Consider the following 144,179-nt stretch of genomic DNA (forward strand, 5'->3'; position numbering starts at 1 on the left):
GTCTGCCGTAATGCCGGCGTGTACGGCTCTCATACACGCCCGGCGTTACGTAGTGTGCATGCACCCTTATGGTGCATAGAAAAAAGAAAGCTGTGTTGCTGATAGCTCCACCATTATATTCAGATGTATTTGCATCCAAAACAGCGGGAATGCACCCCAAATGTCCCAGTTACTCCTATCGTTAAAGCGGCCATGGATGTCATGCTTTATAACCAATTTGTAAGTGTCACTAGGGTTTTCTTTAACAATCATATTGAAATCACGTGCCCCACCTCATCCAAATTTGAGGCCCTCTGGCGACTGTGGGTGGTGTTGCAGGAGTCATCTGAATTTTTAACTTGGTTTTCGTGACTCTCTCTGTTTGAAGTACTGCCTCAAGGAGCTTCCTGTGCCTGGTACAGTCAGGGCATATGTCATAGGCAGATGTGTAGATGAGGACAATGTGAGTAAGGTCCCTAGTAAAGTGAGGAGCCAAAGATGTCTGTGCTGTAAGGACTGACAGTCACAAATATAATGGCCACTTCATATTTTCAGCAGATGAAGGTTCATTCAAACTGAAAACAAGTACTGCAGCGGCATCTAGTGGCAGAATGATAACACTGCCACTGGGGACTGCTATACTTATGTGGAGGGGCTGGTTTTAGACAAAGTGTGGTCAGGGCAAAATTAGAAGAAGGCCCCAAATAGCATCATACCAATAATTGTCATTTTCAGTCAATTCACAAGGCACTCCCATCAGCATTCATAAGGACTTAAAAAGGTTAGAAGAACAAAACAGATTTAGAAACGTATATATGGTTATGAAATCATCAATACCATTACACATATCAATTACTGAACAAAAGACATCATATAATGAACATTAGTACTAATAATTCTATACAAGACCCAGATAGTACACTAACTCCACATCGTGCCATAGTCCTTCTATCCTTATAATAATTAGGGAAAATTTGACATGGGGGGGCTCCCTGACCAAACCTCCCTCCCATCCCTCCCACACACAAACCACATTCTCTCACACACACACACACACACACACACACACACACACACACTATTATGCCCCATAGTGGCCCCTGCACACAGTATTATGCCCCATAGTGGCCCCTGCACACAGTATTATGCCCCATAGTGGCCCCTGCGCACAGTATTATACCCCATAGTGGCCCCTGCACATAGTACTATCCCCCATAGTGGCCCCTGCACACAGTATTATGCCCTATAGTGGCCCCTGCGCACACTATTATGCTCTATAGTGGCCCCTGCACACAGTATTATGCCCTATAGTGGCCCCTGCGCACACTATTATCCCCCATAGTGGCCCCTGCACACAGTATTATCCCCCATAGTGGCCCCTGCACACAGTATTATCCCCCATAGTGGCCCCTGCACACAGTATTATGCCCCATAGTGGCCCCTGCGCACACTATTATGCTCTATAGTGGCCCCTGCACACACTATTATGCCCGGGGTAGGAAGCCCCGGACAAAAGTGTGCACTCGGGCCCACAAGACTTGTTATGCCACTGACAGTGTTAATATACTAACACAAAGAATACCACATTAAGCAACCAGTTTACAGCAGCAGTTTCGAGGAGAACAGAAGACGACTTTGCAAATCGATCAACAATGTCATCATAATCTTGGAAATGACTGTAGGGTTATAGGTTGGACTTGATGGACTAATGTCTTTATCCAACCTCATCTACTATCATACCTCCCAACTTTTGAAGAACTGAAAGAGGGACAAAACGTGCAGCGCGCTACGCTACGCTTCGGCAAATTTAGCCCCGCCCACTTTTGTGTGGACTCCGCCCACTCGTTAATTTTTCATGTGCCCGCACACAGTATAATCCTCCTACAGTCACCCGTAAATTATATGTCCCCCCTCTATCTCCCCCCCAGTTTCATATCCCCCTTCCATCTCTGCCCCCAGATTCATGTCCCCACATCTCTGCCCCCAGTTTCATGTCCCCTCCATCTCTGCCCCCAGATTCATGTCCCCCCTCCATCTCTGCCCCAAGATTCATGTCCCCCCATCTCTGCCCCCAGATTCATGTCCCCCCTCCATCTCTGCCCCAAGATTCATGTCCCCCTCCATCTCTGCCCCAAGATTCATGTCCCCCCAGATTCATGTCCCCCCTCCATCTCTGCCCCCAGATTCATGTCCCCCATCTCTGCCCCCAGATTTATGTCCCCCCTCCATCTCTGCCCCAAGATTCATGTCCCCCATCTCTGCCCCAGATTCATGTCCCCTCCATCTCTGCCCCTAGATTCATGTCCCCCCAGATTCATGTCCCCCCTCCATCTCTGCCCCAAGATTCATGTCCCCCATCTCTGCCCCAGATTCATGTCCCCTCCATCTCTGCCCCTAGATTCATGTCCCCCCAGATTCATGTCCCCCCTCCATCTCTGCCCCCAGATTCATGTCCCCCCATCTCTGCCCCCAGTGTCATGCCGTCCTCTCCATCTCTGCCCCCAGATTCATGTCCCCCCTCCATCTCTGCCCCCAGTGTCATGCCGTCCTCTCCATCTCTGCCCCCAGTGTCATGCCATCCTCTTCTTCATCTGCCCCCAGATTCACGTTCCACCTCCATATTAAACTTACCTTCTCCTCCGCTCCCTCGCCGCTCTCTGCGCGCCTCTCTCGCTGACACATGCGGCTGAAGGAAGGAGCTGACACAGGTCAGCTCCTTCCTTCGCCGCTGCGTGTCTCTCTCGCTGACACATATGCGGCTGAAGCGAGGAGCTGACCTGTGTCAGCTCCTCGCTTTGCCGCTGCCGCCGGCTACTGGCTTGTACACGCGATGTACAAGCCAGTAGCCGGCGGCGAAGTGAGGAGCTGACACAGGTCAGCTCCTCGCTTCAGCCGCATATGTGTCAGCGAGAGAGACACGCAGCGGCGAAGCGAGGAGCTGACCTGTGTCAGCTCCTTCTTTCAGCCGCATGTGTCAGCGAGAGAGGTGCGCAGCGGCGAAGCGAGGAGCTGATCTGTGTCAGCTCCTTGCTTCAGCCGCATCTGTGTTCAACTCAGATCTGCGTCCTCTGGACGCAGATCTGAGTTGAAATCGGGACATACCTCCCTCCAACCGGGACCGCGGGACATGTCACCCAAATCGTGAATGTCCCGTGGAAATCGGGACTGTTGGGAGGTATGTACTATATATGTGTGTGTATGATCACCACTTGCATTCTGCTGCACATACAAAACTTTCTGCATTATATAAGGCGCTCTTTACTTTGGCCTGCATCAAATTTTCCTGTGAAAGAGTGTGGTTTTTTTTTTTTTGAGAATTAAAAATTGTAAAAGAATAATTTGAAGTAGGGCCGCTTTAACCATAGGGTCAACAGTGCACTTGCATTGGGTCCCATTTTAGCAGGGGCCCCTATTGGACAATGGGACAGTCCAGCATATGCTATCCCACTGTCCAGGGTTGGTGAACTCTTCTTGCTCCTGCTGGCATTGTGTATTTTTCTGACTGATGGCAGGTTGATGTGTAACAACTTGCCGCCTCTGTCTTGGCTTCTAGATATGGGATATGATACTGTGGGGGTAACCTGAGGTGGACATGACAGTGTGGGGGCAACTTAGTTGGGAGGGGGGGGGGGGGGGGTCATAACACTGTGGGGGCAACCAGGAGGTGAGCGGACATGAATCTGGGGGGTAACCTGGAGGGGGACATGAAAATGTGGGAGCAACTTGGAAGGGGACATTATGAGGGGCATTATATTGTATGGGGCCACTAGGGAGGCATTATACTGTGTGAGAGCCCCTAAGTGTTATTATACTGACTTTTTGACCACTGAGTCTTAATCCAACACTTCAGATCTTTCATATAGTGTAATTAGAATGCCAGATGAGAACTAGATCTTCTGTGAGACAAGATGGAATCCCTTTAAAAAATGCACTAGGAGGGGCCGACAGAGGTGGAAACAAGAGGCCAAGAGAGGAAACAAGTGACTTGGCGTTAGATAATACACATGTCACTCCTAATATTAATATCATCATTTGACTCCACATGTTAGATGATTACATTTCTCTGTTAAGCAAAGAGGAAAATTTGGGGTTGGTTAAGTTTTGGGTTTGGAATTTGAAATTGATTTATTTAAAACAGTAAGGAAACTAAATTTTTTAAAAATATTATGGTAAGGTAACTGATAGGGATAGACCATATAAAGATGGTGAGATCACTTGTGAAGTGGGCCCTTTGGGATTTGTTGTAAATTCTGAAACTACCAATTTAGGTTTGAAGAATATACCCTGAAAATAAGACCTAGTGCAGTTTTTTTCAAGCTTAGAAATATGAGGCCTCCCCTGAAAATAAGACCTAGCAGCAGTCATTGCTACAGCTCCCTGGATGCCATGCATTTGCAGATTATTTAGGTAGGCCTTAACTTGTGTGGAAGGCATTTGGTGCAGTCTCCAAGGACCATTGTGCCTGGGTGAGCTGGAGTAAGCCTTTATCCTATCCCAGCAGCTGTATGTACATGTGAGCTGGGAGAGGCCACCACCGCCGCCGCATCTGATGTCCCTGCCTGTACAGGTGAGCTGGGAGAGGTCCACTGCTGTCGCTGCTGTACCGGTATGCACAGGTGAGCTGGGACATGCTACAGAAAATGTCAATGTGTTCCAGTAACTATAGTGGTTAGCGCCCCTGGTAAACTTGATGTGTGATTGACTGCGTCAATCTGTGAGAGGTCCTGACAGTTTTGCTGACAGTTTCCAGACCCTTTTGTTTTGGCATGTGAATGTGAATTCTTGGTCATAGAAAAATAAGACATGCTATAAAATGTAGGGATTACACACCGTGAAAAGTAAGTGAACCTCTAAACCATATATATATATATATATATATATATATATATATATATATATATATATATATTTTTTTTTTTAAATTAGACAACCTGAAGATTACATATGTCTCAATGGATCATCAATAGCCACATCCACCTTCATGCAACAACACAAATTTTTTTTTTTTTAAAAAAATGCACTAAAACACATATTTGCGCCAAAAACTCATGTTCAATCTCAGATTCATATACAACATACATTTAAAATAATAGCTTATGGTTTATACAATGTGTATATATACTATATGTACCGCAAACAACTACAACTGCTACTGCGCGGGATTACAAGCAATGACGCCGGAAGAAGAAGACGAGGAAGATGGGACCCGAGGACATTGCTGCAAGAAGATGTAGGCGTGGCTAAAGATGACGTCAGACTGTGCATGCCCACCCAGCATGCACGATACGGTATGATTATCATTCTTATGTAGGGTATTATTTTAAAACGGGGGGGGGGGGGGTAGTAGTGTCTGAATGGCCTTTTTAAAGTCTATTCACACATATGTGGGACTCCATCAGCTTAATTTTGCTGATAGAGCCCCTTTAAAATGAATGTAAAATTATCTTCATAGCCCAAATGAGACCAGCGATATGGGCATTAGAAGTAAGGACGTAGCAGCTACATCCTCGGCTATACAAGTGACACCCTGGGAGGACGTAGAGCTACGTCCTTGGCAGTGAAAGGATTAGAGGGGTTGTCCCGTCTCAAGGATCCTATCTATACTGCTAGCTTAGGTAAATTGAAGCTTTTTTCTAAACACAGTATATTGTTTTAGAAATACTGCTTTGTTTGCCTGGTATGTGAATTTACTCCTCCCATTGTTTGCACAACATTGCTATAACCACGGACCTGTGAGATAGAACAAGTGAAGCAGGACAACCCGTGCAGCTAATTGCAGTTTGCTGATAAAGCCTAATATCTCTCTATGTCAGGGGTCCTCAAACTTTTTAAACAGTGGGCCGGAGGCAGAGCAGGTCGCACAGACATCGGGAGCGGTGCCCTCTAATAGGTAAAGTGAAGTGCGCTCCATGGCCTGGCCCGAGCTCCCCAGGAGCTTCATTATAAATACACGCCTGCCGGCGTTGTCGGCAGGGCCAGACAGAAGTGCTTGGCAGGCCGCATGTGGCCCTCGGGCAGCAGTTTGAGGACCCCTGCTCTATGTAAACACACAGATAACACTGAGTCTGTTCTATAGAAGAATCTGCATATTATCTGATCTGCAGAAGTGTTTTTTGTCCCATTCAACAGGAGGGAGAGGACTATAGGAAGTGAGAAGCAGACACTGTGTGCAGCCTGGCTGAAAGATTGAGATGGGAGAACCCCTTTAAGATGACTAGGACTAGGCTAATAATTCACTAGGCATCATTTTTTAAAAATTTATTGTCCTTTTCTGTGATAAACTGTGTTCAAGGACCTCCTTTACAGACTGCTCATTCAGCATGGTTTCAGTCATTTCAATGAACTGATTTACTAATGTAGTCAGATCTGAAAATGAGTCTGTAAGACAACCAATCTGTCCTTTCACATTTTCTGTTATTCGCCAAGCTTGCAGAATGTCCAGTGCTTGGGTCTGTAGATAGTCAAAAGCTGGACTTATAATTTCAAATATCTGTATAAATAGTAATGCTATAAGCAAGGTGTTATACTTTGTCGATCCATCAAGCAAACTGTTTGTCTCGTTCACAGTTTTACAGTGAAATGTAGAAGAATCTGCAATGCGTTCCAAGCAGCACAATAGGGTATTGTTAAGTCGTTTTGAATAATCACAAGATGAACCAAAAATAGTGCTCAGTGCCCTTGGCTTACTCCACCACCGAGTGTCTCCTATTTGTTTTAGCCTGGTAAATTCTGCTGATCCCTGAGACAATACCTATCCAAATTGATGATCTCTTATACGATTCAGAAAGAAATACAGATATTTTTTCCAACATGCCAAAGAATGATTTTACTGACGTGACTGACATCAATGATCACTAAATTCAGGATGTGAGCATAGCACCAAGTATATATATGGAATTGTTTGCTGTGGCCTGTATGTGAGCTTGGACTCTGTTGTAGCAGCCAATGACGTTAGTAACACTTAGAGAACTTTTCTAATTTCTCTTTCAGGGCTCGTTCACATCTGCGGCCCGGCACTCCATACTTAGGTTTCCGTTTCCTGCCTAAAATACAGGCAGGATACGGAAACCTGCAGGAGACTTTCTCACCCATTCATTTGAATGGGTGAGAAAGCTGTCCGGCCGTGCGCGGCGGTGAGCGTTTTGCGCTCTCCGCCGCGAAACCGGGTTTTATAATCCGGACACAGAGTCGGACATACGGTACTCTGTGTCCGGATAAAAAAAAATCCGGTTTCGCGGCGGAGAGCGCAAAACGCTCACCGCCGCGCACGGCCGGACCCGGTCTATGGTTTCCGTCTTCTGGCATGCAGAAGACGGAAACCATAGAACGGAGACCCCAAACGCAGGTGTGAACCCAGCGTCAGATTTGCAAAATGACTGTAGCTTTGTGCTACAGATATTGATAAAAGAAAAGACTCATTTATGGACATTCGTGTCCTTGACATAGCGCAAAATCAGGCTGCATTGCTCCTGGGTGCTGTATTTTTACACTGAACTGTGCTGTTTCCTGTACATCCTGGCTTATTTTCTGCTTCACCATGTTACCCATTACTAGAATTAATTGGTTTACAGAGGTTTTGCTGACGAAAGTAACAAGATTACCTCTTACTTTACTTTCTGAGTGTCTTATTTTTCTTTTTTGACTCATTACTATTACTTAATTGACATGTTTCTTGAAGGTAGGATCACATTTGCTACACAATATTGCCAAATACATGACTTGGGGGTGAGGCTATTGTTCCCTTCCGGGCCACTTACCGGACCAGCCCATATTAACCCCTAAAACTCACTTTCCCACCTATTAACCCAATGAGGACTAAGACACCTGTGTTGGATTTAAATTTGGCCTATACAGGCCGATTTATTTAACACATTAATTTAAATACTTAGCATATACATTAACCGCCTAAGACAAGCGGTAATTCCATATATACTCATTATTAAGTTATTATCAAAACTGTATTAGATTACACAACTGTAAAGTGCAAACATAAAACTATCAACAGAAATGGCGAGAGACACTTCCCCATCTACCCAGGCACAGCAAAACCCACCTCGGGTAGTCTCATTACTTTAAAATACATGAAGCCTGACCCCTGAGGGACCTTAGCCCTACTAGAGGACAACCCAGTCTTCCACACTCCACCACAGGATCCCCATACCGCTGATTAGGTCCTACCACTGACCACCAGGCCTCTCACCCCCCACTAACCCCCGCCACAGACTTCCAGGCATGACCCCCCCTATGCTCGGGAGTCCTGCCACAAAGACACAGCTTGTGTCAAACCCTCACGCAAGGCAAGCATCCATAAATCAGCACCAATCACATTCAAAAGCACGCCATCATCCGACTCCAAGGAAGGGACCTCTAAGTCCATATGTCGTACAACCACCCCCCCATTTCTGATTAAAAAACGAGAGACAACACAATTGACCTTAACCCGCGTCTTATCGATGCGAGCGGGCGACCGAGCATGGCGCCACGCCAACCTTGCCACAATATCAGACCAAATGACAACGAGAGCTGGGAATTCCTCCAGGAGCCGCAAGATGTCAAACTTAATGTCCCTAATTATCTCCCTGGAGGAACGCTGACCCAGGTCATTGCCACCAACGTGGAGCACCACCATGTGAGGCGGGCGGTCCACTAGGCTGTAATAATGGAATTCGGGCAAAACCCGACTCCACACCATACCCCTCACTCCAATCCAACGGACATCTGCCTGCTCGCGCTGCAGGCCCAGCTGACGACCATCTGGACGCACATCAGCATGAAGCGCTCCCCAAAAGACATACGAGTGCCCCAAAATCCAGACAAGACAGGGACCTACACCAAAACAAGAGAAAAAAAAAAAAAAATTAACCCACAGCAAATAAACAATACCCCCGCAAACCGACACCCGCAACACCCCTCACCACACTACCGCAACAAAGAGGGCCTAATATAAAGGCGAAACCGATCCGACTCCCAACGCCCAATACGATGCACCACCTCGTTTCCACCGAGCCGCCTCCGTAGCTGCCACAATGCGAAAAGAGTGAGACCCATACTCACCAGGGGCCTCACCTAACCGCCCCAGAGCCTTACGGAAAACCGCTACAAACTGAAAGCGGGAGAGACGACCCACCGTCCTGATGCATCAACAAAGGACCTGGACCCGAACTCCACTCCCACAACAACTCCCGCACTCAAGACACCGGGCAACACTCGGCACCTGGAAGCGCATGCAACACCACCAAGCGACCACGGCCAATCTGATCAGTCTTAGAACAGCGCAAGCGACAATCAACCCAGTCATCCAACATATCCACATCCACATCACCAATCAACAACCCCCCCACAACAGAAACAGACCCACTCACAAGCTCACCCACATGGAAAGCTCCGAAGAACGCCAACACAAAGGCCACTTTAAACAGAAACACTTCATACGGAGAAAAACAAAGGTCAGGCAAACAATCTACCAAGCGGCCCAGGAGGGGGGAAAGATACCGGCCGACGAGAATCCCGCCGCACAACACCTCTCCAGAACCCTCACATGGCCTGTCGCACCACAAATTCCTTCGTCACATCCCACACACCCTGAAACTGGAACAGGAAAGCTAAGCCCGCCAGCCATTGAGACATAACCTTCACCGACTGGCAACCCGCAAAATCCTCACTGACCCAGGACAACACAAGAACTAGACGCTCCTCATCCGAATCATGAATCCCCGCAGCCACACAATCACGCTCCCAGTCACACCAAACCTGATGGTAATGCCGCCAAGTCCCGTTGGACACAGACCGCCGCATTAACCCCGCTGCGGTACCGACACCAGAGGCCACAGATGACCCGGGCACTCCTCACCGACCGCCTCCGGAACCAATTCCTGAAACCTGCAAAACTGGAAACGCGACAGAGCATCAGCTACAAAATTCAGAACCCCCGGAACATGACGAGCAGTAACACAGATATTAAGCTCAAGACACAGAAGCACCAAATGCCGAAGCAACGACACCACCGGCGGCGACTTAGCCGTCTGAGAATTGATGACAAAAACAACAGCACTGTTGTCACAATGAAAACACACTCGCCTGTCCCAGAACTCCTACCTCCACAACTCCACCGCTACAAGAATCGGAAACAGCCCAAGCAGCACAAGGTTAGCCACCAAGCCGGCCGTCACCCATTCCACAGGCCACTCACCAACACACCAACGCCCTTGGAAATAAGCCCAAAAGCCGGCTGACCCCGCTGCATCAGTGAACAATTCAAGATCAGCACTGCACACAACCAAAGAGAACAACCATTAAAACGAGCCAGAAAAGAGTCCCAAACACACAAGTCCGCCCTCACTTCGGCCGTGATCCGAACAAAGTGATGCGGCCACCGCACACCCGCCGTTAAGGCAGCCAAACGCCGACAGAACACCCACCCCATAGGCATGATGCGGCAAGCAAAACTTAAGCTTGCCCAACAGCGACTGCACCTCCCGCGAGCAAACCTTCCTCACCCCCTGAAACAACCGAACCGTATCCTGCAGATCCCCCAACTTATCAGTCGGCAGCCACGACTCCATCCGCTCCAAGTCCAATTCGATACCCAGGAACTTCATAACAGTAGTGGGGCCCTCCGTTTTATCAGGAGCAAGAGGCACCCTGAAAAAAAATCAGCCAGCCTCTGCACTGTACGCAACAAAACCAAACACTCGGAGGAGCCCCCAGGACCAACACAGAGAAAGTCATCCAAATAATGGATAACTGACGACAGACCAGACACGTCCCGGACCACCCATTCCAGAAAGGAATTAAAGGCCTCAAAGTAAGCGCAGGATATAAAACAGCCCATAGGCAGACAGCAGTCCACAAAGAACTGTTCCTCCCACGCACACCTGAGCAGATGAAAGCTATCTGGGTGGACCGGGTAGCAACCGAAAAGCTGCCTCAATGTCGGTCTTGGCCAAGAGAGCACGCCGCACCAACTCAACCACTCTATCAAATGACACGTACGACACAGAAGACAAAGAGGGATCAATCCCATCATTCACCGACGCCCCAGCCGGAAACGAAAGGTGATGAATAAGGCGGTACTTATTAGGCTCACGCTTAGAAACCACACTAAGAGGAGACACCCGCAGGTGTGGCCACGGCGGGGCAGAAAACGGGCCCGCCATCCTACCAAGTTCCACCTCCTTCATCAACTTTGCCCCAACCACCTCCTGATGATCCCTGGCCGACTTCAGATTCCCAGGCTGAAAAACAGGCACAACCGCATCAAAAGGGATGCGGAACCCCTCCGAAAAACCATCTGCCAGCAACAGAGCTGCCGACCGATTGGGGTACCTACTTAGAAAAGGTTGCATTGCTGCTACCCTCACACCGACGTCCTCCCTCTTCTAACCAACGCCGCCGGCCTTTCCTTTTCCCCACTTGAAGCATTTATCAAGCCCGTGGGACCCACCGCAACGGGAACACTCGTGCTTGAAGCAGCAAGAAGTACCAAACTTGCACTGCCCTTCGTTGAATTGGCAGCAGTAACCCTTCCGCTGGGACACCGAGGACCCAGCCTCAGAGCCAGAACCCCCGGCAGCCCACCGAAAGGGCGACGTAAGCGCCGACATCAAGCGCATCCACAAGGAGATGTCCTTGTGGTCCCAGCGCAGCCCTGTACGAACCACCTTACGTTGCCTGGACTGCTCATCATAGCATAGCCAGGCAACGCCGCCATACACCCGATGCGCATCACCGATGGCGTCCATGTAACCGAACAAAGCTGAGCAGTGCTCCGGCTCAGTCTCCCCAATGACACTCGCCAATATGGCAAATGCCTGCAGCCAATTGGTGAATGTCCTGGGGATTAATCAGTACCGCCGCTTTTCCTCATCCTTTTTGGTATTGCTAGGCTTCACTTTATCCAAGTTAAATTTATCCAGAGGGAGCAGCAAAAATCTCGATATACTCCCCCTTCCAGATCATGTCTCGAACCTCCTGTTTCAGATGGGCCCCTAGCGGGCCCTCAAAACACACATAAACCTCCCCTTTCGCCCGGTCGTCGAGCTGCACAATATCCTCCGCCTTCTCCTTGCTCCCAGCGCTAGCATCAGACCCAGAATCCGCCACCCCGGCCAGCGGAGTCACAACAGACTCTCCTGAACCCTCTACCGCCGGATCAGATGCCGCCACCGCGCCGCCCCCAACACCCGCCGCCTCTACAGGAGGAACCCAAGCCCCAACCGGGCCCGCAGCACCCTGGACCCTGCTACTACCCACCAACTGCTGTAACAGGCCTACCAGCTGCCCCCAAACCCCTGGGCCCGGGCCATTCCCACCCCCACTAGACACAGAGCCCGCAATCAACGATGAAACCCCCTCTCCTGGCTGCGCCGGGGCCGGCCTGCACCAGCCACTCCTGGTCCTGGATCCGGAAGCACCGCTGCTGGAGGAGACCGACACTCCCCGTTTTCCGCGGCCTACTCAGGAGGCTGCACCGCAGACACAGAAGAGCGGCAAGCCCGCCGCACCACCAGCTGATGGCTGGCGCCATCTTGGGATGGCCTCTTTCGGCCCCGCCTGGAACTCCCGCCTCTTAAAGTCCCTTTTGAAGTGGCGGTGCTTCCGGATCCAGGACCAGCTGGGCCCGAGCCCTCAGTGGCAGTAGAAGCGGCAAGGCCGGGGAGTGCGTCTGAAAGGCGGTCCCCATCCGCTGACGTCAGGCCGCCGCTCGGGTCCTGGCTGGAGAAGGGGGGGGGGGGGGAGCAGCAGCACATCCTCCCTCCGGACGGTCCTGGCACTGGAGAGGATTCGCCGGGCCACCGAAGCTGGAAGGTCCCGCCTGGGGCTCCTAGAACGCCGCCGGACTGCCGGGCCCTGCTCAGGAGAGAAGCGCTCCGGAGGCCTAGACCGCTGAGCGCGGAAGGATGAAGCCCAGGGATGACGTCTCCTGGCCTGGGGACCCACGAATTGCTGCCAGGAGCCTCTCCTCTAACGCACGGCCTCCATGGACAGCAGCAGCAGACTGGACCAAGGAGAAGAGAGCATCCAGGTCGGACATCGCACTACACCAGTCTGTGTGCACGCAAGCTAGAATGCCCTTACTGTCATACAAAAAAAAAAAAAAAAAAAAAAAAAAAAATGTATGTATATCCTAGTCTATAAACTACAAATACAGAGAAAAGACTAGGACAAATATATATCACAAAGTATAAACTTTATTACTATAAAATTACATATATGAACCAAAAACAATAACAAACATTACATATAGGGGAACTGATACACCCAAAGAGATACGGGAATAAAGGGGTATACAAGTGCATATCACATATTAGCAGGGTCACAAATGCTGTAGAAATAAAATGACCATATATGTGTAGGGTTTACACCAAAGTGATAAGTATATAGCTTAATATAAACCACATAAGGGTTCAAATGACAATCCCACACATAAAGAAGTAGCATGTAACCAGCAAACAGAGGCCCATAGCAACATTACCTATACCACCATTTAGACTCGTATCCCGACCTGACGCGCGTTTCGCCTGACCAGGGCTTTGTCAAGGGACCTGAAAATTGCCATGGTTTAAGTATTTGGTAAATCATGAGCAGCCTCATCCTTCTCCCTGTAGGCAAGAGCTAGCTTTGTAATACAAAGAATGTCAATGATTCTCTTAACTATAGAGCAATTTTGCTGTACCTTTTCTTTTTTTCTATTTACTAAATTGACATTGATTAAAGTTTCAATGGCCTCATTTCATCATACAGACAAATAAGCAGATGCGGATGCCTGATACAAGTTGGAATCTTCATGTTCTTTAAGGCACGAATATATGTGTGTTGTCCGCCTTCTACCCAGTAATACACATGCTTTGCCTGTTAGGGCAAAAAGCCATACACATTGAACAAAAAAAGTCCTTGTGTTTCTTCCTGATAGGACAGCCATCTTAGGTGCCACCAGGAACACAGCGTATATAAACTTTGTGTGCTTGAAAAGGTAGTGTATGACTAGCATCTGTCATTGGCTGGATTGGGTGCACTTTCATGAAATGTGATTTAGGGGTTAGGTTACACATGGGGTCTGGAGTCTCAGAAGCATTGCTTATAGATGATGTTGTGGAAGGCATTTCTGACAATACAGTGTCTGAGCTTTCTGGTTCTCTCTCTTCCTCACATTCACCTAAACTGTATACATTGCCTACAGCTTCAGATCGATTATTCATCTTCACCAACTATGGATGGTCTTACATCTGCCACGGCTTCAGGCTTCAGAACAGCTTCAGAGCTAGATGTTGGTTGAACAGAGATTTGGTTTACAGCACCTATTGAGTACCATAATTTCTGGCTAATCCAGTTTTTACCAGATTTTTTTTATGGTAATCTCCTTTTGTGCACCAGTTTTATTTAAATTTTTCTGGGGACTGCTTCTTTAGTGGTTTCCTCAGAAACACAGGGCCCTACAAGTAAGATATAATTTAAATTAAATACTATTCTAAAAAATGTAACTGCTTACAGCTTTGTGACATGTTCCTATATACAATACGGTAACTTTAAAATATCACTGGTATAATGGCTGTCAATCCCAACACAAGTTGAATCAACCAGGTATACTAATAGGAGTTCAGTAAATATTTCTGATTTAAATTCATATTTTTGAAGATTTTTTTAAATTATTTTCTATGCCACTATCTACATTTATAAAAATTAATCACTTCTTCTAATTCTTAACATATCTATGAGGGTCTGACACCCAGCACTCCCTCGATCAGCTGTTCTCTGCAGCTGATATACAGAGAATGAAGAAGGAAGCAGACAGTGCTATTCTTTACGTAGTGGCCAGACCAGGTAATACAGATCAGCACCTATTCACTTGAATGGGGGTTAAGTTGCAGTGACTTGGTTAAGCCACTACATAGTGAACAACCCTGCATGCTGCATTCCCTGTGCATCACTTGTTAAGACAGCTGATCAGTGGGGATGTAGTCAATATCAGATCTTTGGTGTTTTGTAATACACATCAATAATTCTAACCCAGAAAACCCTTTAAGGGAGCCTTCACACGGAGTAAACGCGCATGTATTTTTTTGCAAAATACATGGGTAAAAATAAGACTCCCACTGACTTCAATGATATTTTTTACAAGTGTAAAAATACGCCTGTAAAAATACACCTGTAAAAAGTCATTGAAGTCAATGGGAGTCTTATTTTTACACATGTATTTTGCAAAAATACACGCGCGTTTACTCCGTGTGAAGGCTCCCTAATATCGATCTGACATTTCCTGTTCCATGGCAGAGTTCATTATTAGCACAGGCAGGATTACAATTAAAGCGAAAGATGATATTTACATACACATAACAGTAGGTGATAGTCGCCTTTTCTAATACTATTTACACAGTGACCTCTGCATAGGTCCCAGGGCATAACTAGACAAATGTCCAACAGGCCTCAATGGACATCTCCAGATTATTGGATACTAGCTATACCCACGACTTGGTCCGCGAACCCCCCTTCCTTGCGCGAACCATGTGCAGCGTGGCCCGTTGGCCCCCCCACGGCCCTTTTCTTGTGGCCACCACGGTCCCCTCCCACACCCTGGTGTGGTGGGACCCCACAGCCCTGCTGCTCTGGCCCCGGCTCCCCACCTAGCACCCATCCGCGCCCCCCTGCTCTCCCCTTATCTCCCACCCACACCCCCTCCCCCTTTCGAGCCTGCAGTCACCTTCCACATCTCCCCCCCCCCTGCCCCCACCAACCACCCGTGACCCCAGTCACCCGCCCACCTCCCACTTTAACCTGTGCAATCGGCCTCCCTCCTACTCACCCTCAGCCCTCTGGTCCCAACCCCCCACCAAAAAACCCCTCCAGGCCCCCTCCCTAACTCCCAGCACCTCCGCTAAACCACCAACCCCCCCCCCCCTCTTTCTCCTACCCAGTACCTCTTTCCCCCCCCCCCCCCAGCCCCTTACACACCAACTCTTGTAAACCCCCCCATCACCACCACTAAGGAAACTGGCGTTCACGGAACCTCCAGCACTCACCTTGCATATGCTGGGGATGTGTGTGTGTAGTGACCGTGACATGAGAGCTGTCTGTTCCCGGCCACACAGTACACGGGTACGGGCGGCTGTGGGCTTGAGGCCTGGTCGTGCTGCTGTATGTAATGCCAGCATTAGGCGATATGTGGCTGGCCGGCATGTGAGCAGCGTTGGGAACATGCAGGCAGCCGCCATGTTCAGGCAAGTGTCCTCACGCGCTGGCCACGCCCACATTTCGGCACTAACCTATGGGGCCGCTGTGCCGTCTCCCTATCTCGCCCCCGCACCGCCATGCACCAATCGGAGCTGCGTGTCGCTACCTGCGCTGACCTCAGGGCCGACAGTGGAGCGGAGCCAACTTTTGAGGGTTGCGGTGGCGATTTGGGGTGAGTGAGACACATTTAAAGTAGCCTATGTATCCTTCGTGGCCAATACAGTCCTATGAAAAAGTTTGGGCACCCCTATTAATCTTAATCATTTTTAGTTCTAAATATTTTGGTGTTTGCAACAGCCATTTCAGTTTGATATATCTAATAACTGATGGACACAGTAATATTTCAGGATTGAAATGAGGTTTATTGTACTAACAGAAAATGCGCAATATGCATTAAACCAAAATTTGACCGGTGCAAAAATATGGGCACCTCAACAGAAAAGTGACATTAATATTTAGTACATCCTCCTTTTGCAAAGATAACAGCCTCTAGTCACTTCCTGTAGCTTTTAATCAGATCCTGGATGAAGGTATTTTGGACCATTTCTTTCTACAAAACAATTCAAGTTCAGTTAAGTTTGATGGTCGCCGAACATGGACAGCCCGCTCTCAAATGATCTGAAAACAAAGATTGTTCAACATAGTTGTTCAGGGGAAGGATACAAAACGTTGTCTCAGAGATTTAACCTGTCAGTTTCCACTGTGAGGAACATAGTAAGGAAATGGAAGACCACAGGGACAGTTCTTGTTAAGCCCAGAAGTTGCAGGCCAAGAAAAATATCAGAAAGGCAGAGAAGAAGAATGGTGAGAACAGTCAAGGACAATCCACAGACCACCTCCAAAGAGCTGCAGCATCATCTTGCTGCAGATGGTGTCACTGTGCATCGGTCAACAATACAGCGCACTTTGCACAAGGAGAAGCTGTATGGGAGAGTGATGAGAAAGAAGCCGTTTCTGCACGTACGCCACAAATAGAGTTGCCTGAGGTATGAAAAAGCACATTTGGACAAGGCAGCTTCATTTTGGAAACAAAGATTGAGTTGTTTGGTTATAAAAAAAGGCGTTATGCATGGCATCCAAAAAGAAACAGCATTCCAAGAAAAACACTTGCTACCCACTGTAAAATTTGGTGGAGGTTCCATCATGCTTTGGGGCTGTGTGGCCAATGCCGGCATCGGGAATCTTGTTAAAGTTGAGAGTCGCATGGATTCCACTCAGTATCAGCAGATTCTTGAGAATAATGTTCAAGAATCAGTGACGAAGTTGAAGTTACGCCGGGGATGGATATTTCAGCAAGACAATGATCCAAAACACCGCTCCAAATCCTCAGGCATTCATGCAGAGGAACAATTACAATGTTCTGGAATGGCCATCCCAGTCCCCAGACCTGAATATCATTGAACATCTGTGGGATGATTTGAAGTGGGCTGTCCATGCTCGGCGACCATCTAACTTAACTGAACTTGAATTGTTTGTCCAAAATACCTTTATCCAGGATCCAGGAACTGATTAAAAGCTACAGGAAGCGACTACAGGCTGTTATCTTTGCAAAAGGAGGATGTACTAAATATTAATGTCACTTTTCTGTTGAGGTGCCCATACTTTTGCATCGGTCAAATTTTGGTTTAATGCATATTGCACATTTTCTGTTAGTACAATAAACCTCATTTCAATCCTGAAATATTACTGTGTCCATCAGTTATTAGATATATCAAACTGAAATGGCTGTTGCAAATACCAAAATATTTAGAACTAAAAATGATTAAGATTAATAGGGGTGCCCAAACTTTTTCATAGGACTGTATGTAGATGTGTGTGAAGTTTCACAGCAATCCATTCAGCCGTTTGGGTGTGATTGAGGAACAAACAGTAGGATATGCACCATGTGGCTGCTGTAAGGAATATCTCTGAATACTGTTAATAGCAGCTCAGACAATCTGGCCGCCCAATAAGCATGTTCAGAAAATGGAATAAAAAAAAAAAAGAAAAAAAAACGTATAATCAAAGTAAATTGGAGAAAAAGAGATATGAATCAAATAAAATATATGGAGACAAAAGCAGGTGGCTCCATAGTTTGTATAGTGGGTGTGCTGTGGCTCTTCATTTCTGCTCCCAATCACCAGCTGAAATTATCTGACATAGCCAATATATGGTGAATTGAGACATCTGGTTCTGATTCTGTACATTATATAGTTCCAGACCCAGTTTCTACCTAAAACAGCTCATCACGCCCACACCCATCTGATACTGATGGCCCATCCTGTATGAACAATTCTACAATGTATTGTAAGCCAATGGTCGGCCAGGTAATGGAGGGGGTGTACATTCAACTGGCTTTTGGATTTCTGCTATTCTAGGTGAGGTAACCTATTCTATGTTTAGTTAGAGCCTAGCCGGGCAGGGATTTATTTTTGTATTGTTTCCTTTTGTTGCTGCACTAACTTTTTGAGTGAAAATAAACTCTACCTTTGTTTTGGACTAAAAGAAACTGGACTTTTGTGTCTATGCCACCCCACCTAGCAACCCCAGACCCTGACAGTATTTAAACACTATGCAGAACACAACACTACAAAAAAAAGCAGGGTAGAAAAGCCAATGTTACGCAACACAAGTAATACACTGACAATAACTGTATTGTATCTCAGCTTCAGGATTATCAGCTAATATAGAGCTGCTCAGTTCTTGCATCAGCGTAAAGGGTAATATACACAAAAGAGCGCCAACGTCCGCAGCAACGACTCCAGGCAAAACAAGACCCGGGTGCAGTAGGACTGGACTGTGCCAGAATAGAAGCCAGTTTCTATTCATTTACTAAGAGAGATGAAAAACAACTGTGGGCGAGTATCTTTTTTTATGATGCTGTGTTTGTTCTGTCTTTCAAGTTACGATAATCCCTTGGATTGCGTCAGATTCATTGGACTCCATTGATAATCATCATTTTTTTTTAAATTATTTAATAAAATAGTCAAAGAGGGCTGTCTGGGGGAGTTTTTATTTTAATGAAAAAAAATTCTCTTAAATCTCAAGTTTTTTTAAATAATTTTTTACCTCCTTAATAATGGCGACTGTCTGATAGTAAGCCGCCCCTTAGTAATGGATGCTGTCTGTTAGCTGGTGAATATTCTAGCACTACCCCTCCAATTATTACCCTGGTGCCCAACTATCAGGGCTGCCGAAAAGAGCTGCTGTATTGTCCAAAACCCAGCCGTCTAAAGAGACAGCCCAGGGATTCTGGTGGTCATAGGCTGGGAAGGGCCAAAAACTGTGCCCTTTCCCACCCTGGTAATGTCAGGCTGCTGTTATATCCGGCTGTTTCAGAAATATTGGGGGATCCTATGCTGTTTCTTCATAAATAAAGAAAAAAAAACAGCATAAGGTCCCCCCAATTTTTCATAACCAGCCGAATATAACAAGCAGCAGCAGCATCCGGACGTTACCAGGTTGGGAAGGGCCAAGGTTTTTGGCCCTTCTCAGCCTAATAAAACCAACCTGCGACCGCCACAATCCCCGGCAGTCTCTTTAGAATAGTATCAGAGTATTCACCAGCTAACACTAAGGCACACTTTAGAATGGATGCTGCCTATCAGACATTTACTCATTACTACGGTGGTAAAAAAGGCTTTGAAAATAGTTGAGACATGAAAGAATTTTTTTTATTAAAATTAAAGAGGACCTTTCACCACTTTTGGGCACATGCAGTTCTATATACTGCCAGAAAGCCGACAGTGCGCTGATTTCAGCGCACTGTCGGCTTTCCCGATCTGTGCCCGGTGTAAAGAGCTTACGGTGCCGGTACCGTAGTGCTCTATGGTCAGAAGGGCGTTTCTGACCATTAGCCAGGAACGTCCTTCTGCCTCGCGGCGCCAATCGCGCTGTGCTGTGGAGCAGGGAGGAACGCCCCCTCCCTCTGCTCACACAGCTCGTCCATAGACGAGCATTATCAGGAGTGGGAGGGGGGAGTTCCTCCCGGCTCCACAGCACAGCGCGATTGGCGCCGCGAGGCAGAAGGACGTTCCTGGCTAATGGTCAGAAACGCCCTTCTGACCATAGAGCACTACGGTACCGGCACCGTAAGCTCTTTACACCGGGCACAGATCGGGAAAGCCAACAGTGCGCTGAAATCAGTGCACTGTCGGCTTTCTGGCAGTGTATAATACTGCATGTACCCAAAAGTGGTGAAAGGTCCACTTTAAAACTTCCTCAGACAACCCTTCTTGGCCATTTTATTAAATAATTTAAAAAAAAAAAAAAAAAAAAAAAAAAAAAAAAAGATCATCAATGGAACCAAACGAATCCCACATAATCCAAGTGATCCATCATAATCTGAAAGACAAAAAACAAAACACAAATTCTAGCAGTATCAAACGTTTTAAGCTATAGTGACCTTCTGTTGTCTTGGTATATTTAATGAATACTGGCTTCTATTCTGGCGCAGGGGACCTGGAGCTGAGACAGAATCTGGACTCATCTGTGAGACAGAATTCTCTCATCCTCAAGTTAGGTATGCCAGAGTAAGCTAGTGAAGGGACTCCTAAGTTACATAAGAGTCCCTTCACTAGCTGTATGACCTGGGTTACTCATGCTCACATTTAAAGTAAGCTATTAAAGTGAAATACTGTCAATGTGACTGACGCTGGGTTCACACTAGCGCCCGGACTCCGTTTTCAGTCTTCTGCATGCAGAAGATGGAAAGCTGTCAGACCAGGTCCGGCCATGAGCGCCGGTGAACGTTTTATGCTCTCCGCCGCGAAACCGTTTTTTTTTTAAACCGGACACAAAGTACTGCATGTCCGACTGTGTCCGGTATAAAAAAAAACCCGGTTTTGCGGTGGAGCGCATAAAACGCTCACTGGCGCTCACGGCCGTACATCTTTCAAACCCATTCAAATGAATGGGTATGAAAGAGTCCTGCAGCTTTCCGTCTCCTGCTCTTTTTTGTGCAGGAATTGGAAACCTGTATGAACGGAGACCGGGCGCAGTTGTGAACGAGCCCTAAGAGTAAACCAATCACACTGAAGTGTATTAATATCAATCCAGTATGGTGGTAGCTAAATGCTGTCTTAGTACCTAAGAAAGCTAGGTAGTACAAGAGTACTACTCATCTTTCCAAGATAATGACACGCCTCAACGCTGGATTAAAACTTTTAAACACTTCCATTTCAGTGTGGCAGGTCTGAAAGGCGGGAGCGAAGTCAGCTGATTTGTGCAAAATCTGGGCATCAGCTCCCCTCACCAATCAGATGCTGAAGGCCCTTCCTGTTGATGTCATCTGTATCTATTGCATTCACATTCTGGAAAATCCTCTAAAAAGCAAAAACAGATGACTACCAGTCAATTCTAGATGCTGTGAAGCACCTACCTTGAATCACTATCTATGCTCCCAGTGAAGGAAACACCAATATCCAAATGGTTCAACTGTCTCTGCGGTAGTCTCACGTCTGAACAAGTCCATGTGCTCTTGTGGATTGCATGGTTTTCCCATTAAGCCTAGATAGAAGAATATACATAATGTCATCATTTGATTCACTACACAGAAGAAACAGACTTATGCCCTGTTCACATCTGCTTTTGTATTCTGTCCAGGGAGAGTCCGCATGGAGACCCCTGAACGGAATACAAACCCTGTGCTGTAAAACCACACGGACCCCATAGACTATAATGGGGTCCGTGTGCTTGTCGCGCATGAATCATGCGAACATGATTCGTGCAGGCAGTGTGCAGCAAGCACACAGACTCCATTATAGTCTATGGGGTACGTGTGCTTTTACAGCACAACGTTTGCAATTGCATGTGTATTCCTTTTTTTTTTTGGGGGGGGGGGGGGGGAATCTCCATGTAGACTCTCCCTGGACGGAATACAAAAGCAGATGTGAACAGGGCATCAGGCTGCAAATTTTTTTTGTATAATGTTATGTTATATCTGTAGAATACAAAAACAAAAAGCAAACAAGCAAATAAATGCATATCACATACAATTTTTGTTGAGTACATGTCGAAATATATTCAAAATTAGCTCACACAACGTAAATGAATATCATGTTTATTAATTACTAAGGGAGCCTTCACACGGAGTTATGCTCCGCTCATTCTGAACGTAAAACTTGTTCAGAATGAGCACCTAAAAACCAGATCCCATTGACTTGAATGGGTGCTGGTATACGTGCGTATCACATTGAAAGCAATAGGGAAAAAAGCCTCCCATTGATTTCAATGGGTAGCGCGCGTATGCCGGTACCCATTCAAGTCAATGGGATCTGGTTTTTAGGTGCTCATTCTGAACAAGTTTTACGTTCAGAATGAGTCGAGCGTAACTCCGTGTGAAGGCTACCTAAGATATAACAAATACACACAAAAAGAATGAAACTGAACTGCCTAAACTCTAAATATGCAAAGCATAATCTCCAATGGGTGATATATGTAAAAATAGTTGTCCTATGGAGTATAGTACACGCTGTATATAACATAATATCATGTAATCTAGAAGTATAAATAAATACTGAAAAAGTGCCAGTGCATAAATCTGTAAACAGGTGTACAGCAAACATGTACCATAAAGACAGTAGTCTAGGTTAAATATAAAACCTTATCAAAATTGCAACAGTAAAAGTGGCAAGATAACATATTCCGTAAAATGGAAACAATACTAACCAGAGGAGAATTACGTGCCCCAAAGTGCATTTTACCATACAGACTTCATCAGGGGGTGGTAATGATTGTGTGTTTGCAGCACATATACATATAGGAACAATCCTCATAAACAGAAATCACAACACCTGAGAGAGACCCACCCATAAATGACGTATTTAGGCGGCAACACATACAACCCTGGGACGTGCCTGAAGGTGCCACCCACCAGGCTAGAGTATATAGTCTGCAGATCAATAGGACAACTGCATGGAAATCTGCACAAATATCCCACTTGCCCAGACAACCCCTATGATCAAATCCACCGTATACATCAAATCATATACTGTCCCAAATGCAAACATAATTATACAGATAGATTGATCATATCTTAAATACAATAACTAGAAATCTGCAATTATTAAGCAGATTAAGTAGCAATGGGACCTGTTTTAAACGCTGCTGATTCGGAACGTTTAATACATGTTCAGAATCAGCCAGTGTATCCTCTGTGTGAAGGGGCCCTAACAGAAGCTTTACAGCAGCTTTTGCTCCAGTGTCTTTTTTCTGGGATCAGACCAAATGGCCAGCCTTCACTCCTCACATGCATTGATGAGCTTTGGGTTCCCATGATTCTGTTGCTGTTTCATCAATCATCCCTCCTTGGAGCAGTTTGGGTAGGTACTAACCAATACATTCCTGGAATACCGCACAAGACCGTCATCTGGACAACACAATTCGGCCTATGTCAAAGTGTGTCAGATCCTTACACTATTTTTCTCGGTTCCAACACAATATGGGAAATTCATCAGCTCCCTGTGCTTATATGGCACCCTCACATATCAGCTGATCACATCAGTCACATGGCCTGGTTACAACTCACTCCTATTCAAGTAAATGAGGCTGAGCTGCAATTTCAAACACAGCCTGGACACAATAAGGCTAAAACCCGACATTGCAGGAATGCAGATTTTGCTGCATTTTTTGAGCCAAACCAAGAATTCCTACAAAAGGAAGGGGAAATATCTAAGTTCTTATTCTTCTACTGTCTACTCAAGCCACTCCATCTGCAACAAAAAAAAAGCTGTGTTAACACCATGTGGGGCCTCAGCCTAAGGGCCGTTGGCAAAATACACGTGTAAAAATAAGACTCCCATTGACTTTAATGACATTTTACACGTGTATTTTGACGTGTATTTTGACGTGTTTTTTTTACATGTGTAAAAAATGTCATTGAAGTCAATGGGAGTCTTATTTTTACACGTGTAAAAATGTGAACGGGCCCTAAGAGGCTGAGGTGACCAAAAAATGTGCATTTCTGGTATAGAGTTTTTGCTTTTTTATGGCAGTCATCTTACTTTATAAATATCATATTACATTTACAATTTAGCGGGCTAAAAGACTTGGTCATCCTGCCCCCTAGAATATAGCTTGTTCTGAACACAAGGATTCAACTGCTCTGTGCACTAGCATTTATCCTGCTCTAAAGAGTATAAAGTAGGCTAAAGCCCCACGTTGCGGAAACACAGCTTTTTTTTGTTACAGATTTTGATGAGGTTTTTTGATCCAAAGCACGAGAGTGGCTACAAAAGGAAAGGGAAACATATAGGAACTAGAGATGAGCGAACACCCACCCGCTCACTGTTCGAACGGGTTTCGAACCCCATTATAGTCTATGGGGAACATATACTCGTTAAGGGGGAAACCCAAATCCGTGTCTGGAGGGTCACCAAGTCCACTATGACACTACAGGAAATGATACCAACACCCTGGAATGACACTGGGACAGCAGGGGAAGCATGTCTGGGGGCATATAAGTCACTTTATTACATGGAAATCCCTGTCAGCTTGCGATTTTCGCAAGCTAACTTTTTCCCATAGAAATGCATTGGCCAGCGTTGATTGGCCAGTCTTCAGAATTCGGCCAATCTTAGACTCGGAGGAGGCGGAGTCTAAGATCGCTCCACACCAGTCTCCATTCAGGTCCGACCTTAGACTCCGCCTCCTCCGGCAGAGCCAGCGCTGATTGGCCGAATTCTGAAGACTGGCCAATCAACGCTGGCCAATGCATTCCTATGGGTATGTGGTGATGCAGCCGTGCTGAGCGAGTGCACACACTCACCTCTGCTGTGCAGAGACTCAGCAGTGTCGAGTCAGTTCTGCTCAACTACACCGTGTGCCCGTCGGCTCTGCTGTGCGAGCTCGGCACACACTCAGCTCTGCTGATTCTGTATACTGATTCTGTATACTGGCCAATCAACGCTGGCCAATGCCAGCGGTGATGCAGAGCTGAGTGTGTGCCGAGCTCGCACAGCAGAGCCGACCGGCACATGGTGTAGTTGAGCAGAACTGGCTCAACACTGTTGAGTCTCTGCATGTCTTCTGTATCTCATTCGGCCAATCAACGCTGCTCAATGCATTCCTATGGGAAAAAAGTTTATCTCACAAAAAACACAATTACACACCCGATAGAGCCCCAAAAAGTTATTTTTAATAACATTCCCACATAAATAAAGGTTATCCCTAACTATCCCTGCCTGTACAGCTATCCCTGTCTCATAGTCACAAAGTTCACAGTCTCCTATAACCCGGATCTGAAATCCACTATTCGTCTAAAATGGGGGTCACCTGATTTCGGCAGCCAATGACTTTTTCCGATTTTTTTCTTTCTTTTTTTTAATAATGTAGATTCTGAGCCCCACATAGAGCTCACAATGTACATTTTTCCCTATCAGTATGTCTTTGGAATGTGGGATGGAAATCCATGCAAACACGGGGAGAACATACAAACTCCTTGCAGATGTTTTTTTGCCCTTGGCGGGATTTGAACACCAGGACTCCAGCGCTGCAAGGCTGCAGTGCTAACCACTGAGCCACCGTGTGGCCCCCTTTTTCCGATTTTTTTCAATGCCCCCGTTGTCGTAGTTCCTGTCCCACCTCCCCTGCGCTGTTATTGGTGCAAAAAAAGCGCCAGGGAAGGTGGGAGCGGAATCGAATTTTTTGGGAGTTTGCCACGTGATGTCTGTATGGAATCGAACATCTCGAACAGCCTGATATCCAATCGAACATGTGTTCGATAGAACACTGTTAGCTCATCTCTAATAGGAACCTCTTATACGTACTTCTCCCGAACTTCTCCCTTCTGCTCAATCTACTCCTGGCTTTGGCTCATAAAAAACGCAGCAAAATTTGCAACAAAAAAAGCGTGGTGTGCTGTGAGAGCCGGGAGGAACGCCCCCTCCCTCTGCTCGCAGTGCTCGTCCATAGACGAGTATTATCAGGAGAGGGAGGGGGCGTTCCTCCCCGCTCCACAGCACAGCGCGATTGGCTCCGCAAGGCAGAAGGACGTCTCTGGCTAACTGTCAGAAACGCCCTTCTGACCATAGAATAGCTACGGTACCGGACCATAAGCTCTTCACACCGGGCACAGACCGGGAAAGCCGACAGTGCGCTGAACTCAGCGCACTGTCAGCTTTCCGGCAGTATATAGAACTGCCTGTGTGAAAAATGGTGAAAGGTCCTCTTTAAGAAGAAAAAGGGCAGCATGCCCGAAACGCGTTGTGTTTCTTTCGATATCAATAAAGAATACTAGTTGTTCACGTTGGATTGAAGCGCGGTGATCCTTTCTGTTTCCTCCGGTCCTCTTTTGACTTCTAAGTACTAGAACAGTGTTTCTCAACTAGCGACAAAAAGTTTCAATCAACTACCCCCAAAGGAACAAACAGATATAGTTGGCAACAAAATGAGGGGTACGGGGGTATGTGGGGTATATAATAGATTGTAGACATTCTTGGGAGAATTGGCAAATAGTACTAGGAGACACACTTAACCAGATACATTCTGTCAGTCCATGTGACAGCCTGATTGACCGCACCTCATCTGAACTAAACTAACTGTGTCATAGTGATCTACAGTATATTACAGTGAGTTTTGCTCATCTGACCCATAGTCAATCAAGGAAATTCGACCAACATGATCCGTATTGTCCAGAACACACATCTAAATTTGCCCATAGAGGAGATGCATCTACGGAGCAGGAGGAATGAGACAAATTGAAGAAGTAGGATTTAGCATACCTATTTAGTGTGGGATAAATCCTAGTGGGTAGAGGGGCCTGGTCCTTTAGCCCACTAGGATTTAGCATCCTTATATAAATGGTCATCTGCAAGGGGCCTCATATAGAAGGGGCTAAAACCAAGTGCGCAGAGGGACCTGGTCCTTCTGCTCAAAACTAGCTATTGCTAGAGGGCAGAAGGACTTGGTCCTTTAGCCCATTAGGATTTAGAATTTTTATATTGAACAAGCTAAATCCCAGTGGACAGAGGGACCTGGTCCTTAAATCCAGTCAGATTTAGCATCCTTATATAGTGGGGGCTAAATCCAAGTGGGCAGGGGGACCTGGTCCTTCTGCTCAAAACAAGGATTTAGCATCTTTATATAGAGCATGCTAAATTCTAGTGGGCAGAGGGACCTGACCCTTTAGCTCACTAGGATTTAGCATCCATAAAACAGGCTATATCCAAGTGGGCAGAGGGACCTGGGCTTTTGAATTGGTCATCAATTAAAGATTGTCAGGAGTCCACAGCTGATCAGCTGCTTGAAGAAACTGAGCGTTCATGTGAGCAATGCAGCCTCTTCAGTATTTAGTCAGCACAGTGCCATACATTTGTACAGCGTCTGATTGATTTCACAGCTCAGCCAATTTATTCGAATGGGACCGCACTGCAATCTGGTTATGTGACTTATGTCATAAGGCCTGTAAAATGGAGGTGGTTCTCAGTGAGCTCCACTGCAGCTTCGAAGAGCTAGTCGAATCCCTACAGATTTTAAAGAGGTTGTCTAAGCAAAAAAAAAAATATATATATATTTTAAATAAGCCAGGGAAAGTTCCAAAAAAGTGGTTTACGCTACTTCCTTACGCTAAAGTCGCTGGTTTGCCTTAGTAAGGGTCACACAACGTCATAAGTATTGGTGTCACGTTACCCTCGCTGACGCTATGTTCACACCTGCGTTCTACTCTCCGTTCTCTGCTTTCCGTCTTCTGCATGCCAGAAGACGGAAAGCACAGACCGGGTCCGGCCGTGAGCGGCGGTGAGAGTTTTATGCTCTCCGACGCGAAACTGGATTTTTTAATCCGGACACAGAGTACTGCATGTCTGACTCTGGGTCCGGATTAAAAAACCCGGTTTCGCTCACGGCTGGACAGCTTTCTCACCCATTCAAATGAATGGGTGAGAAAGACTCGTGCAGGTTTCCGTCTCCTGCTCTGTTTTATGCAGGAAACGGAAACCTGCAGAACGGAGACCGGGCGCAGATGTGAACGAGCCCTGAGGTCGCTGATTGGACTCGGTAGTCACGTGCGGTGGGGACTTCTGTGCTGGGAGACAACAGACCAGCAGAACCGGTCCATGCTGGGAGTCAATGAAGCACCGGGGAATTTTTTTTTTTTTTTTTGATCAGACAACCCCTTTAAATGGCTGACCTATCTAAAGGTTAGGTCATCAATAATAATTATAGTAATAATAAAAAAAGTACCAGAACTTAAGAATGTCTTTGGAATATGTTGGCGCTATTGAAAAAACAAATACAAAAAAAATAAAGCATTATTATAATTAAAGCATAATTATAATTAATAATATATATAATATATATATATAATTAATTATAATTAAAGCATTATTATTATTTTTTTTATTTTTTTTTTCACATATCCTTTACTTCTATAAAACAGACTAACTCCTACAGGGCAGAGACCTGGTCCTTCAGCCCACCAGGATTTAGCACCCTTATAGAGAAGACAATATATCCTACTGGATGGAGAGACCTGGTCCTTCAGCCCACACTGGTACTGTAAGGCTCGGTAATGGAGTGATGTAGTAGAGTATTTCTATAGAAGTATATAAACACCAGGAGACATACACAATAAATATGAACTCCTCTCGGAGCTCTGTGGTCACAGCAGGAGGTGACACAAAGTTACAGAGAGCACATGAGGTAAATATTTGTATATTAGACTATGGAGTCTATAGAATAAGGACAGGCCCCCAGATTCCACCACACAACACAGCCGCCTGCTATTGGAGCACGGGACGCCTGTCAGCAGCCGGACACTTGCTCTCCACCAATGGAGGACTTGCCTGGGTCCTGAGGAGCGGCGCTGTCTGTATCCCGCGCAGTGCGAGGAGAATCCAGGGCGGGAAGGGCTCTTAGTGGAGGCTGCTGAAGCTCTTCTAGTATTACCGGTCCGCAGCTGGTGAGTGTCCCAGTCATCCATAGTAGGGCTCGTGTTGTGTATCATCATTGTGCACTGATGGCACTAAGTACTTCTACCGTTCCTTTTGTTTTGGCGCCAGTGAGGGTTCATTTTAATAGGAGCATCCATGTTAGGAAGAGATGTAAAACGGCTGCAAGATTTGGTAAAATGAGGGTCTCCATGAGCTGGGTCTGCCGCAGCATGCAGTATAAGGTTACCCTCCTGTATCCTGTGCTTTATGTCCCATAAGGAGCTGCACTCGGCCTTATAGTGTGGCATAGACATTAATATTCATAGGCACATGGCTGATGGAAATCCAAGGGCACGGTAAGAAACCATTCCAGAGGACCTGCCTGCAATGACTTTTAGTGAGTTCACTGTAAAATTCTAATTCTGCATCTTCCTACTTATCTGTGTTGGGATGTTCCTCTGTTACTCCTCCTAGAAATGTAGACGTAAGGCTATGTGCAAAGTGCCATTAATTACCTGTAGCAGGGTAATGGACGCTGGAGTGCAGAGGACATGTGAGTATGTTATGTGCTGTAATTGGAAGGGGACAGTATGTCACTGGGAGGATGGGAGCCCTATCACTATAGATAAGGCCTGGTTCACATCTGCGTTTGGTATTCCGTTCAGGGAGTCCGCTTGGAGACTCCCCAAACAGTATACCAAATGCATTGACAAACGGTGAGCACTGAAAGCACACGGACCCCATAGACTATAATGGGGTCCGTGTGTTTTCCGTGTGGTGTCCGCATGAGTTATGCGGAGAGGAAAGTAGTTCATGAAGTACCTTTCTCTCCACATGGCTTGTGCGAACGGCACATGGAAAACACACGGACCCCATTATAGTATATGGGGTCCGTGTGCTTTCATTGCTCACCGCTTGTTAATGCGTTTGACATTCCGTTCAGGGGGTCCCAAGTGGACTCCTCGAACGGAATACCGAATGCAGATGTGACCCAGGCCTAACTGTATTGCTGGGAGTCCTTCTCTGGTCATATTGTTCAGGTTGGTAAATCTATCAAACACACAGACCAAGTTTGATGGGTGAAACGTGGTCGTGTGAATGTGGTCTTATTATATCAGGCACCAAAACTAACTGCACATATTGCTAAGGGAAGGTTGGGGCTAGAGAAAGAATTCCAACAGTGCCAGAATCAGTGAAGCAGGGCCTGTTAAATGGAGCAAAGAACTGGATTTGTCGCAGAGGGTGACATGTCCACTTTAACCACTTCACTACCAGGCCAATTTCTGGTTCAGAACCAGACACATTTTTGATTTTTTTCATATGTGCGTGTTTAAGGGCTGTAACATTTTTATCATTTGGGTTATCCAACTAATTTCTGCGTCATTTTGGTGACACATAATGCATTATTTTTATTTTGTTTTTATTTTTGCATATTTTGCATATATATTTTTTTTTATATCAGGGAAAGTATAAACAAAAGCGAAGGCAAAATGTGTTTGTTTTTCGCTTTTAATTTTTTTTATTTAATTGCACAAAGTGCTACTAAAAAATTTTTAAAAAATCATTTTTCCTCTCCATTATAATTTTCATTTTGTATTGTGTCATTGAGGGTTGGCCTAGAACCTGTAATAAGGATGTGTTATTGCCATATTCTTTTACTTATTTTTTTAATTATTTTTCTTTCATTTTTTTTTTCTTTACTTTTGTACTTTTTTCTTTCATTCTTAATTTTTTTACATTGTGTCCCCATAAGGTCATAATAGACCTTTGGGGACATCTGATTTCTATTTTTTTTTTTTTTTGTGAGGGAGGCTGATTCCCTCTGTAACTGGAGCTGATAGATTGGGGTCCTATAGAACCCAACATCTCTATCAGACTCTGATGCCAGTGGATCACATGACCAGTGGATCACATGACCACTGGTTCAGAGAGGAGCTGCATCATGGTGGCGCCCATAACTGTGTATACAGCTCACATTGAACTCTGTGTACAGTGTTGGCCAAAAGTATTGGCACCCCTGCAATTCTGTCAGATAATACTCATTTTCTTCCAGAAAATGATTACAATCACAAATTCTTTGGTATTATTATCTTCATTTAATTTGTCTTCAATGGAAAACCACAAAAAGAATTGTCAAAAAGCCAAATTGGATAAAATTCCACACAAACATAAAAAGGGGTGGACAAAAGTATTGGCACTGTTTGAAAAATCATGTGATGCTTCTCTAATTTGTGTAATTAACAGCACCTGTTACTTACCTGAGGTACCTAACAGGTGGTGGCAATAACTAAATCACACTTGCAGCCAGTTGAAATGGATTAAAGTTGACTCAACCTGTGTCCTTGTGTCAGTCCTATGGTGAGCCATTTTCAGTAGGAGGAATTTGAGTCAGTTTCCTGACCAAATTCCTGAGCCAAACAACTCTGTGTGAACGCAGCCTAAAAAAGAAAAAATTGGTAGGCAGTTGGTTCACACGTTTTGATTTATTTCCACTATGGGATAAATGTTTTTACATTTTATCAATTTAGACTAGAAATGCCTAATGTGTTTTTGTCTGTTTTTTTTTTTTTAATGTGATCTAGAGATAGGGTGGTAATTATAATTTTGAATTTTTTTCTTAAATACCCTATCCCCCCAGGGAACTTGAACCTGCGATCTTCAGATTGCTTTTGCAATAGACTGCAATACTGCTGTATTGCAGTCTATTGCAGATTTGCTATGTAACTATTGGAGCCTGTGCCAGGTTCTGCTGCCAGGTCCCCATTATGTTAGACAGCACAGACAGTGTGGCTGTGATGTTTGCTCTGTTCACATGGGGGTGTCTTATTTAAAACCTCTAAGGAGTTAATAAATATTGTAATATACTGTATATACTCGAGTATAAGCTGAATTTGTTTTTAGGGTGTGTGTGTGGGGGGGGGACCAGCCGCAATGGTAATGTATAGAAACTCCCATAAAATAGTGGGGGGAAAAAAGAAGCTTTAAAAAAATTAAAAGTTCTAAATCCCTCCTTTCCCTAGAATACATATAAAAGTAGGAAATGACTGTGAAACACATACACATTAGGTATCCCTGTGTCTGAAAGTCCCCGCTCTACTGAATATAGGGGATCTGCAGCGCTCCTGTTCTGTCGGAAAGGAGTTAATAGGAGCACTGCAGATACCCTATATTCAGCCAGGCTGAATTCCAAGGGGAAAAAAGTTCCTTTTTTCCAAGAGGAAAAAAGAAACTGTCCTCAAGCTCAGGGAAGGGGCAGACAGACAACCAAAACACCCCCTCCCCTTCCCCAGCATCTACTGCACCCAAAAACTCTGACCATTTTAATTTTTGAAATTTTCCAGTAGCTGCTGCATAACCCCCACCCCCCGGCTTATACTCGAGTCAATAAGTTTTCCCAGTTTTTTGTGGTATAATTAGGGGCCTCGGCTTATATTCGGGTCGGCTTATACTCGAGTATATACGGTAGTTTTATTGACAGGTTTTGGCTCCTTTCTATAGAAAACCACTTCTGTACCTTCTGTATTCTTTGCCTTGTTTCTCTCACCGACTTCTCATTGGAGCACAAATGTACAGGCTTTAAGGAAGCAAGAAAACTAAGTTGTTGGGGTCACTTTAAATAGTTATATCTTAACCATAAAATGTAGAACAGTGCTTTTCATGCCATATGAAATTTTTGATATAATGAAGTCATTTAGTTGTATGAGTATGCAGGGGATTTGTAGCTCTGTATCATGATATATAATGAAGTAAATTAGTACAGATTTTTAATCCTATTAAAAAAAAGTGCCATTCATTTTACAGTAAACAAAGAGTAATAGTGATGTACAAATGCTTGAACTCTGATGCTACGTGCGATACATAAAACAATAAAAAAATGTTCATGAGTATCAGAATAATTCTCTAAAAAAGAAAATGAAGTAAGTTCATTTTCTAAATACTGTGAAGTATATCAGTTCACTGCAGTTTCACATTGTATTTTCCTAGCTGTAGGAGGGACTGCGCCTGTCACTTGGTCCCTGCTTTTCAGTTTTCTCCCACACTATAGGTCTATAGGATGCCAAGTTTCTTTTTTTTTACTCAGAACAGTAACTGTAGAATTGAGAAGTGAATTGCTACAAGTCACAAATAACTTACTTATTACCATATTGAAAACTTCAGTGAATTGCAATTTTTTGCGAGCACAGTTTAACTTTATCTTTTCAATCTTTACTGTTTAGAAGAAACAGCATGCCCAACAGCAAAGAGCCATTTAACAAGGGTCGGAGCTCTGTCTCTTCAATGGGCAATGGAAAGAAGACTCCACGTTTGCCCAAGTGTGCTCGTTGCAGGAACCATGGCTATTCATCTCCTCTGAAGGGTCACAAGCGTTATTGTATGTGGAGAGACTGCCAGTGCAAGAAATGCAGTCTGATTGCAGAGAGACAACGTGTCATGGCTGCCCAGGTATGTAGGATTCATTTTTTGTGTTTGTATATGTAATGTATAAGCGATTACTTAGTTAGGGTGCATTCACACTACGTAACGCCGGGCGTGTATGAGAGCCGTACACGCCGGCATTACGGCAGACTGCCGAACACTTCCCATTCACTTCAATGGGAGCGCTCGTAACAGCGGCGTTTACGAGCGCTCCCATTGAAGTGAATGGGAAGTGTTCGGCAGTCTGCCGTAATGCCGGCGTGTACGGCTCTCATACACGCCCGGCGTTACGTAGTGTGAATGCACCCTTACTATGTCCATCATTGTTTTTCAGAACACAATTTGTTATGGATGTGCTGTGACGTTCTGTGCGATTGTGTCAGTTGGATATATAGATAAGTGCCCTTACACACTTTATTTTATATCCTTTTGAGGTCGGAGCCCCACATGGTATAAAAAACATAATCTACACCTGTGTGGTGGGCAGTTAGGTAGGATATCAGGCTAATGTTGGTTTCCTTTAAGGCTGGAGCCCCACGTTGTAAAAACTGTGGTATTTTACGCTGTCTGCAAAGTGGATGGGATTCTATCGAATTACAACAATTTCCAAAACAATTGTGTTTTTGGAAATTGCAGCATGTCAATTATACCTATGGAAGTGCTGTCAGTTTCCCTATAGGTATAATAGAAGCTGAAAGTACGTAGTAGAAATTTCTGCAGTCTTTCTGTGAAAAACCGCTATAGCCCGCTACATGGGCCCTCATCCTGAAAAAGGTTTTATTTTTTTCTTGCTAAAGTATTAATAAGGAATAAAACTGGCTGCCTGGTGATTATTGCGTGTGAAATAATCTCTTTAAGCATTTGCCACATTTGTAATGGAAGTAACTGGCATACAGAAAACGAAAAGAAAAAAACCACACAGGTAGAGGGCACTACAGTATCAAACTCATTTGCATAGCAAAAAAAAAATCCTAGTTTCCATCTATGTAATTACACCAATAGTATATAACTTTTATTAAATCCCTTTAAAATGAGCTAAGTCCCCTTACCCCTGTGCGGAGCCGACTGCGCATGCCATTTTCTTGGGGCCGCTTACACATTACGCTCGTGTAGGCGGCCACAAGAAAATGGCCGCAGGCATGCACAGTCGACTCTGCCCGAGGGCAGACCCGACTGCACATGTGTGCCATCTAAAGCCAGAAGAAGCCATCGGAAGAAGATGTCTCGGAGAGGGCGTTCCAGAGGAAGAAGAGGCCGTCACTGGAGATTTCTCTCACAGCATTGGGGATGCCCCCTGTGCTGTTTGAGCGCTGGGGACAGCCCCCAGTACTGTGAGATAACTCATTTGCATACAGATGAAAACTGGGATATCTATGGAACGGCGGCGCGGAGAACACATCTAAAGGTTGGAGAAAAATATCCTTTCTTAAAGGGGTTGTACCATCGCAAGGATCCTATTTACACTGCTAGCTTATGTGGATTTAAGCATAAATTCGTTCCAAAGTGAAATCCAGCAGGCTGCAGCTTCTTAAAATCCACAAAATTTATTTGAAAATTTCACTTTAAAAAATACACAATGAAATCAGTGTGGCACATACTCCTTAGGTACAGAGGAAGTATAGCTCAATGTGGATTTAAGACTTTTCCTAAATACATTGCTTAAGCAAAACTGCTTTGTTTGGCCGCTATCTGAGATTTTTCACTTCATTGTTTACACTGTGTTTCCATAACCACGGACCTGGAGCTGGTCTTATCTCTCCGCCCAGGACAAGTGACATAGCTCTCTGCTCTCAGGGAGGGGAGGGGGAGATGAGTGCTCGGTGCTATTTCTGAGCTGTTTATCTCCGGCTCTTCCAGTTCGGCTAATTGAGTTTTGCTGATAAGGGCTGAGACAGGGATTCCATTAAACATAGACCTAAAAGTGAATATATTGCAAGCTGACTCTTGGTCCTGTAGCATGTAAGTTTGGGATTCTCATCACCTAACAAATCCAGCTCTGCTACATCAGCTTAATATTGTGCATCTTCCAGTGATACTTTGCTAATTAATTCACAACCATCCCTCATTACTAACTGCAAACATGTACTGCTATGCAGAGAGATAGCAGAGCTGGCTTTGTCTGTGAGATAGCAAGTGAAACCCCGCCCACCAATTTACCGAGAAAAGAAGGCAGTGAACAGAGCATACGGCATGCAAGGTGGTGAACAAGCGAGTCGGGAATACCCCTTTAAGGCTAGTCCTACGTGTTAGGGAGAAAAAATTCAGTTGATTGAATCCCTTTCAGTACTGTGTAGTGTAGTGTATATGTAATTTGATGAAGTTAGAAATTTGTAACTTTTTGTATTAAAAAAAACTGTGTTATTTAATTCTCTGTATTTTTATGTGACCTTCAACTTTAGAATTGATAAAACCTGTGCTGTTATACAATACACAGGTTTTTCCATTTGGTTGTTCTCTTATCTTATTTCCAGGTAGCTTTGAGGAGACAACAGGCTCAAGAAGAGGAATTGGGAATAAGCCATCCAATACCTCTACCAAACTCAGCAGAATTGCTTGTGAAACGGGAACATGTCAGCAACAATGTCTGCCCACAGCTGGAAAACAATTGTGCTCAGGCAGCAAATGTAGCTACTGCATTAGCCTCGACCAACTCTTCAGGTAAACATATATCAAGGCAGAAACTGATTACAGAGAGAAAAGTTTTTGTTGCGACTAATGTAAACTTACAGTCATAAGTTTACATACACCCTTCTCCACATTCATTAAAAGGGTTGTCCAGGATGAATTGATATTTTTAAGACAAGGCCCCCATGCCCCCCCCCTTTCCTCCAACTTTTTAATGTGTCTGTTTTATGTATACTGCTTTGTTGTCCTGTAATATATGTAGGTCATCTGACCTAACATATATTACATTTTTTCCCTTTCCCATATATTCCCATTTTTCCCTTACATTTTTGCCAAATGCCAAAAAAGTATCAAGACGTCATTGTTTTCCTGAAGCTTTCTCTGTGTGACTGGAATGATGATATACAGAGGTGATTACAATAGTACAGCCAATGGAGAAGGTTATTGAGTAAGTGAGAACTAGGAGTCTAAAGATGGCTGCTAAGGGTGTAGTAAGGTGAAGGAGATGAAGTAAGGGAGGAGGGAGTGAGTAAGAAAGGAAAGGGGAGTGAGTCAGCTCTGAGTGCAGCCCATGGAATCATGGGAGTTGTAGGAAAGGCATGGAACAGGAAGATGCCGATGTAAACAAATGCAGAGGATGCCAGGAGCTCTCACAAATCACTTCTAGAGGTATTTGGGTGCATTAACAGACCTTTTTTTGAAAATTAATTTTTTTGTGCGGAAATTCCCTTTTAAAATTCAGTTTTTCACAATTCCTGACATTTAATCCAAGTCCACGTTCCCTCACGTAGATCAGTTAGGAATACTACTATTTCAAGAATGTGAAATGTCAGAATAATATTAGAGACACTGAAGGACATTTATCAAATCTCTTGTTCCTATTTTCTTCTATCTCTGACACTTTTTTAATTTTCAATTCTATGTGCACAAAATGTATATCTAATGTAATGTTTGGACCTTGTTACTTTTTTGATGGGGAAAGTGGGCATCTATGTGTAATTGATTTTATTAAATTTTCATAATAAAACAAAATAAGGGCAAAATGTAAACAAAGGAGTAATAACATTTGTGCAAATGAACACATAATTCAAAAACAAGTAAGGAAAAATAGAACTAAAGAAAGAAAAAAAAAAATAGAACTAAAGAACTAAAGAAAGAAAAGAGGGGGAAAGGGGAGATGAAAAGACACAGAGGAACGTGCAGACACCAAAAGGGGAGCAGGAGAAAATGGGGGGGGGGAAGTGGGCATCTAGACTTACATTTTAAATAGGTTTATTATTTAAAAGATGTATCTAAATCAATCAGAAACATTAAGTGCTTTCACCTACTGATTAGGTTTCTGTTGCGATGGGGTACTGTTCCTGAGCCTTCAGGAATGATGCCATGTTAATGCCCGCTTTCTGTAACATTTTACATGCTATGCAATCCCTTTTGCCCTAGAAGTGCATTGCATAGGAAATGTTATAGCCCACGTGATCACTCCTTAACTGAGCAGCCCTCCCCATTAAGACTGAGAACTCAAAATGTGGATGAGATGTATAATCCATCGCTGCTTTTATAGGAATTAAAGGGGCTCCATCAGCAAAATTATGCTGTATGAGCCCCACATGTGTGTGAATAGGCTGTTCAGGCACCGCTAATCTTATTTTAACCCCCCGGTTTTAAGATAAAACTATAAAAACATATATGTAAATCATACCTTAGCGTGCACGATGGGCAGTCGTGCACTGTCCGACGTTATCTTCTGGCACGCCTTCTTCTTCTTTCGGCAACGCCCTCCGTTCCTGGCTCTTTCCCGGCTTCATCGTCGTCTTCCTCCAGCAGTTCAAATCCGATTTGAACCAATCGAGGACGATAGGTATGATTTACCTATATGTTTTTATAGTTTTATTTTCAAACGGGGGGGGGGGTTTAAAATAAGATTAGCGGTGCCTGAATAGCATTTTTAAAGCATAATTTTGCTGATAGAGCCCCTTTAAGAGGGTAAGAAGCAGTCAGGCACCGTTAAAGGCATTCTACCATTAAAATTATTTTTTTTTCTCCCTAACACGTCTGAATAGCCTTAAGAAAGGCTATTCGTCTCCTACCTTTAGATGTCTTCTCCATCCCGCTGTTCGGTTAAAATCCCGTTTTCCACCGGTATGAGGATAGCAATGTTTTTGGAATTTTCCAAGCTATTTAAAGGCACTGTCACGTTGGTGTATGTTGGATATATTGTACAGTCATGCACATTACAGGTTAGATACCCTCCCAACAAGTTCAGAAAACTAGTTTGTTGATATGGAATCTGTGGAGGAGATTAATATGAGTTTTAATTATTTCAGCTTTAAGTGCATGTAAACTTTTATGACTTCAGTTGTGCATGAGGGGGTAAAGTATGTGTAATGTGATCATGCAATGTGCAACATGTAAATGCTAAGGCCATAAATAAAAGGACATAAAAGGCAGTAAAAATTCAATGCCCCGGAAGTGTTTTTGCACCTGGAGCTATGTGGCGAAGGTATTCGAACGAATATCCTCGCTCATCTCTAGAGTCTACCATTGTTGTCAGCTACATGTCACTGAAGTGAGTGTGTCAAGAGTCTTTCTGATCGGAAGCTTGTCTGCTGCGTGTATTTTTCCGCCACGTGTGAATGGGATTTGTCTGAATCCCATCCTTTTTGCAGTCACTATGAAACGCAATGTTTTTTTCTTTCTCATACATTTTTTAATGAAAAATATACATTGTAGATCAATTCCTCACTGTTTTTAATGTCACTGAACTAGGTTAATATGCATTTATTTATTTTTTTTGTAATGTAAGTAAGTTAGAAGGTATAGAAGGTAGACGGGGGGGTGAAGGGTGTATAGCTCAGTGTACACATCACTTGGGTTCATGTCTTTCTATACAAATCACTGAACTAAGACAGACATAAAGATAAAGAATCTGGGAATTGATTATTTGTTTTTATATGTAAATGTTAGTAAATCTGAGTCAATATGTATAAAAGATTTAATGGAAAAAAAAGTTGTCAGCATGGATTTGGAATGTGTTCCTGTCATCATTGTGCTCCTGGAAAAACATACTGTTCTAATGTTTCTGATTATAAGATTGAGGAGTGAGTTTCTGCCAAGGCTGCTGCTTGACCTTATACTCCAATGTAAAGTGATTAAGCATCAGCCTTGCAGTGCCAGCCAACAAGGGAGTGACAGATATGGCACAAGGGGTACCTCAAATGATATTCTTCTTCTCATGCTATATGTAAACAATAGCAAGTTGTATGATACATGAAAAAGATTAATAACTGAAGCTTCTCAGCTATGCCCTATTAATGGAATATTCCAATCTGAGGCTGGGGCCCTACCTTGCAAAAATGGTGGTGTGTGAGCTAAGAACTGTTTCTAAGGCTCCTTCCTGTGGGAGAGGTTATATACCCAACAATACCCAACGTATGCTGGCAATTTAAGAGTCAAGGAAGGACAAGCACACTCTGTGGACAGTATCAAGTTAGAAGCAATGACAACAATACACAAAGTGATACTGTGGTATTGTGAGTATTTTGTAGCCATTACTGCTTTGAGGAATAACATTCCAGTGGTCATGGACCATTGGGGGTTACAGAAGAGGCGCAGTGGTCTCACAATGATTTGATTCTAATTCTCCTGGCAACAAAAAAAAACAACCCTCAAATGTGTAACCCTAACTGGAGGCAGTACTTCAATAATGGGGAAGAAAAGACACCACTGGAAGACTAATGCAGAACACTTATTGCAGTATAAATACATTTTTTTGAATAAGGGCAGATGATCTGTCTGGATTTCACATAAAGCTGAAGGAATTTTTTTTTCCGAGTGTTAGAATGTATGCTTTCTGCTTGCAGTATAATTAAAGCAGAATAAAAAAAATAAAAAATGACATAGAACCTGGATGTACGATACTCTATATCAGTGAGAAGTAATGACATTGGAGAAAAATTTAAGTTGTATATATATATATATATATATATATATATATATATTTATTAATCTAATCTGTTTTTCATTAAGGAATTCGTCCAGTTATAAACCGCTGTGCAGAAATAAACAGTCCATTTGAATATAAGAAACTTTGTAACATACTGTATCTTACTAGTAGAATACCCACGGCTTCGCTCACAGAAAATATGTTAAATTATTGGTTATGCTAAAGTAAAATTTTCAGACAACCAAAACACCCCCTCCCCTTCCCCAGCACCCATCAACTACTGCTCCCAAAAACTCCGACCGTTCTAATTTTTTAAATTTTCCAGTAGCTGCTGCATTTCCCCCACTAGGCTTATACTAAAGTCAATAAGTCTTTCCAGTTTTTTGTGGTAAAATTAGGGGCCTAGGCTTATATTCGGGTCGGCTTATACTCAAGTATATACGGTACCTTTAACTCTCTGATCACACATGATCAGTCTAAGGGCCCCTTCACACTACTGATACGCTGCCTGATTCTGAACGTTAAAACACGGTCACAATCAGCGCGTATAAAGCAGATCCCATTCATTTCAATGGGGAGCCGGCATACGAGCGATCCCCATTGAAATGAATGGGCTGCTTTTTACTCTCTCATCATGAGTTTAATCTCCCATATGCGGCGATCCTTTTTGTTATTTGATATTGTGTACTAAGTGTCCTGGGGGCCTGTATGTAGGTCAGACAGGACAGTCGCTTAGGATGAGGATGAACTCACACAGACATACGATTAGAGAACAGAGACTGGACCTCCCTGTGCCAAAACACTTGTGCAATGAAAATCATAATATGACCCAGGATATGAAGATCCTGGTACTAAGAGGGAATTTTAGAAACAAAAAGGATCGCCGCATATGGGAGATTAAACTCATGATGATCAACACAAACTCATGATGATCAACACTCTCCAAAAGGGGTTAAATCAGGCACAGGGTTTTATGACCTTTTATAACCACTAGACACCAGTCACTGATCAAAAGAAGCCATAAACCCAGAGAACTTTCCTGTGAACTGATGTATATGTTTTTTTAAACTGTTTATTTACATGTTCCGTTTTCCATCTATTTTGCATCTAACACTCCATTTCTCTGTGTGTATGTATATATATATATATATATATATATATATATATATATATATATATATATATACACTCACCGGCCACTTTATTAGGTACACCATGCTAGTAACGGGTTGGACCCCCTTTTGCCTTCAGAACTGCCTCAATTCTTCGTGGCATAGATTCAACAAGGTGCTGGAAGCATTCCTCAGAGATTTTGGTCCATATTGACATGATGGCATCACACAGTTGCCGCAGATTTGTCGGCTGCACATCCATGATGCGAATCTCCCGTTCCACCACATCCCAAAGATGCTCTATTGGATTGAGATCTGGTGACTGTGGAGGCCATTGGAGTACAGTGAACTCATTGTCATGTTCAAGAAACCAGTCTGAGATGATTCCAGCTTTATGACATGGCGCATTATCCTGCTGAAAGTAGCCATCAGATGTTGGGTACATTGTGGTCATAAAGGGATGGACATGGTCAGCAACAATACTCAGGTAGGCTTTGGCGTTGCAACGATGCTCAATTGGTACCAAGGGGCCCAAAGAGTGCCAAGAAAATATTCCCCACACCATGACACCACCACCACCAGCCTGAACCGTTGATACAAGGCAGTATGGATCCATGCTTTCATGTTGTTGACGCCAAATTCTGACCCTACCATCCGAATGTCGCAGCAGAAATCGAGACTCATCAGACCAGGCAACGTTTTTCCAATCTTCAATTGTCCAATTTCGATGAGCTTGTGCAAATTGTAGCCTCAGTTTCCTGTTCTTAGCTGAAAGGAGTGGCACCCGGTGTGGTCTTCTGCTGCTGTAGCCCATCTGCCTCAAAGTTCGACGTACTGTGCGTTCAGAGATGCTCTTCTGGCTACCTTGGTTGTAACGGGTGGCTATTTGAGTCACTGTTGCCTTTCTATCAGCTCGATTCAGTCTGGCCATTCTCCTCTGACCTCTGGCATCAACAACGCATTTCCGCCCACAGAACTGCCGCTCACTGGATGTTTTTTCTTTTTCGGACCATTCTCTGTAAACCCTAGAGATGGTTGTGCGTGAAAATCCCAGTAGATCAGCAGTTTCTGAAATACTCAGACCAGCCCTTCTGGCACCAACAACCATGCCACGTTCAAAGGCACTCAAATCACCTTTCTTCCCCCTACTGATGCTCGGTTTGAACTGCAGGAGATTGTCTTGACCATGTCTACATGCCTAAATGCACTGAGTTGTCGCCATGTGATTGGCTGATTAGAAATTAAGTGTTAACGAGCAGTTGGACAGGTGTACCTAATAAAGTGGCCGGTGAGTGTATATATATATATATATATATATATATATACATATATATATATATGCCTAACTTCAGAAATTGTGTTATACCATCCTGATGAAGAGACCTCTATAGAGTCTCGAAAGCTCGATATGTCATCAAAAAAAAATTTAAGTTAGCCATTAAAAAAGGTATCGACTACTGAGGACTTCTCTCAAAAAAATTCTTTCTTTTCATATCTGGTGATGTAATAAAGCTCTCTGGGACTTAGTATATGATCTCCATACTAAAGTGAGTGGTCGGTCCGTCATACCCTCACCTCAATTGGTCCTTCTTTCAGTTATCCCTGAAAGGATATCTGCAGTAAAGAAGGACGTCCTGCAGCATTTCCTCATGGCTACTAGAACAGTCATTCTCAGGCACTGGCACTTGCTGCATTGCTGCACCCACCCTGTAATTTCTACAGGTGCTTCTTATCCAGAGAATGAAGGCTGTTGTGGCAGCGAACTCTCCTGATTCTTCTAAGTTTGAGTCTCTCTGTTGAACGTGGGTGGTGTTTCAGGAGTTTTCTGAGTTCTCTCCCTTTATATCTTGAATCCAAGGATACCCCTTTGAATTCTCTCTGGGAGACTGGCCTCAAGGGTCTGCCATTCTCCTACCCCACCTGTGTCCTTTGTACCTGCCCCTTCTGTATTTCTACCCCTTGTTTGTCAATTTCCTTACTTTATTTTCCTCAGTTGCATGTCTGGTTGTCCCTCCCTTCAATCACCACAGCTCTTCTGTGATTGGTCCATTAAAATTTGGCACCAAAGCCCCTGGTCCCGTTAACACTGAAGAGCCACTGCTACTATTGAATTCTGTAGTGGCAGTGATCCTGGTTTTTAGCCAATTTCACATGGCTGTATTTGCCAGACCCAGTGCTAAGCTTTGCCTGCTGAGTACAGATACAGCCAGCCCCTGCCCTGCGTTCCATCCCCTGTGGGAAACATTGTACTAGATCACATGACTGCAAGGGGCTGGTTACACTGTAGTTGTCAGCCTCTTTGCAGTCAAGAAACTGAAATCCTACCGCAAGTCATGTGATGGAGGGGTCGTGTGTAGAGATATGCAGGTATATTCGATTGAATACCTCCGCCACATAGTTCTTGGTGTAAAAAAGTGCCAGAGAAGGTGGATTGGCATCGAATTTTTACTGCCCTTCCCACCTTCTCTGGCGCTTTTTTACAGCAAGAACTATGCGGCGGAGGTATTCAATCGAATATACTCGCTCATCCCATGACTAAGGCACACATAAAAATAATATAGTGAAAATAAATAAAAAAATATATCTGTCTGTATATATATATATATATATATATATATAGTGAAAAGCTATAGTCAGAGTGCTGGAATTCCGCTATATCAGCCCCAGGATTTTGACCTCTGTGTGGTCCAGGGCGGGTCTGGAGTAGGCTTCAGCCCAGGTGTGGGTCATAAGCTCATTATTTGCCCATTAAAGGCGGAAGAGCCTGCACTTCAGGGCAGATCCAAGGAGTGAGAGAAGGCGTCTGGGTCTGTTCTTTTACTCTGAGTCCGGTGAGGCTGTATTGTGCTTATTGGTTTGTTCATGTGGCTGTTAGTAAGCTACACGTATAGTTAGTTTATTATTACTGTTTAGTTAGTTGCTCAGCTGAGCAGGATTTTGTTTCTTATTGTTTTGCCTGAAGTTAAGGATGTATTTTATTTTACTCATTTTGTGCCTGAAGTCTAGGTTTATTTATTTTCCTGTTTTTTTTTCTAAATAAACCTGTGTGCTTCATATTTTATGTCTCTGTCTTTGACTGGTTGGCTCCGCACCAATGAGCTACCGATCTACCTTACCCACTGTAAGGACTATAATCTGTGAAATAGCCTCGCCTAGGAGATGTTCACAGCAAAAACAGCTGACAGCTTCAAAAATGCTTTAGTTAAAAATAGCTTTGATGCTTATGGAACTGCACATAATGTCATGCCCTTTCCCCACCCCTGGTTTAATTTGATGAACAGATGTCTTTTTTCAATTGTACTAACAAAGTAATTATATATTTTTTTTAATTCCTGTCGCCTTTTTTTTTACTACCTGCGTTTATGATGCTTTTTTAAAAGCACTTTAAAAAAAACACCTGGTGCACATCTCTAAATCATGTTCATCATTTCCATTGGGTCTTAACAGGTGATTATTTTGTCATATAAACAACATTTTACTCTAGGCAGGGTATATTCAGTTTGTTGCTCTCATCCTGTTATTGTTTCAATTCATTTAGAATATTAGAAATGTTCAAAGAAACTATCTTATCTCTTGCAGAGAACAGGATGCTTGTTCAGGATATACCTTCTGTTACCAGCAGAGGGCATGTGGACAGCACTTCTGACTTTGTTGTGGACACTGCGTACTACAGTAACTTCTATCAACCACCACTGTATCCCTATTACAACAATCTGTATAATTATACACCGTACCCAATGGCTATGACTGCGGATTCTACAAATGCTGGTGATTTGGGAGCCATAGGTGGAGCACCAATAAAGAGCAGCTTTAGGAGCATCCCAGCTGCTTATGTCCCGTCCCAATCTGGAAATCAGTGGCAGGTAGATATTTAGTATTATGTGAGGATTATTTTCATTATTACATGACTTACAGTACATTCTGATCCAACTTCTGATTAATTTTTAATGCTCAGTAAATATCTGTGTTGTGGCTTGCATTTATAACAGAAATACGATATAATGGAGATACTAAAGAGAAAAAGACAAGCTCCTTATGTGGAACTGATAAGATGTATTTTAGGGAGTCTCCAAAATAGCTCTTATGAATTGGCTGCTCACCTTTTTTTGTTATGATACGCCACAACTACTGAAAGGGCATATATCTCACAGATGTATGCAGGGCAGCGTTCACTGGTACCCAGCTAACTGGAAACCACCAGAGTTATAGGTAATGTACAATTTTGTGTTATGGGGCTGGAATGCTCCAAAAAAATAAACAAAAACAGGGATACTTGCTCCTCCTCAGGAAAATAGGAGTCTGAGTCACCACAGGACTTGATATGACAGAACTTTTATTACAGGAATGACTAGGATAATGCATTTCGGGGTATCACACACCACGGAGAAAGCACCCCTTCCTCAGATCCAAACAGTAAGTGGACTACAAACACATAAAAACAATTTCTCTATATAAGAACTAAATCAGAATAATCAGTAAGCTAAAAACAATATAACAAATTTTTTCATATAAAATCTAATACACTATGTCCAAAAAATAAAATGAAACATCCCCAAAACTGGGCATATTACCGTATGTATAAACATGATATATAAATATATTAAGCATGTTAAGGTGCATACTTTGCAATGTGGGATCAAAGAAACATCAAAAGATCAAGTACTTTCATATAAAACATACAAATTCGTATTCATCTGGTCTTGGGTCTAAATCAAGAATATTATATAAATACACAGTTGCACAGAACAGTGTCATCATCTCTATTTAAAAAGCACATATCAAAACATTTTGGTGCAAAATATCTTGAAATCATCTATATAAGAATTGACTAGGGTCCTTAATGGAAAAAACAAAAGGTTGTGACTTTATAATAAATGTTGTTTTTTAATAATATACCGTAGTGATAACAAAGAAACAGACCAACGTGTGTCCTGAAAGCTACAAGAGATCATCAAGACGGATTGTCAGGACATGGGAACCTTATAAAGCTGAAGAGTTTGGAACTAAATAGTTGATAACCATATTCAGGTTATGTGTTAATCCAAGTTCTGTTGATAAAGTGATATACAAAAAAAAAAAGGGGGGGGAGGGCACGTTATCTAAAAAAAAAAAAAAAAAAAAAAACTTTTTTATCTGTAATATAATAATGGAACACAATTTCATCTAAAAAAAAATAGGAGTCAGAGTTACCACAGGATTTGATATGATAGAACTTTTATAGGAATAACTAAAATACGTTTTGGGGTATGATACACTACTTTTAGTGAACCCCTTCCTCAAATCCAAAGCATAGCAACTTCAAATAAAATAAAACATTTCTAACAAACACCACATTTAGTGTAAAATATTAAGATCATATACAGATATCAAAACTTAAAGAGGACCTTTCACCACTTTTGGGCACATGCAGTGTTATATACTGCCAGAAAGCCGACAGTGCGCTGAATTCAGCGCACTGTCGGCTTTCCCGATCCGTGCCCGGTGTAAAGAGCTTACGGTGCCGGTACCGTAGTGCTCTATGGTCAGAAGGGCGTTTCTGACCATTAGCCAGAGACGTCCTTCTGCCTCGCGGCGCCTATCGCGCTGTGCTGTGGAGCGGGGAGGAACGCCCCCCTCCCGCTCCTGATAATACTCGTCTATGGACGAGCTGTGTGAGCAGAGGGAGGGGGCGTTCCTCCCCGCTCCACAGCACAGCGCGATAGGCGCCGCGAGGCAGAAGGACGTCTCTGGCTAATGGTCAGAAACGCCCTTCTGACCATAGAGCACTACGGTACCGGCACCGTAAGCTCTTCACACCGGGCACAGATCGGGAAAGCCGACAGTGCGCTGAATTCAGCGCACTGTCGGCTTTCTGGCAGTATATAACACTGCATGTGCCCAAAAGTGGTGAAAGGTCCTCTTTAAAATATGGTAAAAACCCACAGGTATATAATGTATATAAATCCTGAAAATGAGCATGACATATATATATATATATATATATATATATATATATATATACAGTACAGACCAGTAGTTTGGACACACCTTCTCATTCAAAGAGTTTTCTGTATTTTCATGACTATGAAAATTGTAGATAAAAAAAATGGCCTGGGCACCTGCGCAGTAGCCGTAGTAGAAGCCGCATGCTACTGCGCATGCGCCCAGGCCATTTTTTTATATCAGTGTCCGCTCGCGAGCGCCGGAGGAGGACGGGACCCGAAGACATCGCAGGAAGAAGAGGCGTGGATGAAGAAGAAGCCACACCCTGAATTCCCGCCCACAGTGCACGATGCATAAGTAGATAACATTCTTTTTTAGGGTTTTATTTTAAAACTGGGGGGTAGTGTAATATAACATTTACGGTGCCTGAATAGCCTTTTTAAAGGCTATTCACGCATATGTGGGGCTCTATCATCATGATTTTGCTGATAGAGCCCCTTTAAAGCTCATAAAGAGAATGCCAAGAGTGTGCAAAACAGGAATCAAAGCAAAAGGTGGCTACTTTGAAGAACCTAGAATATAAGACATATTTTCAGTTGTGTCACACTTTTTTGTTAAGTATATAATTCCATATGTGTTAATTCATAGTTTTGATGCCTTCAGTGTGAATCTACAATTTTCATAGTCATGAAAATACAGAAAACTCTTTGAATGAGAAGGTGTGTCCAAACTTTTGGTCTGTACTGTATATATAACCATAAAACATAAAATGGATGATATAAAATGAACTCCTATTTTCCTTAGGAGGAGCGCGCGTTCCTGTTTGTTTTTTTTGAGCATTCCAGCCCCATAAGATGAATTTGAGAAATACAATATAGTGGCAGATCCACTGCACAACGGACACCACTGGCACCTAGTGAGCCCCATTGACTTACAAGTGGGTCTGACTAGTTCCACTGAGGTGTTATTAGTTTGATGGGAATAATAGATACTTTTCCTGTCAACTATGCTAAAATCCCAGTGGATGCCCTTAGAAGTCAGAGAGTAGGGGTATCCAAATTCACAACACATAAACAGAGCCTTACAAAACTCATGGCTGGCAAATTTTACAGATTCCTAGAGTTGTTTTTCAGTGTATGATTGGTGAGGGTTAAAAGTAGTCTGTCATCAAGGGGAAGCATATTAGACGAATAATACAGATAGCTCAGGCTCACCTGAATGTAACACTTTTTTCCCAAACTTCGACGTTCCACTCTGCTCTAATATGTACTGCTTATCTCTTTCCTTCCTTTGCGTGACAAAGCCAGGCAGCTGTGTTGAAACATTGCTGGCCCTGTGTACTTGTGATTACGCTGACATATTAGAGCAGTGTGGAGCCTTGGTGCTCGAGAATGCTCATTTGCATATTCTGAAATAAATTAAGATCTTAGCAATGGAAGCAAAGATTTTCACAGGAAAAAGACAATACATTCAGGTGATCCAGTCTTATCTCACTGTGTTACTGACAATGTTTTTTGCCCTGGTGATAAATTCCCTTTTAGAGTGGTGTAGTATATGGTAAATTCTGCAGCAAGTGCCTGCATGGTCCTGGGGTCCTTAACGGTGTGTTCACACAGAGTTATTTGGCAGCGGATTTTTACATGGAATCTTCATTGACTTCAATGGGAGCTGCTCGCTTCTTTTTTTCCGCAAGCAGAAGCAAGGTGACCTATCTTGCTGTTTATTCCGCGGCTGACTCAGCCGCGGCGTCTGCAGCGTGAGACTTGCTCCTAACTAGATTTATTCATTTGGGCCCAATCCGGAGCAGAATGCCACACCGGAATGCCGATGCACTACATTGGCATCTCATCGCGGCTAGCTGCGCGGAAGTGTTCACACACGGAATGCAAATTCTGCCGTGTCAACTAGCCCTTACATCTCTGAATGTGCCAGCTTTCATATTGCACAGATCATATGGAGGCTTTAAACTATGTTCAGATTGCTTTGATGGATTATGTTTTTTAGGTCTTTTTGAAATCAATATAGAAGGGCTTATCTCATATTTTAAATATGCATTTAGGATATTCTACTTTTAACAAATATGGAAGGCTTTGAAGTGATACATGCATCAGAACTTTTACTATTTATTAAGAAGTATTTGAACAATGACAGAATTTTCATAGTCTACACTGGTACAATAGATTTACAGTAGAAACAAAACCATCAACATGTGATGTTCAAGTTAGATTCAAGCATTTACTTGTTATTTGGCTTTTGAGAATAAAATGTCATACCTTTGTAAATGAGGGGTACCACTATCCATGGTTATTATATGCTGTATATTTTGCATGTATACCAATTTCCTTCTCTGCAGGCGGCTCTGTCTGTAGTTAGCAGTTCTCCCTGAACTGGTGGGTGGAGACTAGTTGTCATGCACTGCACATTGTAAGTACAGAATAATCTGCTCCTTAACCCCTAACATTCTTTCACACGCAGTCCCATGATGATGCAGGATATTATTGGAAAAGTACTGACCTATATTTATGTTTCATGGGGGATATCGCAAAGGTTTCAGAGTCAAATTCAGTTAAGCAAGGAATGGGGAAAAGAGGTAAACTGCTTCATAAAAGGAGAAAGAAGCATCTTTCTCTGGCAAGAAGTTGAACTATTGAAGTATTCATGAAACGTCAAGGAATGTTTAAGGTTTGAAGTGTTTTTTTCATTACATAAAAAGAGTAATTTGCCGCACACATTTTTAGGGTTCTAGTGAAAATTTTAATATGTGATATCTGCAGAGTAACAATAATAGTTGATACACCATACAAACGCCATGCATAGGAAAAAATTGGTGCAGAACTAGAACAGTAGATCACTGAAACAAGGGACGTTTCGGTCACAAGACCTTTCTCATGCAAGATCTTCAATAGAGCTACGGTAGTCAGGCCTAGCTAGATCTACGGTTCTATTTTTCCACCAATTTTTTCCTATGCATGGCGTTTATATGGCGTATCAATTATTGTTACTCTGTGGATATCACGTATTAAAATTTTCATTTTCATTCAATTACTTTTTCTATGTATTTTGGGTCGGAGGACCTTTTTTTGCTAGTACCACCAACCACTTGAGTGTGCGGCTCCATTGTTAATATTTTGTATTTGTTTCATTTATTCCTTATACACAGGATAAATGTATCTCTGGGGCTCCCAGCAATCAGCCCAAAGTGATCCATTCACTTTATTTGGGCTGATGGAGATTGCAAAAATACTGGTGTTTCATTCTCAAGGGGACTTTCATAGGGGCTTTCGAGCACCTGTTCTCAATATGGTTGGGGGCCTGATGGCTGGATAGGGGAAGTGCTTCTAATGGCACAACCACTTTAATGCCATTTTTATATAGTCCCTCGTATTTGACAAGCTCAAAGGTAATTTGCCAAACTGACATAACAACGTTTTCTATATAACACAATAAAGGTAATTGAAAGGCTATGTTGAAAATCCTAAGGAATTAGCTGCAATTTGGCCACAGTGGAAACGCCATGGGAACAATTGCGGCGTTTTACAGTACTTGCAAAGTGGATGGGATTCATGTGAATTGCGAACACGCTGCAATTTCCAAAACCGTTGTGGTTTTGAAGATCGCAGCATGTCAATTATATCTATGAAAATGCTGGTAGCTTTCCCATAGATATAATTGTAACAGAAAGTCAGCGGAGGAAAACTCAGTGAACTTTCTGTTCAAAGTGCTGCGGGAAGAACCGCAAGGCATTCACGTCGCGGTTGTTCCCGCAGAGCTCTGACCCGGCGGTTCTGGCTTGTGGCGCCTTAGCCTTAACCGAGCAAAACAGTGAGTTTTTGTCTGTGGATTTTGATGCTTTTCTGCTGAGTTTCCGCAACACATTTATCATGCTGTGTTTTTCCTGCGGTTTTCACACTCTCCATAGAAGTCTATGGAGGGAAAATCTTAGCGTTTCCGCAACTATAATTGACATGCTGCGTGTTTCAGGCCGGGGCCCCACGGGACGTAAACGCCGCAATTTGCCCACAGCGGAAACGCTGCGGGAAAAATCGTGGCATTTTACAGTGCAAGCAAAGGGGATGGGATTCATGCGAATCCCATGCCCACTTTGCGGAAAAAAACGCAGTGCAGACACGCTGCGATTTGCAAAGCCGTTGCAGCTCTGCAAATCGCAGCATGTCAATTATATCTACCGAAATGCCGGCGGCTTTCCCGTAGATATAATGGGAAGAGAAAGTCTGCGGAGGAAAACTCAGTGAACTTTCTCTTCAAAGCGCTGCGGAAAGAACCGCAATGCGATCACACAGCGGTTCTTTCCACAGCGCTTTAGCGCTGCGATTACGACCCGTGGGGCCTTAGCTTCAAAAACGTGAACATTTTTGAAAAATGCAGCTTTTCCGCAGCGTTTTTTTTTCTTTTTCGCAGTGTGAGGCTAGGATTAGACAAAATTGCATTCACTATGCTGGTACTGTAAAACGCAGCGTTTTTTCCCGTTGGGTTCCCGCAATGCCCAAAAACACTGCGTTTCCGCCCAGTGGGGCCTCAGCCTTAGCGTAAAACTAACATCATTGATTGTTTAGGAACAGTAAGGCATACAGAAAAATTCCAACTGCGTCAGTATCAGTGGAGCAGCTTCTGTTGGAGGTTGCAAAGAGATGAAGTTGGTAGAGCTGGTGAAAGGTCCTCTTTAACCCCTAAAATGATAGCTGTACTGTATGTATATATATATATTTTTTTTTTCATGAACAAGGCTTCCATAATAATACAACACTAATACAACCTTTTCTGCCGTGTGAACATTCCACGGCGATCACCGTGACAGAATGCCGAAGCAGCATCAGCAATCCGTTGCGGCATCCCGCTCCTATGTAGGCCCGAATGAATAGGCCTACACTGGAGCGTGTTTCGCGCCGCGGCTGAGTTAGGGCTCATTCACATCAGCGTTGTGAACTCCGTAGTTCAGGTTTCCGTTTCCTGCCTAAAACAGAGCAGGAGACGGAAACCTGCAGGAGTCTCTCTCACCCATTCATTTGAATGGGTGAGAGAGATGTGCGGCGGTGAGCGTTTTAGGCTCTCCGCCGCGAAACCGGGTTTTATAATCCGGACACAGAGTCGGACATGCAGTACTCTGTGTCCGGATTTTAAAAAAACGGTTTCGCGGCGGAGAGCATAAAATGCTCACCGCCGCTCACGGCCGGACCCGGTCTGAGCTTTCCGTCTTCTGGCATGCAGAAGACGGAAAGCTCAGAACGGACAGATGAACGCAGGTGTGAACCTAGCGTCAGTTGTGGAATCCACGGCAAGAAGGTTCATCTCGCTTCTTTTTTTCAGCTGCTAGCTAGCGGAAAAAACAGAAGCGAGCGGCTCTCATTGAAGTCAATGGGAGCCGTTTTTGGCAGTGAATTTTGAGGTGGATTCTGCGATAAAATCCGCTGCCAAAAAACTCAGTGTGAACAGACCCATACAGTAATAAAGGGTGAGGCTTTTCTTCTACCTGCATTAATTCACCACATGGATAAAGCTTATACAAAGCATGTTATAGCCTGACATTTGTGTGGCTCCACCTAGCCGTACCTACTTGCTAACCTTGGCCCTTGTCCTCACCACACTGGTGCTTGATCCCTTGGTGCTACCCAGTGGTGTCTCTGGGCCCGCTCATGTCAGCAGTCAACTACACTGGGACTCCTAAAGGTTCCCATTAGTTGTGAATGGAGTGAAATTGGAGGAAAAAAAAAGAACCCTAGGGGGTTTGATTGCTCATGCAATATACTTCAAATAAGCCCCACTCACTTCTGATGAAAGTGATGTGTAACGTATAAGGCCGGGGCCCCACGGAGACGCCCATCCCATCCCCACTTTGCGGAAAAGATCACAGCACGGACACGCTGCGATTTGCAAAGCCATTGCGGCTTTGCAAATTGCAGCATGTCAATTATATCTACGGAAACGCCGGCAGCTTTCCCATAGATATAATGTTGAGAGAAAGTCCGCAGAGGAAAACTCTGTGAACTTTCTCTTAAAAGCGCTGAGGAAAGAACTGCAATACGTTCACGCAGCGGTTCTTCCCGCAGCGCTTTAGTGCTGCAGATACGGCCCGTGGGGCCTTAGCCTTAGGCTATGGCCCCACTTTGCGGAAATGCAGTGTTTGTTTTGTTTTTTTGGTGCAGATTTTGCTGTGCTTTTTTTTAAAGTCAGGAGTATATTTAACAGAGTGGAAACCTCTAGGTGCTTCCTTTATATTTTCCATTACTTTTCGAGCCACTCCTGACTTTGACTCAATAAACCACAGCAAAATCTGCAACAAAAAAATTCAGCATTTCCGCAACGTGAGGCCTTAGCTTGAAACATCAAAAAGTTACAAATGGGCTTGCAGAAAAATCTGTGACTTTTTTTAAATTAAAAAGCGGGGCGAACTGAGCATGATAAATTCCTTCAATAGAGTGCAATGTGTACAGATTTACAACTTGTTGAAACTGTTGTCTTCGCACTTCCAACTGCAATGAATAGAGTGAGATTTCCAAGCTTCCTACTATTTCCTTTTGTCTTCTATTCTTTCTTAGAAAAATAGAGATGAAGTTACTGCTCTTTAACGTCAAAAAGACAAATCTGTTATGTATGCTCACTAAAATGAGATTGATATTCCTGAAATGATTTATTGCACGTGCTTGTTCAAAACACACTTCATTGCGGAGGATTTATAAGACAAACCATTTGTGATAATGTTTATTCCAAATCCATGGTCAGAAATATAACACTATATTGCTCCCTGTCTTCGGGGTTTGATAAAATGATTTTTAGCTCACTACCTGAGCGTGTCACCAGTGTTGAATTTGCATGACATTTGGCATTATAGTCTTGACCTTTATCTATGATTTTTCCTGTGTGTATTAATGTATGGTATAAGCAATGTCTGTTGCAGGTTAGAATTGTTGCTCATAAAATGTATTGTGCTTGCAGTTTAGAGGTCAAAGAGAGTAAAACAAGTGGGGTAATAAAATGTCTAAATAAAGGAGAAAAAAAGCTGTCACACTGACATTACTTTTAAGGGTAAGTTCACACAGGGTTTTTTGGTCCAGAACCTGAGGCGGAGGCCGCCTCAGGTTCCGGACCAAAATACGGGAAGCTGCAGTGCACCGGCATCCAGTCGCGCACTCTGCCATGGATTAGGTCCAAATGAATGGGCCTAGTCGGGAGGGAGTGTCTTCAGGCAGATGTCGTGAGGCGAATCCACCTAAAAAAATGAGCATCTCGCTTCTTTTTCCAGGAGCTGGAACAAACGGCTCCCAGAAAAAAGAACTGACCGGCTCCCATTGATTTCAATGGCAGCCGTCTTTTTGGTCAGGATTTTGAGGCAGATACGGCCTCAAAATCCTGACCAAAAACCCCCGTGTGAACTTACCCTTAGACAGCCTTAATTGTTGCAACAGTTGTGAGAAGAGGGGTAAAATTAAATAAGACTGACAGGTATATCTGTTGTGGCAGGATATTCAATAGTACAGTTTGTACTTTGGTACTGTGTTTCCCTGAAAATAACACAGTGTCTTATATTAAATTGTGGTCCTAAAGATGTGCTAGGTCTTATTTTGCGGGATGTCTTATTTTTCCTGTGTTCCCCCCTTCCTGTGTTCCCCCCTTCCTCCCTCCCCGCTAAATATTAGCATTAGTTGATTAAATAAACAAGTGCTTACCCGTGAGATGTGTTTGCTGTGCGAAGAACATATGAAGAAAAGCATTGCAGCGGGCTGAACGCTGTGCACGTTGTTCTGTGTGTGCTGTGGCTGGGCTACACTGAGATGTGCTTGCTGCACAAAGACTATATGAAGAAAAGCATTGCAGCGGACTGAACACTGTGTGCGATGTTCCGTGTGTACAGAAAAGCCGGTTGCTGCCACCACTGCACTACGCTGTATCCACTGTTCTTGCTGCTGTGGGATGAGGTGAGAGAGTGGACTTAGTGTATGCACAGCAGGCCTCTCAGAGCTCATACCACAGCAGCAGTGACAGTGACACAGCGTAGCACAGCGCCTGGAGCAACCGGATTTCCTGTGTACACGGAACACCGTGCACAGCAGTCAGCCGGCTGCAATGTTTTTCTTCATACAGTCTTTGTGCAGCAAGCAGATCTCATGGGTAAGATCCTGTTTATTTAATCAGATATCGCTATTGTTTAGCGGGGTTTGAGGATTTTGCGGCGATGTGGCAGCGTAAGCAATGACTACTAGACCGCTAGGTCTTATTTTCAGGGGAGGCCTTATATTTCTTAGCATATAAGAAATTGCAATAGGTCTTATTATCAGGAAATGTCTATGCATAGCACATTACTGCTTCCTACCATCAAGGATGCAGGAACTGCAGTTTTAACTGCAAACAATAGCAGCTGTATATATTTAATATCGTCCTCCTGAGGAGCCATGCAATATAAATTGGCGAAACGCGTAGAGGAGCTATGAGGAGTACATAGCCCACATTAGGTCAGAATAGGAGAGCAGTAATATCTATTTTATGCCAAATCCATATACCCTTTCCTTCACCAGGTGTTTAATTAATCACAGGGGTTTAGAGTAACTGTTATAACCAGTACAGGTTAGGGTGCTATATATATATATGGATGACTGAGGGGCAGTGGCTCATGGCTCTCCTATCTACATTCTCCTAATTGGGTCATTATCCTTCTATACAGTGACTACAGTTATGTATTGAGGAATTTATTAACGCACACGGACACCATCATTCCGTATAGTGTGTATCATTTCTCAATTTTTAGCGCACATTGGGGCCTTTTTTTTTTTTTTTTTTCTTTTTTTGTTTTTTATCTTAAAAATTAAAAGTTATGTTTTAAATTTACTCTTTCTGTGACAAAGTTAATAATTGAGTAAATTACCCGTCAGTGAATTTGTATTAAAGTCTATGAATGACTCACTATATGCCTACTGGGGCCTTGCCACAGGCAAGCCTCAATAGACATATAGTAAAGACAGGCCTGGGAATCTTGCTAAAGCTCCAGGCTGCCATGACAACCAGGCTCTTGCAACCTCATGGCACAGAATTTGTACCAGAAAAAGAGGTACCTGGGCCATGATGAAAGAGTTAATAACTGCAATATGAGCAGGCTCTGATCGCAAGCATTACTGCTGGGTCTCTGCTGTTTAATACAGCAGAGACTCGCCGGCTATAGTGGCTGCTCAGCTTGTGAGTGGTTGCCATATTTAAAACCCCTTCCGCCATAATAGTATGGTGGATGTCAGGGAATGACATTCAGGAGATATTTCATATTATTACATGTAGCAGAAAAACAGAAATTAGGAAATGAAAACAAAACTAATCAGTATAAGGTCAGGGCCCCACATTGTGTAGAAATACATGCGGTGGGCACAATGCCTTATCCAACTATGGTTTTGGAAATCGCAGCATGTCACTTATACCTACAAAATCACTTATAGGTATAATTGAAGTCTCTGTAGACTTTTTTGAAAAGCACTGCGGGAAAAAATGTGATGTCTTTGCTTTTTCAGTGCATCCCACTACGTGGGGCCTTAGCCTAAAACACATTTTAAGAGTACAGGAAACAATGAACATACTTAAAGTGGATACAGTTCAATGTGTCTTAAAGTGGATAAAGCTCAATGTTTTACCACCAACTTCCCAAACTTCTACCCAGTTCAAGCAACAATGGAATCGATGCACAGATTCAAAGCAAAAATTTCAGGAACTCAAGCTCCCTAAAGAGATAAAATGAACCACAATTTTGGAGAGAGATCTGTATAGTTGTTTTCAAATTATAGTTAAAATGGCAGACAAGAAGGGGGTCCTTTGTAGTTATGGATAGAAAATTGTATAGTTCACAAGTCTAAGCTTCCGTATATTGTCTGACAAGGAAACATTTGTACAGCTATACAGTAGTTCCACTTCGGCTTTCCAGGTCTTTACTGTTTGCCTGCACTAGGGCTATTGTCTAAAAAAATTCATTAGTGTTGTCTTGCAAGTTTTTTGGCATAAAATAGTCACTAATTTGTGATTACTTAATGTTACTGGTCAGTTAAATAGTCAGAAGTGACATTTTTGCACTGGGTTAGCCAGAGGCAGCCGCATCATAGAGACCAATGTACAATGCTCCAGTCTTTATAAACTCCTCCAGTATGATTAATTACAGGTGGAGACTCCGGATATCCCTTTTCTTCACATTTATCCTATGAGGCATAAGGGTGTTGACCCTCCATCAATGCGATCCAGTGTGTCAGAGTTAGGTTCTTTGACTGAGAGGCTTATTACTTATTATTTATTTTAGAGTGTATACTTATTATAAGAGGCAGCCTTTTTGTTCAGACAGTCTCTAGTTTTTATGGAAGCTATCTTCTGTCATGTTTGTTTACTTTTGTAACAGAAGATAAAGTTGTGCATGCACAAAATGTGTTATGTGAACACATGGGGGCCCCTAGAGGGCAGAAGGCTAAGCAGAGGCAGCCACGAGCAGGAGCGGGGATCGTAAGCAAGGCCATGGCCACACAGCAAGAATATTTGTTGAACAAACCCCAACAAATACTGCTATTATTATACTCGGGGGTCTCTTCAGACCCCAGAGTATAATGATCGGATGCCCAGTGGATGTGAGCAAACATAAAACCCAGTGGTCCTCACCTCTCCTGGGCTCTTGTGTGATTCTATGATGTCTTCGGACCTCTGTAATGACGTCACAGACGTATCATGGGTCAAGCCGATATCTCGACACATAATGACGCCCACATAATCCATGCCTGTGACATCATTGTTGAGGGCCAAAAACAGCAGGGAGAGGTGAGTTTATGTTTATCACCTCCGCTGGGCTTCTTATCATTATACTCTGGGGTCCAAAAAGACTCCAGAGTATAATATTAGATTGTGGGTGTTGTACCCCATAATACAGGGACAATACTGGATGGTGGGGCCACTATAGGACATCTGTTTCAAGATGTGACACAGCATCACAATTAAGTGAGTTTTTTTCCCAGGAATTTTGACACAAAGTTTAGCCATCACTGGTCTAGTCCATGATCAAGCAAACAGCCATTACAGCTAAAACATGACCAAAAATACAATACATTTTGGTTGAGACCAGCTTTAATTGATGGTTGGCTGTATGGTATGAATGTTTGTATATTTACGTCTCTACCACTTTCAGTTTTATGTTTGCCGCTTTAGCATTTTAAAATCTAATGTGGATGGCCAGCTTTATGTGTATGACAGGAATCAGATTTTCTACAGATTTCTCTAATGTTATCTGGATCTGCCTAAATTCTTAAGGTAATATTTGTAGTGCCAGAACACTATGTGTTCCTTACTCTCTAAGCTACTGTGTATTCGCCTTCTGCTACTCACGGTCCAGCCCATAGAGTGGGCATGGCCTCCTCTCTCACTGTGTTACACCCCCCACCCTCTCTCCCTAGCTAAACTACACTAAGCTATCCTGACCACTGCTAACTCCCCCCCCCCCCAGCTATGTAAAGCTAGGCTATCCTGCCCACTGATAGCTTCCCCGGTCCCTTAGCATCATACTTACCTAGCTCCTATTATGGGAGACAGCTCCTCTTGTCCTCTTCACTGTGCGCAGCCTGGAGACGCTGCGCACAGACCGGAATGAACTGTAAGGCATGCGCAGTACAGATGGATTGCCATCTCTACTGCTCATCTCTTGAACTCACCTCCAGACTGCACAGGCGTTGGAAGAGAAGAGGAGAGGAGGTCCTGTTCTGGACACAGGAAGACATGTAAGTATTGATGGTGATGGAGTGCGTGGGAGAGTACTGGTGACGTTCCATTCTGGAAGTGGTGAAACCAAACAGCACCGGATTATCAGAAAGTGTTCCGGAGGCGGTCAGCATTGGCAACTGATCAAGACAACAGACTGTCTAAGAAAGTTAGAGAAAATCTTTAAAACTTTGCATAATTTTTAATTACTTATATTTGCAAAATTGTTTAACTTTTAATTATCTACAAATATAGACCTAAGGGGTACCCTCTTAAATGAAGATTGCTGGCTAAAACGTAGCCTACCATCCAGGTCCCAGGAAATGCAGTTTTCACTGAAATTCTGTTTCTTTTCATCTCGCCAAGAAATATTTACTCTCCTGAAGAGCTAATGTCTTAGCGAAACGCGTTGAGACTCAGACTTTGGTAGCAGCCCACTGACAAGGGACTCTGTGTGGGTTTACATTTAGCAGGGGCTAGAATTCCGACCGGTCCCTGGATTATACATCCAACACACGGGGTCTGTACTAATATTGTTCATTGTGCATTTCTGACCAGCTGGACAACATATACCAGCACGCCTCCCGCTGGGGTCTGCTACAACTTTATCCTTTGGAGATTAGAAATTGGGATACGGCATATAGGGACTATTACCACAGGGCACTCCTGCTTAAATTCTAAATTGTTTGCTATTGGAGTGACTGTGGGTTTAACATCGTGTCCGCCGTCCCCCTATCTTACGAATTCACAAAAGGGGTCCGGCGTACCTTTTATTTGAGGTCCTCTCCCCCGCTTATTTGTGGTTTTCGTTCTTAATTATTGTGCAATAGGGACACGTTATTTAGGTTTTATCTTTTTTATTAATAAAAGCTACGTTTTAGCCAGTAATCTTCATTTAAGAGGGTACCCCTTAGGTTTAAAAACTTATTAATGGTATTTCTCACCCAATGTACAACACATCTACAAATCTTGGTCCAGCTTCTGACGCCTGCGCAGTACGCTCCTGTATTGAATTACAAGAGCAAGAGTGGCCTTTTTGGGAGGCGGCTCTTGCTGTTGTAGTTCAATACAGGAGCATACTGCGCAGGCGTCGGAGGTTGGCCCGAGACGGAAGACAGAAGAGGCGGGGTTGCAGCTGAAGATGGAGACGGCGCTGGAGTGAGTTCTCTGCAGCAGTGAGGACGCTCCCATCGCCGTTTGAGCGCTGGGGCCCGCCCTCATTGCTGGGAACAGCACGGCGGAGACAACGTCTAAAGGTAAGAGACAAATAGCCTTTCTTCAGGCTATTCCGACATGGTAATTAGAAAAAATGTTGCTTCAGTGGTAGAATTCCTTTAAGTTTTTTGCCAGTTCCTGCGATAGTTTACTTCTAGTGTTCCTGATTCTGCTCCTGTTTGATTCACTGTGTATTGACCTTGACCTTTTTTTTATTGACTTTGCTTCTGATCTGATGAACTTCTGTGTATAACCTCTGCTTGTCCCCGACCTGTGAACTTGAGCTACCTGTCTAAACCCTTTGGCTTGCTTTGATTTGGCCCAGATATGGCCGCTCTTTTGTCTCCTACGCTGGAACAAATCTGAGAGGTAGCAACATGGTTGTAACCTTCCCACGACAAGAAGACCAGATCCCTGTACAGGGTTTAAAGAGTGAAAACTAGGTGGCATAGTGGATCCTTTGTCAGTTACAATCTTAAATATATGGGCAGTTTTTGTATAAAGACCAATTATTTTTTGTAAAAAAATTAAGGAACATGAAATTGATTTTGCATAAAGAAAATGTAGGAAAAGGGGGTGTAAGTATAGTTGTAAATGACCGCTGGACATTGAGGGGCTGCTTTGTGTTGCTTAGATTCTAAGAATAAATCTCATCTCATGTGTCTGTGTAATAAAATAACAGGAGAGGGGTATATAGTTTGTTCTGTCTGGATGAATGTTCCTCTTGTCTATGAGTCATAGAATATGTATTATTACATCTTCCACCCTGCAGATTTATGCTAAAAAGTATCATAGTGTCTCTGGCAGCTCAAGTGTGACAAGAATAGAAGCCATAATTCTCTCTGCAGGTAATATAAAAGATTTTTTTTTTACTCGATAGTGCTGATAGGGCTATATCTCTCTAGTGTCACAGCAGTTTTAGATTCTGATGGCAACATATTGTTTATGGGTCAGTGACTTTGTCTAAAACAGTAGCTTGGAACAGAATAGCAGAGGTTAATTAAGTATGTCTATCAACACGGACAGATATAGATGTTTCCTCTTGCTGCAATGCCAGCATCTGCAATGATTCAAGCCAGTGTCTAGCCTGTGCTCTGCTTTTTTCTACCACTGTACGTGCTTCAGTTTTAGAAGAATCCATCGGAGTTTCCATATAGTGCATTTTTATTATAGTGTATTTTATACTATAGCCTAGCAGCTGTCTTGTGCTTTTGATTCCTAATAGCACCTAATTAAAATAAAATATATATTAGAGAATTTATCTTTTTATTTGTTTTGTTTTCACAGTATGCATCAATGAAGATGAACAGTGAATGTGTTTTTGTCTTGTTCTTTGCTGTTATGTTGGTAAAAGGATATCTTAAGAAATGCTCTAATAAAACTAAATTAATTTGAATATCCTGCTTGCCTAGGAACCATATTATATACCTCATCTTGTGACTTCACTCCTGCATTACTACAGAACACCAGTGTCTGTCTCTCTGCCATCTGTTACCTCATGTCTTCTCTTTATCTAAAACTCAGTCTTTCAAAAACTTAACTTCTTATCGTTCCACCTTCTACTAACTTATGAAACTGTAATATCTTAAATTCCGTTTGTGGTCAGACATACCCCCATATAGTCACTAACCTGCACCTCAAATACATCTCCACAATCCATCCTTTTCTCACTATGGAAAAATCTAAAATTCTCACTCCTATTACTTTTATTTACTCAATAGCATTTGGTATTGAGTTTTGTAATTCTTTATTAACTGGTACTCCACTTGCTAAACTCTCCCCTCTATAGTCATTCCTTAAAGGGGTTGTCCACTTTCAGACCAATATTGAGAGACAAAATTTTCCAATATACTTTCTGTATTAATACCTCCCGGTTTTCTAGATCTCTGCTTGCTGTCATTCATTCTGTATACTCCTAATGGATAAAAATCAGTCCATGGTCATGTGATTACACACAGGTGCACAGCTTGTTACCAGGCAGAGGTCTGATCCCTGTGCTGTGACTGTAACAAGCTGTGCACCTGGTTGTCCATGGACTGATTTTTATTTACTACGAGAAAGCATAGTGAGTGACAGCAAGCAGCGACCTAGAAAACTGTGAGGAATTGATACAGAAAGTATATTGGAAAATTGCGCAACTTTTTACTATACAAACAATAACATTTTTCTCTAAATAATGGTCTGAAAGTGGACAACCCCTTTAATGCAGCCGCCAGATTCATTTTTTTGTCAAACTGATCCACAAATGCATCTACTTTCCGCCATTCGCTACATTGGTTGCTCATTCATCATAGAATATAATTTCAATTTAATGCACTCACCCACAAATCCTTTCACAAAACTTCTCCCTGTATCTCCTCTCTTGTCTCTGTCAATGATCTTAGACTTCTTTCTTCTCTTATCCGAACATCCTACTTCCGTTTCCATGACTTTCCTGCATTGGGTCTCTGGAATGCTCTGCCCCAGGCATTCAGATTAATATACAATTTAGGCAGTTTCAAATGTGCCCTTAAAGCTCATCTTTTTTAGACAGGTTTATCACACAAAACAATCACTACTCTACAGTTCGTCACACTAAAGAGAAAAGTCCTCTGTGTAGAGTACTTCTAGCCTTAGCTAACATTTGTTATCCTAAGGTATCCTTTCTACTCTATTCCTAAGATCCCGACCTCGCAATATAGAAGTTGCCCTGCATGGTATCTGTATATTCACAGATACAGTGTTGGCCAAAAGTATTGGCACCCCTGCAATTCTGTCAGATAATACTCATTTTCTTCCAGAAAATGATTGCAAACACAAATTCTTTGGTATTATTATCTTAATTTAATTTGTCTTCAATGGAAAACCACAAAAAGAATTGTCAAAAAGCCAAATTGGATATAATTCCACAGCAAACATAAAAAAGGGGGTGGACAAAAGTATTGGCACTGTTTGAAAAATCATGTGATGATTCTCTAATTTGTGTAATTAACAGCACCTGTTACTTACCTGAGGCACCTAACAGGTGGTTGCAATAACTAAATCACACTTGCAGCCAGTTGAAATGGATTAAACTTGACCTCTGTCCTGTGTCCTTGTGTGTACCACATTGAGCATGGAAAAAAGAAAGAAGACCAAGGAACTGTCTGAGGACTTGAGAAGCAAAATTGTGAGGAAGCATGAGCAATCTCAAGGCTACAAGTCCATCTCCAAAGACCTGAATGTTCCTGTGTCTACCTTGCGCAGTGTCATCAAGAAGTTTAAAGCCCATGGCACTGTGACTAACCTCCCTAGATGTGGATGGACACAAGATTGTGCGGATGGTGGATAAAGAACCTCGACTAACATCCAAACAAGTTCAAGCTGTCCTGCAGTCCGAGGGTACAACAGTGTCAACCCATACTATCCGTCGGTGTCTGAATGAAAAGGGAGTGTATGGTAGGATACCCAGGAAGACCCCACTTCTTACCCAGAGACATAAAAAAGCCAGGCTGGAGTTTGCCAAAACTTACCTGAGAAAGCCAAAAACGTTTTGGAAGAATATTCTCTGGTCAGATGAGACAAAAGTAGAGCTTTTTGGGAAAAGGCATCAACATAGAGTTTACAGGAAAAAAAAAAGAGACCTTCAAAGAAAAGAACACGGTCCCTACAGTCAAACATGGCGGAGGTTCCCTGATGTTTTGGGGTTGCTTTGCTGCCTCTGGCACTGGGCTGCTTGACAGTGTACATGGCATTATGAAGTCTGAAGACTACCAACAAATTTTGCAGCATAATGTAGGGCCCATTGTGAGAAAGCTTTGTCTCCCTCAGAGGTCATGGGTCTTCCAGCAGGACAATGACCCAAAACACACTTGAAAAAGCACTAGAAAATGGTTTGAGAGAAAGCACTGGAGACTTCTAAAGTGGCCAGCAATGAGTCCAGACCTGAATCCCATAGAACACCTGTGGAGAGATCTCAAAATGGCAGTTTGGAGAAGGCACCCTTCACATCTCAGGGACCTGGAGCAGTTTGCCAAAGAAGAATGGTCTAAAATTGTTCTTCTGGCCATATCGCGTTGCTTCATTTGAATTCTCAGGCATGAGCAGTTCTGCTTCGTTCAGAGCAGTACTGCTCATGCCCGAGCGCCATTTTGTTGTAGCTACCTATAGAACTCACCATACTGCTCAGTATGCTAGCAAGCTACATCAAAATGTGGGGACAATAAGCACTCTCCAAATTGAATTTCAACCGCTCTCAATTGTGTCAGATCTGCAGCAGAGATTGTAATTTTGCTACAGATTTTGACATGTTTTGTCATCATTGATCCATCCTTTTCCATGTATTGGAATTTGTGTAAAACTATCATTGTATGGCATCCATGTACTGTCCTTGATTTTCACTCATCCATTGACTTCAGTACGAGTGTTTGGTCCGCACAATAGAACAATATAGTGGGTATCTGTTTTTTTCACATGGACATTTGCATGCAGTCTTTAATATCAATAGGACTGTGTGCTGTCCATTGAGAACATGGAGAGCAGATCGTCGAATAAGGCCTAATACTACGTTTGCCACTTTACTGTTATTGCGGCAGGGACAATGTAGCTTTCTGCAGTTTCCCCTGATTTATATCAGCTGATGCTTAAGGGGTTTGCCTGTTGGTTGAGACTACATTCATAGAATCGTGAAAATTGGCCATATGAGGGTTGTTTTTTAGTGGCCACTCATGGACTGTCAAAAAATAGGTCTTGTTTTTTCCATTTTCATGGATCCCTCAATACACTAAAAAGTATGCAGGATCCGAGAACACAGGCACCTCTATGGGGTGAGATGGCAAGTTTTGTACCATGTTTGTCTGAATGTAGGCTTAGGCTTCATGATGTGTAGTACTTTTCATATAACAGCTAACTTTTTTTTTGTGTTTGGTTTTTTTTTAGATGAAGACCAATGATAACCGTCTTCCAGGACACAGCACAGGCTCCCAGTATAGAATGCACTCTTACTACCCATCATACATGGGGCAAAGCATTGCCACACCTACTTGTGTCCAATCCATCTTCACTTTAGACGAAAATTTAGCATACCCTGAGGGGAAAGCAAGTGGTAAGTTTAATTGGCTTAAGTGAAATTGGTAAGTTTGTAGATTCATTTTGTCTTTTTGCAAAGTTGAATTGCTCTGTTAAAAGGGTCTCCCAACTTTAAAATCAAATGTTTTACATGCCACTGGAATGCCTCTGTAAGTCAGTTTCACATGCAATCATATTCCTGGTGTTTCACATGCAGTTTCCTGGTGTTTTTCTCTGTGTGTTATCTGGTACACTAAACATGTGGTTATTTTAATATCCTCCTGCCTTTAGTATAGGACATTGCACATCACATGCCTCTTATCTAATCTACTCCCTGGCTCTTCCCCTTCTTCTCTTTTCCTGAAGGAATAGTGTTTTACATGCTGAGCAGCAGATTGTGCATTGAGTAGTTAGCAGTAAAACCACAAACCAGTGTTGTGTGAGAAGACAGTGAGTAATTACAGTGCTGCTTTATATTGTGTAATACAAGTAGCATACAGACAGCTGTCAATAGAGGCAGTGGCTGTAAAAGGGGTTCCTGCCCACAGCAAGCCTTTGTGTGCCTATAGATATTCAGTAGCTATGATGGCATCACTTTCTGAGCATTCAGCACAGATTAATGTATTACCTCTTTAATTGAAACTGTAATGCTAGGCTTCCAAGTTCAGGTTATTGGATCATAGAGGAAAAGAACATGTTAAGGCAGAATACTACTCTTTTTTTCAATACACTGCTGGTATTGGCTCCCTACATAGGATAATAAACGTATAAACATCTTTCTTCCTAATTCAGGATCATTTGTTCTTCCTTGTCCCAGATATCATGTACCTCCAGGTCTAGTACCATCTACTACCTTTGTGTGCTGTGTGCAGAACCTTCAGTGTGTCCATGACATGCGGTTTCACACTTTTTTTTTACTGAATCCTGCTTACAATAACTGATAAGGGGAAATCCATTACGAGCAAAAGGCAGAGGAGAACAGTGTAAGGGTGCATTCACACTACGTAACGCCAGCGTGTATCACAGTCGTACACACCGGCGCTACAGCAGGGCTGCCGAACACTTCCCATTCATTTCTATGGGAGCCGGCATGCGAGCGCTCCCCATAGAAATGAATGGACTGCTTTTTTACATTCATTTCTATGGGGAGCGCTCGCATGCCGGCTCACATAGAAATGAATGGGAAGTGTTCGGCAGCCCTGCTGTAGCGCCGGTGTGTACGGCTGTGATACACGCTGGCGTTACGTAGTGTGAATGCACCCTAAAGCTGCATCACATAAGTAATTTATTGAGATCCTTCAGTGTGAGATAGAGAACTGAAGTTTTATAACATTATTTTATAGTCTTATATCACTGATGCATGGAAAAAACAAAGGTTGGGGAGTCAGTAAACCAAAGACCTGACTCTGACTCAAACATCAGCTCTGACTCCTTTGTATCGGGCTCATGTATAATAATTAGTATGCCTCAGTAATATAGTATAATTATTAGAACCTAGCATATATTTATATGATTACACATTTTTAAACTACAGAAAGTAAATATGCAACAAGCTATGCATCTAATAAATGTATTTACCATGTACGTAAAACATGATATATAACATTTTTATTATAAAGCTAAAGTTGAAGTCAACACATTTTGATCAAGTCTAACATCATCCAAAAATGGCACTGAGACTGGATAAAAAGTTAAATTTTTACAAACTGCCCAGAATTGTAAGGACAAGCAATCATGATCTGACAGAAGATTGAGACACATTGTTAGACATAAGAATATAGAGAAGTGTTAAAGGGGTTGTCCGGGATAAAATGAAACCCCTACAATAATCTAAGCAACCTCCCCCTGCCTACTTTCTAATAATTCATCAAAAATGTGTGTGTATATATATATATATATATATATATATATATATATATATATATATATACCCACACAAACTCAGGGTGAATATACACACCACTTGCAGATGTTGTCCTTGACAGGATTTGAACCTCAGACTCCAGCACTGCAAGGCTACAATACTAGTCACCATGCCACCTTAAAAATGTATGATTACCCATGTCCCTGGGGCAGTCAATTGACCACCCCAGGGACATTTGCTGGTTAGGGCTGGTTCACATCTGTGCCCTTGGCCGCTTTAGGCAATCCAGCTGGTTTTCCATGTTCTGCCCCGAGAAACTGGACAGGGGACGGAAACCTGGCAGTCAGTTTTCAAACCCATTCAAGTGAAAAGTGAGCGCCCACGAGTGTTTTTTATCTGTTCGCGGCGACATGCAGGACTTTGTGTCCTTTTGTGCATTTTTTGCACCTTTGATTGTTTTGTGCTGTGCTATATATTTCTACTGATTTATGCCTTTTGTAAGCCTGAGGCCCACATTGCGAAAAAGCAGGTTTTTTTGTTGCAGATTTTGCTGTGGGTTTTTTTTTTTTTTTTTTTGAGAAATAGCCAAGAGTGCCTACAAAAACAATGGGAAATATCTAGGAAGCTTCCTACTGCTCAACACATTTAAGGGTCAATGCACACGGAGTATTTGGGCATGAGCAGAAAAAGGAACCCATTGACGTCAATGGGAGGCTTTTTTTCTGCATGGATTCTGATGCAGATTCCGCGTCAGAATCCGTGCCCAAATACTCTGTGTGCATTGACCCTTAGGCTTTGGTTCAGAAAACTGCAGCAAAATCTGTAACTTTTTATGTGGGCATGGTCTAAGTGACTAATTCATTATAGGCAACATAAAGCCCCCCCCCCCCAAAAAAAAAACAAAAAAAACATTCTTCCGCAAGCACGCTTCTAACCTAGCTTTAAAAATGCACCAAAATGCTTTAGTGTATTCTGACACCCTGCACATCGAGAATTCCTATAAATTGAAAACCAGATTGACATGTTGCTAAATTTGTCACAAAAAAACAAACCAGGAAAAAGTGACTTCAAAAATACCTTTGCGGTAAATTGCCCCAGTGTGCATGAAAAGTTCCTGCAATTGTTGGTCTATAAATTTATTAATAGGAAATTGTTAGACTGTTACTTTTGTGAAGCTGACAAATGACTGAAATCTGCATTCTAATAAATCTTAGAGGTGGTGGCGTACAAGACATTTGCATCCGTTGTCTGTGGATTTTTGTTTGCAGCCCATCCCTTTCAGATAATGGACTTGAATGGAGTACAGAATGAGCAGAGGTGAAGTGACATGTTTAGAATGAATTGGGATAGTTTTGCAGGTCATACAGCTCAAGTGACAGAATACTGTAGGGTCCATTTCCTTTATGTTTTACACTACTGATGTAAGTTTGACTTTTCCATTGCATATCAATAGTAATGAAACAAATTCTTAGTTTTTTTTTAGCTATTAAGCATAGTTTTTCGAGTTCAGCTTAAGTCACGGTATATCGTTGGCTGTCTTGGGTCTTTGCCGTGGCGGATGATAATTTAGCATTGATAAATGATAAGGTTAGGGTTAATTTGGCTATTAATTTTCGGTGCCCCTCCATGATTAGCTGTTGCACAATTGTCTTCTGGTCAAGACAATAAGCCAGGCACGAGTTGAATAACCTTCAGGGGAGCTATGCTGTCCTTCTGTCGGCCGCTGTCTTTGAAAATTGCCTGCAGAGTTAGTGAGCAGGAACAGTTAAGATTTACAAACAATGATGAAGCTTGTCACGCATCTTTCACCATTCATCATTGGGGCCGCCGGAGCCGGGCGGTGAAGTGTTCTTCATAAAAACCAGCTCAGTGTGAAATACACCTCGCTGCAATGTTTACTGCTCTGAAACTCGTCACAGCCCTTTATAGTAAATCCAGATTGCGATGTGACATTACAGTATATCATTGCAGAGCGCGGTGGGGTTTACACTAGGAATGAGTGCAGTTCACACCAGATGAGATGTCCAGATTGAGTTATGTAGGAATTTGGCTGTTAGATGGGGATAACTTATTTTTTCCTCTCATGTTTTGTTTTGTGTTTTTTTCCAAGCTCAGAAAGTTAACTTATTTTTCTACATCCTTCTTTTCCTCTTGATTTGTCTCGATCCATTCATTAGATGCTTCCCTCTTCATTTTCTTAACCTTGGATTTGGAGATTGGAACTGTTATTATGATTCACAAGCTCACATTGTGTAGGGCAATATACTTTATATACTGAGGCATATATCAGGTAAACACATACCTTATGGAGGATAACGTATTACAAATCCTGCTTGCTTTCTGTCTCTGTCCAGTGCTGCATGTAATGAAATTGCCATGTCTAACGATTAAAATGGAGTGTTTCTTGTGTTGTAAAACTGGAATCTCCAGGAACTGCTCTTTCCACTACCTAGCCTTAGAGCAAAGTATACAGACCTAGCAGGGAATGAGCTGAATAATAAGCATCTATATCTGCAATACAATTGACAGAAGCTGCATGTGCACAAAAAATATATTTATGCTAATAACGTACAAATTAATGATATTCCTTTAACCCCTTAAAGACCGAGCCAATTTAAAATTTTGCATATCTGTTTTTTCCTCTCCACCTTCCAAGAGCCATAAAAAAATTTTTTCTCAGAGTCACACAATGGCTTATTGTTTGCGGGACAAATTATACTTCGTAATAGGACCATTCAATACCCTGTATAATGAACTTGGGAAGCTGTAAAAAATTCAGAATGAGGTGAAATTGGAAAAAGAAACATGTTTGTGCCAGTTTCATATTGGATTAATTTTTACGGTGTTCACTATGTGGTAATAATCTGTTACGTGTATTCTGTTGGTCAGTACTATCATGGCAATACCAAATTTATATAATAGTAGTAATGTTTTGATACCTTTTAAAAAATTAAAAACTTAGCAAAATAGGGGGGAAAAAATGTGCCTTCGTGTTCTGACAGCTGAAAATTTTCATATATACAAGTATGGTAAGATGTATTTTTATGTGGGACTTAGTGTTTAAAAGTGTTTAAAAAAAAAAATCACTATTTGGGTATTTTGATTCCCCCCCCCGCTACGATGTTCATTGTGCATTGACCACAATGTGCACTGATCGCGGAGAAACTTTTTGTGTTTTGTTTTTTAATATATATATATATATATATATATATATATATATATATATATATAGAAAAAATGCAATAAAAAACTATATATATATATATATATATATATATATATATATATATATATATACAGTAATCCCGTTGCATCCCGTTGTTATGACAGCCGGGAGCCTGTTGAAGGCTCCCAGACATGTCTGCCATTCATTTGTATAGCAGGCTGTTTTACGAAGCCTGCCATACAAATGTCAATATTTTGCAATGCATTGAAATTCATTACATTGTAATGCTTTGTATTAATGATTAGACCCCCTGGGTTCCAAGACCTCTAGGCCGTCTAACAACAGAAATAAAAGAAATATAAAAAAAAAGTAAAGAAATATTAAAACTTCAGATCACCTTTCCTAGAATACATATAAAAGTCCTTAAATACTGAGGATATCACTCCTTGAGGAGAGAGCACTTTTGTAGGCATATGGAGACTTACAAAGCCATTTTCTCTCCACTGGGGGATTATGGGAAATATGAAAATCTGTTTTCCAGGATGTAATTAGATAAACAATGCTTCTGTGTGCTACTATGAAACAAATACAAATTAGGTATCCCTGTGTCTGAAAATGCCCAGTCTACAAACTATCAAAGTATTTTTCCGATATGGTGAAAAAAAAATCTAAAGTTCAAAACTGCAGTTTCTTCTCTGACAAAAAAAAGTGATCAAAGCAATAGACATTCCCCAAAATGGTATAACTATAAAGGACACCTGGCCCCGCAATAAAAGACTCCCTACATATCCCCGTTCACGAAATATAAAAAAGTTATGCGTGTCAGAATATGGCAACTTTATGGAGCCTTCACACGGAGTTACGGTGCGCTCATTCTGATCGTAAAAACACGTTCAGAATGAGCGCATAAAAAGCAGCTCCCATTGACTTGAATGGGAGCCGGCATATGTGCAGTCCCCATTGAAATCAATGGGAGGCTTTTTTCCCTATTGCTTTCAATGTATTACGCGCGCACGTATGACGGCTCCCATTCAAGTCAATGGGAGCTGCTTTTTATGCGCTCATTCTGAACGTGTTTTTACGATCAGAATGAGCGCACCGTAACTCCGTGTGAAGGCTCCCTTAAGAAAAAAGAATTCTTTTGCAAAGTTTTGGATTTTTGTTAAGGGATTAAAATGTAAATAAAACTGTATAAATTTGATATCCGGGAATCATACTGAAACATAGAATACAGGTGATTTTGGCTATAGAGTGAATGGCATAAAAACAAAGCCTCTAAGAAATGCACTTTTTCTCCCAATTCCACCCAATTCTGAATTTTAAATACAATAGAATAATAAATAGTACCATTATGACAAACAATTTGCCCCACAAACATTAAGCCCTAATATGGCTCTGTGAACATAAAAATAAAAAAATTATGGGATTTGGAAGGTGAGGAGTCTTTTTACCACCTCCAACTTTTTGTATCCTTCAGCAGACACTGCTCCCCTGATTCTAATGCAGCTGGAATTTTTTTCTCCAGCCCTACCATTCCTGAACAATCAGTGTCATTAGTTGCAGCAACCAGTATGCTAATTAGGCTCTCTACTGTCTGTAGAGACAGTAAAGAGTATAATAGTGCGACTACCAAACTGTACCAATTGCTCAGGAAGGGTGGGGGTTAAAGTAGTACCTATTAAAGAATGCTAAGAGTTGGAGTTGTCGGAGGTAGTTAAGGGTCCTTTTTAACCCTCACTTTTTCAAAGCTGTCCAAGTAAGTGTAAGGCTAAGGCCCCACGGGATGAACGCGTTGCGGTTCTTTCCACAGCGTTTTCAACAGAAAGTTCGCAGAGTTTTCCTCTGCGGACTATCTCTTAACATTATATCTACGGGAAAGCCGCTGGCGTTTCCGTAGATATAATTGACATGATGCGATTTGCAAAGCCGCATTGGCGTGTTTGCACTGCGTTTTTTTCCGCAAAGTGGGCATGGGATTCTCACGAATCCCATCCCCTTTGCTTGCACTGTAAAACGCCGTGATTTTTCCCGCAGCGTCTTCGCTGCGGGCAAATTGCGGAGTTTACATCCCGTGGGGCCCCGGCCTAAAAGAGTCTAAAACACACAATCCATTTGGTGCATGTCATGTGCTCCCATTTAATATGCATTTTGCTTAGTAAACTTCTTTTACTCTTCCGTAAACTGTAGGGATTGTGGTATACTATTGCAAGTGCAGGTGTTTAGCTTTCTAAGTTCTCCAAGTGAACTGATACAGGTAATCCTTTTTACATCTCACGCTGTGAAATGATAATAGGGCTTTTCAGCAGCTCAATTGCGTTTCCTTTCCTTCACTCTTAAATGTAGAAAAACAGCCTCTTATTGTATTCTTATCCGGCACTAATGTTGCGTTTCATTTTAGAAGATACTCAATTCAGCTATAACTAAGCATGAAGCCAGAACTTCAGCAATGTATTAACCCTATTTACCCTTCCTGCACCAACCACTGGATTATATTTAGAGTTTATTCTGTTAAATTTGTTTATTCTGTACCAGTGAGTAAGAAAGAATGGAAAATATTTTTTGTGTAAACCAATGTTTCCTCCTGAGTAATAAAATGTGTGTTGTTTTTTTTTTAAATTTAACATGGCACTTGTATAAATGCTGCCAAGCTGATGTCTACTGTTTGCATGGGACCAATGCAGTTGCTTCAGGCTAAGGCCACATGTTACAGAAACGACATGCTGTGACATGCTGTGATTTTTGAAAACACAGCTTTTCCGCTGCAGATATATTTCTGCAATGTGTGGATAGCTTTTTGGTGTTTTTTGAGCCAAGGCCCAAATTAGCCTCAAAGGGAATGGGAAATATATAGAAAGTACTTCTACTTTTTCTTTCTGCTCAATCCACTCTTGGCTTTGACTCAAAAAACACAGCAAAATATGCAACAAAAAAGCTGTGTTTCCGCAAAGTGGGGCTTCAGCCTTATAATAAAAAGTTAAGCAATTTTTCTATGGTTTTTATGTATCAGTTCCTCATGATTTTCTTATCTCTCCTTGCTGTTTTTCATTTCACTTGCTTCCAGTGGATAAAAATCAGTCCATCAGCCCCTAAAATAAAACTAGTACATTATGTATTCTACATACGGTAAGTGCCATAAACCTTGAAATTCAGATACAAAACTTGATGTTTTTTGATCATATCATCTCTCAATATCAAAAAGTAATAAAAACTGATGCAAATTTCTTAGGTACCCACAAAATACAAGGTCTCATAAAGCTACATTTAAATAATATATAAAAAGCTATAAAGGCAGAAAGGTATAAAATGTGTTAGATCGCTGAAGCGTTAAAATGTACATCAGGCACCAGTTATGTGCCCGCTATGTTTATTTCTCCCATAAATTCAAAATCTGCAAAAAAGAATTTAAAAAAATCAATCTATGGTCATGTGATATACAGTCGATGGTCATGTGATAGATACACTGGTGCACAGCTTGTTACCAGGCAGATGTCTGATTACTGTGCTGTGATGAGCTGTGTACCTGTGTGTACATCACATGACCATTGATTGTACATCACATGACCATGGACTCATTTTTATCCACTGGAAGTAAACAGTGAATGACAGCAAAACAGGGATCTAGAAAACTGATAGGGCTTGATACAGAAAATATATTGGAAATTTATAAAACTTTTCATTATGACACAATAACATTTGTTTGCTGTAACTAGACATTCCCTTTAAATAAAATCACACATTGATTGAAAACACCTGACTCTAATTTTACCTTCCAATTATCTGTTAATGGTAAGTAAACCAGTCTGATAGTCTTGACTCATTTGTTTGATTTGGTTCTCTTTATGCAGTTGCCATGTTACATCACTGTAGTTCGTTACATGTTTTTTTGGCTATCCACATTCCCTGTAATGAGACGGCTTCATGCACTACATCCAATGGACAAGACAAAACTTTCATATCTGATACTTTTGTTTCCGTGACCCTGCAAAATGTAAATTTTTAGCAACTTGTTTTTGTTGAAAAACAAATCCAACCATTTGTTACAAAAAACAAGTGTACTAAATGGTGATCTGCTGCCTAGGATGTCTCTGCACAGTAACCCTCAGGACGTGAAGTGGTGTGGCACAGTCGACTATACCCATGTTGGATCAGCATTGTATTTATAGGACTGTAGGGTGCTGGTTCTTTACCGTCTGGTTTGTTACTTGGTAAAACATTTTACTATTGGAGGTAGAGGATTATTGTAGAAGCTGTTTGGGAGCCTTCACACGGAGTAAACGCACGTGTATTTTTGCAAAATACACATGTAAAAATAAGACTCCCATTGACTTCAATTATATTTTTTACACGTGTAAAAATACGCCTGTAAAATGTCATTGAAGTCAATGGGAGTCTTATTTTTACACGTGTACTTTGCAAAAATACACGCGCGTTTACTCCGTGTGAAGGCTCCCTGAGAGAACAGAATTCAGCAATCTTTCATGTGCTTTTGGGAAAATGTAATTTTACACATTACAATGTAATACAATTGTTTAATTAATATAATTGTATTATAATTGTATTGGTAAAATGTGCTATGTATTATTATTATTATTATTATAATATTATTTTTTTATTTTTTTTTAAGTGTCATTTTTGCTCCCCATGACACCACCCTTTCAGCATGTAGTTGTGCAGTCTGACAAGCAAGGTTGATATTTAAGGGCAAAGGTGAGGAAGTGCTTCCATGAGCGAGTGAGCCGCTTCTAATGACCTCCTCTCTGCATCCCAGAGTTGTCAATCTTTCCAATAATGCTAGCACAAGTGAGAAGTCAATGCACAGTTGTTTTATTTGACACGACTACTGGGTTAAGAGTGTGTAATGGCTAGAGGGGACAGATAAGCAGAATGTATTGTGTCAGCCTGTCTCACTTCAAATACTCCGCTAAACGTTTGCTGATGAGCCATAGATTGGGTTAAATAGCAGGATAATTGCAGCAACCATCTTCCTTGTTATTGCTTGTATTACATCTGTATCTGCTCTTGCCTCAGGCAGTGGAAGAGCTTTTTTTCAGCAGATCTACTGTATAGACAGTCTCCGGTATTGTTAAGCAACTGTTGCAGAGCCAAGCGGGTTATTATGAATGACTTGCTTCTCAGGAGAAAGGGAAATAAAGGAAAAATGTCAAGGCTTCCTGAAAATAACTTTCTGCCAAGCTTACCCGCAGCATATTTCACTGGCAGAAGCAGTTTTGCATTGAGTTCTTGTATAAACCTTGAAACTAACAAGACATTCTCTGTTCAGTGGGCTGCAGTGTTATCTTTCTGTTGAGAACCACCTGCAGAACAATGACACTTTTTCATACCTTAGTTATTCTTAGGAATATTTGTATAGGATTCACTCTTTTTAGCAGAAAGAATTTTAATTTTTCTTTTCCATTTTCACCTAAAGAACATGTATGCAGCACTTTTTTTTTTTTAACGTCCTTCTATTACCTCTAAAAATTTGCAATACAATAATTAATAACACAGTTGCAAACACTTTTTATTGTGTCAATGCATTTGAAATAATACATTTTATTTGCAATAAGTCTTGATTAGAAGTGCCCTACTGTTTTGTATATACCGTTTTTTTGTACAGTCATGGCCAAAAGTTTTGAGAATGACACAAATCTTATATTTTCACATGATCTGCTACCCTCTGGTTTTTATGTATGTTTGTCAGATGTTTTTATCACATACAGAAATAGAATTCCAATCATATTATGAGTAACACAAGCTTATATTGACAGTTAGAATGAGTTAATGCAGCGTTGCAATATTTGCAATGTTGACCCTTCTTCTTCAGGACCTCTGCAATTCTCCCTGGCATGCTCTCAATCAACTTCTGGACCAAATCCTGACTGATAGCAGTCCATTCTTGCACAATCACTGCTTGCATTTTGTCAGAATTTGTAGGTTTTTGTTCGTCCACCCGTCTCTTGATGATTGACCACAAGTTCTCAATGGGATTAAGATCTGGGGAGTTTCCAGGCCATGGACCCAAAATCTCTATGTTTTGTTCCCTGAGCCATTTAGTTATCACCTTTGCTTTATGGCAAGGTGCTCCATCATGCTGGAAAAGGCATTGTTGATCACCAAACTGCTCTTGGACGGTTGGGAGAAGTTGATCTTGGAGGACATTCTGGTACCATTCTTTATTCATGGCTGTGTTTTTAGGCAAGACTGTGAGAGAGCCGATTCCCTTAGCTGAGAAGCAACCCCACACATGAATGGTTTCAGGATGCTTTACAGTTGGCATGAGACAAGACTGGTGGTAGCGCTCACCTCGTCTTCTCCGAATAAGCTGTTTTCCAGATGTCCCAAACAATCGAAAAGGGGATTCATCAGAGAAAATGACTTTACCCCAGTCTTCAGCAGTCCACTCCCTGTACCTTTTGCAGAATATTATTCTGTCCCTGATGTTTTTTCTGGAGAGAAGTGGCTTCTTTGCTGCCCTCCTTGAGACCAGGCCTTGCTCCAAGAGTCTCCGCCTCACAGTGCGTGCAAATGCACTCACACCTGCCTGCTGCCATTCCTGAGCAAGCTCTGCACTGCTGGTAGCCTGATCCCGCAGCTGAAACACTTTTAAGAGACGGTCCTGGCGCTTGCTGGTCTTTCTTGGGTGCCCTGGAGCCTTTTTGCCAACAATGGAATCTCTCTCCTTGAAGTTCTTGATGATGCGATAGATTGTTGACTGAGGTGCAATCTTTCTAGCTGCGATACTCTTCCCTGTTAGGCCATTTTTGTGCAGTGCAATGATGACTGCACATGTTTCTTTAGAGATAACCATGGTTAACAGAAGAGAAACAATGATGCCAAGTACCAGCCTCCTTTTAAAGTGTCCAGTGGTGTCATTCTTACTTAATCATGACATGATTGATCTTCAGCCCTGTCCTCATCAACACCCACACCTGTGTTAATGGAGCAATTACTGAAACGATGTTAGCTGGTTCTTTTAAGGCAGAGCTGCAATGATGCTAAAATGTCTTTTGGGGGATAAAGTTCATTTTCTAGGCAAATATTGACTTTGCAAGTAATTGCTGTTAAGCTGATCACTCTTTATAACATTCTGGAGTATATGCAAATTGCCATTAGGAAAACTGAAGCAGTAGACTTTGTAAAAATTAATATTTGTATCATTCTCAAAACTTTTGGCCATGACTGTAGACCTACTTGTTTCTGTGGCTACATACTGTAAGAAAGACGACACTGTTTAGTCAGATGTTTCAGTAAGTACATTACCAGTATAGTCAGCACCAGTGTTATGGATGAATTGCCATGTTCACAGTCAAACAAGGCAATGTGAGCCCCTAAGGAACTGGAAGGGGTTATCCAGATCATGAGATCAATACCAGCCCCTGTCCCCCTCCCCTGCCTGTGCTATAGGGGCTGGCTTTATTATCATCAGGAATCCACCGAATTAGTTCAGGTCATTTTGACTTCATGGACAAACCGTTTAAGGGTAAGTTCACCGCCTCAGGTTCCGATCCAAAAATCGGGTAGCCGCGGTTCAAAGCTGGTGCATCCAGCCACGCACTCTGCTCCAGATTAGGCCTAATGAATAGACCTAGTCCGGAGGAGGGAGTTTCTTCAGGCTGAATCGCGAGCCGTCTTTTAGGTGAGGGTTTTGAGGCGGATATGGCCTCAAAACCCTGACCAAAAAACTCTGGGTGAACTTACCCTAAAGTCTGTTTATTCTGCAGCACTAAATGATTTGTGTAACCAGTCCCTCCCAAGAATAAGAATGGTAGCAAAGAAAAAAGCTGGAAACTACAGACCTGTTAGCTTGATCACAGTAGTATTAAAAAATAATAGAAATCATCCCGAAATAAAAGATAACTACCTTATATACTCGAGTATAAGCCAAATTTTTCAGCCCAGTTTTTGTGCTGAAAAAGCCTCCCTCTACTTATACTCGAGTCAGCAAAAAATATAAAAAATATATATATATATATATATTTTTTTATTTTTTTTAAGGGGGGTGGGGGGTCTATAACCAGCCACAATAACAATGTATAGGATTTCCCATAAAATAGTGCAAAAAAAAAAGATTTAAAAAAAAAAATAATAAAAGTTCTTAATCCCTCCTTTCCCTAGAATACATACAAAAGTAGAACATTACTGTGAAACACAAACACATTAGGTATCCCTGTGCCTGAAAGTGCCAGGTCTACTGAATATAGGGGATCTACAGTGCTCCTGTTCTGTCGGGAAGAGGTTAATAGGAGCACTGCAGATACCCTATATTCAGCCAGGCTGAATTCCAAGTGGGGGAAGAAAAAACAGTCCTCAAGCTCAGGGAAGGGGCAGACAGACAACCAAAACACCCCCTCCCCTTTCCCAGCAACTACTGCACCCAAAAACTCCGACCATTTTAATTTTTGAAATTTTCCAGTAGCTGCTGCATTCCCCTGCCCTCCCCCCCAGGCTTATACTCGAGTCAATAAGTTTTCCCAGTTTTTTGTGGTAAATTAAGGGGCCTCGGCTTATATTCGGGTCGGCTTATACACGAGTATATACGGTAACTCCCTAAAAAACAACAATTTTTTGGATCCAACACACTATGGCTTTACTAAGTGCAGAACATGTCAAACTAAGTCCTTATGCACATGAACATGTGTCAGCAATTGTGGATAAACTTACAGACCCAAATATTTCAATGAGCTCATTCACAGTTTTTGTGGCTGTTTATCCGGGCTGAATTGAAAAGACACAAATTATGGAGCAGGTTCTGTCAATTCATTTGAATGTGTGGGTTAGCGAAAACCATGTATACCAATCAGTGTGTCATTCCTGCCATTTTCACTGACCTTCAGACTGCACACGGTCGTGCGCATACATAGTTATGGTTAGTATGGTTGAAGACAGACATATGTCCATAAAGTTCAACCAGGGGATGGGACACGTCATGACAGTGTATACATTTCCATAACCATAAATGCTATTTTGCTCCCGGCTCCACAGCACAGCGCGATTTGCGCCGCGAGGCAGAAGGACGTTCCTGGCTAATGGTCAGAAACGCCCTTCTGACTGTAAAGCGCTACGGTACCGGGACCGATAGCGCTTTACACCGGGCACGGATCGGGAAAACCGACAGTGCGCTGAATTCAGCGCACTGTCAGCTTTCTGGCAGTATATAACACTGCATGTGCCCAGATATGGTGAAAGGTCCTCTTTAAGGACATTTTTATTTGTTTTTTACTGAAGGAATAGTAAGTAAAGTGAATCATGTCTGGAATAACCATATGTCTATCCTTAAAGGGTTTTTCCCACAAAACAAGTTATCCCCTATCCTTCAGTGGCCATGTTTAGTGCTGGAGCACCATAAAGTCTGTGAGGCAGAAGATACTATCAAGGTGCATCACTTTGCAGAAGAAGACATGGGAGCTGAGATGTTCATCACAGTATATCAGTGGCATATAGCGCTGTTTATACCACATTTGTCCTATGAATGATGTTATGTTATTTCTGTCTGCACTAAGTTAACAGGTAACTGGACAGGACAAGTTGTGCTTCTATACATTGCTTATGTAATGATGGTTTAAATGAAAACTGGAAAAACGTATACTTGGCTCCAGTGAGTAGTTACAGTAAGATTAAGAGGAAATGTGATGGGTGATACTGTTTAAGTATCCTGTAGTATGCTGAGCACCCTGTCTCCATCCTGCCCATCAGATAGAATACAGGCATGCTCTGCAAACCAAATCATTAATCCATCCGATCAGGTGGAATAAAGATCTCTATTCATAGCTTTACCTTTCACACCTTTACCTAAGTGCCAGGAATGAGCACTCTATAAAGTACACAATGAACTTGTCAAAGCTTGGGCGTCTGAGATAATCCTAATTACTTTAAATGTTGGTGACGGGGTTAATAGCTCACAAGAGGTGAAAGGAAGCAGGTCTTTGGCTCTACTAGACATTATATTTTAAGCAACCAATATTAGGTGCTTTCCCTTTTATTTTCCTTTTTTTTCCACTAAATGCAACTGAATATAATTTTTATTTTTTAGAAGTAGGAAAGAGGCATAGTTTCACACAAACTGGGTGTAGCATAAATTGCAACACCATGCACCAAAACATGGTACATTTTGCTGGTATAAACTAGGCCAACTAATAGGAGATGTAAGATCAAACTAGACAGTCTAATAAAGCATGGCTAGACAAATCTAGCACAGTTTAACACTATCTATTCTGACTTTTAGACAGTACAAGTAAATATGCCTCTATTTGCTTTTTCTCATAAGCTAGTTAAATTTACTATATAGTTATAAGCCTGAAATGGAAATAGCCTTGCTCAGTGTAGGGGGTTAGCATCATCCTAATGACCAGTATGCCATGGCAGTCTTTTATAAGGGCTTAGAGATGGTCATGTGATGCAGTTGTGTGATGACTTCATCATATGTGAACACAGAAGAAGATATATTCGATTGAGAGAATGTAAAGGGAAGGAACTGTGAGGTAGTTGCGTTGTCTTCAATGACATTATCAGGTATTACCGCGGTCCAGACCCCTCCCTCCTGGCTGTTTAATAATGACAGCAGTTAGGAAACACGTTCATCTCCTGACTTCTGTCCCCTAAGCTCTGATAACTTATTTGAGTACTACTGTAGAGTATGTTATATAGGAATTATGAGGTAAGAACCTGTGTAATGGTGTGCCATTGTCCTGCTACGGTTCATAGAAAGACTACATGGTTCATCTACTCTGCCTTTTATATTATTTCCATTTTATCTTAGGAAAACATCTGCTTCATTTCACGGCGGTGTCTGCATGAATAATACGGAGAGAAAAGTGGTGCTTGAACTCCGCATGATTTTTGCAGAAACTACGTGGAAAACACATGGACCCCATTATTATTATTTTTCATGTTGCTGTCTAGCCCTTGTTTTTGTTGTTTTCTGTGCTGTCAGCAGCCTACTGCCTGGATCATGCATTGCACCTTAGTACCCTCTTATTTTTATTATTGTTGATTGGGGCCCCTGCAGTGTGATTGAGATGGGGCCCAGGAAGGAAGGATATTGGTTGGCCTAATTCTGCACTTAATGTCATCTCAGCCACCAAGTGTGTCTACAGTATATAAAAATAAACTGAGCAATTCCTCAAATCTCTCAGTGTATTCTACTGACACAGCCTGGTTAAGATGCTATATGATGCTATATGATGAGTAACTGTATGAAATACAATATGTGTACTGTGCCATGCCAAGGTGAGCTCAGGGGTCCACTGGGGGATTTACATGTTCACCTGTGGGCCAGTCTGAGACTCCTGACATTGGTTCTGATTTTCACCTCAGCTAGTTTCTGGTTGTGTCCCCTTCCCCTTGTGTTTTAAATTTTATTAAAAACACTTCCCTCCTGAACTTTATGTATACCTATATTTGTAGGTGTCAATTGTGTGCCCCTTTCCCTTCTTTTCCTGTAAATTTTTCTTTCTTCCGGCTTTGTTGCGTCATTGGTGGGCGGGGTTACATCGGTGAGAAGACGCCGCTTCTATGCCTCTGGCCCTGCGTGTGCGCTCCTGATGCAGCTAGGCATCGAACGTACAGCCTTCACAATGCAATACAGACCCGGCATCCGCTGAAATAGAGAGGCGGATGCTGGGGAGGGTTAGATGCCGTCACAGGTGCCTGCAACTTCGCTACGCTCATGCCCTGCATGAAGCCAGCAGCGGCAGGAGCGATGCTGCTATTCCGCTCCTCCGGAATAGCAGCATCGCTCCTGCCGCTGCTGGCTTCATGCAGGGCAGGAGCGTAGCGATGTTGCAGGCACCTGTGCCGGAGTCTACACTCCCCGGCATCCGCCTCTCTATTACAGCGGATGCCGGGTCTGTATTAGCGGCCCCTCCCCCCCCTCCAGGCTTGCTCCCATGCACTTAGCCCCTCCTCCCTCCCCCCTGAGAGCAGCAGATACATCACTTGACTTTTGATCAGATAAGTCAAGGGATGTGTTAACAGAGAAAAGAATAAAGTAAGATGGTGGACAAACAAAGCAGTTTTGCTGAAGCAGTGTATTTAGGAAAAGTCTTACATTCACATTATCAAGCAGTATAGATAGGATCCTTGTGATGGGACAACCCATTTAATGCTATTCAGTTTAAGTTCTTTAAGTTTCTCCTGATATATTTTATGCTTCAGACCATCCATTCTTTCCCTTGTTGGGAAAAGAGACACAGAAGGGAATACAGAGCCATTCTAAGTAACATTTATCTAACCATGTACTGGTAGAGGTACTGGGGTAAGGTTAATAAGATGCCTTCTTATTCAGTCATTTTCTTCAGGTCTCTATTGAATATAGCTGTCACAATAAAACAGATGTGGGCCTCCCAGTGCAGGAGTTAATAATTTGGTAAAGCGTGTTGAATGTGGTTAATCACGTCCAGCAATATATTGTACCTTTGAGAGTATTGCGCTCTTCTGGAGTTAACTGTCCAGTTCATTCATGCTTCACTTCATGACAGATGATTTATCCCATTGGAGTAACACAATTGCTCCAGGAGTCAGGGTTATGTGGAATAAAGAGAAGGTCATGAGCACTTCCCATCCTTTTGTTCCTCAAGTGACCCAAGAAACTTGGATAAATATCTCTTTATCTCACCAGCAGTTATCCATTTCTGCCCTTTGTTGAAGGAGATGTGTCATCTACGTGACAGGGTTGAGGTTACTTTCCTTGAACAAGCTATACAGGGATTCAAGCTTTGTGGTTTTTTTTGCTGTTTTACTGGTAAAATAGTCACATCAATCATATATTACATAATATATCACATAATTGAGTTATTGCAGTTTTCACCTCAGATCTGCAACTTTTTAAATGTCATTTGCAACATAAATTGCTGCAACTGGCGTTTTGGCGTCGTCCACACCACCTTCCAGGGGCATTGGCCCCACCAGCTTTATTAGCATTTACAGCAGAAAACTGGCAGAAATAATGCTAGAAATGAGGTGCACCCTTCACCTGCACAGGGGATATGAAGACTGGTATTTACAATCCAAAGCTTTATACATCTCCCTATTGACTTTTTGTTAAATTTCAGTATTCTTCTCTTGGGAAACTTAAAAATTGAGTAGTTTTAATTGGTCATGGGAAAATGTTTTTTTTTTTTTTTTTTTTTTCTTCGCTCCGGAATATTTGTGTCCTGTCAGATATTTCAGATGGGGAAGAGGGGAGAGACTAAATAAAAAAACATTAACATTTCCTATAGAAAATAATTTCTGTCACTGTTCTAAAATTGTGATAAGATAGTAATTCTGAACCTAACTTTAGTTGGTCCCTTGATGATGATTCATGGCTGCATATAATTGTTGAAAATTTTGCTGTGTTTTTTTTTTTTTTAATTTGAGCCAAAGCTTGAGCAGAAGAGTGAAGTACTGTATAAGAGCTTCCTTAGGGTTCACACAGAGTTTTTTGGCAGCGGATTTTGACGCGAAATGAGCCTCAAAATCCGCCTGCCAAAACAGCACCCATTGACTTCAACGGGAGCCGCTTGCTTAAATCTGCTAACTAGTAGCGGAAAAAAGAAGCGAGATGACCCCTCTTGCCGCGGATATCGCGGCTGACTTAGCCGCGGCAGGAGACTCCCTCCTGATTAGGTCCATTCATTCGGGCATAATCCGTAGTGGAATGCCACAATAGGATGCCGGTGCACTGCATTGGCATTCCGCCACGGCTAGCCGCGCGGTATGTTCACACACGGAATCCATTTTCCACCGTGTGAACATACCCGTAGTATTTCCCGTTACTTCTGTAGCCGCTCCTGGGCTTGGCTCAAAAAACCACATCAAAATTTGCAACAAAAATAGAAGGCAGCTTTTCTGCAACTTGGGGCCTTAACCTAAGGCTGGGTTCACACGGAGTATTCTGGCTCGTCATTTGGTACGTAGACGTCCGCATACGCTCCCATTGTTTTCAATGGGAGCCGGTACCGTACACGCGGCGCTATTTTGCGGCCGCCGCAAAATCACGGCCGCAAAATAGCGCCGCGTGTACGGTACCGGCTCCCATTGAAAACAATGGGAGCGTATACGGCCCGCAAATCCTCCCGCGGTGTCTACGTACCAAATGACGAGCCAGAATACTCCGTGTGAACCCGGCCTAAATGCGTTTTTCTGTTGAGTTTTCCTCTGCATTTTCTCCTCTTCTATTAAATTTACAAGGAAACTGCTCAGAATTCCACAGCTAACATTAACATGCTGCGATTTTCAGAAACGCGTCTTTGAAAAGATCTTCTTCTTTTTTTTTTTTTTTTTAACGTAGATTGTGATCCCCACATAGAGCTCACGATGTACATTTTTTCCCCATCAGTATACCTTTGGAATATGGGATGGAAATCCATGCAAACATGGGGAGAACATACAAACTCCTTGCAGATGGTTTTATGCCCTTGGCAGGAATTGAACACCAGGACTCCAGCGCTGCAAGGCTGCAGTGATAACCACTGAGCCACCGTGTGGCCCTTCTTTGAAAAGATCTTTGAAAAGATCTTTTACCACAATATGTGGATGAGATTAAATGAAATGTAAAATGCAAAAACGCTGCATTATTGCAACTTGGGACCTTAGCCTAAATCTGTGTATATATATTTTAGTAATTTATTGTCCATCCAATCATTTAGTTGAAAAAAAATTGGCACCACACAATGCTGTGTCCTTGGTAAATCTATTTAAATGGATGTCTGGGAAAATGAAATTGACCTACCTGATCCAGCAGATGATGATGATGATGGACCCGAGGTGCTAGCCTTGTTACAATCCCCGGGTCACGTGATCAGAAACAGCACTCCAGCCCACAGGCCATTCCACCCGTTCCTTCCCAATCTCACAGGAAATTAATTACCTGTGAGATTGGGGAAGAAGGGAGAGAGTGAGTATCAAAGGTCAGTGTGCTCCAAACCCTCAGGTTCATCATCATTATCCTCTCAGTCAGGTAAATCAATTTAATCTCCCTGAACAACTCCTTTAAGAAGACTTGTAAGCAGGACTCCTTGCAGAATAGTTATCTATGATGCTTGAAGTCCCTGCCTCCTAGCGACATATTGTCCCGTATCAATTACAGTACAGACAGTATGTCGCTGGGAGGCAGGGACTCCTAGGCAGGGATAACTAGGATACTTGGAGTCCTGCTCCCAGCACGAAGTTCAAGCTGGTAAATATGGCTAACATACAGACTGAGGTTCACAGGATAAATACGGTCATATGCTGCTACCCCTTATTCCCAGCACTCCTTTAACATGAAAATGGAGGTGCCACTGACGTCTCAAAATCTCTTCATTAAGTAATTCACAACACTTGAAACATCATGCGATTGCTGTCAGTGAGCCAGTCAAAATCCAACCTGTAAGAAGAAAGAAGACTGCCATTATATTGCTAACCTCTGGTTTACTAGCATAGTAGTATATGCTACTCATTACCATAGTTAAAAATTGCATGCAGTTATTCAGTAATATAAAAAATGCCATGTAAACCTTAGTTGAATAAAGTTAATTATTTTAGAAACAGGATTAATTATATTTAATAAATAACTTTACCTCCAGAAAATAACTGCTTTGTGGACTGTGGAGTATTTTTAGGATACAAAGAATATGTTTACAGGATTGATACATAGGTACGAATATGAATATGTGCTAGGTGTTGTATACTTCAGTGGAATGGTGACAGTGACCTACAGTAAGACCCACTGGTGCATTATTATAAGGATATAATTTCCAGCTTACTTTGTAGTTGCATTTCTAGTAGTGCTGTCTGTGTGTGATATATCATCAGGATGCAAGGCGTTGTGGCTATTGTGTACATACTGTCTCTAGCTTCACTCTGATAGCATGAGCAGGCTTAGGTAAATTGTAAAAATGACTGTAATCAAACATAATAAGTGTTGACACTGAACATGTCAGAGCACGGTACAGACTGCTGTGATTTAGACCCGCACTGGGCTACCAATGCGTTTAACTTAATTACACCATAGATTTCTCCATTGATGAACACAGGTTGAATTAACACATGAGCACTAATGTACCTTCCCACCATTATTGTTGTACAAGGAGCAGTGGCAGATGCCGGCAGTTAGTTACACAAACATTAGTATTAACGATTGGCCATTTGGAATTGGTGACAAACTGCAGCCTGGCGAAATCTTGAGCCTGAAACCAATCAGCAAGTTAATGAGGGGAGAAATTGCCACTGCAGCTTCCCTTAATTACATTCAGGCTTGGCAGGAGCTGGGACGCATAGGGCTGTGGATAGGGTGGGAAACCAGAGGTCGCAGGACCTGCCTTCCTATCTTCTTTTTAGTATCAATAGTGGCTTGCAAGTGATTTTACAACTGGCCAGCCTTGGATTGTGTTTAATATTTTCTCTTCTATTGGTTTTGCCAAATACAGTTTCGAGTTTATTTCTTTGTTTTATACTGTATGAAGGAGTTAACATTCTACATACAATCCTTGAAGAAAAGCTATAACCTTCAATATATTGTATTAGACACACAAATTTTAAGACCCTTATACTGTATATACGCATCAACTTTCTGCCTAAAGCTGGTAGATAAAGGTACCACTACTGAATTTACCACTGATCTCAAGGTTACTTCTTATGTAAAAAGAAGGGCTGCAGAACCCAAATTACTGGCCATCAACCCAGTGGCCATTAAAGTAAGGAACAAGGGACAAGCATGGATTGCTGTAGAGGTGTAACTTAAATCTCCTGGGCTCCAATACAAAATCTGCAATGGGGCCTCTGCACAACGAGCCATTCAGAATAGTGGTGTATTTTGTGTCCACTACAGGGACCTCTGGGGCTGGTAACAACTGGTACCTCTGCACCCCCTACAGCCATGCCCCAGGATTGCTGCAGCCTGCAGCATTTATTGACTTCAGATTTATCAAAGTCCCACCCACCTCCGTTTTTATCCTATTAAATGTCTCCCTGGTCCTTCTCTGCCTCTAACATAATCTGCTTCTTTTAGCCCCCATTTACAGAAACTGTCCATAGTTCCCCTCTCTCTTACAGATAAGCCACCATACCTTCATTACCTTCCCAACTGCTGCAGCTTCCAGGACCTGTGGTGACCTCATCCTCAAAGACTACGGGTGAGTTCACACGGAGTAAAGTGCCGCGTGATGTGGCACGAATACGCCGCGTGAGCTTTTGCGGGCCATATACGCTCCCATTGATTTCAATGGGTCTGTATACGCGGCACTATTCTGCGGCACTTTACTCCGTGTGAACTCACCCTAAGGCTACATGCACATTCGCTTATGCATCTACTCAGGCTGTGATTTAATGGCACAGAAGGCGCATGGATGACATGAAAGCCTTCATTGCTGTCGGGAAGTATAGGCCGCAAATGGGACAGGCATAGGATTTGTCCTGAGTTTTGCCCCAGGGTCTTAGCTACATATATGGGCTGATGATAATACATGAGCATGTGTATACAGCCATAGAAATGAACAGGTACCGTATATACTTGAATATAAGCCGACCCTCCTAATTTTACCACAAAAATCTGGGGAAAACTTATTGACTCGAGTATAAGCCGAGGGGGGGAAATGCAGCAGCTACTGGAAAATTTCAAAAATGAAAATGGTCAGAGTTTTTGGGTGCAGTAGATGCTGGGGAGGGGGTGTTTTGGTTGTCTGTCTGCCCCTTCCCTGAGCTTGAGCACTGAGTTTTTTTTCCCCAATTGGAATTCAGCCTGGCTGAATATATGGTATCTGCGGTGCTCCTATTAACCCCTTCCCGACGGAACAGGAGCACTGCAGATTCCCTATATTCAGTAGACCGGGCACTTAAAGACACAGGGATACCTAATGTGTATGTGTTTCCCAGTCATTTTCTACTTTTATATGTATTCTAGGAAAAGGAGTGGTTTAGAACTTTTATTTATTTTATTTTCTTTTATTATATTTTTTTAAAGCTTTTTTTTCCCCCACTATTTTATGGGAGATTCTATACATTACTATTGCGGCTGTTCATAATATTTTATTCACAAATCAAATGCCCAAACTGCCATGTTTTTGCCGTTTGACCTCAAAAAGTACACCTACCCACTCAAAAAAGACTCTTTATGCTGCCCAATATATAGAAATATAAAAAAAAATCTTTTTTTAATATTGAAGTTTTGGATATTTTTTAAAGAGGATCTGACTTTAATAAATATGTAAATGAACTTAAAATGGCTTTAGGGGCGTATAATCTGCAGTTTAACCCCTGCTTGATTACCGCCCTTAATTCCCTCTAAGGTCCGTTCACCACCACTAGCATGTACTGCTACAAATTTAAATATGATTATGTTCATGTGAAAACCACTTAAGGCATCTATTGGGTTTTCTAAAAGTGTGATGGTGCTCAGCATAATGTCCGCTACATTGCATTGTGACTAGTTTGATATCGAGTTTCCTAGTGACAGACACCCTTTAAATCTCTTTGAAATGCTGTGATGGGGTCATTAGAAACAGATAGTGCATGCAAAATTCTGTCCAGAGTCGCTCAGTTGAAAATCTGACATTGACTGAGTGGGAAAATTTTTTTCTCTGTCATCTATTCGTAAAACTCTATTTAGAGCATATTCTGCCTAGAAATTAGTAAATTGACACCTGAGTGTTACCGATTGGTGGTGTGTCCCTGCACATTGTGACATCGTCCAGATAGTGACAATTCTGGACTGTGGACATACCTGTTGGAATAATAATGTCCAGTTGTCAATGTATTCATAGATTCCAGGAAGAATAACAAAGTGCACATTTCTTTAAAAAATCTGCTAAGGCCTGGTTCACATCTGCGTTTGATAATTCGTTTGAGGAGTCCGCTTGGGGATCCCCTGAACAGAATATTGAATGCATTGACAAGCGGTGAGCAATGAAAACACATGGACCCCATAGACTATTAAGTAGCTCTATAAGGTACATTAGTTTGATACCCATTTTCCTTTTGACAAACTCCCTTAGGCTGAGTTCACACAGAGTTTTTTGGATCGGAACCTGAGGCGACCTCCGGGTAGCCACGACTGAAAGCCGGTGCACTGCAGCGACATCCAGCCGTGCACTCTGCTCCGGATTAGGCCCAATGAATGGGCCTAGTCCGTAGGAGGATGTTTCTTCAGGCCGAATCATGAGGCAACTCGGGCTGAAGAATGATTATCCCGCTTCTTTTTTTCCTGGAGCCAGAAGAAACGGCTCCTGGGTAAAAAAGACCTGAGCGGCTCCCATTGATTTCAATAGGAGCCGTGTTTTTGGTCAGGGTTTTGAGGCAAATATGGCCTCAAAACCCTGACCAAAAAATTCAGTGTGAACTTACCCTTAGGGCTCGTTCACACGTGAACCCAGGGGAGGTTTTTGACAGCGGATTTCGTGTCAAAAACCTCCCCCTTACAATGGTGGTCTATGCAGACCGCCAGGCTTCTTTTTTCCACTAGCAGCGGGCTGCTGCTAGCGGAGAAAAGAAGCAACCTGCCCTATCTTCAGGCGGAAGCCGCGCGGGTTGAGCCGCGGCAGCACCCTTCTACTGTATGTCGGCTCATTCATTTGAGCCGACAGCGGAGGGGAAAGCCGCGATGGTCGCGGCAGGCGGGTTTTGACCAGAGAGAGACGCGGCTCGCCGCGTCTCTCTCGGTGTCAAAAGCCGCGCGGGCAGTTCACGTGTGAACTAGCCCTTAGGCTGAGTTCACATGGAGTTTTTTGGTCAGGAATCCGCCTCAAAATCAGCCTCCAAAAAAGCCTCCCATCCCTATTGGGAGGCTGATTTTGAGGCGGATTCCTGACAAAAAAACTTTGTGTGAACTCAGCCTCAGGGTTCATTCACACAGAAGAAAATGGCGAGGAATTTGTTGTGGAATTTCAGCACTGAAAAAAAAGCCTCCCATTAACTTCAGTGGGTTCCTTTTTCTGCTAAGGAACCCATTGAAGTCAATGGGAGGCTTTTTTTTTTCAGTGCTGAAATTCCAAAAAAATTCCTCACCATTTTCCTCTGTGTGAATGGACCCTCATTTCCTCTCTGGGTCCATTCAGACGGAGTTTTTTGGCGAGTATTTTGGCGCTGAATCAGTGTCAGAATCCACATGGAAAAAATGCCTCCCCATAGAGTTCTATGGATTCCGCTAGTGGAAAAAAAGGCAGGTCCGCCTGCAAAAGCCAGTGCAGTCAATAGGCGATGGAAAATCCATGTCGCAGATTTTGGCGCGGAATTTGCAAAAACCATGTGGAAAAACCGCTAGCGTTTTTTTTCAAGGTCCATACACTGTGCTGGAGGAAAAAACATTTCCTAATTCCTGAAGTGGATTTTTCCGCGCCAAATTCCTTGCCAAAAAAACTCCGTGTGAATGGATCCTCAAGAGTCAGTTTTTTCAGCTGTGTTGTAGATTGCTGTTCTACTGCTTCTTCCCGGACAAACAGGGCAAAAAGCCATTTCTTTTGGTTGTTCTGCAATGAACACAAGATCACAATGCAGAGTACTGGCTATGAGAATTACTGAGCGTGTCTGTCCATCGGCAGTCTGCTCAGCAAATGGCATGCACATTGCTAGACATTTTGAACACAAGGTGTCACAATAACATGTAAGGCCCGGTTCACATCTTCATGCGAGAGTCAGCTTGGGGACCTCCCAAATGGAAACCTGTCCGCATAAAAAAGTGGTTACCTTAGGAAAGCGGTGGACCAATAGACTATTATGGGATCCATGTGATTTCCGTCACAGTGATTGTAGGATTTTTTTTTAATTTTTTTTTTAATTATTTATTTAAGAACAAATTATCAATAAACTAAACAAGGCAATAAAATAACATGGCCGAAAAAAAGTGGCCCAAAACATCAAATTATACATAGTATCACGTCCGGGCGAACGGAACAAAGACAGAGCATAAGGGACAAACATACAGAAAGACAAGTAACCAAAATAAGAATGGGTAAAGACAAAGACAAACACACATATACACACCAATCAAGGAAAAAGAAGAGAAAAAAAAAAGGGGGTGAAGGAGGAGGGGGGGGGAATTGGAAGGGTAGCGCCGAGCTCCGGCCAGGAGTCCATGAGACTCAAGGACATATCAGCCAATCAGGTCCTTGTATCGTCGAGAACCCTGAAAGAGAATCCACGGGGTCAAAGCTTCCACGTAGGCCTCATGTGCATCACGAAGCGACGCTGTGAGGTCTTCCATGACCCTGATGTCTTCAACCTTGTGAAGCCAATGACAGAGGGAGGGAGGATTGGGGGACTTCCAGAGCACCGAGATGCAGGCCCGGGTAGCATTGATCACATGTTGGAGAGCAGACTTGAGGTAAGTGCGGAGATAAAGTAAGAAAATGGATGGTGAGAGCGGGAGGGGAAATTGAAAGACCTGACATACAACCCTATGTACACCCTCCCAAAAAGACTGAAGTTCAGCACACTCCCAGAAAATGTGCAGGAGGGTTCCCTCCTCCGAACCACAATGCCAACAGAGAAGAGGACAGGAAAATATTGTGTAATTTCGTCGGTACAAGATATTACCGTGTCAAGATTTTATATTTCGCCTCTTGGTATTTGCCAGCTATAGAGCTTTTATAAGCGAATTCAAGGATTCTGGTACATTGTGAGGCAGTGAAGGACATATTCAGGTCCGATTCCCATTTATATAGAAAGGGGGTCGATGGTCCGGAGGAGGAGAAACCAGCAGCAGATAAAACTCAGAGAGAGTGCCGTATAGGGCCAGAACCCAAGCAGACCCAGTAGAGATGAACGCTTCTCCAGGGTATTAAGGCTGTTGGCGTTGATAGAAGCAAAGGCGAAGGAATCCATGGCCGCTGGTCGAAACCCTGCAGGGGGAGAGGGAAAAAAAAGGATGGGGGGTCAAGGGTGGAGAAAAGGCAAGATGAACAGCAAATAAAAGGGCACACACAAGACACCAAAGACAAAATCAAAAAGCAGGACCGAGTCCAGCTAGTCCGGGTCAGACCACAAAAAACAGTGGGAAAGAGCCCACTAACGCAGGTCTCGACAACACACCGCAGTACGTCCTCAGAGAGCTGCCAAACCTAACCAGTCGGGGGAGAGGCAATAAACAAAAGTACGCTACCCGTGTCCCGAGCAGCAACATTAAACATCAACGTGGGACCTGGCAAATAGGAGGGCAAAGAAAACAGGGAACTCCGAACCGGACGATCATCAGAGCGTCCGGGGTCCTCCACGCAAACCCGAAGGAGCACTCCATGGCCGGAGAGCCAAAGAAAAAGGACGTTTAGCATCTGAACCTAGCTTCGACACCCGCCAACAGCAGTAGCTGGGGGGAAGGGGAAAATCATAAACTCCCTAGCCATGGCGCGCCCGGGAAGGAGGAGGGGGGCAGCAAACACTGTGGGGAGCCACAGCGGACCGAAACCGGCTGTAGCCACCAGCAGGGCAAGAAAACTTAAGGCAAGAGACAAAAACACCAAATGTAAGTAGAACAGCAATTAGGCACTAAGAAAACCAGCAATGTGAACAAGTCCCAGAAATGGAAGACAAAACATGAGGATCCTATGGCGGCGCCCACAAGGGGTCAGCCTCCCGGCGCTGCCGACGGGGCAGTGCAGAAGAAGAGGAGCTGCCAGCGGTCTTGAGAGCGGAAGAGGATAGTCCAGCTAATTCGGCAAATGCAAATCCGGTAGATCCAGGAATTGGGCCAGAGCAGCGGCCTGGTCCGGAGAATGTAGGGCAAACATGGCACCATTACAGCGAACCTGGAGATGGAAGAGATGGCCCCATCTGTAGGAAGCACCAGCATCCAAAATCAGTTGCAAGACAGGTTTGAGGAGACATCTTATGGCTAGGGTGCGACGGGAGACATCAGGTAGAAGCTGTATTGAGAACCCCTGGAAGGACACTGGACCATGGCGCCAGGCAGCTTGCAAGATATCCTCTTTTTCCCAGAAAAAATGCACCCTACAAAGGACATCTCGAGGCTCTGATGCAGACGACTTACGCACGCCCAGAACACGATGGATCCGATCAATGTTAAAGGGATTCTACCACTAAAACACATTTTTTTCTAGTTAACACGTCGGAATAGCCTTTAGAAAGGCTATTCGTCTCTTACCTTTGGATGAGCTCTCCGTCGCGCCGTTCGCTCAAAATACCGGTTTGTACCGGTATGCTAATGAGTTCTCTCGCAGCGATGGGGGCGTCCCCATCGCAGGAGCAGCGATGGGGGCGTCCCCATTGCAGCTCGAAAACCGACCGCAGCGCCGCCTCTATGGTCTTCTGTATCCTCCCCTTGCTTCTTCAGCGTCCTGTCGGAGGCCTGCGCAGTACGCTCTGTTCGGCGAAGATTGCCGAACGTACTGCGCATGCGCGAAATTGCAGTGCCCGCACTATGGCTGGGACCACAATTTTGCACATGCGCAGTACGTTCGGCAATCTTCGCCGAACAGGGAGCGTACTGCGCAGGCGTCCGACAGAGACGCTGAAGAAGCAAGGGGAGGATACAGAAGACCATAGAGGCGGCGCTGCGGTCGGTTTTCGAGCTGCAATGGGGTATTGCTAGGGCCGGAGCTGAAGCCTGAGCTGCAGGGGGAGGGGGGAGAGAGGACTCACTGTCGGGGCCGCCAGCTTGGGAGGCCATAACTGGAGGCTGATGCAGCTCAGCACTCGGTCCGACGGAGGCCAGGGGGACTGGCGCCGGCAAGGTCACTTGAGAGGAAGCCGGAGGGGAGTCTGATGACACAGGCAGACATGGAGGAGGACGCGGACACCAGGAACCGGGCCAGCTGTGGCTCTACCCGGGAGGACGAGGGTGCCTTACGCCTCAGGCGCTTCACCATCGCCTGGAGGGGCCCGGAGGAAAGTAAGAGCCCGGGGAAATATCCAGAAACCGCTCGGGGGTTTGGGAGCTATAGGGTTCTGCTGCTTCACGCCGCCATGCGTAGGCCACGCCCCTCAATGATTACAGGATGTTTCTCTCTCCGTATATTTCATGCATATAGGGGAACTAAATGGCTTAAACGCAGATGTGAACCAGGTCTAATCTAATGTCATACCTCTTCACTGGATACTTCACTGTTGGGTTTTTTGTTATCAAACAAATTTTATTTTCAAAATAATAAAAATCATGACCACATGGGGATTGTGTAACATTCTATTATTGTTTTAATATGTGAATTAAAAGTAAATTTTATTCAAGAACATTTTTTCATTGGATGCTGTATTTTTATTATTTTGGAAAATTCTATTCATTGTTCCTTTGAGTCCAGGGATTTTTAATCCAAGCAACACAAAACTTGAGGGTCAACCTTCATGATTCATCTACAGGTGAGCTGGAAGAGTGTTTTTTTCTTTAAGGCCGGGGCCCCATGTGTAGTAAATACCGCAGTTTGGCCGTGGCAGAAACCCCGTGAAAAAGAAAAATGCTTCATTTTGCAGTCCCTGCAAAGTGGCTGGGATTCTAGCAGCAAATCCCATCCACACATTGTGAAAAATACGTGCAGTGGGAACTCTACGATTTCCAAAACTGTTACAGTTTTGGAAATCTCAGCATGTCAATTATATCTACAGAAATGCCAGTGGTTTCCCTATAGGTATAAGGGAAGTAGGCAGCCCACAGAGAAAACCTCTGCGGACTTTCTGTGAAAAGTGCTGCGAGAAAAACCACAATGCTATGCAGCCGCGTTTTTTCCCATAGCACTTTTTTGCTGTGACCTGCTACGTGGGGCCTTAGCCTAAATTTTATTTTCAGTTTCATGAAAATATTTACACAAACAGTTGTATATAATACATCCTATGCAACACATACACATTATGACTTATGGAACCACACTAAGGGGGCATTTACACAATGTAAAGCGGCATTGATTCTGACACGTAAACTCAAGTCAGAATCAGCGCTGTAAAATAGAATCCCATTGACTTCAGTGGGTTCAGTTTAGCACATGTAACACATTGAAATCAATGGGTTAAAAAGCCTCCCATTGATTTCAATGTGTTACGCACACTAAACGGAACCCACTGAAGTCAATGGGATTGTTTTGCAGTACTGATTCTGACACGTGTTTACGTGTCAAAATCAACGCCGCGTTACATCGTGTGAATGCCCCCTAAGGGATATGGTGTTGCTGCAAGAACATGTGTTCATTTCTCCTGCATCTATTGGATGATTTTTTTTTTATACAACATATATACATGAAAGGCAATGTTTAGTTTTGTGAACTTGATATTTAATGGTGAGTAACGCTAGGTTCACACCTGCGTTCTGGTCTCCGTTCTGTGCTTTCCGTCTTCGTTCCGGAAAGCACAGACCGGGTGCGGCGGTGAGCGTTTTATACTCTCCGCCGCGAAACCGGATTTTTTAATCCGGACACAGAGTACTGCATGTCCGACTCTGTGTCCGGATTAAAAAACCCGGTTTCACGGTGGAGAGCGCAAAACGCTCACCGCCGCTCATGGCCGGACAGCTTTCTCACCCATTCAAATGAATGGGTGAGAAAGAATCCTGCAGGTTTCCGTATCCTGCTCTGTTTTATGCAGGAAATGGAAACCTGCAGAACAGACACCTGGGCGCAGATGTGAACGAGCCCTAAGCTGTTTTCTGTTGGTGTCAGATCACTTAGTACACATGTATAGTATGCATGTATCTCTAGCCTAGACTGTAGTTGGTCATCTCTAGCCTTGCTGAAAATAGAAATGGACCAGAAAATGTAGCAGTTTGTAAAATGTTTCAGCGAATGAAGGTTATGCATTTTATAATAAAATGCGCAATTTCAAATTATTATTTTTTTGTAATAATTCCTTGTGCATTACAGAATCTCTGCTTGCAATCATTCTGTGAGAATCTGCATTGGCTACTTGAGGATTAAAAATTCTGTCTATCATGTAATGAATGAATTTATTATATATCTCTATATCATTCAATTAAAGGGGTTGTCCCGTTACAAGGATCCTATCTATACTGCTTGTTAATGTGGATGTGTGGCCACAGCCCTGACTTATCTGCTCATGAGTCAAGTGATGTATCTGCTGCTCTCAGGGGGGAGGGAGGAGGGGCTAAGTGCACGGGAGCCAGCCTGTGTTTCTAGCTATTCCTGTGTCTACACCACGTGACCTAGCTTCCTGCTATCAGATAGGGGAGAGGAGCTGCTTTCATTTCTTCTGTTCTCCCAGTTATCAGGCTAGCTAATACAATTCTGTTCATTATGGCAGAGACAGGCAGTCTCTGTATGTAACACAGAATGGAGTTGCTGCTGCCTGTACTTCATAGTCCAATATGGGTGGGCGGAGCTACACGCTAATTTGGGGGTGGAGCTAAATGGCAGGTCGCATGTGAAACCCCGCCCACCAAATGATGCAAGAAACCAGGAAGAAAGAAGATTTTACAGCAGTAAAGACTGATGAGTATGTGAGGTGGGAATACCCCTTTAAGTTCACTGTTGTCTCAGGGTGGTAAAGGGTTAAATATTTAGCAGTGTTATAATGATGCTGAGCATTAAATTTTTAATTCAATTTTTATACAATAATACTGTGTTTCAGGCACTTTTCAAGCACCAAGGAACCAAGTTATTCAAGAGACAGGTAAGCAATTTGTTATTTGCAGCCTAGTAAATAAGGACATATGTTGTGTCTTAAAACATAGGATGGGACAGTTAAGCTAAAGATGCATTCACATGACCAAGTGTCAGCCATGAAACTTGGTCCATGTGTTGCTGGATATACCAGCCTACATCTAAGGGTAATTTCATACGGAGATTTTTGGTCAGGATATTGAGGCCATATCCGCCATTTCTTCCGGCTCCCGGAAAAAAGAAGCAACATGCTCATTCTTCAGGCCGTTTCGCCTCGCGATTTGGCCTGAAGACACACCCTCCTCTGGAATAGGCCCATTCATTGGGCCTAATCCGGAGCAGAGCACATGGCTGGATGCCGGTGCAGTGCACTGGCTTTCAGTCGCGGGTACCCGGTTTTTGGTCCGGAACCTAAGGCGGCCTCCTCCTTAGGTTCCGGATGAAAAAACCCTGTATAAACTTACCCTTATGTTGGGAGAGGGTCTCCTAGCAGCATTGAAAAATATGGACCCCATATTTTGGAAAAGCTGCTTTTTTTTGTTGTTGCAAATTTTGCTATCTTTTTTGAGCCAAAGTCAATAGTGGCTTCAACAGGAATGGGAAATATAAAGGAAGCCCTTACTTATATATCGTTCTGTTAAACCCACTCCTGGCTTTGGTCAAAAAAGTTCACTAAACTGGTCAAATTATATTAAAAAAAAAACATGTACATTCGACACATATTCCTCTTTTAATGCCTTTGGATAGGTCATCAATATTAGATGAATGGTGGTCTGATATCTGGGACCCCCACAGATCCCCAAAGCTCCACTTATGCATCACAGTTTATGTAATGGCACGTTTGGTTTGCTGCTCTGTTTCATTCAAGTGAATGGAGCAGAGCTGCAATACCGAGAACAGCTACAATGCATGGTGCTGTGCTTGGTAAGTAGTAGAGAGGCTACAAGGCTTATCCAAACATTGGTTTCTCATCAAACAGCTGATCGTGGGCTGCAGGGTGTTGGACCCCACCAAAGTAATATCGATGAGCTATCTTACTGATTCAACATCAATATCTTAGATCTAGAAAAACCCTTTACAACCTTAGTGGATCCCAAAAAGTGATAAAAACTTGCTTTTCCGTATGGCCATTATGAGTTATTGTATTCTTAACCCTTTGGGCCTGTAGTGGCTGAAGACACTCACTGACTTCATTGGGGATCAGTTGTTTCTTCACTGGTAAGCTAGGGAAACACATAGGTTTTTGGCTGCCATTTTGCAGGGTTTTTTTGTCATATAGAAAATGTTAGGTGGAGAATCCAGCTATATTTACTGTTGTGGTATCTAATATAATTTGTTTTATTAATTATGGTTTTTTGGGGTGTGTTTTAAAATTTGCCATGTGTTGTTTGTCTGCAGTGTTTTCTCCACCGAGTAGCCAGGACTCTGGTTTGGTTTCCTTGTCCAGCACCTCTCCAGGCAGCAGCGAGGGCACCAAAGCTGTAGCTGAGTGTGAAGCACCATCTGAGGCCTCTCCATATAACGTTACTAATCCTACTGAAGAAGCAGAATGAGCTTATCTGGCAGAACCAACAGTTTTAACAAACATTACTACAACAACAAGTCAAAAGGCCCTGTACTTAAAGGCAAAAACATGCCCAGGATTTATTACCCTGCAGTAAACATGAGTTGCTTTTATCTTGATGAATTGTTTTGCCTTTAAATACAGGTCTTGGCATATTACATTAAGTAAAGATGTTCTGTTATGTTATACTTAGCTGAGAATTAGTTGTGACCGTTTTTTAATTGTTTAGTAAGATTGCAATGATAATAGATTTTGGCGAAAAAATATGATGGCTTGAGCAACATATTAATTGTCCAGGACTGCCACATCAAATGGTGCCTGTCACGATGAGTAACTGTCTAAGAATATACACCTTATTCAATGCAGGCCATTTATGAGAGTGCTAGGAAAAAACATTCCTAGGCCGGGGCCCCACGGGCCGGAAACACTGCGATTTGCCTGCAGCGGAGACGCTGCGGGAAATATCGCGGCGTTGTACAGTGCCTACAAAGTGGATGGGATTCATGCGAATCCCATCCCCACTTTGCGGAAATGATCGCAGCGCCGACACGCTGCGATTTGCAAAGTTGTTGCAGCTTTGTAAATCGCAGCATGTCAATTATATCTACGGAAACGCCGGAGGCATTCCTGTAGATATAATGTTAAGAGAAAGTCCGCAGAGGAAAACTCTGAACTTTCTCCTAAAAGCACTGCAGAAAGAACCGCAATGTGTTTAGCGCTGCGGATACGGCCCGTGTGGCCTTAGCCTTAAAGACACATGAAAGCTAGCATGTAAATAGATACCTGAGAACTATTTCATTCATTTTATACATTTGGATCAGACAGACCAGTTTTAGCCCCTGCAATGTGTGAAGTCATCCCAAAGACGTACCACTGGATAGGAGGAACACAGCTATAGTTCTGTAACATACTCTTAGGCCTGGTTCACATTTGCGCATGGATTTCCATTTGGGGAGTCCACTTGGGGACCCCCTGAACAATAACCTGAATAATCTGAATAAAAAACTGGTTACCTAAGAAAACCTGTGGACCCCCATAGACTAAAATGGGGTCCATGTGTTTTCCACTTGGTTTCTGCACGGAAAATACAGAGAAAAGTGCTGCTTGCATGACTTTTCCCTCCGCTTTTTTCATGCGGATAGGGGAACAGAATGGCCCGAACGCAAATGTGAACCGGGCCTTAGTAGCACAAGTCAACTTTTCAGCCAGTAGGATCTACTCCAAAGCAGAGGGGAGATACTTGGAAATGTAATGAATTTGTCGCGTATTGACAACCACAGGGTAAATGGGCATCATGGAAGGGGCCTCCTCCTTGATCCATAGCATAAAGCCATTGTAAAAATTGGGCAGTCCAGTGCTGCTGTACATTATGTGCTGGCCTACTGATATGAATGGATGCCATGTAATACAACATATTTCCCGGCACTGCAGAATTGGTAGCAACTTGTGGCATTAGTTATGACGCTCCAACTTGTAAAGCCACGCAAGGGAAACAGTGCGTGGCAAATCTCATTGTCAGGCTTTAAACACTGGACAGATGCACATCTTTTCCATCAGTTATATGTAGCTCAGGCAGAGAAGAACTGATATGTGCCATCCCGCCTCAGAAGCAATTCTGCTACTAAAAATAGTTTCAAACCAGACCAAACTTTCCGAATATAAAGAACAATGAACAGTTTATTGATGCCATACCGTTATACCGTTTGAAGATGGTATCTCAGGGCCGCACAAGTTTGGCCAACAGTCCTGTGTCACCCCAGCTTCACATTTTGCGGTGGGAAGCAGGCTACACACTTGACAAACCGTGCTCCATTTTGTATTCCCTTTTATATGACTTTGTATTTCCAGTTTTACCAAAGCACCTGCCTTCAATATGCAGGGTATGAAAGTTTAAAAAAAAAAAAAGTGTTTGATTTCTAGCTATTGCTTTTATTAACCCAGCAATTTAATAGTTAAGCGTACTGTGCGCCCGCGTGCAGTATTGCTAATGGTCTGCCTAGTGTGGAAATGTTACAATGTCTTGTGTTTTTTCTCCACATTCATTCCAGGCTGAGATGCATTGTTCTGTTGTTGCAGCTGCACAGAAAATAAAAAATGTTATTGATGACTAAATCTACTTGTGTGTATACTTGGTAAGCTGTATTAAAATAGAAAAAAAAAAGAAATTACTTGTATTTTTTTCGCTTTGTGCTTTTGAAAACATCTATTTGATTTCGCCCCCATCTGTTGTAATCAATAACCTGACCATCTTGTTTTTTTATTAAATGTACTTACTCTTAATTTCATCCACCAGTGGTTTTAGAGAGAATAATGTGGAGTTACCTATATGGCTTTGACATTATAAATCACTTCTTGAGGCTGAATCGTATAGCGGTATCGATTGATCCTGATATATCACAGAAATTTACTGTCACTTCTGTTTTCAATTAAAGATACAATCAGTCAGATAATGACTTAATTGGATTTTACAGAAGATTGAGTTTTATTGCCTAGTGCTTTACGAGTTTAGTTAAGGGAGATCATTTTATCACACTTGTCAGCCAGTTACTGCAGTCCCTGTGCCCTTCTACCGCTGCTATTGTGACAAAGCCACACACAATGGGGCAGGGAGGGCTTACATACTGATGACTATTAGGATATATTCATGGATTAAAGACTGATATGGGACATTGAGCCAAACTCATTTTTTCTTATCCTTCTGCCCATGGCAGCTAGGAAATAGTGTCTGAAATTTTAACAATTTGGACATATAGCCCCCTCCTCTTCACTAGGTTACATGGGGGCTGCAAGCTCAGCAAATCAGCACATCCTTCCCACAGTGTGGAGGTTAAGCTGATATCAATAACACTCTATGCAAAACTGTTTATTCCCTTTTATGTCCTAGGATTGGAGACGCTTAACTCTTTAAACACCAGGGTGCAGAACAGGGGTGTAAGGCTGATACCAGCATGGGCTTAACATATCTAGTATTAGTCCAATGTTTCTGGCAGTGTCCCAGCTCTCCCCTCATGGCAGATGTCATGGACAAGAATTATCAGACTTGTTGGATTTCATCATGCCCAGTCATCCTTGTTCTCACAGAAGATAACCTTACTGAGAACACATGCATGCTTGGATGAGCCAAGTGTGCTTGTCTATGTGGAAGCTGTATTGGAGACGGCCAAGTTTCTGCCAGCTAATAAAGCCCTTGTTCACATTCAGGTTCTACTCGGTTGTAGAAGTCTCCTAATCTGCGGTATCTTTTAGGAAAGTCCAGTAACTGACGGAAAATTCCCTTGTACACCAGTCCTTGGGTGAACTTCTCATTCACTGACATCTACTTGTTTTTAGGTTACTAGATTGATATATGATGTATAAAACCGCTTTTTATAGTTAATTAAAAGCCGGGACCAGTGTGCACGATGTGCTATCACAGTAGGGGCAGGTTCACGTCTTGGATGATTTTCTATGCAGAAGGAACTGGACAAATGATATAGAATTAGAATCAATTGTTCATTCTGTTTCCTGGTGACTTAAGTATTAACAAAGGATGGAACAAAAGATGTTTTTTTTAAAAAAAAAAATATATATATATAATGGTGTGGCATGCATTCCGCCCCGGTAAAGCAGCGGCTTGGAGTGAGATCTCAGCCCCTGCCTTTATCTTCCTGCTGTGCCAGTCATTCACTGGTTCTTGTACTTACTGCTTGTACTATATATGTGCACCCTGGAATAATTACTGGCGCTCTAAAAATTCATATATTCATTACAATAATTATGCAGACAAGCCACCTTGGTGCCAAATTCTTATACTCACATATATTTTACAGATTTATTGGTATCATTGCCAGATTAATGTTCTGATCACAAGATGATAATCGATAACTGTACATATGATATTATATAATATGCTTGTTTCTCCAGGATCCAAAACTCCACATTCACACTAAAACATAAAGTGACAGAAATACAAATAGATTTCAGATTTTCTTATTTACTCACAGTCATCATTCGTGTAATAAAAATTATTTAGAAAAAAAACCGACAAGAACTCAGCGTGTGAATGTGTCCCTAATTCCGTATCAAATCATTCTGCCCGATCACCTTAGTGTGGCTGCTGGAAAATATAAAACCTGCCCTGTCTGTTCACTGGGGGAAATGTATTACACATATGTATTTAAGGATTATTTTCTATTATATTGTGAAGACACTTCAAGTTTCCCCGAGCCGTTACTAACAACGGATACATTGTATCTGGAAGGTTCCATTATATATATATATATATATATATATATATATATATATATATATGTATATATATGTATATATATATATATATAATGTCCCTTACAGAATCCCGAGCTGCCATCTTCCTTTTACTCTCCATATCCCATAGAGATCTATGATAAATATTCTTCTGCTCATACTGTAAGGTATTAAAGCGCCATACCTCATACTCTCCGAATAAACCTAATAAAATATTTGAGCAGTTTCTTGTATTTTTCGATTGCAATGAATATAAATGAATAAAAAGTATCCAGAGCAGGCAAATATATGGACTATGTGCGAGCTGGAAATGAATCGGCACTGATAGAGGAATAGATACAATTCAGGAATGGTGATATAGAAAATAACTACATATATATTAGATGGATATGATCTAGAGAGCGGGATGAGATTATATAATATTAGCTGGTATATACCATGTTGTCTCACACCATTAAGCAGAGTATGGGGTCACTTACTTTGTGCCCTTCACCATTTGCCGAATTACAAGGGAAATACCGGCACTTAGAAAGCCTGCAGTGATAGATCCTAATATACAGGCGATCTATATAGATAGATATGATGTTGTGAGCTATAAGGAATAGCTAGTGCAGGGGCAGCCTATCAGTCACCCGGCCATTACCCTGTCCGATCTCTTGTACTGCCCCGGGCTGTCACTGTATACATAGTGTGTACACACTGCACAATACAAGTACCTGGCAGTCACTCAGAGGACTGAAGGAAGGAAATGGACACTTATTAAATAAGGACCAGCTAATACTATGACACAGAGAAATGCTTCTACACGACTACAGAGCTGCCATGTAAAGGGAATTGGAGGAAATCTAATCTGCTTCTCCCCTGGCTGATAACAGGGTACAATAGATTAGAATCTGAATGTATAAACTGTAAGGCTCAGGATGGAAGGGTATAGTGGGACAATAACTAAGGATACAGTGCTATAGTGTGAGGCTGGGCACCGGGTTCCCAGACTGGGTGCCCATATGCTGTGGCTACTCCTTCTCTGAGAGGCGAGAACTACTAACGCCTTGTAGTCACCTTGAAATTTCCTCTGCTATTTTCCAATTAACAGCTTAATAGCCCTGGAAACCGAGTTCATGTGGTGAAGTTTACCATGGCCCCTTTCTATGAAAGGCTTTCTGCTGGGATCCCATTATGTGCTTGAATAAACCTTTTCTCAACACGCTAAGAGCACTGGAGGTTGTCAGGTGTTGGGTTACAATAGACTTTCAGGCAGGAGACATTGTGCCAACATAAATACAAACTTGGCCCTATAGGGGTATGTTGTCAAATAGTAGGATATGTACAACATTCCCAGCAAATTAAGTATGAGAAAGGGATTACAGCACTCTTATCAATGGAGTGTGTACTGGGGGAGACAAGGGGCCTCTCCATGTATACTCACTGCACACAAGAATTTTTCATTATCACATCAATATAATACACTGGCATCTGCAGAATGCTGATATATTACAGGGAAATATAGCAGTATATAAATTATAGAACATAGCACAGACAGATAGGAAAGATGTAGTACTTGATATTAGATGATAAATCGATAGACAGACACAGAAATACATAGACAGAGCTATGGAATAAATACAGTGGTAGACAAGGGAAGATACAGAGCTGTAGATATGAAGGAAAGATAGAGAAATAACTAAAACTACGTAATAGATATACGAGTGGCGATAGATAGATAGATAGATAGATAGATAGATAGATAGATAGATAGATATGGAATACATACATACATACATAGATGGATATGGAATAGATAGAAAGATGGATAGATAGATAGATAGATAGAAAGATGGATAGATAGATAGATAGATAGATAGGAGATAGATAGATAGATAGATAGATAGATAGATAGATAGATAGATAGATATGGAATAGATAGATATGGAATAGATAGATAGATAGATACATACATGCATACATACATAGGTGGATATGGGATAGATAGATAGATAGATAGATAGATAGATAGATAGATACATGATAGATAATAGATATGTGTATGATATAAACAGATAGATAGATATGGAATAGATAGATAGATAGATAGATAGATAGATAGGAGATAGATAGATAGATACATGACAGATAATAGATATGTATATGATATAGATAGATAGGAGATATGGCATAGATAGATAAATCCGAATAGATAGGTAAATCGGGAAACACTGTCAGTATCTGCATTTCTAGACAGCCTATAGGAGAGGTCTAGAAAGTATATATGGTATATATAGTGTCTTTTGTTGGGAACAATATGTGAAATGTGAGGCTTGTGAATAGCAGGTAAGTCATGTACTGGAGAAGGGGGGGGGGGAATGAAATACTTGATATTTCTTTTGTGCACAGGAAAGAAAAGCTTTATTCTCCGTAGAGAAGTGACAAGAACATTAGTTAGTTGAGAGCTGGAGCTGCTGCTATAAGTAATGTTCCCTATGAATTACTGCTGGCACTGGAGGGGTTACATGCCCAGGAAGGTGCCTAGGATTAATGCTCATTGCACAGCAGCCAGTATCCCACACAGACAACGCACTGGAGACAACTGGGATTTAATGAACTTCCCATCTATTCATACAATAAAGTTAATTCAGAGCTGGGAAATAGGAGCTGGGAGTGTGTAGCAAAATCTAACTGCATGTGCCGCCGTCCATCTTCATGACAATCTATTACAGCAGCTTCCTATTACACAAGTAACTTCATAAAAAGCAGTATTATTGTGCAATTCTTCAGTTTCATCGTTTCCTCCCAAAGTCTTACAATAAATATTTATCAGATGTATTCCTGTAGAACACAGCAGACAGTATTTTGTGGTGACTTAGGACATAGGCTACAGCCTCCTCTTCTTCATTTATCTGCCCAGTAATCCTCCTGACATTTATTCTGTGTAATGGATGAGGCAAGGCACATATACAGTGCTAGCCTTACCTGCAAAGTATCTAGCTCCCTATTTGTATACTGGCTTTATGCTGGACACAGACACATACGGCTTATGTTACTCCCTCCATTAGCTAAAGGCCAAGGGCATTCTTCATAGCATTACCTTTACTAATATGAAGCTAGGTGAGAAGGATCCTTACCTTGGCCCTTGACTTGTACTATAGAATTTTGTATTTTTACTCCATAGCTGGAGTCGAATGCCTTATAGTCCAAAGCAGATAGTCCAAACCAACAATGATGAATCCTGTCAGCCATTTACATGTACTGTTTGCAGTGTTATCAGTGAAGGATGAAAACATTATAATATAGTTAAAACCAGAACCAGAGACATCATTATGCCAGGTCTATCTAGTGATCATTACTACATTCCCATGTTCTTGGTAATTTCATCTATGTGTGAATCCAGCCTAACTTATATAGTCCTGCCTATAAATGATTACTATTACCAAGGACACTACTAGACACAAGCTTGTGATCCCATATTACACTACAGATACCACACAGTCTATATCAGAAGTGTTTCATCATATACACAGAGCATAGAGTGGGCAATGAAAAGCTTTGTCTCAAATTGCTTAAAGGAATTATCCACCCTTATAATACAGGTGGCCTATTCTTCCTATACTCTCACATCTGTGGAGTCCAACAGCCTAAGCATAGGCCATCAGCATTACAATGGTGGATAACCACTTAAGGATCCATTCACACGGAGGAAAATGGTGAGGAATTTGGTGTGGAATTTTCCACGCTGAAAAAAAAAAGCCTCCCATTGATTTAAATGGGTTCTGCTACCTTTTTTTCCACTAGCGGGAAACCATTGAAATCAATGGGAGGCTTAATTTTCAGCGTGGAAAATTCCACACCAAATTCCTCCGTGTGAATGACCCCTAAGGCTAAGGCCCCAAGTGGCATCCTGCAGCAAAAAAACTCCGCAGGAAAAACTGTGGCAGCAACACATCACGTTTTTTCCCAGGTTCTTAGGTTAAGACACAATAATAACAACTACTTTGGCACTCCATCTATAGCAAATTCAATGTATTAATACTTTATTGTAACATCTTGTAAAAAAAAAAAAAGTTTTTTCACACACCAGTATGTTAGCAGGTTAATGCAAGTTAGACATCAAGCTCTCAACAGATCCTGGACATTTCTGTCTCATGGATCTTCATCTGTGGGACATCTATAATAAATCAGACAAAATATAACTATACAATATATTAAAAACAAGATGTTATCACTCAGGATTAGTAAAAATATACAAATGTGATAAAATGGTGTAACTACATAGGAACATCTAGATAAAAGATATCTAAATACAAGGTCTTCAATGTATAGATATACAAATCTGTTCAGATACAATTTAGTATATCGAGGTGCGGGGTGTACAATAATAATAATAATAATAATAATAATGATACATTTTATATAGTACCAACACATTCCACAGCGCTGTACAATTTGTAGGGTTCAAGTACAGACAGAAAGATACATTACAAAGAAAGTCATTTCACACACTGGGACTGAGGCCCTGCTCGCAAGAGCTTACAATCTATGTGGTAGAGGGGGTGACACAAGAGGTAGCAGGGGTGGCACTGGAGATAACATTGCTTATACAATTACTATTATCCGATTATGTAATAAGTAGACATGGCTACTAGTGTTATTGTTGAAGATTCTATTTTGCTATTTGGGCAGTTCATTTTATAAGGCTTGGTTCCACCGGAGCGAACCGCAGCTAAAAAAATTTTGTTGCAAAAATCCATGTGTTTTGTCACAGCATTCTGCATTGCATTTTTGCTGCATTTTTCTCTGCGGGTTTTCTCACCTTGTTAAATACACATGGAAAGCGCTTGTGTTTCTGCAGCTAAAATTGACATGCTACTTTTTTTGAAAACGCAGATTTTCTGCAATGTGTGGATGAGACACATTCAACCAAAATCTCATTCACTTTGCTGGTACTGTAAAGCCCAGTGTCTTGTCCTGTTGCATTTCCACAGCAAGCAAAAACTGTGTGTTTCCACAACCAGGGCCTTACACACTCCAAAGACAAATGCATAAGTTGAATGACTTTATATGACTCCAGTGTGTATGTATGTCTGAGAAAGGACATATGGAGGAGCCATTTACCTGAGTGTATAGACTTACTTATTGACCTACAGCCTTCCCTGACAGAGGCAGCTATTATGACTGAGTAGGACCGCCCACTGGACTCCTGGACATAGTGCAGAGGCTCACATAAATACATGCTGCCTCCTGAGTGGACACCAATGAATAGAGAAAGCATTAAGTCTATACAATGTGCAGCTGTCTCTCTAATACTATATGTATGTACACTGGCAAAGCATGTGCATTGTAACCTGGGGCAAGTACTAGAGCTAAGATGGCAGGTGACATCATCAGGTGTAACACTTGTGATGAAGGAATGGCCCGGGCTGGAGGATCGGGTGACCATAGGGGTCTGCTGTGTGAGAGGAGGAATAGAGGCGGGGATATGCTGAGAGGAGGGCAGACTGCCACCTAACTCCCCCCATCTCACACACTCCCTCACACAGCATGGACAGCAGCCTGGCATCCTAATACTGTGCTCGGAGGTACATGACCTGGAGGTAAAGAGCTGGACTGGCAGCACCAGGATGTACGACTAGACCAGGGCACAGGATCTGCAGCCCCATCCCACAGCCCCTCACCACTGACAGGACAGCTCTACAGCCTGGTGTCACCTGCAGGACCATGAATGGTTACGGCTCTCCCTACCTGTACATGGGGGGTCCCGTGTCACAGCCCCGAGCCCCTCTACAGAGAACCCCAAAGTGTGCCCGTTGCAGAAACCATGGGGTCCTGTCTTGGCTGAAGGGCCACAAGCGCTATTGCCGCTTCAAGGACTGTACTTGTGAGAAATGCATCCTGATCATTGAGAGGCAGCGGGTGATGGCGGCACAGGTGGCCCTCAGGAGGCAGCAGGCGAACGAGAGCCTGGAGAGCCTCATACCAGACACTCTCAGACCCATGCCCGGCCTGCCAGCCTCCCTGCCCGCCGACACTAGTCAGCCCGCAGCCCGGAATGGAGAGATGACCATCAGGTGGACACAGGAGCCGTCTGCTAGCATGCAGCTGCCAGGGAAGACAGGTAGGAGAGGGGCAGCCATCGTTACCTGGTCTCTGTATACACCGGAAGGCAACACATACCAAATGTAATGGGGATAATAATAATCATTCATAATTATACGGCTGACAGTGATGAGAAAGAGCCAGGCTACAAGTATAGTAGTAGTAGTGTAATACAGCCAAGAGCCAGGCTGCAGAGAGTCTATTATCTATTATCACATATCACATAGAAACTGATCACAATAATGCTGGAAGTTTAGAGATGACAGATAAACCATTATCTCTATCTATCTATCTATCTATCTATCTATCTATCTATCTATCTCCTATCTATCTATCTATCTATCTATCTATCTATTTCCTATCTATCTATCTATCTATCTATCTATCTATCTATCTATCTATCTATCATCTATCTATCTATCTATCTATTATCTATCTATCTCCTATCTATCTATCTATCTATCTATCTATCTATCTATCTATCTATCTATCTATCTATTATCTATCTATCTATCTCCTATCTATCTATCTATTTCCTATCTATCTATTTCCTATCTATCTATCTATCTATCTATCTATTATCTATCTATCTCCTATCTATCTATCTATCTATCTATCTATCTATCTATCTATCTATTTCCTATCTATCTATTTCCTATCTATCTATCTATCTATCTATCTATCTCCTATCTATCTCCTATCTATCTATCTATCTATCTATCTATCTATCTATCTATCTATTTCCTATCTATCTATCTATCTATCTATCTATCTATTTCCTATCTATCTATCTATCTATCTATCTATCTATCTATTTCCTATCTATCTATCTATCTATCTATCTATCTATCATCTATCTATCTATCTATCTATTTATCCATCCATCTATCTATTTATCCATCTATCTATCTATTTATCTATCATTTTATTTTTCGGTCTTCTTCTAATCTATCTATTTATTCATCTATTTATATTCTATCTATCTATCTATCTATCTATCTATCTATCTATTCATCTGTTTATCTATCTATTAATCTATCTCCTATCTATCTCTCTATCTACCTATCTCCTATCTCTCTATTTATATTCTCTCTATCTCTCTATCTCCTATCTATCTATCTATCTATCTATCTATCTATTATCTATCTTTCTATCTATCTATCTATCTATCTATCATCTATTTTTCTATCTATCTATCTATCTATCTATCTATCTATCTATCTATCTATCTCCTATCTATCTATCTATCTATCTATCTATCTATCTATCTATCTATCTCCTATCTATCTATCTCCTATCTAACTATTTATCTATCTATCTATCTATCTATCATCTATCTATCTATCTATATCTGCCGCTTATCTATTTATCTATCTCATCTATCTATATAGAAGACTGGTATATATGATAAATGAAATAGTGTATTATTAGTTACATTAGTACAACATGATGTAAAATACGTAGTAACATATTTGAACACTTTTTATCATATCACTGATTTTAGCTAACTGGAGCAAACATTTCTCTTAAAATAAACATGAACCTTTAGTCTTTCAGCTGAAGTGTTTGCTAATAAACCCTATTATCTTAGGTTAATACTAATAGCACTCCTTGTGTAGCTTGCTCTCGCCCCGTGGTCCCCACAAGCTGCAGTGCCAGTGATGAGGACATCCCTGGGTACACAGCTGGCAGCTGCCAGTCACTGCCCAGTGTATTATATGTACTAACACTGTAATAAGAAAGTTGTTGTCAGTTGCTTCTTATGCGGTTTAACACATTATGATTTATTGAAAGTCCCCGGGCCATTTTTCAGCTTAGATGAAGGAGACAAGTAGTGAAGCGTGTAAAATTGCTCAAGAAGGAAATCAAGTGTAGCCTCAACTTGTGCCAAAACATGTCACCAGGAGTGGGGGGGATGGAGATCAGGTTACTGGAGGTTCCCCTCATAGACAAGCCTGACTTCTCCTTTTACACAAGTTTTGTAAATTATCAATAAGATATTTAGGTATGGATAGATAAATCATGTGTCATATATCGACACAATACAGATAGATTGATGATCAATACGGATAACTATATAGATATATAATCTATGAATAAATCTACATAGACAAAAATCATTGCAAATCAAGGCAGCATTTACACACGGAAATTAAAAAGCAATAATGTTATCAATCTATCATTTATCGATTTACCTATCTATACTTAATATCTATCAATTAGTCTATCGATCTATTTTATCTCGCCTTCTTATGTATAGTGTAAGAAATATGTATGAATATAACGTTTAATAGTAATAATAAGTAAGAAAGTGCAGAAGTCTAAATGAGTAGCTTATACAGTTTTAGATGTATAGGGGTTAGGTTACTTGGCAGTAAGGAGACTGTATGGGACCTAGCAGGGTATCAGATGTCCTGACATATAGGGGATGCCACTGATGGCTTGTAGGCAGAAATCACAGGGAAGAACAGTCCCCTGGCATTTACACACAACTATAAGTGATGAAGTCTCCTCTGGATGATGCTTTTTATAAAACACATGAAGTGGAGACACGGTAGAGACTGGTGCACACTGGCCGCACTGCTACCGCCGAGGTGCCGAGCACTGGCAGATTGCTGAGGAGACAAGCGACCAATCCAGCCGGTGCCCTCACTGCTCACCTCACCCACATGGCATTGCTGTAAGGTACATATGGCAACTGGAAGCTTAGATTGCTTTGGAAAATTAGATTTAATAGGTTCAATCAACTAGTAATGAAAAGAAATGCGGCAAATATATTTAATATCTATCCCGGTAATATCTAACCGTAATCTATCTAATATATATATAATATATATATATATATATATATATATATATATATATATATATATATATTCCTCTACCTCGTATCTATCTATATAATATCCATCTAATCTATTTATGATCTTTATATATACATACATATATATATATATATATATATATATATATATATATATATATGTAATATCTATTCATCTACCTCATATCTTTATACCTATTTATATAAAATCTATCTAACCTATTTGTGATCCCTCTATTTATCTAGTATCTAATAATCTATCTGATATCCACCTATCAATAGTTCCATTAAAAAAAATAATAATAATAATATACAACTATATACAACTTCTTCAGTCTATGTATTTATCCACCTAATATCTATCTATATCATATCTATTCTCTTAAACCTATTTATTATCTCTCACCTATTTATCAATATGTTATCTATCTAATATTCAATAATTTTATCTATTTATGATCTTTCTATCTAATATCCATCTATCTATCTATCTATCTATCTATCTATCTATCTATCTATCTATCTATCTATCTATCTATCTATCTATCCATCCATACGTCTATAACCGATACGTCTATCTTATGCATTATCTATGATGGATTTATGTAATGAGTTTATATAATAAAATGTAAAATTTGCACTGTTAACTTACTGAACAGATTTCTGATAACATTAGGGTCATTGTCTATGGTTCAGGCAGCATTCATGACCATTCCTTTACAATACATTGATGCAGGGGGCTATCCATGTTGTCCCCCCCCCCCCCCTCCTCCTCCTTCTGCTTCAGTCTATGCTTTATATGTCTTTATTACATACAAGGGTCTGGTCCCGCAGTTTATACCTGAGCTTAGATGAAGGCAGACTGTAAGACATCGTGCAGTAACTTGGGGACAGGGCGTATAGTAACTAGTGTAATAGAAACGCTTTTACTGGCCAGAAATCAACTAATGTTCTTTATCATTTGAAGAATATTGGAATATCAGAGTTATACACTGCACCTACCTGTTATGTATTGCTCCAATAAATCCTAGCTATAAATATAACATTATTTTATGCAGACGAAATCCAGAAAAAATAAAACAGAAGCTATTAACAGTATTATTTACATTACATATCTTTACTAATATTCCTAATAATAAGGATGCTATATAAGGATAGAAACCGGATATTCTGGCTCTTGTTGCCAGTGCTGTGCAGATTCACATCCATATACATCGCTCTTTCATACACATGAATAATATATATATATATATCTGAAAATATTTGCCCTGAATAATAGGAACATATTTGAGCTTTTTCATAGATCATATTAAGTTGGGTAATAAAGAAATCACAGGAAACAAACATTAGAAAAGCAGAAGGTCACCATTCACAGTCTACCACTATATTATATACAGGTACATATAGAAAACACTGGCAAAGTAATAAAAGTGTACGCAATATAAGTGAAAGTATATATATATATATATATATATATATATATATATATATATATATATCTGCTACTTAGCTACACTGCCTTGTAAGAAATAAAAATTAATTCTCAGATTTTTACTATTTTTTTTTAAAGAAATGATCTATATATGAGATCCTTAGCCTTTATATTTTGTCATTAGCAACAATAACAGTTCATACAAAATAGATTTCTGTCCCTTAGATTGCCTGTCGCATTGGTAAGGGTAGGTGTAAATGGCTAAATATTGACTATGATAATATATAGCAGTATACAAATGCTTCTAAATTCATGCCTGTGTTTCATTAATATTATTTTTGTGTTCCTTAACTTTTCAGATCTGTCAGAGGAGAGACTAGGTGATAGCAGTGGAACAGAAAATGGTGAAAGCTACAGTGATAAAGATACAGATCAAAGGTCCCCTCCTGAAGTGAAGCCTTGCTGTACCCCAGAAAGCCCTGAAGTGGTGTCAGTGGATGAGACAGGTTATCCAGCACAGAAGAATTGTAATAGTGCTGAAAGTACATCAGATAGCCCCAAGTACCAAGCAGAGCACAGCCATCTTATTATAGAGGGCTCTTCTGGCACAGTGTCTTTGCCATTTAGCTTGAAGTCCAACAGACCTCCTCTTGAGGTACTAAAGAAGATATTTCCAAGTCAGAAGCCTACTGTGCTAGAACTTATCTTGAAAGGATGTGGAGGTGACCTTGTTGGGGCTGTAGAAGTCCTTTTGTCAAGCAGATCTTCTGTGACTGGAGAGAGAACTGCAGCTGATCCAGATGGCATCATGTTACCTTCTAATGGTCATCTTTTTGAGCATACTCTTAGCTCATATCCATTGTCCTCCTCCAAGTGGTCAGTGGGATCTGCTTTCAGAGTTCCAGATACATTGCGCTTCTCAGCAGATTCTAACAATGTGGTTCCCAATCCACTTGCTGTGCCCTTGCAGCATCCTTTCCCACAACCACCCAGGTATCCATTACTACTGAGGAACACTTTAGCAAGAAACCAATCTAGCCCCTTTCTACCTAATGATGTCACTCTATGGAACACAATGACACTGCAACAACAATACCAACTCAGATCTCAGTATGTCAGTCCCTTTTCTGGAAATTCTTCTAGTGTTTTCAGGAGCTCACCTGTTCTTCCCCCCAGAGCCCCTGAAGATCCCAGAATCCCAGGGTCAGAGGACAATTGTTCAATTGTAGTAAAACAGCCCATTTACACAGAGGAGGACTATGAGGAAAGGTCAGATTCAGCTGACTCTAGAATACTGAACAGTTCTTCCTAACAGATTGGAATATGACGGTGAAAAAAACTGGAATATTTTATTTAATAGGCTAGGAGTCATTGCACTTATGGAAGCAATAAATACTGTATAGCCATTGTTTATTCTCCACTGTGGGACTGTGTGAATAATACTTGGCTACACCACCAGCCCAATATTTGGGATCAGTATTGTGACACTGGCGGTGGAGTGTTGTACTCTGTTCTGACTACAAGGGTCTATTACATATAGCTGATATATCATGCATTGTGGTATCTAAGTATCAGTGATCTCTAATAAATGTAGAGTCAAAGAGGCCGAAATCAAGTAAGTGAATTTTACAGCTATCCACAGTCTGTTCACAGTCTGAGACATGAACATATGTGATGATAATATAATATTACAAACAGTATGTGAACTGCATGAAATGTATTGTTAAATGAGCCCAGGATTAAACATTGTCAGGTTAATGTAGCATGCTAAGGACTCTAGATGAAATAAAGATGATGAGCATGTCATTTATACTTGTAGTTTGTCAAATCAAATTATTGCACATCTGTGAACAAGCCATCTGCATGCTGGAGACTTGGCATCTCAACAAGTGTATTTGGGCAAATGGGTCGGATGTGCTGATAATGTATTCCAGCTATCTTTTTTGTTTCATTCAAATAAAGTTAATTTTGAAATAAAATGGTGGTCCCAAAACACATCAAAATATATGTAAGCAGATATATGGGCTTTCCTGTAGTGATATGTTAAACAATAATAGGCATTGAAACTAACTCATAGTCTCATACAAGATACAACAGGTGAGTATAACTCTTACTGGTAAATAATGAACATACATTATCATACATATAAACACTATTAAGATTTTAGTTATATTGGCATGGTATATGGTAGACTGACAGCAAGGCTTCTGAATTTTATGAATACATGCAAACTGTAAAATATCCAATGGAAAGCTTGATGCTCATGAATGCCATGAACTGAACAAGCAATGATGATCTAAAATACTATAAATGATGGTGTTATAGCAGGTAGAATTCATTCATTTATATAGTCAGATGGCTCCATGCCGTGTCATTACTGTATTGCGGAATTAGCTACTTTAGCCATTACTCCTCTGCACTGCTTGCTAAGGCCACATTCACATTGTCAGTATTTGGTATAAAAAATCAGGAGTGGGAGCAAAACACAAATAGATAAACATTTCAGGTCATTTTGTTCCTTGAAGACATTTTATTATAGCTTACTACAAGATGTTTTGAATGGCTCATAAAACCAGCTGCTAAGAGGGGTTCCCTATTTTAAAGCAATCATATCTCTAGAGGTCTTACCTTTGGGAAATCCAACAATCATACAGATGAAGGGTCAGGAGCGCCGTCGTGAAGGTCAGTGCAGCACAGTGCTCTTCACATGTATAGGTCTGTATGGTGATCCATATACAGCCGGGGGTAAAGGTATCACTCATCTGGACTATACCCAAGGAATTCGGGTCACAACAAGTTACCCCTTATCCACTGGTTAGGATAAGGACCTAATGATGATTGATGGGGGTCTGACCATTGGGATCCCCACATATCATGAGAGCTGGGGTGTTTTAATGTATTTAATCTCTACTGCCTCCCATTTAAATTAATGGATGGTGGTGGTTTGTACTTTTGTCTCAAGCTGAGATGCAAAACCAATGAGCAGGTTATTCCTGTGGATAGGAGGTAACTTGGTGTGACTTTAATACACCTTTAATAGCTACTAGGGCGTATAAAATAGTTCCTTACATCAAATTCTGAGAAGACATTTTTAAAAGGACACTCTGTTGTTAATGTTTTTACGCATTATATTGTCTGAAAGACCATCTGCTCAATAGTAAAAGTTTCCTACTCGTAGTGTCTTTCCTTATCCATCTTTCACCTTCTTCAGTAAGTTACATGATCAGAGAGTGACCTGTTTTTTTTTACAGCATGAGTTGCTGTATAAACAGAATGTCTCTTTATCTCTTCTGCTTGCAAATACTATTGAGAATTACCATTTAACCTCAGGTTCCTCAAAGTCCCATCCCCGTTGTTCTGTCTACTTCAGACATAATCACATAATCTGCTTCTCCCTCACAGTCCCCAATGTTATCAGCAGCAGTTGGTATAGTTTATAGGACCGGTATATTTTAGTATTAGTTCTGCAGTGTTTTGATGAAACAGAAAATAGATATCGGTGCAGGTACCAGACATGGATGACATGGCCATCAACAATTGTGTAGCTAAAAAAATAACATGCTGGAGTGTTGCTTTAAAGTACCTGTCACTGACTCAGGACTGCTATAAGCTATGGTCATACAAGCTTCCTGAAGATGCTAAGGTGAACCCACTGAATAATTTATACAGCTTATTTGGTTTTAAAGAGCATGAAATATAGTTAGCAGATGTCAGACTACATTACAGGTTATAAGTGCCATATAAAATAATGCACAGTATTCAGTATCTAACATCCATATAGGAAAAGTGGGGATAGACATGCTGCAGTAACTGTGGAACTTCGGGCTACCACAGGTCAGACTACAGGGCAAGGAAATATTGGGAGATAATGGTGTGAACCCAAAACCTTCTCATCTTTTGTTCTTCTCCCAGAATCAATGCTTTCTGGCTTAATGGTCTGGAGAGAAACCAGCCTTGAAAAGTAAGGGTAAGTCTTGGACTGAGAAATGCCAGAAATCCCAGCTATATTAGCAGAGGTCTCAACTATGTAAAAATGCAAGTGAAAAAGGTATCTGCGCAATCATGAGACTTTTTCAGCGACGCTGGCAAAACCAAGGTGAAGCGCACATGGCGTCGCTCATGCTGGAGCATTTGTTTGAGCAGAAAAGAAGGCGAATGAACAGTGAATGCAGCAGACCACAGGGACAACATGTTATTTTTAAATCCGCCATTGGAGCATAATGAGGGAAGTGTGTTGTCTTCTAAAACCCTTTCAGGAGGCCACCAAATGTCTTATAAGTAGGGACAACTGTAGCATCAGTGATGTCATCCATCACTGTATATATCTTACAGGGAATACTTATATTCAGGCAATGAGAGATAGTATAAGAATAACAAATTTTACTACTTGGTCAGTGTTACTTTACTTTCCCATAAAGGGATGAAGAGCAAGACAGCTCAGCGTCTCTTCTGGCTCCCAAATGTTGTTCTTTTCAGAGAACATGTTGCAGCTTTTTCAACTGGGAGGCCAGATACACACTAGGTAGCGTCCCAGAAATGTTTCTGTAAATGCTGTATATTTATTACACTGCCAAAACTATTGACCATTATCAGGGCAGCACCTCTAATGAGGCGACGTTCAGGCGGCATTATCAGGCGGCATTATCAGGGGGGCTGATAATGGCTGCGCTGTTAAATAGATCGTTGTCTGCAAGACACCGATCTATTTAAAACTAAATCTGTGTTGCTGTAGACACAGAGAAGACAGACAACATGTCTGCTTCTCTGTGTGGGAGGCATGATGTGATGACGTCATGCACCTCATACGGTGAGACGCAGCAGACGTCCTGCGCGCTGTGATCCCGGCTAATAAAGAGGAGGAAACGATGGCTGCATCAAGCACTCCTAGGTAGGTGAGTATAATGTTTTTTTGTTTTTTTTTTAAGGCGAGTTTTGGGCATTTAAGGGTTCGTTAGGAGGGGGCACTAACAGGAGGTATTTATATAAGGGCTATTAGGGGCATTATTAATACATGGGGATGTATTTTAAATCCCCCCCTTGTATTAATAATGCCCCTAATAGCCCTTATATAAATACCCCCCTTGTATTATTAATGCCCCTAATAGCCCTTATATAAATACCCCCCCTTGAATTAATAATACCCCTAGTAGCCCTTATATAAATACCCCCCCCCCCCCTGTATTAATAATGCCCTTTATAGCCCTTATATAAATACTGCATATCATTAATGCAAGGGGGAGTTTATATAGGGGCTATTAGGGGCATTATTAATATAAGGGGGTATTATTAATAAGGGGACCTTTCATGAGTTGGGGCACATGTGCTTTTATATACCACTGGAAAGCCGACAGTGCGCTGAATTCAGCGCACTAGCGGCTTTCACAATCTGTGCCCCAGGTGAAGAGCTATTGGTGCTGGCACCATAGCTCTTCACCGTCAGAAGGGCATTCGTGACAGTCAGTCAGGAACATCCTTCTTCACAGCAGCGTTTATAGCGCTGTACTGTGAGACCTCCCCGCTCTTTCAGTGCAGCGCTATAGGCGCTGCTGTGAAGAAGGGCGTTCCTGACAGTTCTGACGGTGAAGAGCTATGGTGCCGGCACCAATGGCTCTTCACCTGGGGCACAGATCGTGAAAGCCGATAGTGCACTGAATTCAGTGCACTGTTGGCTTTTCAGCGGTATATAAAACCGCATGTGCCCCAACTTATGAAAGGTCCTCTTTAAGGGGCTTTGTGCAGGTGAGGACAATATGGGTTGGGTGCCTGGAGAAGTAAGGAGTCAAAGATGTCTGTGTTGCAAACTTTACAGAAACAAATCACATGCTGGAAGAAGTGGTCATGGCGGTTACGCACTGTATCACTGTAATGTTACCACTAGCACCCCCCTTCCTCGGTATTCAGTCCGGTGGGGGAAGGGGGGGGGAGGGTGTTGCGCCTTTCTGTTGTCCGCCTCAGGCAGCAGAAAGGCTATGTTCACCACTGACCACTATGGACTCATCAGAGGATCGCAGGTAGGTGAGTATAACTTTTTTTTTTAGCGCAGATGTTGGTATTTTAATAGTATAGGCGGTGGTTAGCAGAGGGAATTATAACTATAAGGGAGGATTCATTAGGGGACATTAGTACAATGGGGGGGGGGTCATTTCTATACAGAGGCATTAGGAACATAAGGGGATCCTTTATATAAGGGCTACTAGGGTGACATTATGAATACAAGGGGGGAGATTATTTATATATGGGACCATTAGAGGGCATCATTTATATAAGGGGTGATTAGTTGGCATCATTTAGGGGTGCAGAATTTTTGTCAGGGGTAATCAGAGGCATAATATTAAATAAGGGGGCAATTAATTTAATTAAGGTGGCACTTGGAGGTACATAGCAAAAAAGTGCTGCAGGAAAAAGCGCAGTGGAAATGCATTGCATTTTTTCCTGCAATGCTTTTCACAGGAGGTCTGCAGAGGTTTCCTCTGTGAACTTTCTGCTTCCATTATACCTATAGGGAAACTGCCAGCATTTCCAAAGGTATAATTGACATACTGAGAATTCCAAAAACGCAACGGTTTTGGAAATCACAGTGTATCTACTGTGCATATTTTTATGTGTGGATGGGAATCGCTACTGTATAGTTTTTTTCCGTGGCGTTTCACGGAAGGCCAGAGCCACTTGGGGCTCTGGCCTTAAGGACTTTTCCAGCTCATTTTTATGGACGATCTATCCTCAGAATTGATCTTCAGTAAGAGGTCAGTGATTCCCTGCTGATCAGCTGTATGAAGTGGCCATGGCACCTATTTATATCACACGCTGTCTGTTTATAGTGCCCGTGTGATGTAATTTGTCTTGTCACCAAGATGTGTATAAGACGAGGTTGTAGTTACATTACATGGCTGCTATGAGATAAATGACACATGTAAACAGAGAAGCGGTCATGGCTCTTATACAGATACCATGGTTCATTCAAACAGCTGATGCTGTGGGTTCCGGGTATTGGAAACCCACTAATTTTTAAAAGCTTTTTGTTAACTTTTAATTAGGAAACTCCTGGGGCATTATTAATAAGGGGCACTATTTATGGGGGTACCCAGGGAAGTTATTAATTTAAAGATGCACTTGGGGATATTATTTATTATGGGGGTTATGTTATATATTTTTTAATTGGGGGAATCAGCAGGATGGGTGTGCAGATAAGGACATTGTGGGTCAGGTGCCTGGAAAAGTGAGAAGCTAAAATGTCTGTGTTGAAAACTTTACAGAGATTTGAAGAAGTGGCCATGGCAGTCTGGGTGGAAGCGATGGGAAATATGAATGATTAGTCAGAGACGTCACCTGCAAGTTGCTAAATGTTATTGCACTGTATTCATCTAAATCAGGGGTCTCAAACTCAATTTACGCGGGGGCCGCTGAAGGTAGAGTCTGGGTGAGGCTGGGCCACATCAGGTTTTACACAAACTATGCTCGCCACAGCAAATTTAGCTCCGCCCAATTTTATGATGTCTCCGCCCATTCTTATTCATTTTTCATGTGACCCAACACAGTATAATCCTCCTACAGTCACCCACACATTATATGTCCCCACATTATAATGTTCCCTTCCAACTGTCCCACAGTATTAAGTCCCTCTCCTGGTGCCCCAGTTTAAACTGGGGGAAACTAGAGGGGACATGAAACTGGGGCAGCTGGAGGGGGACATAAAACAGTGGGGGTAGTTGGAGGGGGGCAATAAATTAATGGCAGCTGAAGTGGGACATTAAACTGGGGGCAACTAGAGGGGGACATTAAACTTGGGGGGCTAGAAGCAGACATTAAACCGTAGGGGTAGCTGGACTGTGACAATAAACTGGGGACAAATAGAGGCAGACAGGTCCCCCTCCAGATACTCCCACGGTTTACTGCCCCCTCCAGTGTCCCCAGTTTAAGTGCCCCCCTTCATCTACCCCCAATTTCATCTCTCCCCACCATTTCTCCCCCAGTTTGATATCCCCCTTCATTTGCCCTATTTTATGTCCCCCCTCCATCTGTCCCCAGTTTCATGTCGTCCCTCCATCTGCTCCAGTTTTATGTGCCCCCTCCATCTGCCCCCAGTTTCATGGTCCCCTCCATCTGCCCCAATTTAATATGCCCCCCCTTCATCTGCCCCCATTTTCATGTCCCCCCTCCATCTGCCCCATTTTCATGCTCCTCCTCATCTCTGTCCCCATTTTCATGTTCCCCTTCCATCTGTGGCCCCAGTTTCATGTCCCCCCCTCCATCTCTGCCCCTAGGTTACTGACACACACACACTCCACTCTGCATCTCACATTCCTCTCAGTACTACATCTCTTCATATTCTAATACATGCCTCCCTAGTCACGTGACGTCTGACGTCACACACAGGTCCTTGAGTTTTAAACTTCAATAGTACTAGCTTTCCACCGATCACCTATCACTTTCTATTGCTGTTATAAGAGCGGGGGAGTGATCAGAGGAAATTTTAAGTAAAACACTAAAGTGACATAGCGGGACATGCAGGGAGCTGCCCGGGGGCCGCAAACTATTGTCCCGAGGGCCGCAGTTGGCCCGTGGGCCACAAGTTTGAGACCCCTGATCTAAATGGTCTGCAGAGCTCTGTGTACAGCCACTATATACCACTATACAGTCACTGTATAGTAATAAACAGGCAATAATATCAGTATACCTAAGTTGGGGGCCCACTTGGGCATATTTGTTCCCCCTGTGCTGACCCCCTAGCTATGCCTCTGGACCCTAGAATATAATAATAACAGTATTTGTTGGGGATTGCCTTACAAATACTCCTACCACAGACCCATGGCCTTACTGATCCCTGCTCTTGCTCAGATGCCGCCTCTGCTTCCCCTTCTTCCTTTCAGGAGGCCCCAGTTATGTGATATGGGATACAGAGAGGGCAGAAGAGGAAGCAGAGGAAGATGTGAGCAGGAACAAGGATCAGCAGATAAATAGGTCCCATTAACTGCTGGGTAAAAAAAAAAGGTGAGCTAAGGTTTTGGGCCGTATGGCAGCCACTACATCTGCAGTACAGTACACGGCAGTACTTATGCTACTGAGTGAAACCCATTAGTGGTTACAAAAGGAATGTGAAATAGAAAGAGAATACTTATATTTCTGCCTTCTGCTCAATCCACACCTTGCTGTGGCTCAAACAAACAAATAAACAAACAAAAAAAAGGCTGCAAAATCTGCAACAAAAACAGCAGCTTTTACACAATGTGGGGAGCTAGCCTAAAGAGTCATCATCGTGACCTATAGCAAGTCTGTCACCTAGAAAACCAGCTGTAAACACTGAGGAGAAAGGTTTTCTTGTATCTGGCCAAAGTAGCAGGGTACTTCAGTTAGTTTAAACAACAAGTCTGAATATGATCCTTGAGATGGGAATATCCCTTTAATTCGCTAGAGGACTTGTACCATAGATCATAAGGCTTCTATGATCTCAGGCATGGGAGCAGGACTCTTTAGGGTAAACAGGGCCTTTTAAAGGGTTAATGTCTGTGCATGACTGCACTCTGATTGCGGGAATTACAGCTGGTGGTTACTGTGCCTACTTTGCTTCTGAATGGGTGCCATAGTTAAAGTGCCAGCATCCATTGTACTATTATGGCAGATGTTGGCAAGGAGTTAAAGGGTTATTTCCACTTCAGCTAATAACTACCGAGAAGAAAACAACTGCTCTTAAAGAGGTTGTCCAGGATAAATTGATTTTTCTAATCTAAACTAACTCCCCCCCCCCACCTACCTTCTAAACTACTTAGTGTACAGAAAATCTATACCTACTGTAAGCCGATGGCTGGTCAGGTAATGGAGAGAGTGTACATCTCACCCAGACTACTCAAGTGGGTGAGATGAGAAAACTCCAGGGGTGTTTGTTCTCAGCAGACAGCTTTTGTCTGCTGAGCATTTTGGTAAGTCCTAAGTATTGGGCTGGATTTTTGGGAATGACAGGTAGGATTGGTAGTGGGACCTGTCATTCCATCCCCCCTCTAGTCCAGTCCAGACTCCTGACGAAGCCCACCTGAAGTGTGGGTGAAATGCATGTTGGGTTTCCTTACAGTGTAGGTAAGTCATGAGCTGATCATTGTTATTTGGAGTTTTTCAAGTGGTGTCTCTAATGATAATACTATTGTAATGGTGTCTTATACACCTCTCATTGTATTCCTTTATTGGTCTTATATGAGTTGCACCATGTTGTATTACCTGATATGATATGATATGTATTTTATACAGCTCTGTACTTACCTACTGACTGTCCTGGTTTTCTGGTACTTTGGTATTTATTCCCCCATTCTATATTGTTATATTATATATGACTGTGTATATGTTTGTAATTTTAGTGGATATTAATAAAATTTATTATATTTTACTATAATGATTTTGTGGTAGTTTAGTTGTTTTTGTTATGAGATTTTGGTCTCCACACGTATTGTGAATTTGCCTTTATGGTTTTGACAAATTGTATTGATACCAAAGCCCAATGGTACTTGGCGGTTCTGCAATGATTTTAGAAAATTGAATGAGATTTCCAAGTTTGACGCTTATCCCATGCCCAGGGTTGATGAGCTTAATGAGAAGTTGGGTAATGCCAGGTACATAACCACACTGGACCTGACAAAAGGTTACTGGCAAATACCTTTGTCTAAGGAAGCCAAGGAGAAAACTGCCTTTGTTGTTCCAGAAGGTCTGTTCCAGTACACGGTTATGCCATTTGGACTGCATGGAGCTCCTGCTACCTTTCAGAGGTTGATGGACCAGATCTTGCGGCCACATCGTGACTATGAAGCGGCTTACCTGGACGATGTGGTCATTCATAGCCTAGACTGGGGAAGTCACCTCTGTAAGGTGCAGGCAGTACTAGACTCCATAAGTAAGGCAGGTCTTACTATCAACCGGAGAAATGTGCTTTAGGGGTCAAGGAAGCTAAGTACCTTGGCTATGTCATTGGCAAAGGGGTAATAAAGCCCCAAATCAATAAAGTGGAGGCAATACAGAACTGGCCAAAACCACTGACCAAGAATCAAGTCAGGGCATTTCTTGGCATTGCTGGCTACTATCGGAGGTTTGTGCCAAACTTTGCCTCCATTGCAGCTCCTCTCACTGACCTGACGAAAGGTGGGAAGTCAGTGATGATCCACTGGACACCAGAGGCAGAGGAGGCGTTCCAGAAACTAAAGTTAGCTCTTTGCCAGCAGCCAGTGCTGATAGCCCCTGACTTTAGGAAGGAGTTCCTGGTGCAGACAGATGCCTCAAATGCAGGTCTACGAGTGGTGCTGTCCCAGATGGTAAATGGTGAGGAGCATCCAGTAATATACCTGACCAGGAAGCTGTCACCTGCAGAGAAAAACTACGCCATGGTGGAAAGGGAATGCTTGGCCATTAAGTGGGCGCTGGATGCCCTGAGGTATTACCTCCTGGGGAGAAAGTTTAAATTGATCACTGACCATGCTCCTCTTACATGGGTGAAAATAAATAAGGACAGAAATGCTAGGGTTTCCCGATGGTTCCTGTCTCTGCAAAATTTTGTGTTTGATGTAGAACACAGGCCAGGGAAATTATTGGGAAAAGCCGATGCCCTGTCAAGGGTGCGTTGTATGATGGCCAGCTCCAGTCAGCTCCAGCAGCAACACTTTGGCAGAGCTTGGCTGGAGAGCGAAAGAGAGAGGTCATATTTTTGGAATTGTGTCCTGAATGACTCAACTGGCTTTTTTTTGGATTTCTGTTATTCTAGGTGAGGTAACCTATTCTATGTTTAGTTAGAGCCTAGCCGGGCAGGGATTTATTTTTGTATTGTTTCCTTTTGTTGCTGCAATACCTTTGTGAGTGAAAATAAAACTCTACTTTTGTTTTGGACTAAACAAACTGGACTTGTGTGTCTATGCCACCCCACCTAGCAACCCCAGACCCTGACACAACCTACATCACTGGGGCACAATTTTTGATTTTTTGGTGATGTTATGGGTCCTTGTGGCTTCCCCTCTGGAAATGGAACATCAATTAACTAACTCAACCCCCTCTCTCCTACCCCATCATACCTACCTGTCTTCTAGTCCGGACCTTCTGGGCACAGGACATTGCTTCTTCTGGGCCACCAGCATCTCCTCTTCTTGACAGCACTCTGACTCTATTGCACAGATGTGGGCGGCTGGAAGAAGTGGTGTCCTGTGCCCTGAAGGTCAGGAATGGAAGACAGATAAGTATGATGGGGTGTGAGCGAGTTGAGTCAGTTAGGAAGAACTAGGTAAAAAAGGAGGGGTGTGAGTGAGAAAGGGAGGGGGAGGGAGTGAGAGAGGGAGATGGTGAGTCAGCTATGAGTGAAGCCCAAGGCATCATGGTAAGTTGTAGGAAATCACAGAACAGGAAGCTACCCATGTAAACAAATGCAGAGGATGCCAGGAGCCTACAGAGAAATCCAGAAATCACTCAAAACATTGCTAAAGGTATTTGGGTGCCCTTATTAACCTATTAATAACAATAACAGACATTTTTTGAAAAATGTTTTTCCCCCCAGAAAACCCCTTTAAGCCCTGAATTCTTTACTGCTCTATGCTGCTCCTGTAATTCCTTAAAAGGTACATGAGAGCTATGGAAAAACCATTGGGAATTTAGCTATGCTGTTTCTGTAACTTTGAAGTTAAAGAAACAGAGTAGATGAGCTGTGTTCTTAGCTTTACTTCTGAGAGTTATTGTTACAGCGTCCAAAAGCACAGCTCAGCTTTTCCAGTAAATCTTGCCCAAGCCTTCTACTAGACCCTGTGTTCTACAAGTGGAAATGCAGTAAGGCTGAGTGCACACGTGTTTTTTTGGTCCAGAAACTGTGGCGGAGGCCGCCTCAGTATCTGGACCAAAAACTGTGGTAGCTGCGACTTGATGCCAGTGCAGTGCACCGCCATCCAGGCGCCCACTTCGCTCCGAATTAGGCCCAATGAATTGGCATAGTCTGTAGGACCGAGTGTGTTAAGGCGAATTCGCGAGGTGAATCGGCCTGAAGAATGAGCACATCCGTTCTTTTTTCTGGGAGCTGGAACAAATGGCTCCCGGAAAAAAGACCTGACCGGCTCCCATTGATTTCAATTTGATTCAGGCGAATTCAGCCTCAAAATCCTGACCAAAATACTCCATGTGAACTCAGCCTTATAGGGACTGCTGAATAATATCTGTACCTAAATAGTTTGCCCTGCTTACTCACATTGCTTTATTTACATTTCAGGGTTATGGTAAAGCTGGGTAGCATAACATGTAGAACTGTGATAGGAAATTTACTACATTTATCTAAATAAATCCAACTCCTTGCCACATACTGTACTATATCATGTCAGATGTGCTTTACAGGGTACCAGGAAAGTTGCATAGTATGTCAGGTAATACTGTATTAGGGACTGTTGAGTACTAAATATACCTACGTAAACCCTCCTCCTTGTTCTGAAATTGTTTCTTAACTTGACATATGTATCTTTTTAGGATCCCAAGAAAGCTGAATGACATACCAGTCAGTGCTGAAATTCAGACTGTTGCTGAAGCAAATTCTACCTACATAAACCTATATGAAACAGCTAGCTAGTTTTTCCTTTTCAGGAATCTGGGAAAGCTGAGAGATTGTCACAAAGTAGATGAAAACCGCACACATAATCCATGCATGGTGTAATTTATGCTCTGGAGCTGCACTGTCTCCATTACACCATTATAGTGAAGGGGAGATACTGTAGGCCCTGCCTCTCCCAATCTTCCTGTGATGTGATGCTACTGCATGTAGCGGGTCTCCGGCCAGTAATGGCATTTACACAGTGGGACGAAACAATGTCTGTCCATTTTTTTGTCTACAAGATTTTTGCAAAACTGCTCAGAGCTGCAGACATAGCTAGAGAACAATATCTTGCATGTTTAGTTTTTTTTTTGGTGTCCAGGGTTTAGTGACTCTTTAATTTTTTTGTTGCTGTGTATAATAATATGCGAAGCTTGACATTTATCGCCATCTAGTGTCTTTTTGTAGGATTGTCTAGCGATGGTCTCTAGCTATGTATGGAGTACCGTGAAAAATGTGAAGAAAAAATGCTTTCCAGAGTATTAATAGTTTATTTTTGTCAATTACACATGTAGGATTTAGCTGTCCGCTTGAAAAGTCGGACATCTTTGTAAACAGACACTTAAGGACACACACGGACAGTAAAGGACACTACATGATATCCCATTTAAAATAATGCAAATTGTGAATGGACACAGCTAGTGTCTGCAGCTAAAATCTTGTGCGGACATTAGCATCGGACACTAGCTTTCGGACACCGACGCTAGTGTGAACCCAGCCTTATGGGTACAATTGAAGGAACTTACCAGGGAAATTGTTCCAACATCTTTGAGAACTAACCACTGATCTTCTGTAGGCTCGGTGAGATCCTTCTGTGTCTTTACGTAATCCCAAACAGACTTAATGATGTTGGGATCAGGCTCTGTGGGGGTCATATCATGCTGCTTTAAATGTGTGTCTTTTGTGCCTCTGGGTTGAGTTTGTATGTTCTGTCCTCTATGTTCTATGTTCTGTGTCATTGTTTGCAGCTTTCCCTTGTTATCCCCCCCCCCCCCCCCCGTGTGTTCAAACCTTCCTTTGGTTCAGCCCTGGCCATAGATAGGGGTTGTAGGAGACCTAGGTCTCCGTGGTGACTGTTGAGAGCTCAGTCTAGTGTGGGTAGCTGAGACAGAAAGTGCAGAACCATCACTGTATAGAGCACTGAGACTGGATCTCAATGGCCAACCCTACAGTGTCTAGGAGGAGAGAGTACTGGCACTAGCATCCCCAGTATCCAGAGCTGGGAGAAACACAAGAGCAGTGGTATTTGGAGGAGAAGTCTGTCATAGAGCCTGTAACATCCCTAGGCAACATCCTATAACCAAGGCAAGGTAATTGGACATTGTAGTACTACTACCCCCATTGTTGGAAGCTGTTGGTCTACCTGTCTCCAGTTGCTGAAATAAGGTTGTTATTCTGTTCAACTGCAATCACTAGCTGCCTGAGTTGTGCCTGCTGTAACAGCAGAGCCCTTCCAAACACCATCACCCCGGCTCAGAGAGGAGAGATTCCCTCTACAACTGGAATATGGATATAACCGTGTACTGCAACTCCCTAATGAACACAAAAAATGCTACATATAGCAAAACTAGAGCTACTGACTATTCACCCAAAAAGGTGAAGCACAGGCTGTCCAAATGTTATTTCAGCCCTGACAATGGTCAGTATCAGGACAATATATAATCATACTTAGCACAAAATGGGGACACAAAACATTTGTTCATATACTCCAAATACTTAAAGAGTGGAGATATCAACTCCCAGGTTGAACCCCTATTTGAAAATATTGGTTCATCAGGGGACAGCGCTGTAGTGGCACCGAGTATCTGGAGGGCTCGGGGATATAAAGGTTAGTCACTCCTCTCTCAAGTCCAGCCAGCCTGGGCAGAGCAATATCTCAGTGTCACTAATAACCTGTGTCCTCATGCTGGCCTTCAGGGGTGGAGGGGGAAAGTCTTACCAAAGAGAACCTGTTACAGCGTGCACAGGTAAATATTGAAAATGCTGATCACGTCAAGTGTCAAGAAACAACCTGGAAAGAATCTTCAGGATCACAATGCCATTCATCGCAAATGATCGCAAATTAGCAAATGCTTAAAGTGATGACGATTACAAATAAGGTGAAGGGAGGCATTACAGTCTTACAGCCCTCCATTAAAGTATTATTAAATTGCGGGACAAATTTTTCTTCATGATGTCGCCATTATTTATTCTGTACAATGTACTGGGAAGCTGGAAAAAAATTCAGAATGGGGGATTTTAAGAAAAAGTGCATTTGTGCGATTTTCTTATGGGCTTCGTTTTCACGGCGTTCACTGTGTAGCCAAAATGACATGTCCCCTGTATTCTATGTTTTGGTACGATTCCAGGGATACCAAATTTATATGGTTTTATTTACATTTTAACCCCTTACCAAAAATCCAAAACTGTGCCAAATATTTTATTTTCTAAAAGTCGCCATATTCTGACACTTAACTTTGTTATACTTTCGTGTACCGGGATGTATAGGGCGTTTTTTTTTGCGGGGTCGGGTGTACTTTTTAGTTCTACCATTTTCGGGGAAATGTTATTGCTTTGATCCCTTTTTATTCAAATTTTTATCACAGGCAAAACAGTGAAAAAACAGCGGTTTCACACTTTTGATTATTTTTCCCGCTATGGCGTTTACCGTACGGGAAAAATATTTTTACAGATTTATAGCGTGGGCGTTTTAACCCTTTCCCGCCGATGGCATTTTTTGATTTTCGTTTTTCGTTTTTGACTCCCCTCCTTCTAAACCCCATAACTTTTTTATTTCTCCGCTCCCAGAGCCATATGAAGTCTTAATTTTTGCGGGACAAATTTTTCTTCATGATGCCACCATTAATTATTCTATATAATGTACTGGGAAGCAGGAAAAAAATTCATAATGGGGTGGATTTGAAGAAAAAATGCATTTCTGTGACTTTCTTACGGGCTTTGGTTTTACGGCGTTCACTGTGCAACCAAAATGACATGTCCCCTGTATTCTGTGTTTCGGTATGGTTCCAGGGATACCAAATTTATATGGTTTTATTTACATTTTGACCCCTTAAAAAAAATCCAAACTGTATTAAAAAAATTTTTAACTTTAATTTTATTCAAATTTTTATCAGAATAAAACAGTGAAAAAACGGCGGTTTGGCACTTTTGACTATTTTTCCCGCTACAGTGTTTACCGAACAGGAAAATTATTTTTATAGATTTGTAGAGCGGGCGATTTCGGACACGGGGATACCTAACATGTATATGTTTCACAGTTTTTAACTACTTTTATATGTGTTCTAGGGAAAGGGGGGTGATTTGAATTTTTAATACTTTTTTTTTTTTTTTTTTTTTACTTTTTTTAAATTTTTTTTTTGCATTTATTAGACCCCCTAGGGGTGTTGATCAGGGGGTCTGATCACTAATGTAATGCAGTATAATGCTAATGCATTGCAAAAAATCATCCTTTCTTTTGCAGGCTGCATAGACCAGCCTGCAAAAGAGAGAATTTGCAGACAAGCCTGGGAGCTTTGTAAAGGATCCTGGCTGTCATGCCAACGTCACGTCGGCCCTGGAGCATGCTCCAGGAGCCGGCGATTACCGGCAAAATGGCGGCGCATGGGCGCCGCCGGGAAAATGGTGCCTCTGAGGGGTTAATGCCTCCAATCGGTCCGGGGACCGATCGGAGGCATTAGAGCCGGTTGTCTACTGCTTAAAGCAGTAGACACCCGGCGGCTATGGCAGCCGCCCGGCTCCCGGGCGGTCGCCATAGTTACAGACCCAACATGCTCCGTACTATTACGGCATATGTCGGGAAGGGGTTAAGACACAGGGATACCTATTGTGTATGTACAGTCCTATGAAAAAGTTTGGGCACCCCTATTAATCTTAATCATTTTTAGTTCTAAATATTTTGGTATTTGCAACAGCCATTTCAGTTTGATATATCTAATAACTGATGGACACAGTAATATTTCAGGATTGAAATGAGGTTTATTGTACTAACAGAAAATGCGCAATATGCATTAAACCAAAATTTGACCGGTGCAAAAGTATGGGCACCTCAACAGAAAAGTGACATTAATATTTAGTAGATCCTCCTTTTGCAAAGATAACAGCCTCTAGTCGCTTCCTGTAGCTTTTAATCAGTTCCTGGATCCTGGATAAAGGTATTTTGGACAAACAATTCAAGTTCAGTTAAGTTAGATGGTCGCCGAGCATGGACAGCCCGCTTCAAATCATCCCACAGATGTTCAATGATATTCAGGTCTGGGGACTGGGATGGCCATTCCAGAACATTGTAATTGTTCCTCTGCATGAATGCCTGAGGATTTGGAGCGGTGTTTTGGATCATTGTCTTGCTGAAATATCCATCCCCGGCGTAACTTCAACTTCGTCACTGATTCTTGAACATTATTCTCAAGAATCTGCTGATACTGAGTGGAATCCATGCGACCCTCAACTTTAACAAGATTCCCGATGCCGGCATTGGCCACACAGCCCCAAAGCATGATGGAACCTCCACCAAATTTTACAGTGGGTAGCATGTGTTTTTCTTGGAATGCTGTTTCTTTTTGGACGCCATGCATAACGCCTTTTTTTTATAACCAAACAACTCAATTTTTGTTTCCAAAATGAAGCTGCCTTGTCCAAATGTGCTTTTTCATACCTCAGGCAACTCTATTTGTGGCGTACGTGCAGAAACGGCTTCTTTCTCATCACTCTCCCATACAGCTTCTATTTGTGCAAAGTGCGCTGTATAGTTGACCGATGCACAGTGACACCATCTGCAGCAAGATGATGCTGCAGCTCTTTGGAGGTGGTCTGTGGATTGTCCTTGACTGTTCTCACCATTCTTCTTCTCTGCCTTTCTGATATTTTTCTTGGCCTGCCACTTCTGGGCTTAACAAGAACTGTCCCTGTGGTCTTCCATTTCCTTACTATGTTCCTCACAGTGGAAACTGACAGGTTAAATCTCTGAGACAACGTTTTGTATCCTTCCCCTGAACAACTATGTTGAACAATCTTTGTTTTCAGATCATTTGAGAGCGGGCTGTCCATGTTCGGCGACCATCAAACTTAACTGAACTTGAATTGTTTTGTAGAAAGAAATGGTCCAAAATACCTTCATCCAGGATCCAGGAACTGATTAAAAGCTACAGGAAGCGACTAGAGGCTGTTATCTTTGCAAAAGGAGGATGTACTAAATATTAATGTCACTTTTCTGTTGAGGTGCCCATATTTTTGCACCGGTCAAATTTTGGTTTAATGCATATTGCGCATTTTCTGTTAGTACAATAAACCTCATTTCAATCCTGAAATATTACTGTGTCCATCAGTTATTAGATATATCAAACTGAAATGGCTGCTGCAAACACCAAAATATTTAGAACTAAAAATGATTAAGATTAATAGGGGTGCCCAAACTTTTTCATAGGACTGTATTTCACAGTATTTCTGTACTTTTATATGTGTTCTAGGGAAAGGGGGGTGATTTGAACGTTTAATTTTTTTAATATTTCCAATTTTTTTACTTTAAATTTTTTTTTTTTAAAAATGCATTTTTTAGACCCCATAGGGGTCATGAACCCCAGGGACTCTGATCACTTATGTAATGCATTACAATGAATAGTCTATAACTGGGTCTATGTGTTTTCTGTATGACATCCACAGGAATCTTGCGGAGAAAAAAGTGCTGCTTGAAGTACTTTTCTCTCCGCATGATTCATGTGGACACTTCACGGAAAAAATACAGACCCCATTATAGGGGATCCGCGTGGTTTCTCTGCTAACTGCTTTTTAATGTGTTCAGTATTCCGTTGGGAGAGGATGTCCTCAAGCGGACTCCCCGAATGGAATACCGAACGCTGATGTGAACCAGGCCTTAGGCTAAAGCCCCACGGGCAGTATCCGCAGCACTAAAGCGCTGCGGGAAGAACCGCTGCGTGAACGCATTGCGGTTCTTTCCGCAGCACTTTTAAGAGAAAGTTCACAGAGTTTTCCTCTGCGGACTTTCTCTTAACATTATATCTACGGGAAAGCCACCGGCGTTTCCGTAGATATAATTGACATGTGATGTGCCCGCACTGTGATCTTTTCCGCAAAGTAGGGATGGGATTCGCATGAATCCCATCCACATTGCCTGCACTGTACAACGCCATGATTTTTCCTGCAGCATCTCCGCAAATCGCTGTGTTTACGTTTGTGGGTCCCCGGCCTTAAGTAGGCTTCCTTTAATTGGGCTCAATTATCAAACTAAACTGGCAAACTAATTATCACAGGTGTTTGAGATTGATTTCAGGGATCCAAAGAGTCTGAAGACACAATACCATCCATGAGTCTGAGGCTCTGTTCCCACGGAGTAACACGCCGCTCATTCTGACACGTAAAGAGTGAGGCGCTTCAAAACAGATCCCATTGACTTCAATGGGTGCCAGCTTACATGCGCTACACATTGAAATCAATGGGTTACAAAGCCTCCCATTGATTTCAATGTGTAGCGCGCATAAGCCGGCACCCATTGAAGACAATGGGATCTGTTAAGGCCAGGGCCCCACGTGGCGCAAGCGCCAGCATAAAATAAGTAGAGGCCCAGGGGAGGTGAAGTAGCACAATAAACCCTTATATTCACTTTGCCTCCCCTCTTCTGGGCTTCCTTGGGGTTTCTGGCAGTACCTGAGTTAGCATAGCATGAAAGGTTGAAATATCTGCAGACATAGCTAGAAGTAAACTGTCATGCATGTTTTTGCTTTTATTTCTGGCTTTCATGGTTTAGTGCCCCTTTACTTTTTTGAAGCAGTGTACAATAATGTGAGGAGTTTGACATTTATCGCCATCTAGTGTATTTTTGTAGAATTGCCTAGCTAACTCCGTTCTCATATATAGCAATGCGAGTAATCTGTTCTATGACCGTATAAGCATTCATACGTAGATTCCTATTATTTTTTCTGCTGCTAAAAGTTTCAAAATGGCTGCAGAACATTTTTCTTTTTTCTGTTAGGCAGGGGGAGTGTTATGATTCAGCTAAAACAATCCCTGATTCAGTAAAAGGGAAATCTTAGGACAACAAAGAATGCTCCTTTTCCTCCATTCAATGTGTGAAGAAAGAATAGCCCCTCCCCTCACTACTAACTGTGAGGGTCAGTGCACACTGAGTTTTTTGGCGCTGATTTTGACGCTGAATCCGTCTCAAAATCAGCCTCCAAAAAAGGCTTCCCAATAGAACTCTACAGGGAGGCTTTTTTTGAGGCTGATTTTGAGGCGGATTCAGCGTCAAAATCAGCGCCAAAAAACTCCATGTGCACTGACCCTGAACCTGTCTTGATTTTTAAGATAATTAAGGATACAATTTCCTTAGTAACAGAGATTTTACAGAAAATTAGCTAGAAGGGAGACACCTAGTGGCAGCAACTTTACAAAGGTTTTTCAGACAGAAAGCAGTAATAGTTTTAAATAAACTTCATTACACAGAATCTCATGCTTTATTAAATGAGACTAAGTGGTCTGAAACGTTAGTCGCCATTAATGGTTGGTTCACATACAGAAGTTATCTTAGCTGACTTTTGCTGTAATGTCTGTTGCTTTTTTTTTTTTTTTTTTTTTTTTTTTAAAGCTTAAATATGAAAAAGTCCACAAACACAGTGGTTTGTGGCATTTTAGTTTCAAAATATTGTTATAAAATTTTGGTCAAAATTAATAGTGTTAGCCATTTTAGTGGCTCCTGGTGATTAGTGGATTTTTTCACATCCTATCACATTCCTAAGTATAGCATTTTTTTTCTCTATAGACTTCTCAGTAGGACTTCAAAAATGGCTGTTGAAAAAACTAAATGTAACAATTTACATTAAAATGACAGTAAAAATGCATATAAAAAACGCCACCAAAAAGAAATAGGAAAAAGGCAAGTGCAATATAAAGTAAGTCCATAAGGTGGCTCCATTTTACCATATATCTTCCAATATCATTGCAGCCACTGGAAGACAAGCCTTGGCCGCTTTCTGTTTTACATCTTATTTATGTCAGTTGCAAAGAATATATGTTACTTTTATCATTCATGTGTAATTTCCATCTTTTTATTTGTAGCAGACATTTTGTGGAATATGTTCAGTATTTATAATCCTCCTCTGTTTATAATCTAAATGTCACCTCTCCGAGTTTACAGGAATCTGATTATTCATTATGGGAAAATAACAGTTTTTAATTTTTAAAATATATTATATATATTATATATATATGCAAAGATATAGATTAGATATTATTTGTAAGGGTGCGTTCACACGATGTAACGTGCCAGATCACGCGGCACGTTACATCGTGTGAACGCACCCTAATAGAGAAGTCTAGACTACATAAAAAATAACAAACAAGAAAGAAATGTAATGCTACCCAATCTATTCTTATTTGCGCTAGGTTCACACTAGGTTTCAGGTCTCCGTCGTTTGGGTCCACATGGGGTCCAGAAAGACAGGGACCCTGTCCGCATACAAAGCGACTACCTGCAGTAACCCGCCAACCATTTTCCACCAGTTATATACTGAAACCAGTGGAGAGAAAATTCCTCCTTGAGGAATCTGTGGCAGAGTCTCTTACAGAGGTGTGAACCTAGACCTAGCGTGAGCCAAACTTTACATGCCACGCATCATTTAACTTTTAGGAAAAATATATAACAATAACTTGCACTATAAATTGGGCCACCTAACCCCCAAAGTGCTGCTGTCATATACCATACACACCTCACTGAACCAGCGCGAATGTGAATATATTAATATTGTTGTTGTTGTACCACACTTTATCAGCATTATATGGCAGTTTTTCTAGATATACTAGATATATTGCAGTCTGCAGTGGCGTAACTAAAGTCTTGTGGGTCCCGGTGCAATCTTTTGTCCGGGGCCCCCCTACCTCATCCATACAACGAATGCATACCTTCCAACCGTCCCGATTTCCGCGGGACACTCACGATTTCGGTGTCCTGTCCCGCAGTCCCGGTCGGCAGGAGGTATGTCCCGATTTCAACTCATTGGCATCCTACGGACGCCGATGAGCTGAATACATGGGCGTTTAAAGCAGGAGCTGTCACAGCTCAGCTCTTGCTTTACCACTGCGTCACATCATGATGTCACATTGCGGCTACAACTATGTGTATGAGTGAGAGAGCGGAGAGAGCAGCGGGGGAGCGAGGGAAGGTGAGTGTAAGTGGTTTTTTTGTGTTAAACATTAAGGTGGAACATAATGTAGGGGGCCCATGAAACTGGGGGCAGATGAAGGGGGGGGGAAGAACGGCATGACACTGGGGCAGATGAAGGGGGGGAGAACGGCATGACACTGGGGCAGATGAAGGGGGGGAGAACGGCATGACACTGGGGCAGATGAAGGGGGGAGAACGGCATGACACTGGGGCAGATGAAGGGGGGGGGAGAACTGCATGACACTGGGGCAGATGAAGGGGGGGAGAATGGCATGACACTGGGGCAGATGAAGGGGGGAGAACAGCATGATACTGGGGCAAATGAAGGGGGGAGAACGGCATGACACTGGGGCAAATGAAAGGGGGAGAACAGCATGACACTGGGGCAAATGAAGGGGGGGAGAATGGCATGACACTGGGGCAGAGACGGGGGGACATGAAACTGTGGGCAGATGAAGGGTGGAAGAACGGCTTGAAACTGGGCAGAGACGGGGGGACATAAAACTGGGGGGATATGAAACTGGGGACAGAGATGGAGAGGGGGACATGAAACTAGGGGCAGATGAAGGGTGTATATGAAACTGGGGGAGAGATGCAGGGGGGTCATAATTTACAGGTGGCTGTAGGAGGATTATACTGTGTGGGAGCACATGAAAAATGAATGAGAATGGGTGGAGTCTACATAAAAGTGGGCGGAGCCAAATTTGCCACTGTGTGCGCCGCACATTTTGTCTCTCTTTCTACTTTTCAAAAGTTGGGAGGTATGCGAATGGGTTAGGGTAATCTGTGGGTCTCCTTGGATTATGGGCCAGATGGAAGCTGCAGTCTCAATACTGATGTCATTGCTTATGGGCCCCCTAACGCTCCTGGGCCCCATGCGACTGCACCCCCTCAAGTTACTCCCTTGGCAGTCTGGCTATTTCTCATTCCTCCGATGATGTGCACACAATGCGTGTCTTGTTCAGCATGTTAGGAGCAGCCTAGTTCAACAGGACACATGAAGAGATGCTCCATTCGGTAGCATACTTCCTCACTTTGCACTTCGGTGGTATAGCTCCACCTACAACACATTTTGGAAGTGTATTTTATAATGGAATATTGAGAATAACATAGTTCATGACAGGATGGAGTTAAATTATTTGGATACCCATTGCTGCCCACAACGTCCTGATACACAGTTGAGGCCAGACTTCTTTATATAGCAGAAGAGTACATACTGACCTATCCCTAACAAAGGAAGCCAAGTACTTCTGAAACGCGTGAGAGACGCAGTTATGCTCTGAAGCTACAAGTGACGTCGTGCAGAGAGGGCAGGTCCGCCAAAGTGCAAAGTGATGAGGTACACTACTGAATGGATCATCTCAGTGAGGTGTGTGGTATACAACAGCAGCACTTTGGGGGTTAGGTGGCCCATTTTGTAGCACTAGTTGTCCTTATACATTATTAGCATGTTTTTTTAGTGTCTAAGTAGGAGACACATACCACTTGCTGCTTGTTTCTCTTTCTCCTTTGGACTTGAGCGCATATACTATAGTGATATAACACTTGACTTTGAATAATTTAGTATTTGTTAGGTTTTATGTGAATTAGTTCTTATTCACCAACTGGGGGATAACATTCTGGTTTCCTCAAAGAAAATACTGTACAAGGTTACCGCCCACTTAATAAATTAGATCAAGTCATTTATATAAAATTCCTGGGGCAATATCTTTTGAACGGGCGTATGGAATTTGAAAAAACTAATTTGTTTACCAAATTGCTCAGGGGCGCAGCAGCAGTAAAATGAGGAATGTCACTTATAATTTTGGGACTGATCTGCTTTAGGATAAAGCCCCACATTGCGGAATGCAGTGATTTTTGTTGCAGATTTTGCTGAGGTTTTTTGAGCCAATGTCAGGAGTGCCAGCCACAAAAAAATGGCCGCTTACAATACTGTGTAAGTAGCCATTTTCTTGTGGCCGGCGGGCATGCGCAGTCGGCTTTGCCCTAGGCCCGAGGCCTAGAAGTTTGAAGCCAACCCCTGGAAGAAGATGCGTGAAGACCCCTTTCCTGAAGAAAATGGAGGCGGCGCTGGATGCTCCCAGTGCTGCGAGAGAACTAATTTGCATACCGGCGAAAAAGGGGATTTTAACCAAATGGCGGGGCGGAGAAGACAACGAAAGGTAGGAGACGAATAGCCTTTCTTAAGGCTATTCCGTTGTGTCAACAAGAAAAAAAAGGTTTTTAATGGTAGAATCCCTTTAACAGAAGGAAAACGTATAAGAGCTTGCTTTATGTTTCCCTTTCCTGTTTAAGCCACTCTTGGCTTTGGCTCAAGAAACATAGCAAAATTTGCAACAAAAAATGCTGCATTTCCTTAACCCATTAACTGCCTTTTTTTTTTTTTTTTTTTAATAATATGGGAACTGCACAGTGAAAATAGCCTCATGTGCATGCACGTGATCAGTTTAGGTTTCCTATCATGGGAGACATCCTGCTGGAGCACGTGAATGTCCTGTTTCTATTCTTCAATGACAGATGGCGTTCGTAGGCAGGTTAAAGTACCTGATCCCCAATTGGGGATCATGGCAATTAATGGGTTAAGAACTCCAATTTTAATGTAATGGAGAAGGGGGGAACCATGTTTACTAATAAAATGTAATTTTTTTTGAAAATGAGTGATTTTCCTGGGGACACTGTGTTCTGATGCCTAGAATTTTTTTAGACTGGGGCCCGACATTGCAACAACTCCACGTTTTACTGTACCTGCAAAGTGGGTGAATTTTGGCTAATCCCATGCACACATTGCAGAAAAAAATCTTCAGCGGAAAGGCAGTGATTTGAAAATTGAGAGCGTTTTAGCAAATCGTAGCATATCAATTATACATATGGAGATACTGGCGCTATCCATATAGGAGTAATAGAGACAGAAACTTTGCAGAGGACAAACAAATGAAGAGAAAAACGCAATGCATTTCCGTCGCGGTCTTTTCCGTAGCGTTTTTCAGCTACAGCCTCCATGGGGCCTTAGCCTTACTATTTAGTTGATGGACATATATATGTTATTTTCCCTTATTTGTGGCACAAGTTGTAGTTTTTATTGTTTCCGATGTTTGCTATGTATAACTTTTTGATCACATTTATCACTATTTTGGTGGGGAAGTGAGGTGGGCAAAATACACTAATTTGTCCATTGCAGTATATTTTTTTTACAGCATATAGTAGGGACTTATACACACATGGGAATATCTATTTTCTATTTTATCGATTTTTTTCCAAATTCAAGACATAGGTATATGTTTTTTTTTTACTGGTACACAAAATGAACCGTGCATAGGGCCTAGGGATCGATCGAACCCTGGTTAAGAACCACTGCTCTAGTTACTGCTGTAGAGTGCCTGAAGAATCTAGAAAACCTTTTTGAATGTGTTTGTAATATTCATGGATTTTTCTATATGTATTTATGGTAGTTTTCAGATTTTTTTTTTGTTTGTTGTGTTTTCCTAATTGCCGATAGGCTCCTGTTGCTTGCTACATCCGGTTGAAATACAAGTGTATCGTTTTGGTAAGTGATACTCTTTAGAACTATGGGCCTCTCTGTTGGTGTGAAGTGTAACTAATAGAGTGCTAAACTCTTAGGGCTGGTTTAGAACTTAGGATGCGCACGTGTTGCCAATCCGTCATGTTTTTAGTGCTAATTAACATCACAGGGACACTGGAAAACATCTCTTGTTACTTTCCATAGCAAGTTCACTTGGAAACCAAAGGCAGCAAGAGAGACAATCACGAGTAATATCAATGCAATAACCTCTCTACGGACACTGTCCATGAGCGGAACTGTATTTTCCATCATATTGAAGAGACTACTTGTTGCAATACATGTATGAGGAAACTAGTCAGACTTAAGTACACCATTATAATTAGAGAATAAAATAATAAAAAAAGCACATAATTGATATCACCGTGTCTAAAACAACTCGCACTGAAATGTGGCATTTAAGTCACAAAGTGAACACCATGAAATAAATAATAAAAAAATTATATTTTTGCTGATCTTGCTTTCCAAAATATGGAATAAAAAGTGATCAAAAAGTTGAGTGCGCTTCAAAAAAAAAAAAAAGAAAACAGTAAACTACAGAAAACTACCATAAAAAAATATGCCCTAACACAGTTCAATCAATTAAAAAAATAAAAACTTATTGCTCTTAGGACATAACAATGCAAAAACTAAATATTGATTTTAAAAAGTTGTTATTATTGTGCAAAAGAAATAAAATGGAAAAAAAACTTCTAAGTTCGGTATTGCTGAAACTGTACTGATCTACAGAATAAGATGAACAGTCCTTAAATACTATATAGTGACCGAAGTAAAAAACAAAACATAAAAAACAACCCCTGAAGGCAAAGTAGGTGGTGTCATTAAGAGGTTAAATACCTTCCTCCAAGTAGTGACAGTGCAAAAAGCACCAAGAATTAAGTGGTGTAAATAGCAAAGTTATTGCCAACTTGTACTGTGTGCTGAGCTTCCATGTTAAAAATAAGGTTGGAAACTGTAAGAGGTGGTAACCAATTTATGGAATGTGTGCGGAAAGGGATTGTGCTCTGGAAAGCAAACTTATATGGACAGGCAGGGGAGGCTGAGAAATATATATATATATATGTTATTCTCATAAGGCATAGTGGCTTAGATCTCCCAAAACATTTGGAGGCTATAAAAGGGGCAGTTGCAGAGAATGCTGTTGTAGGGGGTAGCTACCCCAATAGCAGTGTTGAACAATAATCAAATAGGCTTTTTGACAATGCACTGGAAGAAACTTATAAACTTATAATATATATACAGTATATATATATATATATATATATATATATATATATATATAATATATATATATATATATATATTTTAATATATAAATATATATCTATCAGTGTCCGTTTGTGTCCTCTAGTGTCCATTTTCAACCATGTCCTTTTTTCAAGCGTAAGTGTCCGTTTTTAAATTTTTAACATTGAGGTCTATGGGCAACGTACATATAGCTATCAGTTACTGTCCGTTTGTGTCCGTTATGATAAGTGTCTATTTATTTATTTTTTTTAACGGACACCTTCTGAGCAGACACCAACGGTAGTGCGAATTCTGCCTAACGCAGCACAATATCTCAGTGGTTAGTGCTTCAGCATCGCAGCGCTGGAGTCCTGGTTTCAAATCCTGTCAAGGACAACATCTGCAAGGAGTTTGTATGTTCTCCTTGTGTTTGTGTGGGTTTCCTTCCACACTCCAAAAACATAATGATAGGGAAAAAAATATATGCTGTAAATTTTTTAAAGCATATGATGTACCGTCATATAAAGATATATATATATATATATATATATATATATATATATATATATACAGTCATGGCCAAAAGTTTTGAGAATGATACAAATATAAATTTTTACAAAGTCTACTGCTTCAGTTTTTCTAATGGCAATTTGCATATACTCCAGAATGTTATAAAGAGTGATCAGCTGACGCTGGGTTCACACCTGCGTTCATGTCTCTGTTCTATGGTTTCCGTCTTCTGCATGGCAGAAGACGGAAACCATAGACCGGGTCCGGCCGTGAGCGGCGGTGAGCGTTTTAGGCTCTCCGCCGCGAAACCGGATTTTTTTATCCGGACACAGAGTAGCGCATGTCCGACTCTGTGTCCGGATTATAAAACCCGGTTTCACGGCGGAGAGCGCAAAACGCTCACTGCCGCGCACGGCCGGACAGCTTTCTCACCCATTCAAATGAATGGGTGAGAAAGTCTCCTGCAGGCTTCCGTCTCCTGCATCTGTTTTATGCAGGAAACGGAAACCTGCAATAAGGACAGTGAACGCAGATGTGAACGAGCCCTTAACAGCAATTACTTGCAAAGTCAATAGTTGCCTAGAAAATGAACTTTATCCCCCAAAACACATTTCAACATCATTGCAGCCCTGCCTTATAAGGACCAGCTAACATCGTTTCAGTGATTGCTCCATTAACACAGATGTGGGTGTTGATGAGGACAGGGCTGGAGATCAATCTGTCATGATTAAGTAAGAATGACACCACTGGACACTTTAAAAGGAGGCTGGTGCTTGGCATCATTGTTTCTCTTCTGTTAACCATGGTTATCTCTAAAGAAACACGTGCAGTCATCATTGCACTGCACAAAAATGGCCTAACAGGGAAGAGTATCACAGCTAGAAAGATTGCACCTCAGTCAACAATCTATCACATCATCAAGAACTTCAAGGAGAGAGGTCCCATTGTTGGCAAAAAGGCTCCAGACGCCCAAGAAAGACCAGCAAGCACCAGGACCGTCTCTTAAAAGTGTTTCAGATGTGGGATCGGGCTACCAGCAGTGCAGAGCTTGCTCAGGAATGGCAGCAGGCAGGTGTGAGTGCATCTGCACGCACTGTGAGGCGGAGACTCTTGGAGCAAGGCCTGGTCTCAAGGAGGGCAGCAAAGAAGCCACTTCTCTCCAGAAAAAACATCAGGGACAGACTGATATTCTGCAAAAGGTACAGGGAGTGGACTGCTGAGGACTGGGGTAAAGTCATTTTCTCTGATGAATCCCCTTTTCGATTGTTTGGGACATCTGGAAAACAGCTTATCCGGAGAAGATGAGGTGAGCGCTACCACCAGTCTTGTCTCATGCCAACTGTAAAGCATCCTGAAACCATTCATGTGTGGGGTTGCTTCTCAGCCAAGGGAATCGGCTCTCTCACAGTCTTACCTAAAAACACAGCCATGAATAAAGAATGGTACCAGAATGTCCTCCAAGATCAACTTCTCCCAACCGTCCAAGAGCAGTTTGGCGATCAACAATGCCTTTTCCAGCATGATGGAGCACCTTGCCATAAAGCAAAGGTGATAACTAAATGGCTCAGGGAACAAAACATAGAGATTTTGGGTCCATGGCCTGGAAACTCCCCAAATCTTAATCCCATTGAGAACTTGTGGTCAATCATCAAGAGACGGGTGGACAAACAAAAACCTACAAATTCTGACAAAATGCAAGCATTGATTGTGCAAGAATGGACTGCTATCAGTCAGGATTTGGTCCAGAAGTTGATTGAGAGCATGCCAGGGAGAATTGCAGAGGTCCTGAAGAAGAAGGGTCAACACTGCAAATATTGCAACGCTGCATTAACTCATTCTAACTGTCAATATAAGCTTTTGTTACTCATAATTAGAGATGAGCGAACAGTGTTCTATCGAACTCATGTTCGATCGGATATTAGGCTGTTCGGCATGTTCGAATCGAATCGAACACCGCGTGGTAAAGTGCGCCATTACTCGATTCCCCTCCCACCTTCCCTGGCGCCTTTTTTGCTCCAATAACAGCGCAGGGTAGGTGGGACAGGAACTACGACACCGGTGACGTTGAAAAAAGTAGGCAAAACCCATTGGCTGCCGAAAACATGTGACCTCTAATTTAAAAGAACAGCGCCGCCCAGCTTCGCGTCATTCTGAGCTTGCAATTCACCGAGGACGGAGGTTTCCGTCCAGCTAGCTAGGGCTTAGATTCTGGGTAGGCAGGGACAGGCTAGGATAGGAAGGAGAAGACAACCAACAGCTCTTGTAAGAGCTAAATTCCAGGGAGAAGCTTGTCAGTGTAACGTGGCACTGACGGGCTCAATCGCCGCAACCCAGCTTTCCCAGGATCCTGAATGGAATACACTGTCAGTGTATTCCCGTATACCCGATATATACCCCGATACCCGTTCCAACGGTGTGCCCCCCCACCTTCACCCCAGAAATACCCTGCAAGTCCCCTAGCAATAGAATTGGGGCTATATACACCCACAATTTTTACTACTGGTATACAGTGCCATTGTCTGACTGGGAATTCAAAGAATATATTGGGAATACAAATACCCTCATTTCTTGCTACTGCCATATAGTGCCAGTTTCTGACTGGTAATTCAAAGAATATATTGGGGTTACGTGCACCCACAATTTTTACTACTGGTATACAGTGCCATTGTCTGACTGGGAATTCAAAGAGTATATTGGGAATACAAATACCCTCATTTCTTGCTACTGCCATATAGTGCCAGTTTCTGACTGGGAATTCAAAGAATATATTGGGGTTACGTGCACCCACAATTTTTACTACTGGTATACAGTGCCATTGTCTGACTGGGAATTCAAAGAATATATTGGGGTTATAAATACCCTCATTTCTTGCTACTGCCATATAGTGCCAGTTTCTGACTGGTAATTCAAAGAATATATTGGGGTTACGTGCACCCACAATTTTTACTACTGGTATACAGTGCCATTGTCTGACTGGGAATTCAAAGAATATATTGGGAATACAAATACCCTCATTTCTTGCTACTGCCATATAGTGCTAGTTTCTGACTGGGAATTCAAAGAATATATTGGGGTTACGTGCACCCACAATTTTTACTACTGGTATACAGTGCCATTGTCTGACTGGGAATTCAAAGAATATATTGGGGTTATAAATACCCTCATTTCTTGCTACTGCCATATAGTGCCAGTTTCTGACTGGTAATTCAAAGAATATATTGGGGTTACGTGCACCCACAATTTTTACTACTGGTATACAGTGCCATTGTCTGACTGGGAATTCAAAGAGTATATTGGGAATACAAATACCCTCATTTCTTGCTACTGCCATATAGTGCCAGTTTCTGACTGGGAATTCAAAGAATATATTGGGGTTACGTGCACCCACAATTTTTACT

The 144,179-nt window shown here is 42.2% G+C and overlaps 2 protein-coding genes across 2 annotated transcripts; both read left to right on the plus strand.

Moving 5' to 3' along the window:
- Positions 1-33,281: 33,281 nt before the first annotated feature.
- Positions 33,282-98,114, plus strand: DMRT1 (doublesex and mab-3 related transcription factor 1). Its single transcript, XM_075278803.1, has 6 exons — positions 33,282-33,497; positions 35,942-36,128; positions 44,730-45,013; positions 64,899-65,064; positions 96,530-96,571; positions 97,960-98,114. The coding sequence occupies exons 1-6, from the start codon at positions 33,282-33,284 to the stop codon at positions 98,112-98,114; spliced, it is 1,050 nt and encodes a 349-aa protein (XP_075134904.1).
- Positions 98,115-108,079: 9,965 nt separating this feature from the next.
- Positions 108,080-114,025, plus strand: DMRT3 (doublesex and mab-3 related transcription factor 3). Its single transcript, XM_075279068.1, has 2 exons — positions 108,080-108,476; positions 113,073-114,025. The coding sequence occupies exons 1-2, from the start codon at positions 108,080-108,082 to the stop codon at positions 114,023-114,025; spliced, it is 1,350 nt and encodes a 449-aa protein (XP_075135169.1).
- Positions 114,026-144,179: the final 30,154 nt, after the last annotated feature.

Source organism: Leptodactylus fuscus, chromosome 1 (genome assembly GCF_031893055.1).
Source record: "Leptodactylus fuscus isolate aLepFus1 chromosome 1, aLepFus1.hap2, whole genome shotgun sequence".
NCBI lineage: Eukaryota > Metazoa > Chordata > Amphibia > Anura > Leptodactylidae > Leptodactylus > Leptodactylus fuscus.

Excerpts from the sequence above, each read along its gene's own strand:
- DMRT1 (XM_075278803.1), top strand. The coding sequence starts at position 33,282 with ATGCCCAACAGCAAAGAGCCATTTAACAAGGGTCGGAGCTCTGTCTCT. Across the intron at positions 33,498-35,941 it reads AACGTGTCATGGCTGCCCAG|GTAGCTTTGAGGAGACAACA; the intron begins GTATGTAGGATT and ends TCTTATTTCCAG. Across the intron at positions 36,129-44,729 it reads AGCCTCGACCAACTCTTCAG|AGAACAGGATGCTTGTTCAG; the intron begins GTAAACATATAT and ends TATCTCTTGCAG.
- DMRT3 (XM_075279068.1), top strand. The coding sequence starts at position 108,080 with ATGAATGGTTACGGCTCTCCCTACCTGTACATGGGGGGTCCCGTGTCA. Across the intron at positions 108,477-113,072 it reads GCAGCTGCCAGGGAAGACAG|ATCTGTCAGAGGAGAGACTA; the intron begins GTAGGAGAGGGG and ends TTAACTTTTCAG.